Raw genomic sequence first — 144,179 nt, 5'->3', positions numbered from 1 at the left:
GGGGTGCCTCGTGCGGGACCCTGGCAGATCAAACATTGATGTCCTCCAGTGACTTTGGGGGAAAGTCAAGGGGAAGCCAATGCTTTTTTTTCCCCTATACATAAATCAGACTTTTTTTTTTTAATCAAATAATTTTTATTGAAAAACTCCAAATACAAATTTTCCATCTTTCAAATAACATAAATGACATAGTAATTCCATAGTATAAAACATGAACAAAGTATCTCAACTTCAATTCCCTAACCTACCATAAACCCAAATCCCAGCATTCCAGAAAGAACCATTTTCAGAGCAGTTCTAGAATAACGGAGTACAACATTCGTAGAAGGGGGAAGAAGATAAAAAAGTGACTAACAAATGGATAGCTTCATTAATATTATATCTCTAATTATAAGATTCATGGGCAGCCCTGGAGTATCCAACCATGGACTCCATATCTTTTCGAATTTGTGAATAGTTACGTTTATGATTAGAATCCTCTTTCCAACCAGATCATATTATTTATCTTCCATTGTAGCTCTCCCATAGATGGAGGTTGTGTGTCTGACCAGTGAAATGCAAGAAGTTTACGTGCTTGAAATAAGATACGAGAGATACCTATGAATAGGGGCAAGTCGAGATCCACTCCATCCTTAAATATTCCCAATATACATATACATATTCTGTTAACAATTGTCACTCCATACACCCTGTCTATCAATGATATGACCTCATTCCAAAATGGGCCTATCTGTCTACACTCCCACGTCATATGCATCAGATGTTCCTCATCAATCCCACACCTAGGATATCGCCATGATGCAAAATGTCCTATCTGGTCTAAAAAGCTTGGAGTTCTGTATACTCTGTGAATTAAATATAGTTGAGAGTGCCTTTTGTGCCTCACACGGAGATAATTTGAGAAGTTCTAGAATCTCTCTCAATTGCTCCATCGATATAGGGCCTACATCCCCTCCCATTTAGCTTCAACTGTCAGAGGGTGATAATTCAGTTAGGATGACAATAGGCACTTGTATATGGTAGAAATTAAATCCTTTGTATGACCTATAGAATCAAAAGTATCTATTAGGGGATGATGCTGTATGCTAAGATCCATCACACCCGATTTGAGCATGTCGGATTTGTAGGTATGGGTAAAAAGTGTTAAGCGATAAATTGAATTCCTCTAGGAGCAGTTGAAGACCTTTTAGGACAGAGTTTGTAAATAATTGTTCCATCAACCAGATCCTTTTTGCTCCTAATCAAAAAAGCCCTTTAACTTTGATACTTCCATAATCAGACTATTTGACAACTTTGTTACTTAAAGGGGTATTCCCATCTCCAAGATCCTATCCCAATATGTAGTAGGTGTAATAATAATAATATTAGCAAATACCTACAATTAGAAATGTAGTATAGTATTTTTGATTGGCTATGTCTCTTTCCTCATGTGCAGGACCTCTGATAAAGTGAGTTAGTTAGCTAGCTGCTAGTGGTCGTAACCATGGATACTTAAGGTCCTGTATTGTCTGCACATGAGGTAAGTGACATAGCGAATCAAAAATACTATGCTACATTTCTAATTGGAGGTATTTGTTAATATTATTATTATTATTACACCTACTACATATTGGAGATAGAATCTTGGAGATGGGAATACCCCTTTAAACATTTACCCACTTTTCATCAGACATTTTTGGTCATTTTAGTGAATATATGTGCATGCAATCAAAGACATGGGTAAAATTCAATAACTGTATATTTTTAACCTTTATTTTTAGGAGATGTGTCTTATAATTGGATTAGACCATTAACTACATTGTGGTAATTTTGTAAGCATTTCTTTAAAATATTTAACTTTGATGCAACATTACATCAATATAGCATGTTTTCAGATGTCTTATTTCTGAAAATACATGGACACAAGGGTTTTACATGATTTATTTTAATAGCAGAATAGTTTTGCCTACACCTCCATTCTTCCAGCAACGCTAAAGAACCCATTATAAAGTCTGATTGTGCAAAGGAGCCAACATTGTGGACCTGGTTTATCAAGAGCAGCGATTTTCTCGCCAATCTTGATGAGGGGTCATGTTGGAGTCAGACGCTCCTAATTTATGAAAAGGTACACACCTCTATATGAAACTGGCAGGAAAGAATTCACTGCACACTCTTTAGATTGAAGTGATGCAAAGTTTTTATTTGTGAAAGCAAACATCTATTTTTGGTGCAGAAAATTGTGACAAAAAAACGAAACGTTACGACCCCACCAGAGTCTTTGTCACATTGTCGTTGTTATAGCAAAAATGGAGGAGACCCTTAGAGGGAGAGTCTCAAAAAGCAATGGGTGCCAGGTGGCTGCTGCCTTGTCTGTTTCCTTATTGCGCTCCAGCGCCTATGTGTGCTATATGAAACTGGAGCATGTGATGAGCAGCGTGCACCACAAAATCCACATTTTTCTTAATATATAAATAAGCTTTTAAGATCTATTGGCCAGACACAGGTCTCCGTAAGATTCTGCCTCCAGAGCTTATTTTAAATAAAAGGGACAGTTACCAGTGTGATGGCCGCTCTCTGCTCTCCTGATCTCTCTGCAGAGCAGTGTATGATAACTAACAGTATAGTAGAGCTGAACACTGTCCGATTACAAACATTTGCAGCTGCAGCTCTCCTTTCATAGTCTTTCAGCTTCCATCTCACAGGCAGTCACTATGGGAGGAAGGCAGTACAGCAGAGCTGACAGTACTGTGAGGAGAAAGTTTCTGCTGCAAATGTGTTTGTAATGAGACAAAGTTCAACTTTGGTGTATTGTGTTATTGTCAGGCAGCAGAGCTGACAGCACTGTGAGATGAGAGCTGCAGATGTGTTTGTTTATGAAACAAAGCTCAGCTCTGCTGTACTGTGTTAGTTATTATCACACATAGCTCTGTATTGAGAAACTGGTAATGCGCCCTTTCATTTAAAATAAAATCTGGAAATAGAGTCTCCGGGAGATCTATGTTCAGCCCATAGACCTTAAAGGGGTTGTCCGGTCAAAACCGTAAGTCTGCAGTCACTCTCTGACGGCAGACTTATGAATCCCCCAGCGCATGTATGAGTTATACATACCCTCCGTCAGTGGGCACGGCCTCGCTCTCCATACACTTGTATTGAGAGAGGCCACGCCGTGGCCTTGGCTCTATACAAGTATATGGAGCGAGGCCATGCCCACTGGCCGGGGTAAATGTATAATTCATACATACCCTCAGTTACCAGGTATGAAACCAGCGAATCCCCGCAGGACACAGTGCATGCACTGGGGGGATTCATAAGTCTGCAGGCACACAGAGTGACTGCAGACTTATCGGTTTTGACCAGACAACCCCTTTAATAGCTCATATACATATTAAGAAAAACATGGATTTCTCTGGAATAAAACATTGGATAACAGATATTAAAGAATCATTCTATTCAACTTTCGATGACGCGCATGCCCATATAGACAGCATAGTAGGGATGAGTCAACTGTCAGATTCCCTTTAATGCAGATTACACAAGAACACTGCATAACCCAGTATAATATTTACCTCGATCAAACTTTCGTCCTTCAGGGTCAATATCCTTCACATCAAAGATGTCTTCAAACAAGATTCCGGCCATATTTTATAGTATTCTGAGAGTAAAGATAAGACAGATCAGTCTAGGACTATCTTCTCACATGGAGAAAAGGAACATATTAAAGAGGTCTAAATTATATTTTACAAAAGTGAAATTTTAACCCACTCTTTAGAAGGGTTCTTTGACAATACACTGACCACAAAATGTACCCCTGTTGGTTTTTCAAGGTATCAATACAACCCCTCCCAGCAAAAAAAATAAATAAATCGTGCTACAAAAAGCTATGGATGAATCCAGCCTTCGCATGCATTCTCACATACAGGAACTTTAATCATATTATCACCACCTTTACGAATAAGAAAAAAGATGCGTGGCATTTAGGGCAGTTCTTCTTTGCTACTAAAAAATGAGAGAATGACGACCTACTGAAGACATTTGCTAAATTCGTGACTTGACTGTTTACAGCCATCTGAATAGTGGTTATTTTAACTCTATAGTTCAGATGAATGTGTATTATACACATCTAGAATGGTTATTGTGTGAGGTGTTATATGTCTCAGGTGCTGCTGGAGTCCGATTTTTAGCCAAAAATATTAATTTTTATGCCTTTCTTACAAAATCTTACATTTAGGCTCAAAATTACATGAAGGCTGAGGTCGCACTACAATTTTTTACAGAGAGGAAATATACACCTCTTAGTGATTTTGAGGAGTATTTTTATCCAAGGAGTACGTAATGTGCAGTAGCTAATTCATACTACATATAGATAATGCTAAAACCTCACTACGTAAATGGGAAAACATAACTTTATCTAATAACAATGTTCCAAACATAAGGAGATAACTCTTTACTTGAAAACCTTGTTATCAATCCACAGTATCAGTGGTAACTTGTTGATCGGTGGGGGGTCCAACTGCTGGGACCGGCACCGATCGGAGGAATAGGGAACTTTTATCTCCGTTAGAATGGAGCGCCCATGTCTACTCCACTGCTCCATTATTTCCATATAGGGCTGCCGAGCTCTGTTCTTCTGGCAGCGCCAGTGAGAATGATTGAAAAAAACATCAAAGTGAGGTAGCACAGCACGGGCTTCATGGATGTGGCAGACAGGTGTGGAAAACAATATAACTGAAGCTGCACAGCAGTGCTCCCAAGGAGTCAACTGGTGTGAGGGCCAGATTCGTGATGCTTCTTCAATATGTGCAGCCTCCACCTCTTCTAGAGATACCTCCTTCACTGATCACCTCTTCAATGTGCCCTGACAGATTTATTAGCAGCCGTACAACTGAGAGCTGTTGATCTCCCAGTGCATCCTCTATGGTCACCGGCTCTGTAGTACTGCTGCTAATAAATTGAAGAGGAAACAGGGCTCCTGGTGTAAAGCACGGCAGAGCTGTGCACCATGCAGCGCGTCCGGTTGTAAACAGAACGAATCATTCTATTCTGCCAGAGGGCAGGCACACAGCTCTCCACTGAGCAAAACACTCAAGTACCGCTCCATGCCTCCGCCCTGATCATCTCCTCGACAATCAGTTTCACGTGCACATGTATGCATTTACAGATATCACAGACCTGTGTAGAAGTGTTATTAAGACCTCTGCATAAAGCTATGCATGAGTCTAAAGTGCTGAGTGGCAACTTTACAAGTGTCTGTTTTAAGAAAGTATATAGATTATAGCAGATATGGGCAATTAATTTTCCAAAGGAGGTGATGTTGAAAACTGGGACTGTTGTGGAGGACCGGATCAATCCACTAAGCTTAACTCTGCTCAATATTATTTTTTAACGCTTTATAATAAGCAGAAAGTTTTGGTTTGGATTAGCTGATACTGGTAATAATACAATGAATACAATAATAATACAATAAGCCCCATCGTGTATTAGCAGTACCAGCCAATCAACAAATGTTACCCATGCAAGCCACCGCAGCAGCCGTTAAATATACACCATAGCGGGGGCGTTAAATAACTGCTCATTTAGTTATTTTCATGTTTGCAGAAAAAAAATATTTGTGGAATTTACGGCCCCATAAGATCATGAGGCCCAAATGTCTTTTCACCTGGCCCAACACTTGTTTCTCAACACTGATCCTCATGCTGTTCCAGATGCACACTTTTATTGGGGGTGACAAAATAATGAAACATCAGTTTACATACTTTCTTACCATGGATCGTCCACCAGGTCCTTTACTAGATTTTATTCACTGACATCAGGGAGTTTAAGCACTTTTTGCTCAGGTAGCACTGTAGGGACTTTTACTAAGTTCTGCGCAGGCACACAGAGCTGGGCTGACTGCGTGGAGCTCCAGCAGACAGGAGTGCAGCATACAACATAACATGTGCACCTATACTGCGCCTCTACATGTCTACCCTGATCAGGTGCACACTGCGCCTCAGAACCGCTATTACATTTGATTTCCTGCCCGCGAACTGGACAGAAATAACCAAAGGCTCGGATGTGGACCACAATCTGCCCATGTGTGAGTTAGAGGGTATAACAATTTTTTATTTCAGAATTCATTGTTATTTATGTTTGTCAAATGAATCTTGCACAGAGCAACAATACTGCTGCATTTATAAGGTTTATATTACATATCGCCTGTACATTTCACCTATGTAAAGATGTTATCTCAACATGTTTACCGTGCCCATAGGCTGTCATTAGCCAGATAATGTTGCATACATGCAACTTTTGCATACAGCTGTATTAGAGGGGCTCTCCAATACCTACAATTTATCACTTATCTATTGGAGGTTGACTGCTGGGTGGAACAGGGAACTTTCATCCCTGTTAGACCGGTGTAGCAGTGCATATGCTCGATCGCAGCTCCACTGATTTCCTATTGGCCTGCTACGTGCAGCGCTTCACTCTTCCCAGTTGCCCCATAGATAATTAATGGTGCGGAGATTGTGTACTGCCACTCCAATCTAACGGACATGAAAATGCCCCCTTCTGCACAGTGGTGGAACCCTCACTGATCTAGAAGTCATAACCTATCCTTCAGATAGGTGACAACTTATCTTCACTGGAGAACCCCTTTAAGACCACAATGGGCTCTGTGTAAGAAAAAGGTGGATGATCCTTTTAAGATTCCTTAGAAGTGAACTTTCAGCTATAACACTTGACATTGCGAACACAGAGCTGCAGAAAAAAAAACAGGGGATGAGATCAGGCATAGTTACATGTGGATTTCTCAATGGTAACTCCAATTTCAGGTGTATGTGTGTGTATATATATTTATCTATAGATGACACAGGAAAGCGTTAACTGCTGGGACTTCATAGATCCAGAGAGCCATCAGCAGGGTCACGTGTCCCATACACTACACTAGACGGTGACTGCCTGTCTACATGACAGAAGACACGGCCTTACTAGGCGCCGCACAGGACACAGACGGCCGTGCTCATCTCACACTAGCGGCTTCCAGCACATCTCCCCGAGCAGCAGATACAGCACTGCAGATGACCGGGCAGACATGGCGGACAGCAGAGCGCCGGCTGGAGAAACACGCGTCTTACTACCTACAGTCTGAACTCCTCCGCCGCATCCACGCTGCTTCACATTCACTTCCGGATCCGGCACACGACGTCACTTCCTTTCTTCCCGCACGGCGCCCGTTACCAAGGGAACCGGCTCGTTCACAGATTTGAGCGTTATGGGCAAAGCCCCAATTGAAGGCTGCATTTACCGTGGGCCAGTTTACACTATCTGCCTGTGGCCACCAGACTCCTACATGTAGTTGCCCAGACCTGAGTAGAATATAGAGCTCATTGTTTCTGGTTAATCACGATTTTTTATGGTGGAGAAACCAAACAGCCTTTACTAGAGCAAAAACGCAACAAAAGTGTTAGTACATGTGCACACGAGTGTTTGGAAAGTCATTTACATCAGTATTTCTAAGCCAAAACCAGGAGTGGGTGATAAATACAGAAGTGGTGACTGTTTCTATTATACTTTTCCTCTGATTCCTGGTTTTGGCTTACAGACACTGAGGTACAATACTGACCAAATACTGAACGTGGGCACGTGGCCTGATGAAAAGCATAAAAACATGACCCTCGTAGTGAATATTCACTTACAGAAAACATTTAGCCGCAGCATTTTTTACAGCAAAATCCTGGTAAAACACGAGTTTTGTGAAATCACTCCATTGATGTCTTTATTTGCATAGTCTTTTCAATGCTATATTTTTTTCCATTTTTGCCTCTAATGGCTCGCTCACACCACCGTATAAATCAGACAAGTGCTATCCGATATCACTCGTACCAATGTTATTCAATGAGGCAATGCTGATGACCTTTTTTTTTTTAATGACAGAAATTGTCTGTGGAAAAAAATTCAGCATGCTGAGATTTCACTGTGAAACAATAAGACACTCATTCAAGTCTATGGGTGCATGGGAAACATCAGACTGCACTCAGATGCCACCCGATAACAGCTGATCGGCGGGGGTGCCGCGTGCAGGACCCCGGCTGATCATACATTGATGCCCTATTTTATGTCACAAAAAAACAATCTCAGAATCAGTTGGATCCGTTGAAGCGTTCCAGAGTAATTACCTCATAAAGTGACAGTGGTCAGAATTGTAAAAATTGGCCTGGTCATTAATGTGCAAACCACCCTCGGGGGTAAAGAGATTAAGGGGAAAAAATCCAAGAATTTAGCCTTTGAATCACAGGATTAAAGCTCCAGGTGCAATAATCAAGGTGCTGCAATATTTAACTCACAGGTTCTGTGTCTGTGTGCAGGGAAGATGAGGCTGCAAGTGATAGGGCATCAATGTGAAAGTAGTGGACAACCCCTTTTACAAAAATGAAGCTCATCCACAAAACTAACAAGCTCTCATACAGAAAAAAAGTTCTGGCTGTAAGAATATGGCAACCTAGACCAAGTTTTTAATTTATTTTATGTATTAAAAGTGGTAAAAAAAAACTATATAAATTTAGTATCACTATGTATAGCTATACTGACCCACAGAGTAAAGTTACATGTCCTTATTACAGCACAGTAAATGTAAAATCAAAACCAATAGCAGAATATCTTTTTTTTCTATTCCACTCTTTAACTATTTTTTTTACAAAATCTTATTTTTAGAAAAAATGTTTCAAAAAGACTGAGCAAATGCTAAAGGATGTAAATAAACAATTAAAAAATGCCAAAACATAAAAAATACTGTAAATGTTTTATCACTTTTTCTATTTGAAGACAGTCACTAAAAGAGACATCCTACTAATATTATAAATGCGAAAGTTTGTATGTATGTTTGTTACTCTTTCACGAAAAAACTACTGGACAGATTTACATGAAACTTTACAGTAATATAGATTATACATCGGAATAACATATAGGCTACAATTTGTAATGATTTTATGTAATTTTGGTCGTAATATAACGATACATGTCAATTAAGTCGGAAAAAAATTTGGCCTCTGAGAGCTCTGTTATATACACACATACACAGGTGATATTTAAATGGCTGATTTACAGCAGTCAGAAGAGATTGATAATACAATAATTTGCCCATAGTGGATCATTGTATAGTGAGGTCACAGTTGCCGCCTGTCCACAGTCAGAATACAGGGGTGATCATATACCGTGGCCAGGTACAAGTGTGGCACAGGGGGTTCACACACGACCCCCAGGGACTGACATTTCCTAGAAACTTTGGCAGCTGTCAGTCATGAGCTCGCCCTGATACATTACACTCTGGAAACAGCTGAAGGGAGAAGGATAATTTATGACATTTTCTCAGACTTATAAAAAAAACACAGAAAACAGCCCATATGTCAGGAACAGGTTACTAGGGAACATGCGCTCACCTGCGCCAGCTGCTGCAGCCAGGAAAGTTCCGAGCGCCTCACCTGGGCGGAGGGGAAGTAACTCACACACGGGGAGGGGCAGTAACCTGAGCGCGGCTCCATGGAGGATGCACACACTGCAGCCTGACAGCACCGGCAGCAGCGCTACACAAATGGCGTCCTCCCCTCCTGTGTGCAGCACAGCCCTGTGTGTGTGCAGCGCAGGATGTCACCCACAGCACCAGCAGGCTGCTCAGCTCCCACAGAGCACAGGGAATGGTTGCTATGGGTAACCGCGCCACAGCTGCTCCTCATAGACCATGTCACCCACAGCACCAGCAGGCTGCTCTCAGCTCCCACAGAGCACTGAGAATGGTTGCTATGGGTAACCGCGCCACAGCTGCTCCTCATAGACCATGTCACCCACAGCACCAGCAGGCTGCTCTCAGCTCCCACAGAGCACTGGGAATGGTTGCTATGGGTAACCGCGCCACAGCTGCTCCTCATAGACCAGTCATATACAACTGATATCGTCTGTACAGCGATCGTAATATAACTAATTAGATTGTTTTAGTATTTTGTTTGAACTTTACTAAGTACCTATTTTGTAATTAGTACTTATAAAAATGCCGCGAAAGCGTAAGTCTAACATTTCGCAAAGCTCTAATAAAGCCCGAGCTATGAAAATAATTAGACGTGATGAGACGTCTCAACGAGCCGAGCAACGAAGGCATGAGCAGGCGGTGCGTTGTGCGGCACATAGAGCTGCAGAGACTCCAGAACAATCCCAAGCCCGACGTGAACGGAATGCGGAGTTTTTGGCATCTCAACGGGCTGCTGAAACTCAAGAACAGTCCCAAGCCCGACGTGAACAGCATGCGGAGTATCTGGCGTCTCCACGGGCTGCTGAAACTCTAGAACAGTCCCAAGCTCGACGTCAGCAGCAAGCGACTTACATGGCGTCCCAAAGAGCCACTGAAACTTATGAAATGGACGAATCTCGCAGACGCACTGTTGCTGAAAGGGCAGCACAGCGACGTCAAACATTTACAAGAAATACATGGATATTGTTTAATAAAGCTGCATTTGAGTATGACGAGACTCTTGATTATGAAACTCACAAGCTTATAAAAATAGAAGCAATGACCATAGATTGCAAATATTGCGGAGCTCTTAAGTGGAAAGAGGAAGCAGCAGGTATGTGTTGTTTGGGCGGGAAAGTAGCTCTTCCTTATATAGACGAGCCAGTTCAACCTTTAAAAGAGCTTTTCTCTAATGAAACTGATGAATCTCGCCTTTTTCTAAATAATATAAGAAAATACAACATGTGCTTTCATATGACGTCTTTTGGAGCAGATCAAATTGTCTCAATGCCAGGGTTTTGCCCGACCTTTACAATACAAGGACAAGTATACCACCGTATTGGTTCTTTAATTCCTACGTCCATTTGGCAACCACAATTTTTACAAGTTTATTTCATAGGTGACGAAGAAGAACAAATCAACAGGCGTACTGAGTGCGTGCAAAGCGTAGATAGAAACATAGTTAAAAAATTACAACGAGTACTTCACGACCACAACATTTTGGTGCATGAATTTAAAACGGCTAGAGACAGAATGATCAATGACGATCATTTCAAAGTAGTGATTCACCCAGACCGTGTACCACGTGGTCAACATGAGAGACGATTCAATGCCCCTACTACAAATGAAATAGCTGCTGTAATAGTTAGTAGCGAACAAACTATGTCTCGGGACATCGTTGTGCAGCCGCGCGATGGCATGCTCACTAGGGTTCCCGATACACATAGATTCTATGACGCTCTCGAGTACCCAATAATTTTTTGGAAAGGACAAGAGGGGTACAGCATTGATATTCCTCAGATAAATCCAATTACCAAACAAGCAATGCCAAGCAAAAAGGTGTCCTGCAAAGATTTTTATGCCTTTCACTTGATGGTCCGTCGCAGCGATTTTAATTTGATGCTTAAGTGTAGGCTCCTACTTCATCAGTTTCTGGTCGACATGTATGTAAAGATGGAAGGTGAGCGCTTAAGGTTAATTTCTTTAAATAAAAAAAAACTGCGCGCAGAAAATTATATTCACTTGCAAGATGCAATAAGAAATTATGCGGATTTGGATCCAAATAACTTAGGTCAGATGGTGATTCTCCCGTCATCATTTGTAAATAGCCCGAGATACCTACACGAATACACACAAGATGCGTTCACATACGTACGTAATTATGGGAGGCCTGATTTATTTATTACAATGACTTGCAACCCCGCTTGGCCAGAAATCACCAAAGAGCTTATGGCTGGTCAAAATTCAACGGAAAGACATGACTTAACAGCTCGAGTATTTAGAATAAAAGTACAGAAGTTGGTAGCTCTACTTACAAAAGGTAACATATTTGGTGATATGCAATGCTTCATGTACTCGATCGAGTGGCAAAAGCGAGGTTTGCCTCATGTGCACTTACTGCTGTGGTTAAAGGAAAAATTGCATCCGAACCAAATTGACGAAATCATATGTGCTGAGATACCAAACCCAGAAACCGATCAAAAGCTCTATGATACAGTGACAAAGAATATAATTCACGGGCCATGTGGTACATTCAATTCTTCATCGCCATGCATGAAGGAAGGAAAATGTACCAAAAAATATCCGAGGAAGCTTTTAAAAGATACTCAAACCAATGACAAAGGTTATCCTTTGTACAGGCGCAGAGCACCAGAGAATGGTGGACGCACGACGATTATAAAAACCCGTAGAGGAACACAGGAAATATTGGTGGACAATAGCTGGGTGGTCCCATATTCTCCACTCTTATCAAAAAATTTTAATTCTCATTTAAATGTAGAGTTCTGTAATACGGTACAGGCGATAAAATATATTTGTAAATATATTAATAAGGGTAGCGACCAGGCTATTTTTAACATCCGCCAGCAAGGGAATGTTAACATTGACCCAAGAGATGAGGTGCAGACCTTTAGAGCCGGCCGATATGTTAGTAGTAACGAAGCAGCGTGGCGGATCTTAGGTCTGCCTCTGCACGAGAGACACCCAACCGTCACTCATCTCGCGATTCATTTACCCAATGGCGAGAGGGTTTACTTTACGGAAAATAATTTTAGAGAGAGATTAGAAGCACCACCTAAAACTACACTAACTGCATTTTTCCTGTTGTGCCAAAGTGATATATTTGCAAAAACATTACTTTACATTGACGTGCCTCGCTACTATACTTGGAATGTGGCACGGAAGCAATGGAAACGTCGTTTACAAGAAACACCTGTCGATGGCTGGCCAGGTGTGAAGGCAGGAGACGCTCTAGGTCGCATTTACACTGTGCACGTTAGCAATTTTGAATGTTATTGCTTGCGTATGCTGCTGAATGTAATAAGGGGTCCAACCAACTTCTCGGATTTAAAAACATTTGAAGGTCAAGAACTTGCAGGTGTGTGAGAAGATGGGGTTGTTGGAAGATGATAACCACTGGAATACCACCTTAGAAGAGGCCGTGCTATGTCGCTCCCCGGCGCAAATAAGAGAGCTGTTTGCCATATTGATATGCACTTGCGGTTTATCCAATCCTCTACAACTCTGGCACAAGTATAAAACTGCGTTATCAGAGAATATCATGCACAGATTTGAAAGAATGGATCACGTTAACGATGATCTCTGTTTCAATGAGGCGTTGGGGCTTATCGAGGTCAAAATATTAATAATTTCTGGAAAGAAATTGTCCGATTTTGGTCTACCCTCACCGCGGCGTAGAGGAGAGCTGTTGAACGAGTTGATAAAAGAGCTAAGCTATGATACCAACCAGTTAGACGCTCACGTTTGCGAAACTGAGCCACGTTTGCTACCTGATCAAAGAGAGATTTATCACAAAATAGTAGGACGAGTTGAGAATAGTGAAGGCGGACTTTTTTTCATTGATGCCCCGGGTGGTACAGGAAAAACTTTCTTGCTTAATTTACTTTTAGCAAAAATTCGTAGCGGTCATAACATTGCATTAGCTGTGGCTTCCTCTGGAATTGCTGCAACATTGCTAAGCGGTGGACGGACGGCACATTCAGTCTTTAAATTACCTCTTAATCTGGTGAACGAAGAAACCCCATCGTGTAATATCAGCAAGAGCAGCGCCCGTGACCTCCTGATGCAACAGTGCAAACTAATCGTGTGGGACGAATGCACAATGTCACACAAACGCGCCATCGAAGCTCTTGATCGTTGTCTACAAGACTTACACAGTAAACAAACAATAATGGGTGGTGTGGTTGTTTTATTGGCTGGGGACTTTAGGCAAACTTTGCCTGTCATCGAGCGAGGCACTGCAGCAGACGAAATTAACGCATGTCTGAAATCCTCATATTTATGGACCAAAGTTGAAAAGCTGCACCTCACCACCAACATGCGTGTCCAGTTATTCAGTGATCTAGAGTCGGGCGCGTACGCTGAGAAACTGCTCGAGATCGGTGAAGGCGAATCGAAACTGACGAAGAAGGTGTGGTTTTATTCACTAACCAATTTTGTCATGTTGTGGATTCGGAAGACGCACTTATTGCTCAAGTTTTTCCAAATTTGCAACAAAACATCCACAATGAAAATTGGCTATGTGAAAGAACTATACTAGCACCAAGAAATGAAACAGTTGCGAAAATCAATAAAATTATCTTGGACCAAGTAACCAGCGATGCAACAACCTACAACTCCATCGACACAGTCATGTCATCTGAAGACTGTACGAGCTACCCCGTGGAGTTTCTTAACTCTTTGGAGCTATCCGGGGTCCCATCTCATAAGCTCGAATTAAAGGTCGGTATACCCGTTTTGTTAATGCGCAACTTGGACGCCCCGAGATTATGTAATGGCACTAGATTGCGAGTCACTGAACTTGGCAGGCACATTGTAAAGGCCACAATTTTAACTGGAGAAGCTAAGGGTGAAAATATTCTTATACCACGCATCCCAATAATACCCAATAACTTACCCTTTAATTTCAAATGTTTGCAGTTCCCACTTAAAGTTGCATTTTCAATGACCATCAATAAATCGCAAGGGCAAACTTTGAAGGTAGCGGGGATACATTTAGGCACGCCCTGTTTTTCCCACGGTCAGCTATACGTAGCTTGCTCACGTGTTTCTAAATCGCAAAATCTACATATTTTCGCTGAACGAAATAAATCAAATAACATAGTTTACAGGAGTATATTGCAGTAAAAACACATAGATAAATTACCTGCAGATGTCCATTATTCCAATTACATACTAATTCTTTACTAACACAAACAATATTAAACGCAAGTAACTTCAGTCCGTCCTGTTTATTAATCAGTGTTTAGTAATCCGTTTGTGATGAAATTTGATATGGATAATTTCAAGCCTGGGGAAGGACATAGGGCTACTTTTTATAAACACACCATACAGGCGAAGATTATATAAAACTGTAAACCTGATTGACTGACACACCTAGCGGTCAACGCACAGCCGAAACCACTGAACTTAGCATCTTGAAATTTGCAGATAGGTTCTATTATAGCTTAAATGAGCACTAAGAAAGGAATTTTGATAATTCCACCCTCAAGAGTTTCCCTCTTCATATTATAGGGGTTCAAAGATTGTATGGAATCCGTCAGTTTTGAATTTAGACATCTGAAATTTTGGATGTACGAGTAACTAAATAAGATTATTTTTTTTTACTATTAAGATTATTTTTTTTTACTATTAAGATTATTTTTTTTTACTATTAAAATGATCTGTCACGAAACTTAATGTGGCAGACCAAATTCCATGCGAGCGAAGCCGCGGGTAAAAGCTAGTATTATATATCCTAAACTCATCTTGACCAGTGCAATACATTTATCCTCACTAGTAGTGATGAGCGAACGTGCTCGCCACTGCTCGGTACTCGCCTGAGCATCTCACTGCTTGACGCGCTCAGTGGGTATTTCCGGGGTCTTTCAGGCAGGAACTCGGGTCCCCGCCCTGCATGTTTGGCGCTCTTTAGAGAGCCAATGAACATGCAGGGATTGCTTTCTATGCACTGTAATGCCGTAGCCATGTTGGTTGTGGCATTACAGTGATTTGCTGGCCACATAGCATCATTAGGTCTATATAAGACCTAGTGACCCTATACTCATCACAGTCTAACCCAGAAACAGGGTCTGGGTTAGACTGTGATGACTGTGATAGTCTGGGAGGACCCCCTTTTTGATACTATGGTCCTTACCTATTTGAATGGTTCCATCTCATTTTGTATTATTGTTTTACTGTGTATTTTCACAGCTCTGCCGATGGAACAAATGGACCTTCGAGCACGTGAAAAAACGTGGCTCACAAAACTTGATCAAGTGTTCGGTGATGACACAAATGTGGGTTTTAACTGCAATACCAGGGAAGTGGATGACATGATTGCTAAAATGAGAGAGTTATTCAGTAAGAAAACCAAATTGTGATGGAACAAGTCTTTTCTGGAGCGGTACTTGGTGAAGGGTTTGATACCAAGAGGCTTGCGGGTACAAGTGTTCCCTTCATTCATCGTTACAGATGATGTTTTTAAACAACAATGGGAAGAACTTTCCTCTACTTGTTCTAGGGGCTTTATGAATTTACTCATTCACTCTAACGAGACAACTCTCGGGGAAATTGAGAAGGAAATCACCTTAATCCATGAATATTTGAGTACACATCTTTCCCCCGATGATATGACCAAATTATACGTGGATATAGACAATGACTTTCGGAAGTGGGAGAAGGAGATTGTAATTGTGAAACCAACAAAGAAATATCAGAGAGATTGCTCAGATTTCAAAACTAATCATATGTATGGGTCTTAACTTTGTTCCTAATAATAACTTTGATTTTTTCACTGTAGTGAAGGATCTACATCTCTTCTTAAGGAAGATTGTCTTACAAAAACTGCATACTAAGGCGGATCCTTTGACTAATTTTAATACTGAGGCTGAGCGGGAGGCAAAAGGGCCAACAAGTGCTAAGCATCTCTGGGAACTCCTTCAAGATTGTTGGAAGATAATTTCCGGTGACTACCTCTTGAAGCTCATCAAGAGAATGCCAAGAGTGTGCTAAGCAGTCATCAAAGCAAAAGGTGGCTACTTTGAAGAACCTAGAATATAAGACATATTTTCAGTTGTTTCACACTTTTTTGTTAAGTATATAATTCCACATGTGTTAATTCATAGTTTTTATGCCTTCAGTGTGAATGTACAATTTTCATAGTCAGGAAAATACAGAAAAATCTTTAAATGAGAAGGTGTGTCCAAACTTTTGGTCTGTACTGTATATTGTGTCTGAGTTCTCTTCACACATATCTGCCCGCTAGCACTATGTTTTACATGCTCACAGTTTATAGTAATGACATGGTACCTGTATGAGCGATACTACCTGGGTGCGCATGCGCGCGGTTGTCTCTGCACGCCCCGTCCCGAACGGCATCAGCACGGTGCGATGCATGTCACTGACGTCACAGGAATAATTCTTCTTGACACGCACCGCTCATATGATTGGCCGAACGGGACGGAAATGACGTCCGAGACTCTGCCCCCATGCGCCGCATCAGCGTTTGGTATTGCATGCACTTGTTTGGCGGTATATATAAAAGTATGTTTGGTACACAGAACACACAGGCCCCCCGACGAAGCCCACGCAAAACGCACGTAGGGGCTCCTGTTTGCTTGACTTATTTTGGCACTGCAGCACTTTATGGGTGAGTTTACTTGTCGCATACTCTATTTTGCCTTTCTGGACAGGAGGCCTTTCTGGCCAATAATGGAATTACATTGAACATGTATTAATCAATCATTATAGGGACTTTACAATTGATTATAGATACTTTCCTTATATGGAATTTGTTCCCTTTGCTTTTCAGCCTTTCCAGGTGTCCAGATACCCCATATGTAACATTATATGACATAGTAGTGCCAAATTCGTCACACGTTTGTGTCTTTTTATCCCTCACCTTTCACAATTACGTGTACAATCAACTCTGTTTTTTAATGGTTTTAATAAATGTTATTACATTTTATATACATTATTGTTGCTTTGACTGCTTTTTGGGTCACTACTCCTTTCTGTTCCATACATTTAGTCTGGGAGGACCCCCTTTTTGATACTATGGTCCTTGCCTATTTGAATGGTTCCATGTCATTTTGTAACCCAGAAACAGGCAGAGTAGGGAGAGATGCTGCTGAGCTAGGGAGAGAATTGGTGGTGTAGTAGTTAGATATAGGTATTCCACACCAAGATATATATATCCATCTGAACTAACAGTCCTTCTAAGGACTAATCCAGCTGCATATATTAATTCTGATAGCAGGAGTTAGGCAGGCAGGGTATGTGGCAGTGTATACAGCACAATAGGGTCCATTGCATGTTCTATCTGCTGCTGCTGCTGCTGCTGTTACAGATATCCATATACAGTTGAAACCAGAAGATTACATACACTATATAAAAAGACACATATGCATGTTTTTCTCAATATCTGACATGAGATCAGAATAAACCTTTCCCGTTTTAGGTCAGTTAGGATTACCATAATTTTTAATATTTGCCAAATTCCAGAATAAAGAGAGAGAGAGAATGTTTTAAGACATTTTTATTACTTACTGCAAAGTCAAAAGTTTACATACAGTAAGATTACAATGCCTTTAAACAATTCTGGACTGCCCATATCATGATGTCATGTGTTTGGAAGCTTCTGATAGGTTTTTTTGGCAACATCTGAGTTAATTAGAGACATACCTGTGGATGTATTTTAATGCTCACCTAAAACACACTGCTTCTTTGTGTAGCATCATGGGAAAGTCTAAATAAATCAGGTAAGATATCAGGAAGAGAATTGTGGACTTGCACAAGTCTTGCTTATCCTTGGGTACAATTTCAAGATACCTGAAGGTGCCTCATTCATCTGTGCAAACAATTATACACAAGTACAAACAAGATGGAAATGTCCAGCCATTATACCGCTCAGGAAGGAGACTGTTTCTGTGTCCCAGAGATGAACGTGCTTTGGTCCGACATGTGCATATCAACCCAAGCACAAAAGCAAAAGATCTTGTGAATATGATGGCGGAAGCTGGTAAGATTATGTCAATAACCACAGTGAAACGATTACTGTATCAAAATTAATGTTTGCAAATGCACACAGGCACAAGCACCTTAATTTTTGGAGACACGTCCTGTGGTCTGATGAAACTAAAATTGAACTTTTTGGGCATGTTGACCATCGTTATGTTTGGAAGAAAAAGGGAGAACCTTGGAAGCCTAAGAACACCATCCCAACTGTGAAAGGGGGTGGCAGCATCATGTTGTGAGGTTGTTTTGCTCCAGGAGGGACTGGTGTACTTCACAAAATAGATGGCTTCATGGGAAAAGAAAATTATGTGGCAATACTGAAGCAACATCTCAAGACATCAGCCAGGAAGTTAAAGCTTGGACGGAAATGGGTCTTCCAAATGGACAAAGACCCGAAGCATACTGCCAAAATGGTAACAAAGTGGCTTAAGAATAACAAAGTCAATGTTTTGGAGTGGCCATCACAAAGCCCTGATCTCAATCCTATTGAAAGTGTATAGGCAAAGCTCAAAAGGCAGGTGCGAGCAAGGGGCCCTACAAACCTGGATCGGTTATGCCAGTTTTGTCAGGAGGAATGGGCCCAAATTCTGACCAAGTATTGTGAGAAGCTTGTGGAAGGATATCCCAAACATTTGACCAAAGTCATTCAGTTTAAGGGCAATAGCACCAAATACTAATGAAATGTATGTAAACTTTTGACTTTGCAGTAAGTAATAAAAATGCATTAAAACATTCTCTCTCTCTCATTATTCTTGCAAATGGGAAAGGTTTATTCTAATTTCATGTCAGATATTGAGAAAAACATGCATATGTGTCTTTTAATATAGTGTATGTAAACTTCTGGTTTCAACTGTAGCCCTACATATCCGGGCTAATTTTTTTTTTTGTTCTTAATCCTGATTATTTGCTTAAAAAGCAATACAGTACAGCATTTTACTGCTCCATTTGCTTGTTAGCAGAAAACAGCCAGATTTTTTTGATTATATAGTCGCATTACTGTATTTTGGGTGCAGAGAAACTTTTCCATGATCACACGTGATCCCATATTACTGCCATAATAATACAGACATTTTGTGAAACATGCCAAATATTACACTCCAGTCAATCAGCCAGCTGTGTTTCGTTGAACCTATTCACACTTGGTTGCTGACAAATACCATACTATTAGGCGACTGCCTGAAACCGTGGCCATCAGACATGATCCCATATGACTGCTGTAATAATGCAGAAAATTTTGGGAACGTGTCAGATATCATACTACATTTAAAGTATGGCAGTTGTGTGTTCAAACCTATTTTCAGTTGGTCTCTGACAAATACCATACTATTAGGCGACTGCCTGAAACCATGGCCATCAGACGTGATCCCATATTACTGCCGTAATAATACAGAGATTTTTGGGAACGTGTCAGATATCACGCTACATTTAAAGTGTTGCAGTTGTGTGTTCAAACCTATTCACAGTTGGTCGCTGACAAATAGCATATCTGTGAACAATGTTGTCAGAGTATTACGCCACTTTTACAGACTGACAATAAAACATACAAAAAACAAGCTAAAATGGAAAAGATGTTAAGAAACATTCTTTCAAGGGTAATGACTTGTATATTAGGCCAAAGAAATAATAAAAAAAATGTTATGGACTGTGGAAGAGATTTGTGCGACCAGAATGAACACTCATCTGGAGCTGATGATACTGCCTAGCACCTGTCCCTATTGTAAATGCATATAACAGCGTTATCGATAGGGAATAGAATACATTTTTTTTTTTGGGCAGCACCAGCAGCAAGTAGTATAAGGCAATAATATCTGGCTGGATCGGTGTAATACGCTATCCATACTGCGATACCTCACCCGCAAATGAATTTCAGAAAAGACAGGTAATATTCTAGAATATAGAATCTATTGCAATTGTCCTTCCCATTATTAAAGAGTGGGTCTCTTATCCTGTTATTCCGTATATGCAGCAATTAGAAGGGCTGGCAAAAATTAGGACGCACTCCAATACACATTTAAAGAGACGTAAAAAACAAACAAAAAAAAACACAGTAGGATCTTTTTAGTATAAAAACCAGACTCGCCAATGTAATCTCAATGTAATCACATTGTTCAGCTCCTGCACCTCCTCCTCCTCTTGTTCGGCCTCCATCTCTGAAATGACCACATCAGTCACAAGCACTGCAGCACTGCCTCGGCCAAGCAGAAACAGGCTGTACTGAAGATAATATGCTTATGCTTAGGTGACAAACCGCACACCACTGCAGAATTGTTGAAAGCTCTAACACAGCAGGCAGATCTGTGGCTCTTACCGCTGAACATACAGCCAGGCATGGTCGTGTGTGACAATGTCCAGAATCTGGTGGTGGAGAAATGACAGCTGGAGTAGATACGATTTCTCTCTATGCCAGTCCTTTCACCGAGCTAAAGAATATGGCTGTGGTAAAATACAACTCGCACCGAGAAGCAGTGTCAGACTGAAGAACATTGGGCCCACCAGAGGATTTGATTTTGAGGGCCAACCTTTCTCCCCCACTCGAGCCCCATAGCAGCTGCAAGGTTTGCGCTATGAACTCTCCTGAAGGAGAAGCCACGGCCCACCAGAGGATTCTCCGGTCCTCCGGTGGGCCCGTTCAACCCTGCAGAGAAACAGCCCTGGATAAGAAAAGTCTGTGTGAAGGCTCCTGGTCACTCTATGGTTGCTTTTTTACTGAGGGGGAAACCCACACAAACGCGGGGAGAACATACAAAATCCTTGCAGATGTTGTCCTTGGTGGAATTTGAACCCACTGAGCCACTGTGCTTCCCTCTCTGTTCTCTTTCTGATATCTAACATGCTGGAGAAACTTGCACCTAATGCCACTCTGTATCTTCAGTTCCTTTGTGAGAAACTAATGTATTTGGCCAGCCACTCAGTCTACCAAATAAAATTCCTGAGAAGGAAATTGTGGATGGCTTTGCTTCTGCTACTGGATGCCAATACCAAACCACTGGAAATATTCCAGGCTGGTTGGAACCAAGCTGATTCCCACAGAAAAGTACCAGCAGCAAGCTAAGGAGATGGTGGCCTCTATCATCATCACGACCTGCAATGTTTGCACTATGAACTCTCCTGAAGGAGAAGCCAGCGCCCACCGGAGGAGTCTCCAGTTCTCTGGTGGGCCCGTCCAACCCTGCCGAGAAGCAGCCCTGGCTTAGAAAAGTCTGTGGCAAGGTTGCCGAACACTCTATGGCTGCTTTTTTACTGTGGACTGGCTCCAGCAATCTATAAGCTTGCAATCTATAGGATCCCTTCACTGGCTCCCAATTGCCCAGCGTATCCAGTTCAAACTACTAACACTGTCCTACAAAGCCATCCATAACCTTTCTCCTCCTTACATGTCTGAACGAATCACCCGATATATTCCCTTACGTAATCTCCTGTCTAACATGCTGGAGAAACTTGCACCCACTGCCACTCAGTATTTTCAGCTCCTTTGTGAGAAGCTGATGTATTTTGACAGCCACCCAGTCTACCAAATAAAATTCCTGAGAAGGAAATTGTGGATGGCTTCGCTTCTGGTACTGGGTGCACTGCTAATACAATGGCGTCTTGCCATAATTCAATGGAAATATTTCTGGCTGGTTGGAGACAAGCTCATTCCCACAGAAAAGTAACAGAAAGCTAAGGAGATGGTGGCCTCCATCATCATGAATAATTTGCTTGTTGACTAGGAGACCGACTACTGCTGCCTTGTGAACATTGTGTTGAAGCTTGATTGACCCACGGCCCACAATCCTATGAGTCGGGAAGACGTGTTCCATCCCAGGGTCCGACTGGATCCCGGCTTCCACAATATTAACCCAGTGATGCGTCAGTGAGATGTACCGTCCCTGGCCACATTCACTTGTCCACGTGTTTGTGGTTAGGTGGTCCTTCCCAATAACTGCGTTGGTGAGGGCACGGGAGATGTTCTGGGACACGTGCTTATGTAAGGTGGGGATGCCGCACCAGGAGAAATAGTGGCAGCAGAGAACCGAGGGCCAGCCACCGCCATAAGGTTGCTTAGAGCTTCTGCCTCCACGAGCCTAAAAAGCTAATTTTCTAGTGCAAGCAGTCCAGAAATGTCAGTTTAGTATTGTGGTCTGTGGGTGGGTGGCTGGCTGAATATATGCGCTTGCATTCCAAGGACTGGGGTAGGGACAACTGAACGCTGCGCTGGGAGAAGGCATCTTCGCCTGCGCCATAGACAGGGGATTGGCGTGCACGCACAACAGCAGAACAAGCAGTGGTGTCACCCGCAGATACTGTTTCTGTACCCTGGTGTTCGGCCCAGCTAGTCGGGTGCTTTGTTGCCATGTGCCTGAGCATGATGGTGATGGTCAGGCTGGTAGTTTTGGTGCTCTTGCTGATGCTGACCTGGCAGATGCTGAAAATGGCCTTTTTGGGGTTATCTGAACAGTCTTTAAAAAAGAACCAGACTTGGGAAGACCGACAGTTGTACTGGCAACTTCCATCGTGTTGGTGTTCCGGGGAGCGGTTGCCCGCCTTGTGTCTGTGGCCACCACACTGCTTGTTCCTGCCTGTTGTGGTGCTACGCCTTCCTCCACTTGTGTGCTGCTGCCCTCGCTCGGCATGTCCCCTTTCCAGGTTGGGTCAGTGACTTCATTGTCCACCACCTCGTCTTCCACTTCCGCACCCTGGTCCTCCTCCTGACTTTCTGTCCATTGTGTATCATCATCATCCACCTTTTGCGACAGTAATGGCACTTTCCCACCGTCACCTTCATGTGACCATAGCTGCTGAAATATTTGTGCATCGCTACATGCGATCTCTTGTTGCCCCGGTTGAAGCGGACCGAGCGAGAGGCCAGAATCTATAAATGGAAAGATGAACAAAACAGCTCTTCGGAGTGTTCAAGTGTGGGATCAGTTGTCTCAGGGCACTCGGAATGGTGGGAGATAGGAGGATCAGGGTGAGGAATATGCCTACTCCAAGTAAAAAAAATCTCACGGGTCCACACATTCCTCAACCACGAATCTGCAAAAACACTAGTGCCCGCCCACATCGTCTCCCGCCTTGACTACTGCAACCTCCTGCTCTGTGGCCTCCCTTCTAACACTATCGCAGCCCTTCAATCTATCCTAAACTCTGTTGCCCGACTAATCCACCTCTCCCCCTGCTATTCCCTGGCCTTTCCCCTCTATCAATCCCTTCACTGGCTCCCCATTGCCCAGAGACTCCAGTTCAAAACCCTAACCTTGGCATGCAAAGCCATCCACAACCTGTCTCCTCCATACATCTGTGACCTAATCTCACGGTACTTACCTGCACGCAACCTCCGATCCTCACAAGATCTCCTTCTCTACTCTGCTCTTATCTCCTCTTCACACAATCGCAATTCTCCCGTGTATCCCCCCTACTCTGGACCTCTCTACCCCAACATATATGACTCTCGCCTACTGTTGAAACCTTCAAAAGGAACCTGAAGACCCACCTCTTCCGACAAGCATACAACCTGCAGTAACCCTCGCTCCACCATACCGCTGCACGACCAGCTCTACCCTCACCTACTGTATCCTCATCCATCCCTTGTAGACTGTGAGCCCTCATGGGCAGGGTCCTCTCCTCTTCTGTACCAGTTGCTGTCACATTTTTGTTCAAGATTATTGTAAATGTTTTTGCGATGTATACCCCTTTTTCACATGTAAAGCGCCATGGAATAAGTGACCTGTGAGTCAGAGATGCTTCCAGGGGTATTCCCCATGCTGTTCCCATATAATTTGAGCACTTTTCCCATCGATTTGGGCAATTTTTAGGCCCCTGCAGACTTCCTGGGTGGAGGGGGCCGCCGGAAAAATGCTCGAGTTTCCCATAGACTTACATTGGGCTCGTTGCTCGGGTTGAGAACCCGAGCATTCCAATTTGCTTGACACGAGCACCCGAGCATTTTAGTGCTCGCTCATCATTACTCACTAGCAGACTTCATCATTGAGTGTACATCAGTTATGTGGCTTAATTTTTTTTTTTTTTTTTTTTTTTTTACGCAAGCAACGAGATGGTGATTGATGCACCACCTTACTAAAATGGGAGGGGGTGGCCAATCACATTCTGAATATATTTTTCCATATTTTATGCAAAAATGAATACAAATTATAGCAGTAATCTATGCCAACTCTTATCAGTCGTAAATATCAGTTTAAGTCGTATGGACAGCCAAAAGATGTGCTAAATTTGTTTATGGGGATCTGTCACCCCTAAAATTGATTTAAAGTACTTATACAGTCCTATAGGGGTCTTAGCCTCTTCAAAACTCATACTTGCATTATAGATTGGCCTATTTTTAGTTTTTGGGGAAAAAAAGGAAAAAGAAAACAAGGGCTAAGTGCACCAATTCCGCCTCCTCAAAGATCATGCCGCACACCATCCCTTGCCTGAATTAAATCCTAGTTCATGCAAATTTGCACTAACACTGCAGCAGCTAAACAAGCGCGCGCACGCAGTATCAGTGTGTGCACTGTCTCATCCTTTCACCTGTCTGCAGTGGCCGTTCATTACTGCGTGGGCAATGCAGACAGGAGAGAAGGAAGAAAGCACACTGACAGGAGAGAAGGAAGAAAGCACACTGACATTGTGCATGTGCCAAAGCGGAAGTGCAGGGCCAGGGATTCAGTTCAGGCAGCACTTACTTTGGTCAAGAGAGCGCTGTCAATTAAAGGGAATCTGTCACCAGAAGTAACGCTGATCACCTTCAGAAATGAGGGTAATCAGTCGGTTAACTGCATTATTATGGTGCCCGGTGCCTGCACGCAGCCGAATGCAGCGGGGAGAAAATTAACTTTATACTCTCCTCCAGAATTCGGTTTCAGTCATGGGGGCGGGGGCGCCACGGGTTCAGTCACGGTCTGAGAATGTATATCGGCCGCTGTAACTGCGCCCCCAGTCCTGACTGACAGCAGGCAGCAATGCAGAGGGAGTGGAGTGTCAGTCAGGGCCAGGGGCATGGTTATAGCAGCTGCTCTGTATACTCACAGCGATAACTGAACTCGCAGCACCCCCGCCTCCATGACTGAAACCGAATGCTTGCGGGGAGAATAAAGTTCATTTTCTACCCTCTGCATTCGGCTGCGTACAGGCACTGGGCAGGTTAGTAATGCTATTAACCCTATATCTGCAGGTTAATAGTGTTATTTCTGGTGACATGTTCCCTTTAAGTTTAGGGGAGTTATATCCGGAGTGAACCGGTGCACTGAGCCCTTGACCATGCTAAGGATCCACCAGGAGCACTCTTTTGCATATGACATAAAACTATTTTCGTACAACTAAAGAAGGGAAATCTATATTGCAGGTATGAGCTTTATAGTTGCTTAGTTCCCTGTAGGACTGTATAAGTAGTTTAAATTGTGTCTTGGGGGTAGCATAGTCCCTTTAAGGTGTGTTGACCTCCAAACAAATTTGGCACATTGTAATCCAGTGCATTTCTGTTCAGTGGGGATACAAGTGAAATAGGGTGTAAGACCCTTAATATTCACTGCATATTCTCGTATGTGATGCAATACTATAGACAGTAGTTTATTTTGAAACCCAGATGGTGCCACAGTTCAATATAGTATGTGCCTTTAGCGACCAGATCAGTTTTTTTTCAGTGTAGTCAAAGGACAAAAATGAAGCATTCTGTGTAATTTAGTAACAAATACACACAATTGTATATACACATTTACATCATAAGTTAACATAGGATGTCTCAAAGAATAACAGAAATTCTTATCGAAAAGGCCAGTAATATCTCATGAATAACCATACAATGTACATGGGGATAATTGGGTTGATTGCTATTGACTTGAACATAATAACAAAGGCAGAGAATAAAAACTGCAATAAAGATATGTATAATTGCCTAATCAGTTAGCTCAATAGTGTATAGAAAATAAATAGTCATGTAAAATTTAGGTCATTTACAGTGAACTCCAAATTCATCGAGTACAGACCATCCACAAGAATCAGATATCAAAAATCAATGATATAAATGAACTCCCATGTACAGTATACACTCCTCAACATTGAAATTGCAACACCAAGAAGGAAAAGTCGTGGAATTCTGGAAATAACAGTTTTGATAGACATATTAATGATTTGCAATAATAAAAAATGGAAACAACATTTTCAGACTATCTTGATGTTTTCAGTATTGAGTATAAGCGCCACATGCAGAAATAGGCCACGGCCCCATTATCAGTATTTGGTTAGTATTCAGTCAGTATTTTTTTCTCAGGAGTGGGAGCCAAAACCAGGCGAGGAACAATCAGAGAAAAGGTATAATAGAAACAAGTCACCAATTCTGCATTTATCACCCACTCCTGGTTTTGGCTCCCACTCCTGAGAAAAATTACTGACCGAATACTGACCAAATTCTGATAGTGGGGCTGTGGCCATACTCGCACTTACACGCCTTGGCAGTTATCATTGAGCGTATTAATGGCTGTCTGAGGAATGTTCTGCCATGCTAAATGCCCATTGGCAGACATTTAACCCTGTCAATGCTTTATGATTTTTCGTTTTTTGCTCTCTAGTTTTTTCCCTTTCTTTCAAGAGCCATAAGATTTTTATTTTTTTCCACTACCGGCCGTATTAGGGCTTCTTTTAAGCAACACAAATTATAGTTTTCAATGACACCTTTTTATTTTAGCATATCACGTACTGAAAAACGGGAAAACAATTCTAACTGGGATGCAATGGTAAAAAAAAGTAGCAATTCTGCCATTTCTTTAACATTTATTGTGTAGGATACAGTATATGGCCTTGCAATGCTATTCTCCAGGTCAGTCCAATTACCGTGATACCCCCCAATTTTTTTTTTACATTATAATGGTTACAAAAATGATGAAACGTGTAAAAAAAAAATATTGTGTTGGAAATTTCCGAGACCATAACTTTTTATTTTACCTTCAATGATGCTGTATGAGGGTTTTTTTGGGTGCTAAGGAGAAATGAGCAGATTAGGCAAAACTCAAATTCGCCTGTTAGCATGTATTTTCCGAGGGAAATTAATGTCCCTCCTTATGCTCACCCCAGTTTGCATGAAAAATGTGCAGCATTCACTAGTTTATGCACAAGACTTTTGCATGTACATAGCAGGCAGCTCCTGCACCTGACTACTATGCGGACAAGTGTACATAGCCCGTCATGCTCATAATTTGCAGATGTGGCTGGTCCACAAAGTTCAGTGCTGGTTTGAACATGTATACATGTGACTCAGGCTCCAACCCTTTTTTATGTATTTTAATGTTTGCTAAAGGATTTGTCCACTACTTGACAACCCATTATAAATAGCTTGACCGTGCAGCCAAGCATAAATTAAAAAAGCTGCATACTTACTTCCCAGACTGGCTATTCTTTGACAGTGACAGTGTTGTGTCCCCCGGCGGTTACATGACATTTTAATGTGATGTGAAGGCTACAGGCGATAAGTAACCACTGATTATGGCAGTCATTGTTTATGTTACATGACCACTGGTGAACAGATTGCCAACATTGAAGCAAGCAGTGCAGTAGTGAACAGCCCCTTTAAAATGTGCTTACTTCTGAATGTTTTTTGACACGTAGTCTTATATACGCTCACAATATTCATTGTATTCCTAGACAAAAGCACAACAGTGACAGTGCCTTCTGTCACATACACAGCATCTATCAAGTTTCTAGTTACAGCAATAAAACTCTAATTGCATCATAAACACATTTATCTTTCACATATGCAAGCAAACTATTTGTATGATTTATTTAAAGGTACAGGTGAAGTCAGTTTTACAGCTTAATTACTTTACCTTCCTAGTAATTCCTATATCAGTAATGTAAGCAGGTGGTTTTCAGCATAATTCCCCTTTGCGTTATTATATTGGATGGCTCAATATGGGTGTGTGCAATATTTGCATAATCTAAAAGTATTTGAATTACTGTATTACTAAACATAAAGCATGCTTATCACTGTGCTGGAAACAGTAAATTCATTTCTGATTAATGGAAAACAAGACATTTGTTCTTAAAGGGAATCTGTGACCAGGTTTTTGCTGAGAGCAGTATGATGTAGGGGCTGAGACCCTGATTCCAACAATGTAACACTTACTATTTTTTTAACTTATATGGCAAAAATGCTAGTCCTATGTATAATAAGGGGTAACAAATAAAATAAAAAATAAATGCATATATAAATATATTAATATATATAATATATTCATGAATTAATTATACAGTAGGGTTAAATACTAGTTCTGCAGGCTTTAATTAGTGCACCTGGCTTGCTCTGCATATAATCAGGCTAGATGTTCACCTTAGTCAGCTCAGGGAAGCTGACCAGACTGGATGGGTCTTTGAGCTGAAGAGAAAGAGACAAGCCAAAATCCCTCTCTGAGAAAAGTCTGCACAGGACGTGTGCAAAGAACTGCAAGTATCAGTGGTTGTGATGGACAATATCTGTTTTGTTTGACTGAGCTGGGACTAGCTCAGCTGTGCATGAGTAACCAGAGTCTGTTTTGTTTAGTTAGTGCTGGGACAAGGCTAGAGATTTATGTTCATGAGTTTGTTTTGGTGCTGTGCAACCTGAGGAAAACAATAAAAGCTGCATGTGTTTGGACCAAAACTGCATTGCCTGTTAGAACGCTACCTAATGCCTACCAGAGAGAGTGAATTCTACAATATATACCGTATTTTTTGGACCATAGGCCGCACTTCCCCCCCCCCCAAATTTGAGAGGAAAATGGGGGGTGCGTCTTATGGTCCGAACGTAAGCTTACCGGATAGTTGCGGTGGTGTTGGAGCGGGATTGCAGGGCCCTCTGTTCCCTCCCTCAGGAACCCGACGACGACAGCAGAAGAGGTGAGATGCTGCGTGGCCGGTGTCTGGCTGTCGGCGGTGAGGCCGAGCGGCGTACGCTGCTTTCAGATGGCCGCGGCCATCTTCCTGAAGGGTGATCTACAGGAAAATGCCGACGCATGTGCAGACTGGGATATCAGCAGCCATTTTCTTGTGGATCACGGCTTCAAGAAGATGGCCACGGTCACCGGAAAGCAGTGCACGCCGCCCTGTCTCACAGCATGTCACAGCCTCACAGCATTTCACAGCATCTCATCTATTCCACTGCCGGGTTCCTGAGGGAGTAAACAAGGGGGCCCTGCGATCTTGCTCCACCACCACCGCAACTCCCCGCTGCAGAGCATTCCTCCACTTCCGCCGGCTTCCTGAAAGACCCTGCCTCCTGTGAGCCCCACTCCACCTCCTCCCAGGTAAGATACCATACCTATTCAGACTATAAGACGGACCCCCATGTTATAAAAAATATTTTTTTCCTATTTTCCACCCCAAAATTTGGGGTGCTTCTTATGGTCTTATAGTCCGAAAAATACGATATATACAGCGGGTGAAATAAGTATTGAACACGTCACCAATTTTCTAAGTAAATATATTTCTGAAGGTGCTCTTGGCATCAAATTCTCACCAGATGTCGGTAACATTCCATCCAATCCACACAGGAAAAGAAATAAAACCATAGATGTCCATAAATTATGTGTAATAATGAGAAATGACATACGGAAAAAGTATTGAACATGTGAAGAAAGAGAGGTGCAAAAAGCAATGGAAAGTCATGATGCCAGCTGAAATATATCAGTAATTATAAAGCAATCCTGCCACCTACTAAAATAAAATCATCTGGTTCAACTGATGGCCTATAAAAAGGTGTCTCATTACCAAGGTGCCAGACAAGAAACTTTTCACGATGGGTAAAACCAGTGAGTGGTCTCAAGACTTTCGCAACCTTATTGTTATAAAATATACTGATGGCATTAAAGCTCATCTTTCAGCAGGATTGTGCTCAGTAAACTACATACACTGTCTGGTGGGCAACATTCCACTGAATAAAATGATACCTTGGTTGATGAAATCCGTCCTGTGGTTCTTGTATAATCTGTACTTTCAGTTTAGAGATAATGATATGCATGTGCTCCGGGGCGACCTGTGGGGTGGGCTCTAGCTGGTGCTCTGCTTGCATATTCATCTGTATGCTCTTATGACAGCTCACTGATCCTTCACTGACCTGCCTCCTATTTTACCTAGCCCCACATTACTAGATGCATTATGTAAAATAGGAGGCAGGTCAGTGAAGGATCAGTGAGCTGTCATAAGAGCATACAGATGAATATGTAAGCAGAGCACCAGCTAGAGCCCACCCCACAGGTCGCCCTGGAGCACATGCATATCATTATCTCTAAACTGAAAGTAAAGATTACACAAGAACCACTGGATGGATTTCATCAACCAATGTATCGTTTTATTCAGTGTAATGTTGCTCACCAGACAGTGTATGTAGTTTACTGAGCACAATCCTGCTGACAGGTGTGAAGGCTCCAGTAAGCACTTTTGGGGACTATACTCCGGAAGTGGAAAGAACATAATTTCACCATAAATTGGCCTTGACCAGGTGCTCCCTGCAAAATTTCAGACAGAGTAGTGAAAACAATTATCAGAAGAGTTGTTCAAGAGCCAAGGACTACCTTTCGAGAGCTACAGAAAGACCTGGAATCAGCAGGTACAATTGTTCAACGAACATAGTAAGCACTCAACCTCCATGACCTATATGCACTCTCACCACGCAAGATTCCATTGCTGAACAAAAAGCATGTTCAAGCACATTGTGACAAAGTCATCTTAGATGTGAGTAGTCTATAAACGTCCATCAGACATGACCTAGGCCTCTCAGCAGTCAACAACATGCTTAGCACCTCTGACCTCTCTCACAGCTATTGGCAATTCTGTATGGAACTCTTATCTATAGTACTACACGAAAAATGTTTTCTATTTGGCCATCAATTCTTTTTACAAACATGTGGGACTGCAAAGGGCTCTAATGTGGCACCAGCCTACGCTAACTGCTACATGGAATCTTTTGAAGAATTTGTGTATACCAACAATATCTTTACCAGACATTCCAAATGCTGGCTGAGATTTATTGATGATATAGTCTGCATATGAAACTGCACACCTGAGACCCTACTCACATTCTTCAACAATCTGAAGTCTATCTGACCCGAGTTACAATTTACCCTCAATTCCGAGACAACAAAGATTGCTTTCCTACATACACTTGCACAAAAAGACAGAGAGGTCAAACTCACCTTTTCACTAAACCCATCGACTGCAATAATCTGCTACATTACTCAAGCTGCCACCCTAGGATTACTAAAAATAGCCGGGGTATGTAAACTTTTAAGTACAACTGTATATACCATTGCATAAGATTGGCTTCATTCCCAGTATGTTTTTAAGCTCATGATGCTTTGATGTCTATTGTTTTATGATATCTGTTATCGCCTGTTAGGTTTTTTTGCACTTTACTGCTGTGTATTATTACCTCTATATTTTTAGGGATTATGTTTTTAGTTTTTATCTTTCATTTTATTTGTATTGTTTCCATTAGTACAATCACATGTATACTTGTATAGCACAGTCATTTTGCATATGATTCTTCTTCTAGCAATGTTTGAAAAAGACCCAGGTTGAGTCGAAACGTAACCTATCGCTTCAGAAACCATGTGGAAAAGAAGCCTCTTGTGTCACTTATACAAGAGATTCATGAAAGCAATAACTCATGGGATCAGAAGGTAGTGGCTTACATTGTGGACACCACTTTACCAGATATGGATATCTGGATTAATGACCTCATGTCAGAATACCTTGTCGAACTTTCCAAATCTAACTAATGTAATTTCCCCATAGCCCGCCACACAACTTTAAGAAGCAATAATGGATATGCCTATAGAATTATTTTAAGAAGTTAACTTGTTCACTACTGTTCTGATTTGATTAACGTTCTAGAGTTTGAATAACTTATCTTTTTTATTTACTGTAAAAGATATTTAACAGACGTTTTGTTTACAGGAGTTGATTTTCTGAACATTTGCACAATGTTAAATAATGTAGCTTTGAAAAGTTGGAGTATAATGCAGATTATAACTTTTATTTAACAATAAAAACAAAGTGCCTTCTCTAAACCTGATGGGTGCTTCCAGTATACCAGAATGCTGTTCGGGCTACAAGGAGCCCCAGCTACCTTCCAGGTGGCCATGGACCGAAACCTAGCCCCTGACAAGAAATACGCCGCAGCTTACCTCAACGATATTGTGATATTCAGCCCAGATTGGGGAAGTCATCTGCAGAAGGTCCAGGCCATACTGGATGCGCTGAGGAAGGCAGGGTTTACCATAAACCCAAAGAAGTGTGCCATCAGGAAAGAAGAGGCAAACTACTTGGGCTACATTGTCAGAAGAGACTAAATAAAGCCGCAACTGAATAAGGTGGAGGCAATCCAAAATTGTCCGCAACCTGTCTCCAAGAAACAGGTTTGGGCATTTCTGAGAATGGAAGGATACTATTGGTAGTTTATCACAAATTTTGCCATGATAGCTCCACAGATCTTCTTAAGGGCATGAAGACTTTGGTGGCCAAATGGTTTCCTGAAGCGGCGATGGCGTTCCAAGAGTTGAAGCTCGCCCTGTGTAAGCAGCCGGTCTAGATCGCACCTTACTTCATTAAGGAATTCGTGGTTCAGACAGATGCATCAGAAGTCGGGTTGGGAGCCATGCGGTACCAGGAAGTAAACTGGGAAGAACATCCAGTCCTGTATTTAAGTAGGAAACTCTCCTCCTGTGAGAAAAACTATGCCACTACAGAAAAAGAATGCTTGGCCATCAAATGGGCAATTGACACCCAAGGGTACTACCTGTAAGGTTGGAAGTTCAGGGTAGTGTCAGATCATGCGCCCCTGAGATGGATGAGGGAAAGGAAGGGGAAGAATGCCCGGGTGACTAGATTGTTTCTAGGGCTACAGGACCTCAACTTTCATGTGGAGCACAAGCCTGGGATGCTGCACGGTAACGCAGATGAACTGTCTAGACTTCTCTGTTTGGTGATTGAAGGTGCCAAAATCCCCAGCTGTGAGCAGAGGGGGGGGGGGTATGTGACACAGTCACTGGCAAAATACTATAGGGGAGATATGTGTCACTGAGGTTGTTAGCTTCAGTTATATGAACTTAGAAAGATGCTCCAGAATACTAAGTTCTGAGGGGGGTTAATCGGCCATGTTTAGGGCTAGGGTGATTGAACAGCTGTAGAGTGGGTGGGAGGTTGTTCAACATATCTCCACCCCAGGGTGGGTTCCATAGGGTAAATGCACAGCCTTCTGGCGAGATGTGATTTCCAGAGCTGGATGATTGCGTTAAGGAAAGCTGAACCTTTATATGTTGGTTCCTGAGTGGGTAGATCCCCACAGCAACACAGACTGTGCCATACGGTATGTTTTGTTTTCTCGTTAGGCCAGAAAGGCCTTGGTTATTTTGCTAACCCTACACTGGTTTATGCCGTTTCATAATAAACCAGTGGAAGATTTAAAGAGGCAGCGTACCTGTGTCTACCTCTCTGTGCAGCCGAGTGAGCCGATCTACCACAGTGTTTAAAGTTTGCTCAACAACTTTAGACAAGCCCGTGAAATACTGTGAGAATATAATGTGGTCAGATGAGACCCAAATTTAACTCTTTGAATGTCATAATGCACACCATGTTAAAACACCATACCAACAGTGAAGTTTGGAGGTGGGAGCATCATAGTGTGGGCCTGATTTTCAGCCACACAGCATTGGCAAACTTCATGAAACTGAAGGAAGGATGAATGGAAAAATGTACCTAAACATTCTTGAAAAAATCTGCTGCTATTTACCAGGATGATGAAGATGAAATGAGGGTGGACATTTCAGCAAGACAATATTTCAAAACAAACAGCCAAGGAAACTCTCAATTGGTTTCAGAGAAATAAAATAAAGCTGTTAGAATGGCCCAGCCAATCACCTGACCTGAATTCAATAGAAAATTTATGGAAGAAACTAAAGCTCAGAGTTCTTATAAGGAGCCCACGGAACCTTCAGGATTTAAAGAGTATTTGTGTGGAAGAATGGGCCAAAATCACACCTGAGCAATACATGTGGCTAGTTTCTCCATACAGGAGGCGTCTTGAAGTTGTCATCACCAACAAAGGCTTTTGTACAAATAAATACATTTCAGTAAGGTTGTTCAATACTTTTTTCCCATGTCATTTCTCATTATTACACATAACTTAATTTATGGACATCTATGATTTGATTTCTTTGCCTGTGTGGATTGGATGGGTTGTTACCGACATCTGGTGAGAATATCATGTCAATAGAATCTTTAGAAAAATATATTTACTTAAAAAATTGGTGATGTGTTCAATAGTTATTTCACCCACTGTGTGTGTATATACACTGCTCAAAAAATAAAGGGAACACTTAAACAACAGAATATAACTTCAAATAAATCAAACTTCTGTGAAATCAAACTGTCCACTTAGGAAGCAACACTGATTGACAATCAATTTCACATGTTGTTGTCCAAATGGAATAGACAATAGATGGAAATTATTGGCAATTATCAAGAAACACTCAATAAAGGAGTGGTTCTGCAGGTGGGGACCACAGACCACATCTCAGTACCAATGCTTTCTGGCTGATGTTTTGGTCACTTTTGAATGTTGGTTGTGCTTTCACACTCGTGATAGCATGAGACGGACTCTACAACCCACAGAAGTTGCTCAGGTAGCGCAGCTCATCCAGGATGGCACATCAATGCGTACTGTGGCAAGAAGGTTTGCTGTATCTGTCAGCATAGTGTTCAGAGGCTGGAGGCGCTACCAGGAGACAGGCCAGTACACCAGGAGACGTGGAGGTGGCCGTAGGAGGGCAACAACCCAGCAGCAGGATCGCTACCTCCGCCTTTGTGCAAGGAGAAACAGAAGGAGAAGATTGTTGGAAGACCATTTCCGGTGACTACCTCTTGAAGCTCATCAAGAGAATGCCAAGAGTGTGCAAAGCAGTCATCAAAGCAAGAGGTGGCTACTCTGAAAAACCTAGAATATAAGACATATTTTCAGTTGTTTTACACTTTTTTGTTTACTATATAATTCCACATGTGTTAATTCATAGTTGTGATGCCTTCAGTGTGAATGTACAATTTTCATAGTCATGAAAATACAGAAAAATCTTTAAATGAGAAGGTGTGTCCAAACTTTTGGTCTGTATATATATATACATACACGCTGTGTGCAGAATTATTAGGCAAGTTGTATTTTAGAGGATTATTTTTATTATTGATCAACAACTATGTTCTCAATCAACCGAAAAGACTCATAAATATCCAAGCTTAATATTTTTGGAAGTTGGAGTGTTTTTTTTTAGATTTGGCTATCTTAGGAGGATATCTGTTTGTGCAGGTAACTATTACTGTGCAGAATTATTAGGCAACTTAATAAAAACCAAATATAATCCCATCTCACTTGTTTATTTTCACCAGGTAAACCAATATCAGTGCGCAAAATTTAGAAATAAACATTTCTGACATGCAAAAAAAAAATTAGTGATCAATATAGTCACCTTTCTTTATGATGACACTCAACAGCCTTCCATCCATAGATTCTGTCAGTTGCTTGATCTGTTTTCGATCAACATTGCGTGCAGCAGCCACCACAGCCTCCCAGACACTGTTCCAAGAGGTGTACTGTTTTCCCTCCCTGTAGATCGCACATTTTATGATGGACCACAGGTTCTCTATGGGGTTCAGATCAGGTGAACAAGGGCGCCATGTCATTATTTTTTCTTCTTTTAGACCTTTACTGGCCAGCCACTCTGTGGAGTAGTTGGATGCATGTGATGGAGCATTCTCCTGCATGAAAATCATGTTTTTCTTGAATGATACTGACTTCTTCCTGTACCACTGCTTGAAAAAGTTGTCTTCCAGAAACTGGCAGTAGGTCTGGGAGTTGAGCTTCACTCCATCCTCAACCCGAAAAGGTTCCACAAGTTCATCTTTGATGATACCAGCCCATACCAGTACCCCACCTCCACCTTGCTGGAGTCTGAGTCGGAGTGGAGCTCTCTGTCCTTTATTGTTCCAGCCTCTAGCCCATCCATCTGGCCCATCAAGAGTCACTCTCATTTCATCAGTCCATAAAACCTTTGAAAAATCAGTCTTAAGATATTTCTTGACCCATTCTTGAAGTATTATCTTATGTTTCTTGTTCAAAGGTGCTCGTTTTTCCGCCTTCCTTACCTTGGCCATGTCCCTGAGTATCGCACACCTTGTGCTTTTTGATACTCCAGTAACATTGCAGCTATGAAATATGGCAAAACTGGTGGCGAATGGCATCTTGGCAGCTTCATGCTTGATTTTCCTCAATTCATGTGCAGTTATTTTGCGCCTTTTTTGGCCAACATGCTTCTTGCGACCCTGTTGGCTATTTGCCATGAAACGCTTGATTGTTCGGTGATCACGCTTCAAAAGTTTGGAAATTTCAAGACTGCTGCATCCCTCTGCAAGACATCTCACAATTTTGGACTTTTCAGAGCCCGTCAAATCTCTCTTCTGACCCATTTTGCCAAAGGAAAGGAGGTTGCCTAACAATTAAGCACACCTTATATAGAGTGTTGATGTCATTAGTCAACTCCCCTCCTCATTACAGAGATGCACATCACCAGATTTACTTAATTGGTAGTTGGCTCTCAGGCCTATGCAGCTTGGAGTAGGACAACATGTATAAAAAGTATCAAGGTGATCAAAATACGCATTTGCCTAATAATTCTGCACGCGGTGTATATATATATATATATATATATACATATGCATATACATATATTTATTTATTGAATATGTATTGTTAGAATTTATATTTTATTACATCTATTAATATATATATACATATATATATATATGTTATACTGTTGACACCCATGATCTGCATATAATTGTTGCTAATGCACTTATTTATATTGAATTAATTAGTTATTCTCCTTTCACAATTCTCTTTCTTCTTTCCCCATTGCACACTTCACCTTATTTACCTTATTTCACCCTTTTTTGGTTGGTGTATCTATGTTTTGTCAAATGTGGGTAAGTGCCAACCTCCATCATGTCGCCATCTGTAACTATTGTATTTGCGGCCAACTGTCGCGCTGGGCATGGAGAGAACCCAGCGTATAATGACAGGAAAAGGGAAGGATGCCCTACAAGTGGGGAACAGGGGAGTTGAGACCCTAAACAGCTCAAACAAGAAACCCTGACTCCCCTATGGACCCTATGTAGGTTCTGCACCTATCGCCGAGCAGGAAACCTGGCCCTAGCTGACCCTAAAGCTAGACCATAGGTAGGGAGGGGGAGGGGTGAGAACTAGTCAGCCCAACTGCAAACTAAAGTAAACAAGGGAAACAAACAAGGGAATACACTTAGCTTAAAGATGACACCGGTAAAAACAAGGCAATAAAGCGCAAAAGAACGCCAAGAAAATTCTATCCAACTACTAGAATTCCAAGCCTGAATAGATAAGAACATTCTATCATCAGCAACTCTTTGGAGAAACTGAGTGTATTTAAGGATACAGCAAGGGTGTGGCAATTAGTAGCAGAAGGTGAAGATCACCGCTGGGTCCTAAAGGTATACCGTAATCCCCAAGCAAGGTGAAGATCACCGCTAGTTCCTAGAGAGAGAGGGATCATGAAATGATGAGGAAGATGTTTGCAAGGCCAAACGCAGCGACATTCTACAGTCGGACCCCGTATGACTGTCTGTCAAACCTGACACATCTGTGACACCAACGTCCGGGTCCGACCTCCAGGGCATGTGATCGTGCTGATGTCACTGTGCTCTTCTGTGCGACTTTCAGCTTCACTACTTAGTGTTATCAATATGCGGCCATAATAGGTAATTTATCCACTCATTGGTTTCTTGTGCCTTTATATAGCCCTATTGTCCTCCACCTCTTACCCCTGAAAGAAGTTGGATCGAAATGCGCTTTGAGGTCTTAAGTGGAGGTTGAAGCACTGATCTGTCTACAGTGAACTATGAGTGATTAGTTGCATTAGGCTGGTTTTTGATGGCGTATTACATTACACTGCCTCTTAGCTTTTTATCTTTTCTTATATACATCTTGATATAACAAGTATATTGCCATCTAGTTGATTATGATAATGTAGTGTATCTAATTGTATGATCTTATCTGTCTCAACACTCTTTTCTGCTTTTATATATGTGACGCGCCCCCTGGGCCGTGGGGTACTCGGTAGCCGGGCCGGTCGGTCCTGGGGATGTCACGGTGGTGGTGACCCGGTCCGTGACCCAGGGCGGTTAATTAAAGGGAAAGTAAAAGGGGAATAAAGTTTTTATAGAGATAATGTTCGTGACACCACCTGTGGTATGCGGCTATATGGGGCCGCCGCTGCGGAGCAGATCCTCTGGAGCTGATGGTGACGCAGCAGAGTTGGTTCAGCTCTCCACAGGCAGAGCTTAGCTCCAGGACAGGATATAGTGTTGCTATGAGGTAGATGTTGTTGGTGCGGTGTAATGCAGGTGATGGCGCAGATAATGACCAGTCCACAACTTAATGACGGTTTCCTCTTATCTTTACTTGCGGTTGTAAAGCAGACCGGGGCAGGGATACTAGCTGGTAGTAGAGGTCCGGGCGGCCTGGAAGCAAGTTGGGGATCCACCTCGCCAGGTGAAGTGGTAGGCCTTCCCTCTGCGCTAATCTTTTTGGCCCTGCTGCTTGTAGCTATGCTGCGGCCCTCGTCCCTGAGTAAAATGTCTGTTACTCATCCGTATGGCTGGCAGCTCGGGCCTTCCTTAAGTGTCGCTCCCACGTGGTGGTGCTAAGCCCCTATGGTGCTGCTGTGTCGCCGGGCGTCTGATGGGGCCAGGAGACCTGCAGTCTCCTGCCCTCTGGTTTCTGCTGCTGGGCCTTCAGTGTACCACAACCTCGGACTCCGGTGTCCGGTTCTTCTGCGCTTCTCTCCTCTGGGGTGAGCTTGCACACAGCTCCCCTCCCCAGGTCCTTCCTCGTCGCTGTCCTGTCTTCAACTCCTCTCAACTGACAACTCACTAACCCCGCCTCCAGATTCCAGTGTAAAGGAGAGGAGCTCCCCTTTCTGGTCTGGAGCCAGGAAAGTGTTGAATGCTGGTATACCTGATTAGGGGACCCCTCCTTGCTTCCAGGCATGGCATCACCCCCTGTGAGGGAGGCAATGCCACTGTGGCAACCGGACCCTTGGGGTGCCACATTCCCCCCTAGTTAAATTCAGTACTCCCGGACTGAGGATACCTTTAGAATTAAAAAATAAACAACAATAACAATTCACATTACCAACAATTTACAAAGTCTCAAAAAGCAAAAATCACAAAAACCCAACAAAAATTGGTAGCAGTCATTGCGGCGCTTAGGCTTTATGCCGCTATCCGGGAATTGTCTTTTTCCAGATACCTTAAGGTTGGTTGGTGGGAACCGCCTCGACCCACTTTGTGTATTGTCCCTGGGCATGGCTTCAGGGCACTCTGTTGGTGGGCCTGGTTTTCGGCCACGCCTGCAGTTTATTTTCAAGGCCAACAATCAACTTTATTCAACATTGTCCTGACCACACCTAGTCCTGTGGTCCATTTGTCCATAAATTTAATAACTATATACACTCAGGATTACTTAACGGTTGCAGCTATATAACATGCACCATTATTTTACTACTTCTTAGTCCCTATAATGAGCAGGGAGCTGACCTATGGTACTACGGGTTGATCTACGCAGTGCATTTGTTGCCAATGACCTACCCGGGTCGCTAGTGTCTACTGCTGATGTGGTGGGTTCACTGTGGACTACACTATTGTTAGACTGAGGTAATACTGGTAGGCTTGGTAGTCTTCTACGAATTCTTTGGCTCACCATGGGTATGACAGAAACACTGCTAGCAGGGGGTGGATTCTCCTGATCCGCTGCTGATGAAGCATCTGTTTCTGGGGCCGACTGGTCTCTCTGCTATTCTAGAGTCTCTGCGGCTTCCGGTGAGGCTACTTGGGGAAAGGTCAGGACAGGTACCACGATTGCTTGGTTCACCTGCGTCCAAGACTGGGGAAATTCTCCAAGGATGGTTTGAACCATTTCTTCCACCTTTTCTGTGTACTGGGGGCTGTTTTGGTCTTCCTCTTTGTGTCTTAATTGATCAGGGCATATCTTCACGTGGTCTATTGAGACTGCCACCGAAGTCTCTCCTCCATCTTTACTGATGAGACATACCTTGGTGTTGTCGACATTTTAAGGCAAGACGGTGTATGGCTCAACCTCCTACTGTTCTCCAGGTAACAAGGGAACTGCAGGTGCGTGCTGATTATAAGTTTTCTCCTGCCTCTGTCTCGTCTGGGACAAATTTCTCTCTACACATTCTTGCACCTTGCAGTATTGTTGTCACGGGTGTGTCGCCACGAAGATCGTCGCGACTACACAGCCTGACTTCTCGCAGCTGAGTTTTTGGTGCTTTGTGTTTTGGTAGTGAGGGAGTTAATTCTCTCCCTCTGTGCTTGACGAGGCTCTGCCTCGCCCAGCTGCAGTTAATGCTGCTGGATTGGGATTCCTTCAAATACCTGCTGGTCTGATAGGGAAGTTGTCGGTGAAAGCATTTCTTGCAGACCTACAGAGCGGACCGTTGTTTGGTGGAGTTCGAAGCGAAGAGTATACGGTGTGGTTTCTTCCCTTCCTCCCTTTTTCATTTATCTCCTAACCTGTTGTTGTTCCCTCTGTAATTGTGGTGTGAGTTTTTTGTATGCAAGGTGGTTTTTGGTTTTCCCCTTGTACTGTCTCGTTTGTTTAGTACTGTGTTTGGGCATTTTCTATCCTGTTCCCCATTGTTGTGATCGGGGTCCTTCTCAGGACTAGATTACAGAGGTTCAGGGATATTCAGGAGTTTAGGGTTACGCTGGCGGCCTGGACCTCTGTACCATTAACAGTACCTCCAGGTTGAGGGATTAGTCAGGGCCCCTGTTTAGGGTCAGCTCAGGCCCCTGACCTCCTGTACGTTGAGACAGCGTGACATTTTCACCGACCGACACAAAAAAAAAAATTTCTCTCCAGCCAGTCTAGCTCGGCAGTTGCAGAGTTTGTCCATGGAGCTGGCGGACGTTAAGTCCAAGGTTTTGTATCCCCAGGAGCAAGCCGGACCAGAACCTAAAGTAACTCTCCCTGACAGGTTCACTGGGGAGCGGGACAAGTTTTTTGTTTTCCGGGAGGCATGCATGTTGTACTTTCGGCTGCGGCCTCGGTCATCGGGGAGTGAGGAGCAAAGAGTGGGAATTGTCATCTCGCTCCTACAAGGGGACCCACAATCTTGGGCGTTCTCTCTTCCCCCGGGCTCTCCGGCTCTCCGGTCAGTGGATGGGTTTTTCTCTGCTCTGGGTCTTGTATATGATGACCCGGATCGGATCTCCCTTGCTGAATCTAAGTTACGTAGGATCCACCAGGGAGATTGTCCGGCGGAGGAATTCTGTTCGGAGTTCCGTAGGTGGGCCACGGACACCCAGTGGAATGACCCGGCTCTTAGGAGCCAGTTTTGTCAAGGGTTATCTGACAAATTAAAGGATGTGTTGGCACAGTATGATCCTCCCGCCTCACTGGAAGCCGCTATGGCCCTTGCTATTCGCATTGACAGACGGCTTCGGGAGAGGTGCGGGATAACTCCGTTCCCTGTGATGACTCCACCTCCTACAAGGTCCCCTCATATGGAGGTTCCCCTGGTCAGTCCAGAGGAGCCTATGCAGTTAGGAGGGACATCATTCCGGGGGGAGGGGACCGGCGGTGCGCCACAAGACTGGAAGGTGCTTCTTCTGCGGGAGAAAGGGACATTTTATTGGGGGGTGTCCATCCCGTCCTTTGCAGAGTAAAGAGTCATCGGAAAACTGTTGATCCCAGGTTGTGTGGTGGACGGCAATCTGGGAGTAGGTATTTCGTCCCTAGGTTCGTCTCAGTTTCTCGTGCCGGCGGAGGTGGTGGTGGGTACGAGAACTGAGAGGATATCTGTTCTTCTAGATAGTGGGGCCGGGGCTAATCTGGTGGACGCTCGGTTTGCCCGGGTTCAAGGTATGCTATTGAATATGTTGGCTAAACCCGTCCCCATATTTTCGATCGACGCCAGGCCTCTCGGTCAGGGAAGTTTTTTGCAAGTGGTGCATAACGTAAATCTTCAAGTGGGGGCGATACATAAAGAACTGTTGTCTTGTTACGTGTTGGAGGGTCTTCCCACTCCTATTGTGTTGGGCCTTCCTTGGTTAACTAAGCATAATCCGGTTATTAATTGGCAATCCAGGGAGATAAGCCAATGGAGTGAATTCTGTAATAAAAACTGCATGAATACGGTCATTGGTGCTGTCACTCCTAGGGTCTTACCTCCATTTCTGGCGGACTTTGAGGATGTATTCTCGGAGAAAGGGTGTCAGGAACTACCTCCTCATCGCGTGTATGACTGTTCTGTAAAATTGCTTCCTGGGGCCAATTTACCTAAATCTAGGTTGTATAACCTATCTGGTCCGGAAAGGCAGGCCATGAAGGATTATATTTCAGAGAGTCTGGCTAAGGGGCATATTAGACCTTCATCTTCCCCGGTGGCCGCGGGGTTCTTCTTTGTGAAGAAGAAAGATGGAGGCCTACGCCCTTGCCTGGATTTCCGTGAACTTAATCGGATTACGGTCCGAGATCCGTATCCACTCCCACTTATCCCCGATCTCTTTAATCAGATCGTGGGCGCCAAGTGGTTCTCTAAGTTGGATCTCAGGGGGGCGTACAATCTGATTAGGATGAAGGAGGGGGATGAGTGGAAGACGACGTTTAACACTCCGGAGGGGCATTATGAGAACCTTGTCATGCCATTCGGTCTGACTAATGCCCCGGCGGTGTTCCAACACCTTGTTAATGACATTTTTCGCCGCCTGGTGGGTCAATTTGTGGTCATATATCTGGATGACATCTTAATTTACTCGCCTGATCTTGTGTCTCATCAGGAGCATGTTAGGCAGGTGTTACAGATCTTGCGGGATAATAAACTGTACGCCAAATGGGAGAAGTGTGTGTTCGCCGTACAGGAACTCCAGTTTTTAGGTTTCCTGGTGTCAGCGTCCGGTTTTCGTATGGACCCAGGGAAAGTGCGGGCAGTTCTGGAGTGGGATCTGCCAGAGAATCTTAAGGCACTGCAACGTTTCCTGGGGTTTGCTAATTATTACCGGAAATTCATTCCTAATTTCTCATCCATGGTTAAACCTCTCAGACATGACAAAAACTGGGATGGATTTTTCTAGGTGGTCTGACAAGGCTTGTCAAGCATTCTCCTCCTTGAAAAAATGTTTTGCCTCGGCACCCATACTCATTCAACCTGATGCGTCACAGCCGTTCATTGTAGAGGTAGACGCTTCTGAGGTAGGGGTGGGAGCAGTTTTATCACAAGGTTCGTCTCCTGGTAAGTGGCGTCCGTGCGCCTTTTTCTCCAAAAAATTGACGTCTGCTGAGAGGAATTATGATGTCGGCAATAGGGAACTCTTGGCCATTAAGTTAGCTTTTGAAGAGTGGCGCCATTTTTTGGAGGGGGCAGTCCATCCGGTCACCGTTATCACCGATCACAAGAACCTGCTATATCTGGAGTCCGCAAAACGTCTGAATCCCAGACAAGCCAGGTGGTCATTGTTTTTTACCAGGTTTAATTTTGTCGTTACATATCGTCCTGGGTCAAAAAATGTGAAGGCGGATGCCTTATCTCGTAGTTTCCCTGGGGCCGGGAATACGGATGATCCGGTTCCTATCCTTCAAGAGGGGGTGGTGGTGTCGGCAGTATGCTCTGAGCTTGAGGAGGAGGTATTGGAGGCTCAGGGGGACGCCCCTGTTGGACCTCCAGGGAGACTGTTTGTTCCAGATCAGCTACGACAAAAGGTAATCGAGGCACACCATAACTCAGCTTTGGCAGGACACCCAGGGAGTAAAGCAACTGTGGATCTCCTCTCGCGTCGGTTTTGGTGGCCTAACTTACATAAGGAGGTGGTAACTTTTGTTGCGTCCTGTGGGGTTTGTGCGCGCTCTAAGACCCCACATACCCGTCCGTCTGGGGCCCTCTTACCTTTGAAGATCCCGGAGCGTCCTTGGACTCATCTGTCTATGGACTTTATTACGGACCTCCCGCCGTCCTCGGGTAAAACGGTCATACTCGTTGTAGTAGACAGGTTCAGCAAGATGGCACATTTTATCGCTCTTCCTGCTCTTCCTAATGCTAAAACTCTTGCGCAGGTGTTCATTGGAGAGATTGTGAGGCTTCACGGGGTACCCTCCGATGTGGTGTCGGATCGGGGGTCTCAGTTTGTGTCCAAATTCTGGAAGGCTTTTTGTACTCGGCGGGGGATGCATTTATCGTTCTCATCGGCTTTTCATCCTCAGACCAATGGTCAGACGGAACGTCTGAACCAGAGTTTGGAGACATATCTCCGGTGTTTTGTGTCAGAGAACCAGGAGGACTGGGCTTCTTTCTTACCTCTGGCGGAGTTTGCTCTTAATAATAGGCGGAGCGAATCCACTGGTAAGTCCCCGTTTTTTGGGGCATATGGTTTTCACCCCCAGTTTTGTACTTTCAGTAGAGGGGGCTCTTCGGGGGTTCCTGAGGAGGAACGATTTTCGTCATCACTCGCTTCAGTGTGGAGAGGGGTACTGAATAATCTGAGTACTATGGGGAACCGATACAAACGTATGGCTGATAGGAGGAGAGTGTCTGGTCCGGACCTAAGTGTGAACGATCGGGTATGGTTGTCTACTAAGAATATAAAACTCAAGGTTCCCTCCTGGAAACTGGGTCCCAGGTTCATCGGGCCGTACAGGATCAGTTCTATAATTAATCCGGTTGCATTCCGTCTTGACCTCCCCCCTACGTTTAAAATTCATAACGTGTTCCACAGATCTTTGCTTAAGAGGTATGTGGCGCCAATGATACCGTCACCTTTACCTCCTCCTCCAGTGGTGGTCAATGGAAATTTGGAGTTTCAGGTATCGGAAGTCGTCGATTCACGTTTTAGTCGCCGGTCCCTTCAGTACCTGGTTCATTGGAAAGGGTATGGTCCTGAGGAGAGAATGTGGGTTCCTGCGTCAGATATTAACGCAGACCGGTTAATTCGGGCCTTCCACACGACTCACCCGGATAAACCTGGCCCTGAGGGTCCGGAGGCCCCTCGTAGAAGGGGGGGTACTGTCACGGGTGTGTCGCCACGAAGATCGTCACGACTACACAGCCTGACTTCTCGCAGCTGAGTTTTTGGTGCTTTGTGTTTTGGTAGTGAGGGAGTTAATTCTCTCCCTCTGTGCTTGACGAGGCTCTGCCTCGCCCAGCTGCAGTTAATGCTGCTGGATTGGGATTCCTTCAAATACCTGCTGGTCTGATAGGGAAGTTGTCGGTGAGAGCATTTCTTGCAGACCTACAGAGCGGACCGTTGTTTGGTGGAGTTCGGAGCGAAGAGTATACTGTGTGGTTTCTTCCCTTCCTCCCTTTTTCATTTATCTCCTAACCTGTTGTTGTTCCCTCTGTAATTGTGGTGTGAGTTTTTTGTATGCAAGGTGGTTTTTGGTTTTCCCCTTGTACTGTCTCGTTTGTTTAGTACTGTGTTTGGGCATTTTCTATCCTGTTCCCCATTGTTGTGATCGGGGTCCTTCTCAGGACTAGATTACAGAGGTTCAGGGATATTCAGGAGTTTAGGGTTACGCTGGCGGCCTGGACCTCTGTACCATTAACAGTACCTCCAGGTTGAGGGATTAGTCAGGGCACCTGTTTAGGGTCAGCTCAGGCCCCTGACCTCCTGTACGTTGATACAGCGTGACAATTGTTGCTGCCGCTCTGTATCCCAGTCTACATCTGGTGATGTTGTCTCAGGTGTTTAAAACTCTCATGTCTAAGTCAATGGGTAGCTTGCCAGGTCTTGCTCTCATCAGGTAGGCAGGTGTACAGTTGGTGAAGTTCACCGGGATGTGGTTGTATAGGTCCACCAAATCTGGTAACTTCTCTGGCCACAGGCTACGTTCTTCAACGTCTTCAACAGGTCTATTACCACCTGGTTCATCTTCTCGCACAACCCGTTGGTCTGGGGATGATACGGCGTCTGAAACACTTCTGCTTCAAAGGCTAGGCCTTGGTTGGTAAGCTCTCGGTCAGGTTAACTGTGCGGGCGACAAAAGTGTTGTTGAAACGCTTTGGCTGCCATCTGAGCCGTCTGATCTTTCACTGGCACTACTACCAGGAATTGGGAGTAGTGGTCTACTATGGTGAGAGCGTAGACATAACCTGACCGGCTTGGAGCTAGCTTCACATGGTCCAAGGCTACCAGTTCAAGCAGTTGTTTTGGTGATTATGGGCTGCAGGGGAGCCCTCTGACTATCACGGTCTTTCCGTCTCAGGTTGCATGGACCACATTCTCGACACCATCTCTTGATTGCTTTCCTCATACAAGCCCAGTAGAATCGCTCACGTAGCAGGGCTTCCAACTTCTTCCACCCGAAGTGTCCTGCTCCATCGTGGTACGCTTCTAAGACCATTGGCGCATCCCGCCTCAGGACTACCACCTGCCAGACCAGTTCCTGTGTCCAGGAGTTGATGCTTCTCCGACACAGCTTTCCCTCGTAGATGAACAGCTTGCAATTATCCTTCAGCTTGTGTCAGCAACTCCCTGACAAGGTGGACAGCCGAGTCACTATCCTGCATCTCTGCCCATTCATGGTGGGGCAATGGGTTAAATGTGGCCTTTCTGTTGGCGAAGAACTTGTTCCTCACACAGTGAGAGCACTGGGTCACCCCGTGACGATGGAAAGCGGGTAGCTCTATCTCCTCCAGCTCTTCCGGGTCTTCTCCCCCATCTGGCAAGTTGGGTATCCTGGACAGCGCATCAGCATTAGCGTTTTTATGCCCTGCCCGATACTTGATGGTAAACTCGTAGTTGGACAGTCGAGCCATCCATCGTTGTTCTAGGGCACCAAGCTTCGCAGTCTCCAGGTGCGTTAGCGGATTGTTATCCATGAAGACTGTAAATCTGGAGGAGGCGAGGTAATGTTTGATGCGCTCTGTTAAAGCCCAGACTATGGCTAAAAACTCCAACTTGAAGGAACTATAGTTGTCGGGGTTCCTTTCCGTGGTCTGGAGCTTCCTGTTGGTTTAGGTAATCACTCTCTCTCTGCCTTGCTGTACCTGGGACAGCACCGCTCCCAATCCCACGTTGCTGGAATCCGTATGGAGTATAAATGGTTGGCCATAGTCGGGGTAGGCCAGGACTTCGTCTCCAGTAAAAGCCACTTTCAGTCGAGTGAAGGATTCCTCTTCTGTTTTACTCCACTTGAATGGAGGATTCAGGTTCTTGGCCTTCTTGGACTGGCCCACTAGGAGGTCCTGCATGGGTGCCGCTATGTTGGTGAAACCCTTGATGAATCTCCTGTAGTAGCCTACCAGCCCGAGGAACTTCCGCACTTCCTTGATAGTGGAGGGTCTTGGCCAGTCCTTGATCAGGGTGACTTTTTCAGTGTCTGGTGCTATACCTTCGACGCTTACCACATGACCAAGGTACTGCACATTGGGCTTCAACAGGTGGCACTTGGACGGCTTTACTTTCAGGCCAAAACCAGAAAGGGCTTCGAACACCTCGGCCAGGTGCTCCAGGTGGTCTCCGTATGTCTTTAAGGAGACGATTACGTCGTCTAGGTACAGCAGAATGGTTTCGAAGTTTTTGTGTCCTAGGCAACACTCCATTAACCGCTGGAAAGTTCCTGGGGCGTTGCAGAGCCCGAATGGCATGCAGTTGAACTCGCAGAGGCCCATTGGTGTTGTAAACGCGGTATTTTCTCTGTCCGCCTCTGCCACGGGAACCTGCCAATACCCACTGGTGAGATCCAAAGTGGAGAAATAGTTAGTGGATCTCAGTGCTGCTAATGATTCCTCAATTCTGGGTAATGGGTAAGCGTCCTTATGTGTAATGCGGTTAATCTGCCTGTAATCAACACACATCCTCATTGTACCATCCTTCTTTCTAACGAGAACTAATGGAGCTGCCCAGGGGCTACAACTATCTCTGATCACCCCAGCCTCCTTCAACTCCCGTAACATTCCTTTGGCACATTGATAGTGAGCTGGGGTTACAGGCCGGTACCTCTCTTTAATGGGCGGATGATCTCCCGTGGGGATATGATGTTGGACCCCTTTTACCTGCCCAAAGTCTAGCGGGTGTTTGCTAAAGACTCGCTCATATTCTTGGACCACCCGGTATACTACATACTTTTGGTGCAAAGGGGTGGAGTCAGTGCCCACTTGTAGCTTCTGACACCAATCCTCCATCTGCCCCTTGGAGCCATTATCCTCCGCCTGTTTGGACGGAGGCAAGGGTTCCACTGCCTTTATTGCATTGTTACTGACAGTGAACAGCTTAGCAAGGGTAGCATACCGGGGTAAATGGACCTCTTTCTCCCCACAATTCAGGATGCATATCAGTACTCTCCCCTTGCTTACATCGACTGCACCCCTGGCTGTCAAGATGGTGGGCCTACTATCAGAGTACACGGGTTCTACCAGGGCCTGATAATCTTGACCCCCCTATTGCTGCCCGACACCATATTAACATTTCACTCCCTTTGAGGGGGCATTGCAATGGGGAATGGATCACTCATTCTGACGCTGCCAACTTCTCCTCCAGACAGCTCTACCTGTTGTCTCTGCATCAGGGCTCTGATCTCCTTCTGCAGAACTTACTGTAACTGGCAGTCTCTGGAACCTGTTGCAACAAAACAATAATTTCTCCAAGACAATTTTCTATCACATTGGTGCCTAAGGTTATTATAGGATGACTTTCTCGGCTATCAATATCAACAATGATCATTCCTTGTGATGGCAATTCTACTCGGCCAACTTTTATGGCCACCTCTTTATACCCCACCTGAGGCAAGGGCTGACCATTGCTGGCATAGATGTTAAGATGTTCATCTGGACTGCGGGTAATGTCTGAATCAGTCCAGTATAGTTTGAAAAGGATATATGGCATCGTTGTCACCTGGGAACCAGTGTCCAGCAATGCGTTCATCGGGATGCCATCAAGCACGACAGGTAGGACCAGTCGTCCTCCCACGTACTTATCTCGCCAGCTTTGTGGGCCTGGTCATCTTACTCCTGGGGGTTGGCCCTCTGCCCCAGGGGTTGCTCGTTTAAATTACAGAATCTTGCGAAGTGCCCCTCCTTTTGGCAGCGGCGGCAGATGGGTTGTCCGTCCTGGTCATAGTGATCGCTGTTTCTCCTTCTGGTCGGTGGAATTCTTCTCTGTTGTCGCCACGGGATGTCATCTGGACTGGAAGCCAGCTGGATTCTTTCCTTTGGAGACACTTGCATGGCCTGCATGGTTTTGGTTAGCGTAGCCACACTTTTTGGTCAGCTCCTGGACCTAAAGGCGTAGGTCCGCAGAGGGGTCATTAACTAGGGTCTGCGCGTCAGCCTCCACAGGTGCCGGGGGAAAGGACGCCAACTCCTGGTGGTATGTGATAGCTGGGCGCCGGAGGGGTTCAGTGCCACTTGGGGTTGGTTCTCGCAGCACCCGGATGGCTCGGTCTTTAAATTGCGCAAAGTCCAGATCAGGGTTTTGCAGAGCCATAATGCGCAGCTGTGTCCGGTGAGCATTAGACAGGAGCCCCTCGATAAACTGCTCAGTTAGCAATCTGTCGGGGTCTACCTGTTTAATGGCCCGCAGCGCCTCCTGCAGGTTTAGAGCATAGTCCCGTACACTGTCCTGCACCCTTTGTTTGCACCCGTAAAACTTCATTTTAATCTCTGCTGCTGTGCTGGTGTCAAAGGTATTCTTCAACCGGGTGAGTATTTCCTTAACAGTGCCTTTGTCCCAGCCCAGCCAGGACTTCACCTACCTCTGGGCTGCACCGATTAGCTGGCCTATAAGGATGCTGACTTTCTGCTCCTCAGACAGGGGGTACACTTGGAACAAACTGCGCAGTCTCTCCTCAAAGTCGCTCAGGGTGTGCGACTCCCCTGAGTAATGGGGCAACCACGCCGCCCCGGGAATATACGGCATGGATAGCAGCATTACAGTGGCGGCGACCGCGCCTGCGGCTGAATCCTCTCCCAGGTTGGGCATCTTCCTCCTCCCTAGTGAACCTCAGCCCGGTCCTGGGTTTCTGCTGACGTACCAGTATGCTGCTCTGAGAGGGATCGCTTACCCGGTGGTTCTGGATCGGGGTCTCCCACTTCCCCTCGGCTGACGGCAACTGACGTGATGTTACAGTTCAGTAAAGTCTATGGCACACAGTACCCGGTTATACCGGGCTTCGTTGATCCTGTTCGTGACGCCAAGTTGACGCGCCCCCTGAGCCGTGGGGTACTCGGTAGCCGGGCCAGTTGGTGCTGGGGATGTCACGGCTGGACGAGAGCCATGACTGGGCAGTTAATTTACAGGGCTATAGTCTGTTCAGAAATGACCGCACAAACAAGCGAAGGGGGGGGGGTGTTTATATGTAAAATGATCCTTAAAACCCCTCTTGCAGGAGGATATAGGTGAATCTAATGAAAATGTAGAGTCCCTGTGGGTGGAGATAAGGGGAGGGGGAAAAAATAATAAATTACTGATATGGGTTTGTTATAAGTCTCCAAAAATAATGGAAGTAGCGGAGAATATCCTCGTAAAGCAAATAGATGAAGCAGCGACTCAGGGAGAAGTCATTATTATGGGAGACTTCAACTACCCTGAAATACATTGGGGGACAGAAACATGTAGTTCAAGCAAAGGTAATAGGTTTTTGACAACTATGAGAGACAATTACCTTTCACAACTGGTTCAGGACCCAACAAGAAGGGGTGCACTGCTAGACCTAATATTAACCAATAGGCCAGACCGCATATCAAATATACGAGTTGGGGGTCACTTAGGTAATAGTGATCACAAAATAATACGTTTTCATGTAACCTTTAATAAGATGTGTAGTAGAGGGGTTACAAGGACACTAAACTTCAGGAAGGCAAATTTCCAACGGATGAGAGATGATCTTAGTGAAATAAACTGGGACGATATCCTGAGACATAAAGCTACACAAAGCAAATGGGAGACATTTATTAACATCCTGAATAGGACCTGTGCACAATATATACCCTTTGGGAATAAACATGCTAGAAATAGGAGGAAACCACTATGGCTAAATAGAGCTGTAAGGGGCGCAATAAGTGACAAAAAGAAAGCATTTAGAGAACTAAAGCAAGTACGTAGTGATGAGGCATTAAATAAATATAGAAAATTAAATAAATTCTGTAAAAACCAAATCAAGGCAGCAAAGATTGAGGCAGAGAGAATCATTGCCAGAGAAAGTAAAATAATCCCAAAATATTCTTTAACTACATAAATAGTAAAAAACTAAAAAATGATAGTGTTGGCCCCCTTAAAAATAGTCTGGGTGAAATGGTGGATGAGGATGAGGAAAAAGCCAATATGATAAATAATTTTTTTTCAACCGTATTTTCACAAGAAAATCGCATGACAGAAAACATGATCAGTGATGACAAAAATTCTCCATTAAATGTCACTTGCTTAACCCAGCAGGAAGTACGGCGGCATCTAAAAACCACTAAAGTTGACAAATCCCCGGGCCCGGATGGGATACACCCGCGAGTACTGCAGGAATTAAGTAACGTCATAGATAGACCATTATTTTTAATCTTTAAACATTCCATAATAACGGTCTGTATCACACGACTGGCGTATAGCAAATGTGGTGCCAATATTCAAAAAGGGGACAAAAACTGAACTTGGAAATTATAGGCCAGTAAGCTTAACCTCTACTGTGGGTAAAATCCTGGAGGGTTTCCTAAGAGATGCTATAATAGAGTATCTGAAGAAGAATAACCTCATGACCCAACATCAACATGGGTTTACAAGGGACCGTTCCTGTCAAACTAATCTGATCAGTTTTTATGAGGAGGCAAGTTCTGGACTGGACCAAGGAAATGCAGTGGATGTTGTGCATATGGACTTTTCAAAAGCTTTTGATACGGTTCCACACAAAAGGTTGATACATAAAATGAGAACAATGGGGATAGGGGAAAATATATGCATGTGGGTTAAGAATTGGCTCAGTGATAGGAAACAAAGGGTGGTTATTAATGGAAAACACTCAGACTGGGTCTCAGTTAACAGTGGGGTACCACAGGGGTCAGTATTGGGCCCCCTTCTTTTTAACATATTTATTATTGACCTTGTAGGGGGTATGCAGAGTAATATTTCAATATTTGCAGATGACACTAAACCCTGCAGGGTAATCAATACAGAGGAGGACAATTTTATATTACAGGAGGATCTATGTAAACTAGAATAAATGATAAATGGCAAATTAGCTTTAATGTGGATAAATGTAAGGTCATTATTTCCTTGGGCAGAGGAAATAAAATGTATAATTATATGCTTAATTGTAAAACACTGGGCAAAACTGTAACTGAAAAAGACCTGGGTGTATTGGTGGACGACAAGCTCACGTTTAGTGGCCAGTGTCAGGCAGCTGCTGCAAAGGCAAATAAAATAATGGGATTCTTTAAAAGAGACATAGATACTCATGAGGAGAACATAATTTTACCTCTATACAAGTCATTAGTGCGACCACACTTAGAATACTGTGTACAGTTTTGGTCTCCGGTGTATAAGAAAGACATAGCTGAACTAGAGAGGGTGCAGAGAAGAGCGACCAAGGTTATTAGAGGACAGGTTATTACACTTGGGGTTATTTAGTGTGGAAAAAAGAAGGCTTAGGGGTGATCTTATTACTATGTACAAGTATATGAGGGGACAGTACAAAGACCTTTCTACTGATCTTTTTACTCTGAGGCCAGAGACGGGGACAAGGGGGCATCTTCTACGTCTGGAGGAAAGAAGGTTTAATCATAATCACAGACGGGGATTCTTTACTGTAAGAGCAGTGAGACTATGGAACTCTCTGCCGCATGATGTTGTAATGAGTGATTCACTATTAAAATTTAAGAAGGGCATGGATGCCTTTCTTGAAAAGTATAATATTACAGGTTATATATACTAGATTCCTTGATATGGCGTTGATCCAGGGAACTAGTCTGATTGTCGTATGGAGTCGGGAAGGAATTTTTTTCCCCAATGTGGAGCTTAGTGTTTGCCACATGTTTTTTTTTTTGCCTTCCTCTGGATCAACATGTTAGGCTATGGGTTGAACTAGATGGACTTAGTCTTCCTTCAACCTTAAAACTATGTTGCGGTGGCGGTGACCCAGTCTGTGACCCAGGGCGGTCAATTAAAGGGAAAGTAAAAGGGGAATAAAGTTTTTATAGAGATAATGTTCGTGACGCCACCTGTGGTATGCGGCTATATGGGGCTGCCGCGGCGGTGCAGATGCTCTGGAGCTGATGGTGACGCAGCAGAGTTGGTTCAGCTCACCACAGGCAGAGCTTAGCACCAGGCCAGGATATAGTGATGCTATGAGGTAGATGTCGTTGGTGCGGTGTAATGCAGGTGATGGCGCAGATAATCACCAGTCCACAACTTAATGACGCTTTCCTCTTATCTTTACTTGAGGTTGTTAAGCAGACTGGGGCACGGATAATAGCTGGTAGTAGAGGTCTGGGCGGCCTGGAAGCAAGTTGGGGATCCACCTCGTCAGGTGAAGTGGTAGGCCTTCCCTCTGCGCTAATCTTTTTGGTCCTGCTGCTTGTAGCTATGCTGTGGCCCTCGTCCCTGAGTAAAACATCTGTTCCTCACCCGTATGGCAGGCAGCTCGGGCCTTCCTTAAGTGTCACTCCCACGTGGCAGTGCTAGGCCCCTATGGTGCTGCTGTGTCGCCAGGCGTCTCATGGGGCCAGGAGACCTGCAGTCTCCTGCCCTCCGGTTTCTGCTGCTGGGCCTTCAGTGCCCCACAACCTCGGACTCCGGTGTCCGGTTCTTCTGCGCTTCTCTCCTGTGGGCTGGGGTGAGCTTGCACACAACTCCCCTCCCCAGGTCCTTCCTCGTTGCTGTCCTGTCTTCAACTCCTCTCAACTGACAACTCACTAACCCCCCCTCCAGATTCCAGTGTAAAGGGGAGGAGCTCCCCTTTCTGGTCTGGAGCTAGGAAAGTGTTGAATGCTGGTATACCTGATTAGGGGACCCCTCCTTGCTTCCAGGCATGGCATGACCCCCTGTGAGGGAGGCAATGCCACTGTGGCAACCAGACCCCTGCGGTGCCACATATGTTTTTATTTTATTATGTATTGTGTCAATTCTATTAACCCTTACCGACATGTGCCGTACATGTACGGCACATGGTGTGTCTCTCCCTTTGGGGCGATGAGCCTGCGCCTTTCCGGGGACATGACAGCTGATCCTTAACAGCCGCTGGTGGAATTGCGATCCACCTGCAGCTGTTAACATGTTAAATGCTGCTGTCAATCTCTGACAGCGGCATTTAACATGGCCGCAGCAAAAGGATGTCACTAGTCCCACCCATTGGCGACCGTGTCACATGACCGCGGGTCGCCAATGGGTTGGTATGACAACCAGGGATCTGCAGGAGACCCCTGCGATTGTCATAGCAAGTGAGGATTTCTGCTACACACAGGCGATCAAAACATCTCAGCTTCTAGACTCCCATGGAGACTATTGAAGCATATAAAACGTAAAGAAATTTTTTTTGAAAAATATTAAAAAAATTAAAAGTTCAAAATAAAACAATAATAAAAAAAATCAAATATACACATATTTGGTATCGCAGCATTCAGAATCGCCCAATCTATCAATATAAAAAAATAATTAATCCGATTGGTAAATGGCTTAACGAAAAAAAGATTCAAAACGCCAGAATTACGCTGTTTTGGTCACCCCAACATTGTAATAAAATGCAATAACAGACGATCAAAACATCGGATCTACCCCAAAATGGTATCAATAAAAATGTCAGCTCGGCGCGCAAAATATAATTCCTCACCCGGCCCCAGATCCTGAAATACGGAGACGCTACGGGTCTTGGAAAATGGCGCAATTTTTAACAAATTTTTGATTTTTTTTTCACCACTTAAATAAAAAAAGAACCTATACATTTTTGGTATCTACGAACTCGTAATGACCTGATGAATCATAATTGTAGGTCAGTTTTAGCATTTAGTGAACATGGTAAAAAAAAAAAAACAACAACTATGGAATTGCACTTTTTTTGCAATTTTACCGCACTTGGAATTTTTTTCCCATTTTCCAGTACACAATATGGTAAAACCAATGGTGTCGTTCAAAAGTAAAACTTGTCCCGTAAAAAATAAGCCCTCACATGGCCATATTGATTGAAAAGTAAAAAAGTTATGAAAAAACACAATACAGTATATGCCTCACCATGCTTTTAATCCATCCTGCTGCTCATATCTTCTGGGCTCAGACCCACAATGCCGTGAATCTCGGCCAGTATACATAAAGAAAAATTGGGAAAAGTCTCCAATAAAAATTAATTCTCACTTTATTTGTGCAAAATATTAAAATATATAAAGGTCCATGATAGCGGAGATGCAATCACGACGCGTTTCTGGCTTACGCCCTTAGTCAGTGATAACAGAATGCATCATGGTACAAGCTTAAAAACATGCAGCAGCCAATCATGGTACAGATTTAACAAATTAATAGATTCGAAACATATTTTCCATTTGAACATCCTGATTTTCTGCATACAGATTTTCCATTTGAACATTCAGATTTTTTTGTATGCAGATTTTTTATTTAAACAGCTTGATTTTTTATTTATACATCTTGATTCTTTCCTCTGTAATTGGTCAATTTTTGCGGTTGTTTTTCTCTGTTATTTCTGATATGCCTTATTGTTTAAAAAAGGACGGATGTTATATGCTCTGTATTTATGTGTGTTACACTTATGTTAGATCTGATTCCTTGTCCATATGTTTCAAATCTATTAATTTGTTAAATCTGTACCATGATTGGCTGCTGCATGTTTTTAAGCTTGTACCATGATGCATTCTGTTATCCCTGACTAAGGGCGTAAGTCAGAAACGCGTCAAGATTGCATCTCTGCTATCAAGGGCCTTTATATATTTTAATATTTTGCACAAATAAAGTGAGAATTAATTTTTATTGGCAACTTTTCCCACATTTTATTTATGTAAAAAAGTTATGGCTCTGGGAAGAAGGGGAGCAAAAAATAATAACGCAAAAACGGAAAATGGCACAGTCATTAAGGGGTTAATATAAGTGATATTTTAAATATTATTTTGAGTCCACTGAAGTCAGTGACAAATACATGTGTAGTCAGTACAAAGGACTGGCACATGAATTATTCCGTCCAAAGACCATACTAAGGACCATGGCGCACTCATTACAGGTGGAAGAAAGGTGATTCTAGCAGCTAAATAGGAAAGGGTTCTTTACGGTCGGAGCAGTCAGACTGTGGAATGTCTGACTGTGAGGGGTACAGGGTGGTAGTAGTGGCGAGGGACTGCAATTGTTGTGCATTTACATTCTCACCCTGTCCGCCCACAAATAAAAGATAATGTCTGGTTTGTCCTGTGCTTTGCATGTCGTGTAAAACACTTACAGTTTTCTGTTGCTTCTCCATCTTCTTTAGGAGTCCTGAAGTTCAAAGCAAACAATCACTTGCACACTCTGTTCTTTTTATATGAAAAACAACTTTACTCAACTTATTTTGTTCAGTTCTGGTCACAGATACAGCAGTCACAGTTTCAATAGCAGATACAGTACAGCACATGTTCTGTTGCTCATCCTGAGCTCTCCCTGCATTCCCTGTTACCTCAGGCTCTGCAATGCTTTCCTCTTCCAATACAGTTTTCATTCTTCCTGAGCCTCTATTCTGCTGTTTCAGCACCCCACTGAACAAAGTGGTGGTCATCCGCATACTGTATATACTACCCCTTAGTGTACTCTTTGTACTTCCTAAGGCTCCACACTTAGTCTGCTTCTCCTGTGTCCTCTCTTCTCGCTGTATGTTTCCCGACCTTCAGCCTCCAGGGCCCTGAACTTCTCCTCAGTCTTCATCCAGCACATAATTAAATGTTACCACTAACTACGACAACTCTGACAGAACTGATTCCTGACAGGAATAACCGTTGCTCCCCTCTGGCCCAAACTCTTCCCCCTTTTTTTAACTGGACCAATCAGCAACCGTCTCCTCTGGTCGCTGGGCAAACTTCTCCCTTCACCAATGAACTGCCGTATTCACCCACTAATAACGTACACTAAACTTCCTATACTCTAAACTATGCCTTATCTTCTAAATACTGTGACAGAGTCACTGGTAAGATTTATGAGGGGAGGTATGTGTCACACAGGTTGCTAGCCTGTGTGAACTGAAGCCAATAAACTTTTTGCCACCATGTTATATGCTGGAGTGTTTTAGGGGAATGACATAGTGATGGGAGGGACGTCATTCCCCATACCTCCACCTCAGGGTGTGGCTGAGCAACGTTTAAATGTTCAGTCCTGTTTTTTTTTCTCTGCGTTGTGTTTGGAGAGGCAAGGTCTCCAGACTGGACCGCCATAGCTCAGGAGGGAGCTAAAGGCTGGACATAACCTGTGTGGGCGAACCGCACATGCATATATGGACTGTGCTACAGTTTATCTTTTTTTTTTTTATTGTTTTGCCAAGTAAGGCTGTGTTTATTTTGCTGGAGTGCAGAGCTTCATGCTGGTTAACAAAGCCTGCAAAGAAAACCCAGGTTTCTGAGTCTACTTCCGGAAGTGGCCGAGCAAGTCGTCCTACCACAGTTAGTGTGAGAGTGCTGGCAAGATTCCAGGAACATGTGTACCTGCCACAGAGAACGGTGGATGTCCTGGGTGAAGGCAGTGAGCCAGCCAGAGATGTCTGGAAACATGGAGGACCTGCTTAAGCATTTATTGCAGGCACAGCAGGCGCAACAAACGCAGCACCAGCAGCAGCAAATGCAGTTCCATCAGCAGCAAGCGCAGTTTCAGCAGCAGCTACAGCAACAGCAGGCGCAGTACCAGCAGCAACACCTGTAGTGCCAACAGAGCATGCAGCAGCACCAGGAGATGACCAAATTGTTGCTGCAACAAATCCAGTTACAGCAAAAGGTGCAGCACCAGCAGGAGCAGCAGCAGCAGAATCAGCTTCTGGCGGACGCCATCCAGGGCAGGACAGCCGCCCCACCCCCAGGGCTGACTGAGGGAAGGCGGTAAGACGGGCTATGCAGAAGATGACCCCCAGGGATGATGTAGAAGCCTTTCTGACAAGCTTTGAGAGGGTGGCTGATCGGGAGAGACTTCCACCAGAACAGTGGGAAGAGGTTCTAGCGCCATATTTGTCGGGTGAACCCCAAAATGCATATTATGACTTGGCACTGCAGGGTGCCAAGGAATATGCCAAGCTAAAGACGGAGATCTTAGCATGCCTGGGAGTAAATATGGCGTTAAGAGCCCAACGAGTCCACCACTGGGCGTATGCCAGCGACAAACCCCCTCGCTCGCAGATGTTTGACCTACTGCATCTCGTTCAGAAGTGGTTGTAGCCAGTGTCCTTCACTCCAGTCCAGATGGTCGAGCGGGTGGTGATTGATAGATTCGTGCACTCCCTTCCCAAGTCGGTACAGACTTGGGTTGCCCATGGCGATCCCCAGAATGCAGATGACTTCATCGGCCTGGTAGAGAGTTATCAAGTGGTTGAGAAATCCCTCGGGAAACCGGATATAGCCACTTCTCCGTACTTGGATACCCACAAGGGGGCGGGTTCACCACGGAAGGGGTCTAGAGCCACCACTGGGGGGCGTCCCACTCTAACTGAAGGTGCCACAAGGACTGTTGTTAAAGATATAGTCTGTTGGCGGTCTCACAACCCTGGACACCTAGCCACCCAGTGTCATTTGTCCCCTGAACCCATGGACTGCAGCCTAGTAAGACGGGGTTCCTATTATGCTTAACCAGCCTGCAGTGCGGACTGTCGACCCGGCGAGGGGCCGCAGGCATGTGCCGTATCCATTAATGGAGTAAAGTTGCTAGCACTGTTGTACTCTGGGAGTCTGGTGACCTTAATCAGAGCTACCATTCCCCACCAGTTGATCCCTTCCAAAACTGGGGGCTTTCAGTGCATCCATGGCGACGCCAGGGACTATCCCGTGGCCACAGTGACAGTGGGAGCAGACTGTGGCGCCCAGTCCCACGAGGTTGGGGTGGTTAAGGACCTGATACATCTCGTCATACTGGGTCGTAATTTTTTCTTTATTTTTGGACTTGGGGGGGGGGGGGGGGACCAGACTAAGTAGCATGGGAAAAAAACAGGTACCGGGAGAAGAACCCCCGACGAAGTCTCAAGTGGATGAGTTCCCACTGTGCGTCCTTGCCGGTGATGAGGGCGAGACGGTGACCGAGGAGGCCGACCTCCCTGAGTTAGATGTGTCTGGAGAAAACTTTGGGACTGCTGAAGTTCGGGACCTGATTTTAAAGGGGGCGTTTAACCAGGTTACTTACTGTATGTAATGGGGTTGCCCAAGAGCCGGGGCCGATACCAGATTCCTCCACTTTGCAGTTCAGGGGGAGTTGCTATATCAGGTGGCTAAACTAAGGGGTGGTGAGACAATGGAACAGCTGTTAGTGCCGGGACCCTACCGACGGAGGGTACTGGATATAGCACACTCGCATATTCTGGGGGACACCTAGGGTTGGAAAAAACTCAGGAGAGATTAGTGAGGAGGTTTTATTGGCCAAGATGTTACCAGGAGATCTTAAACTATTGTAGGTCCTGCCCCACCTGCCAGATAACCACGCCCACCTCCCACTTCCGTAGCCTCTTAGTTCCACTACTTGTGATAGAAGTTCCTTTGAGAGGATTGCCATGGACCTCGTGGGCCCCTTAGTTAAATCGGCCCAGGGCCAACAATATGTCTTGGTCATCATGGACTATGCGACCTGGTACCCCATAGCAGTACCCTTAAGGAACTCGTCCAGTAGGAGCATAGCTCGGGAACTTGTCCACATCTTTGCCAGGACTGGCCTGCCGAAAGAAATCCTGATGGACCAGGGAACCCCATTCATGAGCAAGGTGATGAAGGAGCTGTGTAAAGTGCTTCGAATTACCCAGCTATGAACCTCCGTTTACCATCCGCAGACTGATGGCCTGGTGGAGCGCTTTAATAAGACTCTGAAAGCAATGCTCAAAAAGGTCGTCGAGAAGGATGGTCGAGACTGGAACTACCTGCTTCTGTTTCTACTGTTTTCCATCAGGAAAGTTCCCCAAGCCTCCACTGGTTTCTCTCCGTTTGAGCTTCTATATGGCCGGCATCCAAGGCGTCTCCTAGATATCGCCAAGGAAACCTGGGAGGCCGAGGTCACTCCCCACCAGAGCATCATTAAACATGTCGCCCAGTTGCAGGAGAGAATGGCGAAAGTGATGCCCATCGTGAAGGAACATCTCCTCCGGGGGCAGAAAGCCCAGGCAAGGGTGTATAACCGGTCGGCAAGGCTGAGACAGTTACAGCCTGGGGATCTCGTTCTGGTTCTCATTCCCACTGTCGAAAGTAAGTTCCTGGCCAAGTGGCAAGACCTGTATGATGTGGTGGAGAAACTCAGTGAAGTGAACTACCAAGTCCACCAGCCTGGCCGAAGAAAGCCGCACCACGTATACCATGTGAACTTGCTCAAGCCGCGGCGGGACCGGGAACCGGTGGAAACTCCTTGCCTGGAAGCCGCTCCTGAAAGTAAGGTGGAAGAGGTCAATATAGCAGAGACTCTATCGCCGGCCCAGAAGCAACAATGTCGAGAACTACTACAGCGAAATCGGTAATTGTTTTCAGAGTTGCCGGGGCATACTCAGGTGGTAGAGCATGACGTACTGACAGAGCCACATGTAAGAGTGAATCTGAAGCTGTACCGGATTCCGGAAGCACGCTGGAAGGTGATCTCCAATGAGGTAAAGAGGATGCTAGACCTTGGGGTGATAGAGGAGTCAAAGAGTGGATGGTCGAGCCCAATCGTTCTCGTGTCAAAACCCAATGGAGAGTGGAGGTTTTGTAATGACTACCACCGGCTGAATGAGGTGTCCAAGTGTGACGTGTACCCGATGCCCCACGTTGACGAACTCATCGAGAGGCTTGGACCGGCAAGGTACATCACCACTCTTGACCTGACGAAGGGTTACTGGCAGATCCCCATGTCCCAGACTGCCAAGGAGAAGACGACTTTCTTGACACCTGATGGGTGCTTTCAAGATACTTGGATGCCGTTCGGACTATAGGGGGCCCCAGCCACCTTCCAGAGGGCTATGGATCGGATCCTAGCCCCACATAAGAAGTATGCCGCAGCCTATCTTGATGACATTGTAGTGTTTAGCCCAGACTGGGCTAGTTATCCACCTAAGCTACAGGCCGTTCTGGATGCTGTAAGGAAGGCAGGAATTACTATAAATCCGAAAAAATGTTCCATCGGAAAAGAGGAAGCCAAGTACTTGGCCTGTGTCGCCGGAAGAGGAGAAATAAAACCAGAAGTAAATATAGTGGAGGCAATCCAGACCTGGCCGAAACTGCTCTCCAAGAAGCAAGTGAGAATGGTGGGATATTACCGGCGGTTTATCCCAAATTTTGCCGTGATGGCCGAGCCACTGATGGATCTCCTAAAAGGCACCAGATCAGCCATGGTGAAGTGGACGGAGGAAACAGAGACCGCTTTTCAACTGTTGAAGTCAGCACTGTGTAAACAACCGGTCCTAGTCGCACCAGACTTCAAGAAAGAATTTGTGGTCCAGACAGACGCTTCAGAGGTTGGTCTAGGAGCCGTACTTTCTCAAGAGATAAATGGGGAAGAGCATCCCATTATCTATCTGAGCCGGAAGCTTTGGTCCTGTGAGAAAAACTATGCAATAGTAGAAAAGGAGTGTTTAGCCATAAAGTGGGCCGTAGATACACTAAGATACTACCTACTAGGTCGGAAGTTTAAGTTGGTGTCAGACCATGCCCCGTTGAGATGGTTGAGTGAAAAGAGGGGTAAAAATACCAGGGTAACTAGATGGTTCCTAGCTCTTCAGGACTTCAACTTTCAGGTAGAGCATAGGCCCAGGAACTTACACGGGAACGCTGATGCCCTTTCTAGAATTCCCTGTCTGGTATCGGAAGGTGCCCAAACCCCCGGCTTTGGGCAGGGGGGGGGGATATGTGACAGTCACTAGTATGATTTATGAAGGGAGATATGTGTCACACAGGTTGCTAGCCTGTGTGAACTGAAGCCAATAAACTTTTTGCCACCATGTTATATGCTGGAGGGTTAACTCACTTAAAGGGCGTGGTTTTAGGGAAATGACATAGTGATGGGAGGGACATCATTCCCCATACCTCCACCAAAGGGTGTGGCTGAGTAACGTTTAAATGTTCAGTCCTGTTTTTTTATCTCTGTGTTGTGTTTGGAGAGACAAGGTCTCCAGACTAGACCGCCATATCTCAGGAGGGAGCTGAAGGCCGGACATAACCTGTGTGGGCGAACCGCACACACATATATGGACTGTGCTACAGTTTATCTTTTGTTTTTTTTTTGCCAAGTAAGGCTGTGTTTATTTTGCTGGAGTTCAGAGCTTTATGCTGGTTAATAAAGCCTGCAAAGAAAACCCAGGTTCCTGAGTCTACTTCCGGAAGTGGCTGAGCGAGTCGTCCTACCACAATACTAATAGGCCCACCACTGCCTATCAGCCCCAATGTTTCTTTCTATTACTAACTAAACCCTAGGCAGTGTCCTATGCTTTCCATATATACCATATATAAATAACATTATACAATATATTACATTAACTGTGTACATTAATGCTTATAAGACAATGCAGATTTATATATTAATATAGTCACCAAAATATAATAAAACCATACACTTGGTACAAACACTTTTTAGAGAGGGAGAGGCATATGACAGACCCTGTCACACCCTTTAAAAAAAGGACTGGATGATTTCCTCATTAAATTAGTGACAAAATGTACAATTGGGGGAGGAAGGTTGAACTTGATGGACCTAGGTCTTTATACAACCTATGTATATATGTAATAGATGGTTATTTGTTGGGCGGCATTTTAAAAAAGAGTCCTTAGGGTCATAATTAGTGTTGAGCATTCCGATACTGAAATATCGAGTATCGGCCGATATTCGCGGTATCGGAATTCCGATACTTAATTCCGATACTTTTGCAATATCGTATACCGGAATCGGAAGTTCCCATAATGCAATGAGCCATTTTCATTTTATTCAGCCAATGAGGATCCTAAGAAGTGTGGGCACATCCTGTTAGGCATGTAGGCATCTTAACTAATGGCATGGCTGTGATTGGCTGCTGAAATGATGTCATGATGCACTATAAAAGCCGCCGCCGCCATTTTGAGCTCACTCTGCTGTGAATTCAGTTAGGGATAGGACGCTGTTGTTCTGAGGGACAGTTTTAGCTACCTATTTGGTCTATTCTGCTTTACCCAAGCTACTTTATAAATCGCTGTGCCTTGCAGCGCTAGTGCACAGTTCTCTGTGCTGTTCACCGCTTTCTGCAAGGTCTGTGTGTGTGAGTGCAGCTCACCCTGTAGTGTGTGCTTCAACCACGTCTGGTTGTAGTGCACTCAGTGTGTGTCACTGCCTCATACATTGTCCTTTTTTGCCAATTCATAATTTTTCCTGATATCTCCTATTAGTGTGGTGGTTCCATCCGTATTCAGCTAAATTGGTTCCAAACACACTATATAGGAGTAGATAGAGAAATTTTTTTGGTCTTGCAGTGCTAGTGCACAGTGCTCTGCATCTGTACTGTTCACCGCTGTCTGCAAGGTCTGTGTGTGTGAGTGCAGCTCACCCTGTAGTGTGTGCAGCTCACCCTGTAGTGAGTGCTTCAGCCACGTCTGGTTGTAGTGCACTCAGTGTGTGTCACTGCCTCATACATTGTTCTTTTTTGCCAATTCATAATTTTTCCTGATTTCTCCTATTAGTGTGGTGATTCCATCCGTATTCAGCTAAATTGGTTCCAAACACACTATATAGGAGTAGTTAGAGGAGCCTTTCTGCAGCATTGGGCCCTGCAGCCCCAGCCAGATTAGTATTAGCCTATTTTTTGTAGCCTCATCTATTGCATTGTAGGTTACCTTCCTACATTGTAATAGCTACAAAAAGTTTGTGATACTATCGTTATTACATCTTTAGGCACATCCAGTGTCTTTTTGTGACAAAAAAAACCTAAATAAAGTTCACCAAACACTCCACTTTACAGTTGTGTAGGCCACATTAGCTCATATTAAAGTCTAGTCCACACTTTATAAAATTAGTGTTTCTTATACCTGTTAGCAGCTGTTCAGGAATAAGCACACTAAGCCCTTAGTACTTTTCTGCCTATCTTTATCAGTCTACCAAGATGAAGAAGGCAGGGAGTAAGGCATGTGGTCGTGGGCGTGGGCGTGGAGTTTCTGCAGGGAGAGGACGTGAGGATTCTGTGCCTGCAGGGAGAGGACGTGGGGATTCTGTCCCTGCTGCGGGCATCAGTGACTCAGCGTCCCCCAGTTTTACCAGGGAACAGGCCTTTATGCGCAGCTTTGTAGGAGCTAGCTGTACCCCACTGCTGCGGGAGGACCAAATTGAAGCCGTTGTCGGATGGATGGCAGCTAACGCATCGACTTCAATTAGTTCCAGATCCTCTCAGGTCCTGAGCACTGAAGAGCACCCATCTGTCTCTTCACCACCTGCCAAATTGCCCAGGCAGTCAGAGAGCCCTGGACAGGAGCCATCTCTACTTCTGTTCTCTGAATCTCTTGGCTTGGAAAGAGGGGGCCAGCCAAGCAGAATTCGAGAATTTGAAGAAGAGGTAGTATGCAGTGATGCGCAACCATTTTATATCTCTGAATCTGAAGAGGCGGGTGGGCCAGTGCCTATGGTCAGCAGCACACCTCAGTACGCATCTGATGATGAGACTCAGGTGCCACTTTCTGGTGCGTACTGTGCTGTCGAGACTACCCAGGAGAAGCAGTTGCTTGAAGAGGGTGGTGTAGATGATGAGGTCCTTGACCCATCATGGCGTGAGGGACAGGAAGGTGGTGGGAGCAGCTCTGAGGAAGAGATTCCCCGAACAGCCCAAAAAGGAGGGAGAGGGAGGGGGCAGACTTGGTTGCCTGTAGCCTCCACTTCGGCACCCATTAGGAGTATGGCTCTTCCAAAATCCAAAGCGGGCGCTCCCAAGACTTGCAGTGCCTGGTCCTTTTTTGACACAGTTGTTGATGACATTTGCTTTGTCAAATGCAAGCTGTGTAATCAGAAGGTGAAAAGAGGGAAAAGTGTCAGCAACCTTAATACCACAAATATGTGGAAACATGTGCGGACCAAGCACGTGGTGGAGTTACAAAAACACACTGAAGACCTAGGCCAACCTACAGCTCCACCTACCACCTCTTCAGCTCGTGTTGTAGTCTCTTCCTCCAGCTCACACACAGCTGGTTCGGCTTCCTCACAGGATCGCCATGGAAGAATCTCTGGCACTGTTGTACAGAGACACAGTGTAATTCCACCCACAGCACCACTTTCCCAGTCATCTTCACACTCCCAGGCCAGTCTACAGCCATCGTTAGCACATGCATGGGAGAAAAGGCGCCCATACTCGGCAAACCACCCCCGAGCACAGGCTCTGAATGCTGGCATTGCTAAACTACTGGCCCTTGAAATGCTATCATTCAGGCTGGTGGAGACTGACACATTCCGTAACTTTATGGCATTGGCAGTCCCACAATACAACGTGCCCAGCCGCTTTTATTTCAGCAGGCAAGCCGTCCCTGCCCTGCAACATCATGTGGAGGGAAAAATTAAACATGCGCTACAAAATGCCGTCAGTAGCAATGTCCACCTGACCACCGATACGTGGACCAGTAAGCATGGACAGGGACGATACCTTTCCCTCACTGCCCATTGGGTAAATGTTGTGGAGCCGGGTACAGATCTTGAGAGTGGCGCTGTACGTGTTCTGCCAACTCCAAGGATTGCAGGAATCCAGTCTGTACACATTGACTCCTCCTCATACTCCAGTTCCTCTGAATCAGCGCTGCAGGAGCCGTCACGGTCTACCTCCACATCGACCTGTGAACGGTTACCTGTTATGATGACCGATATGAGCACAGCCGTGGCCAGACGTCAACAGGCCGTATTAAAATTAATTTATTTGGGGAATCAAAGCCACACAGCGCAGGAGCTCTAGAATGCCATCAAGCAGCAGAGCGACGTGTGGTTTGTGCCAGCGAATCTCCAGCCAGGCATGGTAGTGTGTGACAATGGCCGAAATCTGGTGGCAGCTCTGGGCCTAGGCAACCTCACTCACATCCCATGTCTGGCACATGTGCTCAACTTGGTCGTGCAGAGTTTTTTGAGGGACTATCCGGATCTTGATGCACTGCTTCACAAGGTCCGCATAGAGTGCGCTCACTTGCGGCGTTCCAGCAACGCAAGATCACGCATTGCAGCTCTGCAGCGCCGATTACGTCTTCCGGAACATCGCATCATATGTGACCTACCCAAGAGGTGGAATTCAACGTTACATATGTTGGAGAGGTTGTGTGAGCAGCAGGCAGCAGTAATGGAGTACCAGCTGCAGCAAACAAGTCGCAGTGTGCGCCGTTCACACTTCACCACCACTGAGTGGGCCTCTAGGAAGGACATTTGCCACTTTTTGCGTGCCTTCGATTATTCCACGTGGATGGCGAGTGCAGATGATGCACTAGTCAGCATGACTATCCCCCTGATCTGCCTGCTTGAAAAAACACTGCAAGCACTAAGGGACGAGGTTTTGGAAGAGGTGGAGGATGAAGAGTCACAAATGCCATCTGCTTCTCTACAGTCTGCGCAACGTGGTTCCTCACAAAGGCCTAGGCAGGGGACACTTTGTGAGGAGGATGAGGAGGAGTCAATGGATGAGGAAGACATCTGTCCAGAGGAGGGAGGTACACAGTGCTCTAGTAGTCAGTATCTAGAGCGAGGGTGGGGTGATGCAGAGCAGGCAGATATCACGCCTCAAGCAGGGGACAGCGTTTCTTGGCCAGTTGGCAGTCTGCAGCACATGGTTGATTTCATGCTGCAGTGCCTGAGAAACGACCGCCGCATCGCCCACATTCTCAACACGGCTGATTATTGGGTGTCCACCCTCCTAGATCCTCGCTACCGGGACAACTTACAAAGCCTCATAACACCGTTGAACCGGGAGCGTAAAATGCGGGAGTACCAAGACGCATTGGTGCATTCCATCATGTTCTCCATTCCAACCGAGAGCAGTGCTGCTAGTGCTTTACAAAGCAGCTCAGTGCGTCGAGGCAGTGGAGGAAGCTCTGCACAAAGAGGGAGCAGAAGCAGCGCCTCAGCACAAGGCAAGACCAGTATGGCCGAAATGTGGCAAAGTTTTGTGTCCCCGCCGCCACAAATGTCTACACCATCACAGACGGCTCCAGTCAGCAGGAGGCAACGTTTCCGTCAGATGGTGACAGACTACATGTCTTGCCCTCTTAGTGTACTCCCAGACGGCTCTTCTCCCTTCAAGTTTTGGGTCTGTAAGCTGGATACATGGCCAGAGCTTAGTCAGTATGCATTGGAGGTGCTAGCCTGCCCTGCTGCTAGTGTATTATCGGAACGCATCTTTAGTGCCGCAGGTGGTGTACTAACAGACTGTCGCATGCGACTATCCTCCGATAACCTTGACCGGCTTACTTTTCTCAAAATGAACAAGGCCTGGATCTCTCATGAATTTGCCAGTCCTCTTCCAGAATAAATAATTGGTTGGCAACAGTATCCAGGTCTCCTGTTGTGTTCATGTTTCTACCACCTGAACTGTAATCCCTGAGCTCCAACACCGCCAGTTGGCGCTCGGAAGTGAAGTCTGCACAGTCAACACTTGCTGCCGTGTTATTGGGGTTCAGTAACGTCAGCTGTTCCCCTGCTGTGCGGATGGCAATTTCTCCTGCTCTGTCCACATTCTCACTACAACAGATTTTAAAGTTGCTCCAATTACACCTCTGGCTCCTCTGTTTTCAGTATTATCCCTGAGCTCCAACACCGCCAGTTGGCGCTCGGAAGTGCCGTCTGCAAAGTCAACACTTGCTGCCGTGTTATTGGGGTTCAGTAACGTCAGCTGTTCCCCTGCTGTGCGGACGGCAATTTCTTCTGCTCTGTCCACATTCTCACTACTACAGATTTTAAAGTTGCTCCAATTACACCTCTGGCTACTCTGTTTTCAGTATTATCCCTGAGCTCCAACACCGCCAGTTGGCACTCGGAAGTGCCGTCTGCAAAGTCAACACTTGCTGCCGTGTTATTGGGGTTCAGTAACGTCAGCTGTTCCCCTGCTGTGCGGACGGCAATTTCTCCTGCTCTGTCCACATTCTCACTACTACAGATTTTAAAGTTGCTCCAATTACACCTCTGGTTCCTCTGTTTTTAGTATTTACCCTGGGCTCCAATACCGCTAGTTGCTGCTCAGAAGTGCCGTCTGCACAGTCAACGCTTGCTCCAGTGTTATTGGGGTTCAGTAACGTCAGCTGTTCCCCAGCTGTGTGTCCGGCAAATTCTCCTGCTTTGTCCACATCCACTGTACTACTGATTTAAAACTTGCTCCAATTACACCTCTGGCTCCTCTGTTTTTAGTATTTACCCTGGGCTCCAATACCGCTAGTTGCTGCTCAGAAGTGCCGTCTGCACAGTCAACGCTTGCTCCAGTGTTATTGGGGTTCAGTAACGTCAGCTGTTCCCCAGCTGTGTGTTCGGCAAATTCTCCTGCTCAGTCCACATTCACACTACTACAGATTTTAAAGTTGCTCCAATTACGCCTCTGGCTCCACTCTGTTTTTAGTATTTACCCTGGGTTCCAGCACCGCCTGCTGTTTCCTAGCAGTATCTTTGGCACGGGTACTCCCTCCTGCCCAGCCTGGTTCCAGCACGCCAGCTGTTTCCGGGTAGTGTCAACGTCACTTTGCCTCCAATGCGTTGTCCTGTCGTGTTGCGGTCGGGTTAGCCGACTCTATGGTGCCTGCAGTTTAGGTGACTCCTATGTGGGCTGCGGGATCTGGCAATGAAGGCTGGTTCCATAGTGCCAATAGGACAAGCACCCCCTGTAGGACTGTGGGTTTTGGTAAATGCGGCCGGCTCACGGCCTTGAAACTTTTTTTTACATGGGTACCTTCTGCTACCCATCCGGGTTCCAGTACCGTCAGCTGGTTCTCGGCAGTGCCTTTGGATTAGATGCCTCTTTCTCGGTATCCAAGTTCCACCAACGTCTGCTGGTCCTTGGTAGTGCTTTCTGGCACAGGTACCTCCTGCTTAGTAACCGAGTTCCAGTACCGTCAGCTGGTCTTCGGCAGTTCCATTGGCTCTTGTACCTTCTGCTACCCATCCGGGTTCCAGTACCGTCAGCTGGTCCTCGGTAGTTCCATTTGCTCTTGTACCTTCTACTACCCATCCGGGTTTCAGTACCGTCAGCTGGTTCTCGGCAGTGTCTTTGGCACGGGTACTCCCTCCTGCCCAGCCTGGTTCCAGCACACCAACTGTTTCCGGGTAGTGTCCACGTCACTTTGCCTCCAATGCGTTGTCCTGTCGTGTTGCGGTCGGGTTAGCCGACTCTATGGTGCCTGCAGTTTAGGTGACTCCTATGTGGGCTGCGGGATCTGGCAATGAAGGCTGGTTCCATAGTGCCAACAGGACAAACACCCCCTGTAGGACTGTGGGTTTTGGTAACTGCGGCCGGCTCGCGGCCTTGAAACTTTTTTTTACATGGGTACCTTCTGCTACCCATCCGGGTTCCAGTACCGTCAGCTGGTTCTCCGCAGTGCCTTTGGATTAGGTGCCTCCTTCACGGTATCCAAGTTCCACCAACGTCTGCTGGACCTTGGTAGTGCTTTCTGGCACAGGTACCTCCTGCTTAGTAACCGAGTTCCAGTACCGTCAGCTGGTCCTCGGTAGTTCCTCAGCCTTCTTGTACCTTCTGCTACATTTCCAAGTTCAAGCTTTTTGAAATGGTTCTTGGTAATCACTCTGGTTTTCCCTGACGAGGACCCTGAAGACGAGGACCCTGAAGACCAACCCGAAGAAGACGAGGACCCCGAAGACGACGACCCTGAAGACGAGGACCCTGAAGACCACCCCGAAGAAGACGAGGACCCTGAAGACCACCCCGAAGAAGACGAGGACCCCGAAGACGAGGACCCAGAAGACCAACCCGAAGAAGACGAGGACCCCGAAAACGACGACCCTGAAGACGAGGACCCTGAAGACCACCCCGAAGAAGACGAGGACCCTGAAGACCACCCCGAAGAAGATGAGGACCCTGAAGACCACCCCGAAGAAGACGAGGACCCTGAAGACCATCCCGAAGAAGACGAGGACCCCGAAGACGAGGACCCAGAAGACCAACCCGAAGAAGACGAGGACCCCGAAGACGACGGCCCCCGAAGACGACGACCCTGAAGACCACCCCGAAGAAGACCAAGAAGATGACCCTGAAGAAGTTGACCAAGAGGACAAAGAAGAGAAGACAAGCACCAAGATACAGAAGAACAAGAGACAGAAAACCAAGAAGCAGAAATACAAGAAGCTGCAGAACAAAAAGCGGAAGAACATTAAGCATAAGACTAAAAATCAGAGCAAAAGATAATATCTAAATTATAAGCAGAAGATGACTAAGCAGTGTATGGGGGTGAGTCCGTTCCTCCTCGTGGTGCCCCTGGAAAAGACCTGCTGCTGCAGGCGAAACTGAATGCGGACAAATCCTGTTGTAAATCTTTTGTGACGGGCAGAACGAAAGGTGTAATGTCCAACCTTTTATAGATAACAACTACAGGAATGCCTGTCACAAATAAGAATATGATGAAGAAGAAGAATATGAAGAAGATGAAGAAGTAGAATATGAAGAATGTAAAAAAAAAGAATAATACGAAGAAGGTAAAGAAGAAGAAGATGAAGAAGGTGAAGAAGAAGTGGATGAAAAAGATGCTGAGGATGATGAAGGAGAAAGTGTGGGAGAAGTAAAAAAGAAGGTGAAGAGCATGGAAGTAGTGAAACATAAATATCTGACAAAATATAAAAATACTTAACATAGTCAATATTTCCGTAACTCAGAACATCTTAAAAAAAATATTAATTCCTGCTATTCCATTTGATTGGTCTAAACCTCTATGCCTTTATTGTCTCCCCCACCTCCCCCAATCAATTCTACATTATTCTTAGTTGTTTTCCTTCATGTAGAATTAACCTACAAGGAAAGAAAGGGTTTATTTTCATTCCGATATTTCTGTCCCATTGACTTGCATTGGTTTCCGGTATCGGAATCGGCGATATCCGATACTTTTTCGGTATCGGTCCGATCCAATCCGATCCGATATTTCCCGATATCGGAAGGTATCGCTCAACACTAGTCATAATACTAAGTGATGACCTCACACTGATCAGAGATTTAATAGGTAAATCTATATATATAAAGCAGAAAATGTGTGTCCTGAAGGATCTCAAATCTCAATTATGAAAACTGCCTCACAGTCAGACTGCTTTAGTTGTCCATAGCAACCAGAGCTCAGCTTTCACTTTACCTCAGCAGTTTCAATGCTGAAAGCTGCACTCTGTTGCTTTGATTCTCTACTCGAATTTTCATCACGTGCTCGGGTATGCTGTTTCTAACAGCCACTAAACATGCGGGTCGGGGACTCAAGTATGTCACTCGAGCACCCACGATACTCGGTGTATACCTGAGCACCCGATGCAAACTCGAGTAGCAAGCACTTGTGGTCAACACTAATGACGACATATTCAATATGACGACCTAATGTTGTCAAATTCTGTATAGTACCAAAATCCTCACTATACCCCTGGATAAAGTAGGGTGTAGTTTCCAAAATGGGGTCATTTGGGGGGATTTCTGCTGTTTAGGCACCTTTAGCGGCCCTGCAAATGTGACATGACTATTGCAGCCAATTTGTGTTCCAAAATTCAAATAATGCTCCTTCCGCTCCGAGCCGTGACGTTTGTCTGAACAGAACTTTTTGACTACATGTGGGGAATCGCTGCACTCAAAAGAAAGTGGGTAGCAAACTGTGGGGTCCACTTTTTGGTGTTACCTCTTGCAAAAGTGAAAAAATTGGGGTTAAAGCAACGTTTTAGAGATAAAATTTAATATATTTTTTTCATTCCACTTTGCATTATTTCCTGTGTAGCGCGTGAAGGGTTAAAAAAAATTCTGACAACAGTTGAAGTATTTGAGGGGTGCGATTTTTAAAATGGTATCACTTTTGGGGAGTTTCCAATATATAGGCCCCTCAAAGTCCATTGAAATCTGAATAGGTCCCTAAAGAAATAGATTTTGTAAATTTGTTGAAAAAATGAGAAATTGCTGCTAAAGCTTTAACCCCTCTAACATCCTAACAAAATAAAATGACTTTTGAAAAATGTTGCAGAAGTAGACATAGGGGAAAATGATTTATCAATTATTTTGTACAGCGTGACTAACTGGTTCAAGGATATAAAGATTGAAAATTGTGATTTTTTTTTTTTCAAAATTTTTGCCAAAATTGCGATATTTTCACAAATAAACGCAAGTCATAGCGAGCAAATTTTACCACTATTATGAAGTACAATATTTCACAAAAAAACCTTAGAATCACTGGGATATGTTGAAGCATTCCAGAGTTATTACCTCATAAAGTGACACTGGTCAGATTTAAAAAATTTGTCCTGGTCATTAACCCCTTTAAAGCCCAAGACGTATTAATACATATCTGCGCCATGGGCTTTAAGAGATTGATACGTATTAGTACGTCTTTGCGATCGCGCCCGCACAGCCTGATTGTTATAGCTGACACCCGGTACTATGTGCAGGGAGTGGTCCCGCACCGCTCCCGGGGCATTAACCCCCGCAATGCTGCGGAAGTCGATCGCAGCATTGAGGTGGCAAGGGGAGGTGATCGCAATACTCACCTCCTCTTCCGGCCTCCAGCGTTGTCTGCCGCGGCTTCCCGGATGTTGTCATGACAACATCCGGGTCACCAGACAGCAGTAAGATATTCTGGTCATGCACAGTGCATGACCAAACTATCTTCTTCCTGTGCAGCGCTGACAGCCTGCATAGCACAGGGATGGTGCTCCATTCCTGTGCTATGCAGGCGATCAGAATAAAAACAGTGAAAGTCCCATAGTGGGACAAAGTAAAAAAGTTAAAAAAATGTCAGAAAGTGAAAAAAAATGTAAAAAAAAAATTGTAAAAATATCTAAAAAATAATAATAATAATAATAATACACCAAAAATAAAAATATAATGTACCCATCAATAAATATTATTATGAAAAAAAAACAATAAAAGTACACATATTTGGTATCGCCGTGTCCGGAACGACCTGACCTATAAAATTGCCCCACTAGTTAACCCCTTCAGTGAACACGGTAAAAAAAAAAAAAAAAAAGCAAAAAACAATGCTTTATCATCATACCACCAAGCAAAAAATGGAATAACACGCGATCAAAAAGAGGTATATAAATAAAAATGGTACCGCTGAAAACGTCATCTTGTCCCGCAAAAAACAAGCCGCCATACAGCTCCATCAGCCGAAAAATAAAAAAATTATAGCTCTCAGAATAAAGCGATGTGGTACCACTGTAAATGTACTGACCCGAAGAATAAAGCTACCTTATCAATTTTACCACACACGGAACAGAATAAAAAAATAAAAATAAAAAAATTCCTGAATTGTTGGTTTTTGTTTATTCTGCCTCCCAAAAATCGGAATAGAAAGCGATCAAAAAATGTCACGTGCCTGAAAATGGTACCAATAAAAACGTCAACTCATCCCACAAAAAACAAGCCGCCACATGACTCTGTCGGCCAAAATATGGAAAAATTATAGCTCTCAAAATATGGCGATGCAAAAACTAGATTTTACAAAAAATGCGTCTTTTAGTGTGTGACAGCTGTCAATCATATAAGCCCGATATGATTCTGGTATCTCTGTAGTCGCACCGACCCGAAGAATAAAGTTGTCTAATCACTTATAAAAAATTAACTCTCGGGTTAGGGTTGTGCTAGGGTTGGGCTAGGGTTAGGGTTGGGCTAGGGTTAGGGTTGGGATTTTTTTCAAAAGTAAAAAAAAAAAAGATGACGATATGGCAACTAGTGTTGAGCGCAAGTGCTCACTACTTGAGTTTGCATCGGGTGCTCAGGTATGCATTGAGTATCCTGGGTGCTCGAGTCTCCGCCCCATATGCTTCGCGGCCAAAAAAACCTTGCGCGGATTGCCTGCCATACACGAGCGATCCCCGCTTGTTTCTTTTTGGGTATCTAATAACCATGAAACATGTGGGCAGGGACTCGAGCATGTCACTCGAGCACCCATGATACATGGTGCATATCTGAGTACCCGATGCAAACTCAAGTAGCGAGCACTTGCGCTCAAGAGTAATGACAACTTATTCAATATGATGACCTAATGTTATCAAATTCTGTGTCGTACCTCTGGGTTCAAAATGTTCACTATACCCCTTGATAAAATCCTTGAGGGGTGTAGTTTCCAAAATGAGGTCACTTGTGGGGGGTTTCCACTATTTAGGCACATCAGGGGCTCTCCAAACACGACATGGCGTCCGCTCTCGATTCCAGCCAATTTTGCGTTCAAAAAGTCACACAGTGCTCCTTCCCTTCTGAACTCTGCCGTGCGCCCAAACACTGTATTTTCCCCACATATAGGGTATTGGCGTACTAAGGAGATATTGCACAAAAGTATTTGGGGTCCATTTTCTCCTTTTACCCTTGTGAAAATAAAAAAATTGGGACTAAAACATCATTTTTATGGAAAAAGTTTAATTTTTTTATTTTCACGGCTCCATGTTATAAACTTCTGTAAAGGACTTGGGGGTTCAGGGTGCTCACCACACATCTAGAGGGGTCTAGTTTCCAAAATGGTGTCACTTGTGGGGAGTTTCCACTGTTTAGGCACATCAGGGGCACATCCGCTAATTATTCAAGCAAATTTTACATTCAAAAAGTCAAATGGTGCTCCTTCCCTTCGAACCCTGCCGTATGCCCAAGCAGTGTTTTTCCCCCACATATGGGGTATCTGCTTACTCAGGAGAAATTGCACAACAAATTGCATGGTGCAATTTTTCCTGCTACCCTTATGAAAATGCAAAATTGGGGGCTGAAAAACATTTTTATGGGAAAAATGTGAAAATTGTATTTTTACGGCTCAATGTTATAAACTTCTGTGAAGCACCTGGGGGTTCAAGGTGCTCACCACACATCTAGATAAGTTCCCTGAGAGGTCTAGTTGGTTGTCACTTGTGGGTGGTTTCCACTGTTTAGGCACATTAGGAGCTCTCCAAACGCAACATGGCGTCCGTTAATTATTCAAGCAAATTTTACAATCAAAAAGTCAAATGGCGCTCCTTCCTTTCCGAACCCTGCCATGCGTCCAAGCAGTGTTTTTCCCCACATATGGGGTATCTGCTTGCTCAGGAGAAATTGCACAACAATCTGCATGGTGCAATTTCTCCTGTTACCGTTATGAAAATGCAAAAGTGGGGGCTGAAAAAAATATTTTGTGGGACAAATGTGAAAATTGTATTTTTACGGCTCAATGTTATAAACTTCTGTGAAGCACCTGGGGGTTCAAGGTGCTCACCACACATCTAGATAAGTTCCCTGATGGGTCTAGTTTCCAAAATGGTGTTACTTGTGGGGGGTTTCCACTATTTAGGCACATCAGGGGCTCCCCAAATGCAACATGGCGTCCGCTAATTATTCAAGCAAATTTTACATTCAAAAAGTCAAATGGCGCTCCTTCCCTTCCGAACCCTGCCGTGCGCCCAAACAGTGTTTTTTCCCCACATATGGGGTATCTGCGTGCCCAGGGGAAATTGCACAACAAATTTTGGGGTCCATTTTTTCCCTGTTACCCCTGCGAAAATAAAAAAAATTGGGTCTGAAGTTACATTTTTGTGAAAAAAGTTAAATGTTCATTTTTTTCTTCCACATTCCAAAAATTCCTGTGAAGCACCTGAAGGGTTAATAAAGTTCTTGAATGTGGTTTTGAGCACTTTGAGGGGTGCAGTTTTTAGAATGGTGTCACTTTTGGGTATTTTCTGTCATAAAGACCCCTCAAAGTGACTTCAAATGTGATGTGGTCCCTAAAAAAATGGTTTTGTAAATGTTGTTGGAAAAATGAGAAATCGCTGGTCAACTTTTAACCCTTATAGCTCCCTAATAAAAAAAATTTTGGTTCCAAAATTGTGCTGATGTAAAGTAGACATGTGGGAAATGTTATTTATTAACTATTTTGTGTGACATATCTCTCTGATTTAAGGGCATAAAAATTAAAATTTTGAAAATTGCAAAATTTTCAAAATTGTCGCCAAATTTCCATTTTTTTCACAAATAAACGCAAGTGAAATCGAAGAAATTTTACCACTATCATGAAGTACAATATGTCATGAAAAAACAGAATCAGAATCAGGGGGATCCGTTGAATCGTTCCAGAATAATTACCTCATAAAGTGATAGTGGTCAGAATTGTAAAAATTGGCTTGGTCATTAACGTGCAAACCACCTTGGGTTGTAAAGGGGTTAAGGTCAAAATTAGTTAGGTCGCTAAGGGGTTAATGCCATCGTTTGCACCATCAAAAAAAAGACATTTAGACATCAATTCAAATGTTAAACTAATAACATGAAATTCCATTACTACGTACATTAGACATTCAAAATGTATTTTGCAGTAATGGAATTTCATGACTTCAACCCAAAGTGACTCAAATATGACTCTCAGGAGTGAAAATTAAATAGGAAGAATAGATGAATCATAATTGCTGGCATCCTATTTCTATTAGTTTTACAAGCTTTTTATTTTATGTCGATATACATTATTTTTGCTGTGCTGCTAAAGTTTACGTATACGTACTTCCCAACTTTTGAAGAACAGAAAGAGTGATAAATGATGCGGCTCACGCAGCGGGCCGCGGCAAATTTTGGTCACATCCCAATCCACACCCATTTACCATTATTTTCTACCCTTGCAGGAGGAGACGTCAGAGGGCCAGTGACAATGAGGGAAATTCAGCAGACACCCGAGACTGCAGGGTGTAGACTGAAATCAGGGACTGTTCACTGTATCAGTTGGTACTAGAGATGAGTTGATCAATTCACGGGACTCTGGTCCAGCGTCCAGATCAGTGCTACTTGGCAGCTAGACGGGAGACCACAAATCTCTTACCTTCTGGCGTCACCAACACGACTTTTGATTGTCCAGGGCTGGCGCGTCGTTATCTGTGCATCCTGCTGATCTCTAGTTGGGACCTGCATTTTTGGTGCAGATGTGAAGCCTTGTTTTTAATGCGTTTTTTATAGTACAGAAAAGTTTTGATTCTGCACTTGATGAAGTAACTGCAGTTTTTTACATGCTTTTTTTTAGGCTCCACATAGAAGCCTCCAGAAAAAAAAAGCACCAGAACCGCCACATTGTTAGATGATAGGGGGCGCAGTTTTCATTAAATCACATCCACTTTGCTTGGACAGTTAAACACAGCAGAGTTTCTGTGCAAAAAAACAGCAGAAAATGCGCAGCTGTGTACGTGGTCTAAATGTCTAAGCAAAGTGGATGTGATGTCATGAAATCTCCGCCCTCGGTTGGTCTAAAGACGCTGCCGAACTCTGCGGTTTTGATGGATTTTTTTCTCTATAGGTTTCTTCTGAAAAAAAAAAACACATAAAAAGAAAACACTTTTGCATTTTTAAGTGCAGAATCAAAGCTTTTCTGTGCTATTAAAAAAGCGTTAAAAATTCTGTTTCACATCTGCATCAAAATCGCTTCAAATATGGGGGAAAATGCATAAAAGAAATGCAGCAAACACACAATAATTAGAGATGAATTGTTATTGCACTGTGTGGTGCGGACACCTGAAGAAAACGTGCAGAAAAAAAGAAGTAGAACAAATGCACCATTTACGCTACGTGGGAACACGGCCTCAGCATTACATTCTTATTACGTTTTTTATGGGTTTAATAGAGAAAAAATATCAATCACGCCATTTTTTTTATTCCATTTACCAATTCCCGTAAATAATCTGATCACTGTGTTGTGTTGGTCGTTACGATTACAGAGACACCAAATATGTCCTTGTTATTTGCTGATTTGTGATGATTATTATTATTTTATTTTTTTTAAAAAAAACACATTAAAAGCTACAAAATTTTAAGTGTTTTTCATTATTTTTTATTAATTTTATAGGAAAAAAAACTTTTATTCTCCCTCTAGAATCCAGGGACATCGAAATACTCTGCTGTGTACAATGTATCAGTATAATCTGCTTGTGCAGTCAGAGCCTGCAATACAGATCAAGTTCACAAATTTTTCCCTATTACATCAGTACAGCTTGTGGCTCAGTAGTTTTAGCTCTTGCCTGTGAGGTTGAAGGTTGTGAGTTCGAAACCTGGGTAGACTCACAATAAAAGAGAAAATTACATTTTTGGAATTGCTTATTAATTTTATTATTTTAAAGTAACAAAAACATATGACTTTTCTTCACCTCAGTATAGAAGTACAAAGAAATACACTACTGAATACAATGTACATGTATAAGCTGCTTCTGGGTTCACTGTCTGCAATAGAGGTCAAGATTACCAAAATTTCCTATAGTTATCATTATGAGCTGTAACTCATAGATAAAGCAGAATAAAAAAGTGATTTAGTGTCCCGGGGAGACCTGATCACAGGAGAGTGAATAAATTTAATTTAATTTATGCACTGAGCAGAGAAAAGCGGCCCTGCCCTGGAGGAGCTACGGTAGCAATGAATATGTCAGAGAGGTGAGTATAGAAGCCGGGACCAATTAATGACGTAGCGGGACAGTCCCGCTAATTCCGGGACGGTTGGGAGCTATGCATATATACAATCATAAAACAGACCTTCATATGTGCTGCCTCATTTAGACTTTCCTTTTTAAGATGAGCAGGCCATATCTTGGTTGTCACTGTAAGGCCACGTGCACACATTGAGTATTTGGTGAGTTTTTTACCTCAGTATTTGGAAGACAAAACCAGGAGTGGGAAAAAATACAGAAGTGATGACGTGTTTCTATTATACTTTTCCTCTGACTGTATCACTCCTGGTTTTGGCTTACACATACTGATGTAAAAAACTCACCAAATATTCAACATGTGCATGTGGCCTAGATGTTTAATGTGTTTTAATAGTGAAATTGGTCACGTGCGCACGTTGATTATTTGGTCAGTATTTTACCTTAGCATATGTAAGCCAAAATCAGGAGTCCCCGGGGTCTTAATTCTAAAACAGATCTATTATATTATTATTAAAGTGTTTCATGCTAACCTTTACTTAATATTTATATTTATATGTTTTTTTGGGGGGGTAGTTTTTTGTATTTTGATTTGATGTCTGGTTTTTGTTCATTTTTCATCTTCGGTGAGCCCCTTTCTTCTTTTTTCGTTTTTCTTTGGTTTCAATACATGATATGGGCATTCACCAGGAGGTGTGTCATGAATTCCTTCAGATATTTAAAATACTCATTATTTAAGTGCCTTTTAATGCTCAAAACACATAGGCCTAGTGTTTTGATTTTTTCACCATTTAATTTTGAGAACATACCTAGTAAAAATTGTTTTTATAGATATAATTTTTTCGGTAGCTGGATATCCTCTTTTCTTCAATTATTATTCACCTGGGAACCGGCTCTATGCTTTTTCCGTTCACCGCATCCATTGTGGACTTGTTACTGGGATCTGATGAGCTGATGTGAATATATTTCTTCCTTTTATTTCATTTGTTTTATGCAAGCGACAGGACCTCTTTTGATTGAAAGGGGTATTCCCATCTCCAAGATCCTATCCCAATATGTAGTAGGTGTAATAATAATATAATACCAAATTATACCTCCAATCAGAAATGTAGTATAGTTTTTCTGATTCGCTATGTCACTTTTCTCATGTGCAGGCATTACAGCACCTTAGGTATCCATGGTTACGACCACTGATATAGTGACAGTTAGCTAGGTGCTAGTGGTGGTAACCATGGATACCTAAGGTCCTGCAATGCCTGCACATGAGGAAAGAGACAGTGAATCAGAAGAACTATAGTACATTTCTAATTGGAGGTATTTGCCAATATTATTATTATTATAACATCATCTAAATATTGGGATAGGATCTTGTAGATGGGAATAACCCTTTAAAGGTCAGCTGTGCCATGGATAGTGTGAGCTATCAATACTTAGGAAGAAGAACCCCACATCCCCCCAAAAATATAAAAATTCCATCTGAATCCCCCAAAAAATAGCATTTAGGGGTAACCTTTGACAGATTGCAATAAAAAAAAAGAGCGTTCAAATAAATCACATTTGTATTTCCTATCCGGCGTTGTCCATATTTTCTGAAATCACATCTTCCAACAAAATCACAAGGTTTTAAGATCCCCATTTGTATCCAATGTAAGTCTTTTGGCCTGTTTTATGATACTAAATCTATAGAAGCAATTAAAAGTTTCAAGAGTAATAAAATATTTTAATTGATTTATAGTCCTAGAAATAAAACTGTTATATACATGTTGGTGAAGTATCAATCCCAAGGGCAACCCAATGTTCTCCAAAGTCACATGTGGAAATGTAGTTACATTTGTTGAGCAGCAGTTTATTTTTTTAGATGCCATCATCTGGAGCTGACATCACATAGACTATTTAAAAGGAAGGTTATTTTTCCTTGAAGCAGTTTGATGAATCTGTGAAAAATGTCCTTGATGTCTAAAGAAATAGTAGAAGGTACATCTGATGGAACAAAAGATGCTTCTTGAGCAAGATCAGTGTCGTTATTAGCTTGCCTCCATGCCTTATTAACAAGGCCTTGTACCGCTCTGATAGTGCGCGTGAGTAGTTTTAGTTGCTCAGACATACATGCTGGAGTCTTTACATGTTGTGTGACATTCATAAAAAGGTTTAGGTGAGAAAAAACTTCATTTCCTTGCTCGGACATCTGTTAAAAACAGAACACAATGAAAAACAAAGCTCAATTTATTCTTCAGAAATGTTCTATCATTGTTCTCTGTGGGTTTCGAACTTATAATGTGGCAATTCCCTAAATGTAAAGACTATTTATTAACAGAATAACAAAATATAAATACAGGTTTCCCCTATACCAATAATGCATTTATTAATTCATTTTAATGTTTAGGGAGAATTGTGTAGGAAGTACATTTCATAATATGCAAACCCCATATTTAAAATCATTTTCTAATGTTTATTTCAGTTTTGTTGAGTGCATAGATATAATCAGTTATAATATGTTAAATGTATTATATTGATCACTATGTGTCATACATTTACTGTATGCTTGAAATTTTGGATTGATAGCAGTCTGCACATTGCATTTTACTTAGACTCTGTGTTATATTTCTATGGAAAAAAAAGGAAAGAGAAAACTGGGCAACTACACAGGGCCTCTATCCCCAAAAGTACCTCAAGCTTTTACAAGCCTGAAACTGCATTGATAATGCCAGTCCTTCATTATCGGTTCAGTTTCCGAGGTTAAAAGTGTAGAAGCAACTTTTGGCATCATGATGGTCATGTGACCAAACATACATTAACCTCTTTAAGTACTGACGAATTGAACAGGAGGAGAGGGCCTGGTAAGTCCTCCAGTGTGTGTGTGTAACATAAAGTATGTGTAATATGCAGAAAATGTGTAACATACAGTGTGTATGTAACATGTCGTGTCTGTTTGTAGCATTCACATTTAAAATACCAGCAGTGCTGAGGAGTGTTAGCAAGTGTAAACATGTCAGCAATCACCCAACGAACAAGTAAAACGCTCATTCATCGGGATAACTGGATAATTTCTACTAGAACAGAAATCATCGATCTTGCCAGCACATTGCCCAATGTAAACAGGAAATGTGCTGCCGCTGACATGATAGAATATGAGCATAGAACAGTTGTGTTAGCAAGCATTGTGTCCCCATCATTCTTTGTTACCCTGTATAAAGGAGACAGTAAGCAAGCACTGAATGACTTGAACATAGTCCCATTGGCTCTGGTTTTGTCTGAAATCAGCTTCTGTAAATGCACCCTAAATGTTTCTGTGCAATGCTAGAATTTGGGGCCCCACCTTTTATGTTTGTACGGGGACAATTTTGTCTATCACCAGGCTTGATAGGAAGAATTATTGGTTTAATAGTAGTAAACATATTCACATGAGCTAACCTGAGGCTACAGGTGATGGTTTGGAGAAAAGACCCAAATCTTCTTGTCGGCTAAACCTTTATTGTACGGGGAACAGATACAATTGAGAGACCACATGTAAGTAAATAGTAATCTAACTATATATTGTGTGCACCAGGTGAGGTTGAGGCGTGCTAACTTAACAAAGTAAATGTCAGCATCTGTGTCACTTACCGTCATGTTCTTCCAGTGTGCAACTCTAACTTCAACATTCGGAATGATAATAGGTGTAAATAGTATGTTCTGGTCTTCACATTGTGCCTGAGGAGAAAAAACTACAATGAGATCAGAATTGAGTAAAGATAAGTATATACAATCTGTGTGTATTTATATCTATCTCATGTCTATCCAGAATTAACAAATCCCTTGATGTAAATTAGACTTTCTCATATATTTCCTCGATTTAGAGAATCTTTCCTGGTTATTTTGTAAGTTACTATTATATTATATGAATATGAATGACCACAATGGTGCTCCTGACTAGCCTCCTAACCCAGCAGCAGGTAATCTGACCAATCCACTAGTCACTAAAATTGAACGAAAATATGAAATAGTAAATCTGCGCTTTGGGGGAGGTATTGGGTATCTAAGAGCTTCCTCTGACAGGGATTCCAGAGTATTACATATAGAAAACACTCAACCTACAGTGACAGTGTGCACAGAATAGGTTAGTAGCCTTATAGTGCCTTCATACAAAATTAAAATTAGGCATGTATCTGTATTGAAAATGTCAGGCTTTAGAGCACACACATAAAGCTTGAGTTCCAAAATACCTCTTCCTAAGCACAGGTTCACTGTTTCATATTTTCTACTATTAAATTATACATTATATTATACAGTAAAGCCCCTGCTAATAACTAACTCTTATAATATACAAAGTGAAATAGGCAATGCAAAAGAAATATTGACAGAGGTTTACAAATAGTTTTCAAAATAGCAATAAGTCCCTCAAAATTAGCCGATGGCTCACAGCTCTGCAAACTTGTATGTCTTTTTGCAGTTGATCCAGTATGTAGCTTTTTCCATGCTAAACAATATGGTCAACATACAACATTCCTATGACATCTACATCTAGCAAGAGGTACAGCTGTCCAGAGGGTTTACATTTTTAGAATAGTGGAGTATGTCTTTGCAGCGTCAAACCTGCAGTGTCCAGATGTTACAGCAAAGTGGATGGGATTTCTAGAAATCCCATGTCCACTATGCGTCTCTGGGCACCTGCGGATCACCCACGGAAACGGACATGCGGCGCGTCTTTCAGACCCGCAGCATATGAGGGCACACGGCTATCCCGCAGCGTCAGTGACGCAGGCGGCTCCTGACCGTGAGCGCATACCCTAAAAGTAGATAACCCTAGTAGTTAAAAAATACTATTTCAAATTCTCTAAAAAGGGATGTAGGTTAGTAAAATTAGCAAAAGCTGAGCGTATCCATATAAGACCATTGAGTGCGTGGTATACTGTTGGTAAACAACAGCGTTTTATAGACTAACACTGATCCATGTAATGATGGGAATGGTGGGTTCAGGAGTTTGATAAGCTCTCCTGGTGCAATGAGTAACAGTTGTAAAATGTAACCCAATGTCCTACTTCCTAAAGTTCAGTTTGATACAGTTATATGAAAAAGTTTGGGCACCCCTATTAACCTTAAGCTTAATGTTTTATAAAAATTGGTGTTTTTGCAACAGCTATTTCAGTTTGATATATGTAATAACTGTTGGACACAGTAATGTTTCTGCCTTGAAATGAGGTTTATTGTACTAACAGAAAATGTGCAATCTGCATTCAAACAAAATTTGACAGGTGCATAAGTATGGGCACCTCACCAGAAAAGTGGCATTAATATTTAGTAGATCCTCCTTTTGCAAAAATAACAGCCTCTAGTCGCTTCCTGTAGCTTTTAATGAGTTCCTGGATCCTGGATGAAGGTATTTTTGACCATTCCTCTTTACAAAACAATTCCAGTTCAGTTAAGTTTGATGGTCGCCGAGCATGGACAGCCCTCTTCAAATGATCCCACAGATGTTCAATGATATTCAGGTCTGGGGACTGGGATGGCCATTCCAGAACATTGTAATTGTTCCTCTGCATGAATGCCTGAGTAGATTTGGAGCGGTGTTTTGGATCATTGTCTTGCTGAAAGATCCATCCCCTGCGTAACTTCAACTTTGTCACTGATTCTTGAACATTATTGTCAAGAATCTGCTGATACTGAGTGGAATCCATGCGTCCCTCAACTTTAACAAGACTCCCGGTGCCGGCATTGGCCACACAGCCCCAAAGCATGATGGAACCTCCACCAAATTTTACTGTGGGTAGCAAGTGTTTTTCTTGGAATGCTGTGTTTTTTTGCCGCCATGCATAACGCCTTTTTGTATGACCAAACAACTCAATCTTGGTTTCATCAGTCCACAGGACCTTCTTCCAAAAATAAATTGGCTTCTCCAAATGTGCTTTTGCATACCTCAGCCGACTCTGTTTGTGGCGTGCTTGCAGAAACGGCTTCTTTCGCATCACTCTCCCATACAGCTTCTCCTTGTGCAAAGTGCATTGTATAGTTGACCGATGCACAGTGACACCATCTGCAGCAAGTTGATGCTGCAGCTCTCTGGAGGTGGTCTGAGGATTGTCCTTGACTGATCTCACCATTCTTCTTCTCTGCCTTTCTGATGTTTCTCTTGGCCTGCCACTACTGGCCTTAACAAGAACTGTCCCTGTGTTCTTCCATTTCCTTACTATGTTCCTCACAGTGGAAACTGACAGGTTAAATCTCTGAGACAGCTTTTTGTATCCTTCCCCTGAACAACTATGTTGAATAATCTTTGTTTTCAGATCATTTGACAGTTGTTTTGAGGAGCCCATGATGCCACTCTTCAGAGGAGATTCAAACAGGAGAACAACTTGCAAGTGGCCACTTTAAGTAGCTTTTCTCATGATTGCATACACCTGGCTATGAAGTTCAAAGCTCAATGAGGTTACAAAACCAAAAAAAGTGCTTTAGTAAGTCAGTAAAAAGTAGGTAGGAGTATTTAAAACAAGAAAATGATAAGGGTGCCCATACTTATGCACCTGTCAAATTTTGTTTGAATGCAGATTGCACATTTTCTGTTAGTACAATAAACCTCATTTCAAGGCAGAAACATTACTGTGTCCAACAGTTATTACATATATCAAACTGAAATAGCTGTTGCAAAAACACCAATTTTTATAAAACATTAAGCTTAAGATTAATAGGGGTGCCCAAACTTTTTCATATAACTGTATATGTTACTCTTTTATTGTCAGTAAAGAAAAATAAAGAGAAGAGCTGATTTTGAAACTTATAGAACTAGTAGTATAAGCTGCTTGGACACATTATCCAGTTAGATATTCAGAAAAATGTAAAGGCAGAAAGTTTTTTTCACTCATCTATATTCTGTAAATTGCCACCTCCAAGCAGCTCAGTCCAGTTGACCAACTACTCAGTCTACCTCTCAAATACATGTGCATGTATTTCACTGAGTCTCACTTTTTGAAAAGCAGTCGCTGATTCCTGGGGCCCCCTCGGCATCAAGAAATCTCATTCCATGGTGTGAATGGAGCAACTAAGCAGTCAAATATGAGCCCTGCTGCTCCATTCAAATGCTGTAGGTCTGACAAAGATTTCCATCAGATGTGGAGAGTGAACAGACAGGCAGTGCACATGTTTGATCCCTGCTCCATTTAAACTGAGGATTAGGTAACCATGTTCCTGTGATCAGTGGGGATAGGTGATACAGTAAATTGAGATTATTATACAACCGCTTTAAGAAAATTATATTATGCAATGATTTGATAAAAGGGGTGAAGATGTCTTTTTTATGAAAAATACCTGTGATCAATAATAAGGTTGTAATGCCATAGCAAATTAGTAAAACAGTAGCTATTTTTGTTCTTATGTGAAGTTTAAGTGAACCTTAGTACAAAAGTGCATGAACTTTGTACAGCTTTTCTCAGAGTCCTTTTAGGTACACAATGCTTTTAAGAAAGAATACTCCAAAACTACATTATATGGACAAAAGTATTGGGACATATTGGTTATCATTGAATCCAGGTTTAACATAAAGCACCTGGATATACAGTTTGCCTTTAATAATATTTGTGAAAAAATGTGTCATTCTAAAGAGCTCACACATTTGAGCATGATACTGTAAGGCCACGTTCACACATTCAGTATTTAGTCAGTATCTTACATCAGTATTTGTAAGCCACAACCAGAAGTGGTGACTTGTTTCTATTATACTTTTCCTCTAAGGCCACGGCCCCATTATCAGTATTTGGTCAGTATTTTTTCTCAGGAGTGGGAGCCAAAGTCAGGTGAGGAACAATCAGAAAAAAGGTAAAATAGAAACAAGTCACCAATTCTGCAATTATTCCCCACTCCTGGTTTTGGCTCCCACTCCTAAGAAAAAAAATACTGACCGAATACTGACCAAATACTGATAGGGGGCCGTGGCCTAACTGTTCCACTCCTGGTTTTGGCTTACAAATACTGATGGGAAATACTGAACAAATACTTAACGTATGAACGTGGCCTAAAAAAGTGTCACTGTGGCAACAAGTCACTTGTGAAATTTCTTCCTTCTTAAATATTACTCAAAAACAGAAGCATTTAGAAACGACAAGCAAATCAGCCACTAAATGGCAAACCTCGTAATGTTGCCGAGCAGGGTCGCGGAATGCTGAGTCGCATAGTGCATGAAACTCACTGTCACGCCTGTAACTCGCATGCCTTCTCAGCGCCGTTCTACTCACGACGTTTGGGATATTGTTACTCGCACGCCGCTAGGTTCAGATAGGGGCGAGACAGCTTACATGAATTCTTTGGAATCCTGGGGGAACCGTTACTCAGGGTGACCATAGACCATGTGCTGCAGCTTCTCTCAGGCACACAGGGGTATTGACCCTCAGGCACAGACATGTAGATTGTTTCACTTGCTGACCAGACACACTTGACAAGAGTCCTCATAAATGGTAGAACAGTAGCATTTAATAAGAAGCTGCACAGCCAGTGCAAGTTAAGTCATATGAGCAACAGGCTCCAGTGACAAACAGTAGAGTTTCCTTAGCAGCACAGCAGTTCACAGTCTTCCCAGTAGTACAGGACAGCACAATTCCAATGCAAAGGCACATTAATGAACACAGCATTTTTTACAGCACAGTGAGATGGAGGAGGGGGGGGGGGGTTTGCTGAGGGAGATGATCCCTGTGATACCATGTCTTACAGTCCTTATCTTTCTGCTTGACAATACTCTGCACTGTTCAGGAACTCAACCTGACCTGCCCTGAGTCGCTTGTTTCCGCACGGTCTGGTAATTCCGCTCCTCCTGAGTGTCGATCAGTCTCTTCAGGGGCTGGTGTTCCATCATAAGATCTGAATTGGACTTCATCTGTACTCCTTGGTACGAACTCTGGAGCCTCAGGACTTAGTTCAGTCTCCTGAGGATGGTACATACGTCTCCTTGCCTGTCCGAGAAATACAACGCTGTGTTCTTCTCCATCAGAACTTTCAAGGTCACTATCTGCCTCCGGAGCTTCAGTCTGTGGTGGTCCCTTAGTCGATCTCGGACGATGTCGGTCTACTTCTGGGAAGTCTTGTTGTGGTGGGAGATAATCACAGGGTAGCAGTAAATTCTGATGGACTATTCTGGTTTTCTTGTCTTCCGTTTCCAATCAGATTTCATACACTGGGCTGTCATCAGTTTTCCTCCTTACGACCACATACACCTTGTCTTCCCAGTACGAACAAAGTTTTCCTGGACCGCCTTTCTCACGTATGTTCTTGACTAGCACCCGGCTTCCCGGTGCCAATTCTGCTCCATAACATTTTCGATCATAGTACTCCTTAGTCTTTCTCTGTCCTTGCGTAACCACTTTGGACGCTATGTTGTATGCCTCTGCCATCCGTTCCTTCCATGGACGAACGTACTCTGGATACGTTCTGTAAGTTTCTGACACCGGAGTATCGAGCATAATGTCGATTGGCAGTCTTGGCGATCGTCCATACAATAGGAAAAAGGGTGAGTAACCCGTTGCATCGCTCTTTGTACAGTAATAGGCATGTACCACTTTTGACAGAGAACTCTTCCAGTCTTTCTTCTCATCAACTGTTAAAGTGCGCAACATCGACAATAATGTCCGGTCAAAACGTTCCACTTGGCCATTACCCTCTGGGAGATAGGGCGTTGTGTGGGATATATGAATTCTACAGTACTTTCCTAGCTTGGCAAAGAGCTAGTTCTCAAATTCTCTTCCTTGATCGCGGTGTAACCTCGTAGGGAACCCAAACTTCAAAGCAAAATCATTGAAGATCTTCTCTGCTGCTGTTCGACCCGATTTATTGGTGGTGGCATATGCTTGAGCAAATTGAGTGAAATGGTCCATCACCACCAAGATGTATTCGTAACCACCCTTGCATGTCTTGAGATGTAGAAAGTCTATTGAGACCATCTCAAACGGATACGTAGTTTGCATGTTGCCCATACGTGCCCGGGTTGATGTGTTGGGACATTTATCTTTCAGACACCCACACTCCCTGGTCAAGTACCTCTCAATATCTGTCTGCATGTATGGCCAGAAGAAACGTTCACGGATCAAATTTGTTGTCCTTTCCACTCCCATGTGTCCCATGTTTTCATGGAGTTCTTTGAAGACCAACCTACAGAATATTCTGGGTAGTACCAGCTGCCGGTTTTGACCTCCTTTACGATACAGGATACCGTCTTCACTGAGGTAGAGCGTCGTCCATTCTTTAATTAAAACAGATACTGCTGGTGACTCATTGTCTCTCTCCCGTTTACTTGGAAACCGATTTTGGTCCACATAAATTAGTATTCTACCAATTATCTGATCTTCCTGTTGTGCTCTACGGATTTTCCCTTTTGTAGTTGTTGAATAGACCGAGGGTGATCTTGTTCTCTCGCTTTTATGGTGGTTTCCACCGTCAACGGACACCACAATGGTTTGTCTTCCTCCTGATAAGCTTGTACTGCTTGGTTAGTGCTCTCAATTGCTTCCAGACTGACTTCCTCCGAGCATTCATGCATGAACTCCTCAGGCTCTAGTGGCATTCTTGACAATCCGTCAGCATCCGCATTGCATTTTCCTGGCCTGTACTTAATGCTGAAATTGAAGTTAGCTAGTTCAGCGACCCATCTCTTACGAGTTGCATTCAGTTTGGCTGTAGTAAGGACATAGGTCAAAGGGTTGTTGTCAGTGTATACTTCAAACTCTTTGCTGTAGTAGAGATAATCTCTAAATCATTCACAGATAGCCCATTTCAATGCTAGGAACTCCAATTTTCCGGAATGTAGATGGTAATTCTTCTCTGCGTCTGTCAACGTTCTAGAACCGTAACCGATGACTCTCATTTTTCCATTTTGATGCTGATACAGGGCAGCTCCCAGTCCAACTTGAGAAGCATCACAATGAAGAACAAATGGTAAATTGAAATCAGGATATCCCAAGATGGGTGGTTTTACCAGGTAGTCTACTAGTTCTTCCAATACTTCCTGGTGGTCTGCTGTCCAGAGAATGGGCTGTTGGGACAAAACGGCATTGTTTCTTTTAAGCCCAGTCCTACCCGCGTTCTTCTTTTTCTCCGTGGGTGTTTTTGTCTCTGTCATCGTCCCCCAAGAGATGGTATAGTGGGGCGGCAATGTTGGAAAAGTTCCGAATGTAAGTACTATAGTAGGAGAGGAATCCTAATACCTGCCTCAACTCCCCGACGGTAGAGGGCCGCTTGTCTTTTAAGGCCAGTACCAGAGCGATTTCTGCTGGGTCCATGATATATACTTCTCTGGACACAATTTCCCCTAGAAATCGGACATGTCTTTTGAACAGTTCAGACTTCTTTGGGGTCAGCTTAACTCTGTGTTGTTGATACCGTTGTAATACGGTCCTCACATATTCAACATGCTCCCAGAAAGTTTTGCTGTGTACCACATTGTCATCCAAGTACGGTTGGCAGATATCGTCCCTCAATCCTTCTAAACATGTCTCCATGCTCCTCTGGAATTCTGCTGGAGCTGAACTGAGCCCAAACGGTATGCGGATCCACTCATATAATCCCCACAGTGTGATGAATGCTGCCAAGGGTCTACTGGACTCTTCAACATACCCTTGGTGGTATGCCTTACCCTGATCGAGGACAGAGAACCAGGTGCTTCCTGATAGGCTGTCCAGCATATCTTAGATCTTTGGTATCGGGTGTCGATCAGGTACTAAATTTTGGTTTAGTTCCCGGTAATCACAACAGCGTCTCAATGTACCGTCCTCATTCCTAGCACAGACATTAGGAGAGGAATAAGATGACTTTGACTTTTGGACCCAACCTCTGTTGATGAGATCTTGTAAATATTCTTTCACTTCACGATGTAATGGTTTTGACACAGATATGTAACTTCTGGTTACTGGGGTCGTGTCTTTCAAATTGATTTTCAAATGCAACGATGGGATACAGCCTATACCAGAGTCATCTTTGGAGAACGCATGACACTCTTCTCTCAGCATCTGTTTTGCTACCGCTAGATCTTCAGCACACAAGTGTTCCAGGGGTACTGGAGGATCCCAGAACCCCAAGGTGGGTTGCGCAATTTCCTCCCCTGGGCAACTCCTGTTCCTTGGTGGGGAGACTGACTTCACTCTAGACCCCTGGGCTGGTCTCACACTGGCTGGATATGCCGTTTTAACGGTTTCGATGTGACCTAACACAGTCTTTGGATCCAGTCTAATTTTGTGTTTCGTAGTATTCATCACCGGTACTGTCACTCGAGCAAACCCACCAGTAGGAATCGTAAGCACAGTCTCACCTTGAACTAGGCCTTCCGGAAGACCTGAGGAGTCTTTTGGCATGAACAGTCTTTTCTGGACTTTTTTCCCTGTTCTAGCCATACTCCATACCTCACCCCCACCATTTGGTTTGCAGGGATGATGGTTGGGCGCAAGCCTACCTTGACTTCTTTTAGGTCCATTGTATTCTGTGCTTTCTTTACTCTATGAATCACATTTTCCACCACGGCGTTGGGTATGGCGAGCAATGTGGCGATTGCATCCACCACCAACGCCCGTGTCTTGTGTTTCGTGATGACCTCACTGATTACATTATAACCCAGGATAGGATCCTCTGCCACATTCTGATCACTGGTCACGAGAAAAGGTACCAAAAGCTCGATGGTGTTGCTGTTCTTCGTGGCCTGAGTTGGAAAGTCACTTCCACCCAGCCTATGAAAGGGATTTTGGTCTGGTTGACGACTTTGCCGTGGAGTTCCACTGGTCCCAAGAGTTCTTTTAGTGACCAAAGGCAAGTGTGTGGCAGGTTGCGCCTTCTCCATTCTTCATTTAAAAGGCTCACTTGGGCTCCTGTGTCTCACAGTGCTTATACTAGGAGTCCATCTAGCTGAAGCGGTATAAAGTACCTTTCACCGATTAAGCTGATGAGGCTATCTTTACTGACTGAGGAAACCTCCTCCCAGGATTACATCATTTGACCTCCGCACTGGGCATTAAGTAACTGATGCCCCTGTCTCCCTTGCAGCTGTTGTAGACGAGAACACACTTGGGGATAGTACTGACGCAGCCTCATGCGCCTTTCTGGGGTTTGGTGAGATTTGGATTTGCTTCTGGGGCCTCCTCCGTGTCGCTGGTTACCAGTTGCCCCGCCCTGGTAACCTCCTATCTTTTAACCCAAACGACCGAGACCATTGGCATTCCTTGGCATAATGTCCTTCATCACCACATCTTAGACAGTGGACACACACCGTACTCTGATTTGATGAACGGCACACTTCACAAGCTGAGTACCTTCTGTTTTGGAACCCACTCCTTGGTCTGAAGGATACAAGTTCTGCCCTGAACTAATCAACTTTTTCACCTCAATCAACTCGGCTCGTAGTTCTCCTGTTACTTTCTCCCAGTCAGCGCTGGCGTTTCTCTCTTTTGTTGGTGATTTAAGGTTCCCTCTCGGAGGTGGCACTGGAGGGTCTCCATGATGATCTTCGGACTGGCCACTGGGGGTCTCAAACTTCAGCTGACTCATTTTGGTGATTTTAGAAGCAGAGCCTTTCTTTAACTTCTGTTCACTCTCTGACTCCAAACTAGCTGCCTCATTCATTTATTCAATTAGGACTTCGTCCAGAATGCCAGGATCTTCTAGGTACTGTTTCAGCTGCAACTTGATGTCTTTGCTGATTAACCCCTTTCCCAATGATCTCAAGAACTTCTTCTGGACTAGTCCAGCATGAAACTTCTCTTCCGCTTCTACATCTCTGATTGCAAACAACAGTGTATCCTTCATTTCAATTGCTCTGAACAAGAAACTTTGGGGTGATTCATTATTTTTCTGTGAGAGGTTAATGAGTCGGTGGAGCAATTCTGAAGTACTCTCTTCTTTATAGTGCACTTTTAAAATCATCTTCAGCTGTTGCAACGTCAGTTGACTCTTCATTTCTGGCATACTACGGAGGTCCAGTCCTGGGCTGATCGTTTTCACCACCCCTCAACAATCTCATCTGGCTGGTAGCCTTTCTGTAAGCCTGCATCGATCTGGTGCAACAAGTTCATATAAGACAGTCCCTCTTTCTGTTCACACTCTCCAATCTGTCCCAGGATCTTGAATTCTTTCCTTATGGTGATTTGTGGTGTTAGAGAGGACTTTCTCCCTGATTTATCTAACCCGAGCAGGTTAAGGGTCCTGTCTGAGTCTGTCACCTGTTCAGAGGTTTTGTTCGATTCCTGCAGGGCTGTTGTTAGGGCTTTGAATTGTTCTTTCAATTCCTGTGGTTCAATTTGTGGACGGAGATTCCCGCTTTTGGTAATTGGTGCCACCACTCCATCCTCCAACTTCAACCTGGTTAGAAACTGTGTTAATTCCTGGAGGAATGATGTCTTCAGCTTCTTTCTCCCCCAGCTCATCCCTTTTTGCATTAATGGCAGCTAACAGTTGCCTGCAGTTGTGTGCTTTAGAAATCTGTTCTTCTGACATCTTTATATGTTCTGCTACTGTTCACAATTCTTCACAGGTTAACTAAAGAAGCAGCTCACTAATTCTGTCCATTGTATTTACACATCCATTGCTGCTAGTGAGTTTTCTTTAGGGCTTGTCCCCTTTAACTGGTGTAGTAGAGTTGAGTTGAGGTGCTGTGCTGCTGTGTTTTTCCAGACACTTTTCCTCTTCTCCCTCTACACACTAATTCCCGCTCAGGACCACCAATGTTACATGCACACTGCAAGGTTCAGATAGGGGCGAGACAGGTTACATGAATTCTTTGGAATCCTGAGGGAACCGTTACTCAGGGTGACCATAGACCATGTGCTGCAGCTTCTCTCAGGCACACAGGGGTATTGACCCTCAGGCACAGACACGTAGATTGTTTCACTTGCTGACCAGACACACTTGACAAGAGTCCTCATAAATGGTAGAACAGTAGCATTTAATAAGAAGCTGCACAGCCAGTGCAAGTTAAGTCTTATGAGCAACAGGCTCCAGTGACAAACAGTAGAGTTTCCTTAGCAGCACAGCAGTTCACAGTCTTCCCAGTAGTACAGGACAGCACAGTTCTAATGCAAAGGCACATTAATGAACACAGCATTCTTTACAGCACAGTGAGATGGAGGAGGGGGGAGGGTTTGCTGAGGATGATCCCTGTGACACAATTTCTTACAGTCCTTATCTTTCTGCTTGACAATACTCTGCACTGCTAGTTCAGGAACTCTACCTGACCTGTGCTTAGCTTCATTCCTGACTTGAATCCTTTTCACTTGCAGGGGCACTTCTGTCACATGCAGAACACACACACACCACCTTTCTCTTGGGCTCCAGCCAGACAGTCAACAACTTCCCCACAATGCCCCTGGGGCTCTGCTAAAACACTCCCCTTCTCCTGTGACTGTGTTAACCCCTCTAGTTGCTGGATGTTTCTGGAGCACAAAACTTCCTTTCTCATGTGCTTGTGTTACTTCTAATAGTTGCTGAATGCTTTTAAAGCAACAGCACTACTTCTGCATGTCACACTCTGCAACAGCACTACTTCTGCATGTCACACGTTCACCGCTCTGCTCCTCCGATTGTCAGGCCATCACGCTGAACCTCCTCTTGCAGTGCTGCACCATTCCCTTGTTGCTGGAGATTCTCCACCTTGCTATAGAGAGGTGCAGCCAGACTCTGCAGGAATGTAACCTGCTGTATCCTACAGAGTTTTGCTTCCCTGGCCTACCCCCTGCCAGCAGGGGATATATTAGGCAGCTCCTCCCTCCACACCTTCCCCTCAACTTAGGTCCCTTGTTTCATTCCATCTCTAGCAATCTGTTAAGGTGCATTTTTGTTTTGTCTCTCCTGTTACTGACCTGGCTTGTTTACCTGTTTTGTCTGATCTCTCTGCTCCAGACCCCAGCTTCTTATTTTGAACCTGTGCTGTCCACCCTCACCTCGGACTGTCTGACCACGTCTCTGTCTTTGTCCTCTGCGTCTCAAATTTCTTCCTTGACCCGCAGGTCAGCTGCTGGAGGACAGGGCACTGCCCTGGAGTGGCATCTGGTGACTACCCTAATGGCCCAAGCCTATCTTCACAATTAGAGGCTCTAGTGAAGATCAGGTAGACACTTAGTCACGCCTCTCCAGGGTAAGCCCAGCCAGTGGCGCAGTGGGTCCACACCAACCGCTGTGACAGTCACCAACAATCTGTTGACTCAATAGTTGCAGAGTTCAAACCTCCTTTTACATTAACATGAGCACAAGAACTGTGTGCTGGAAGCCTCCTGGCAGGTTTTAATAGCTGAACAATTGCATGCCTGCATGCCAGCTTAACATCACTTGCGTATGTCGGATGCAGTGGTGCAAGGAATGCCGCCACTGGACTCTGGAGCTGAGGAAAGTATTCTGTGAAGTGACAAATCACACTTCTCCATCTGGCAGTCAGGTGGATGAGTCAATGTTTGGTGAATGTCATGAGAACATTATCTGTCTGATTGCATTGTGCTAGCTGTAATGTTTGGTGGAGGAGGAATAATAACCTAAGGTTGTTTTTCAGAAGCTAGTCTAGGCCGCTTAGTTCCAGGGAGGGGAAATCTTAATGTTTCAGCATACTAAGACAATTTGGACAATTGTATGCTCCCAGCTTTGTGAGAACAGATTGGGGCTGATCCTTTTATGTTCTAGAATTACTGTGCCCCAGTGCACAAAGAATGGTCCTTAGGCCACCACCCCACTATCAGTATTTGGTCAGTATTTTTTCTCAGGAGTGGGAGCCAAAACCAGGTGAGGAACAATCAGAGAAAAGGTATAATAGAAACAAGTCACCAATTTTGCATTTACCACCCACTCCTGGTTTTGGCTCCACTCCTGAGAAAAAATACTGACCAAATACTGATAGTGGGGCCGTGGCCATAAACGCATGATTGGGTGAGTTTGGATTGAACTTGACTGGTTGTACAGAACCCCGACCTCATCATTATCAAACATCTTTTGGATGCTCTAGAATGGAGAATGTGAACCAGGCCATTTCATCCAACATCAGTGTATGACCTCACAAATGCTCTTCTGGATGAATGGGCAAAGATTCTCACAGACAAAATCTAAAATCTTGTACAAAGCATTCCCAATAGAATGGCAGTTGTGGATAGCTGTAAAAGGAGTGGGGACCCATATTAATGCCTATAGATGTAGAATGGGATGTCATAAAAGTTCTTGCAGGTAGAATGTGCAGGTGTCCCATTATTTTTGTCCATTTAATATATGTCGTACTTTGAAGCATGCTACAATTTATTTACTTAATAATTCATATGTAATAAATTGTATGGGCTATTAGCAAACTATGGGTGCCATATTAAAGATTCAGGCAACATACATCCATAATATGGATAAATGTTTGAACTGAAGGTGCTGCAGCTGCTCCTATTAATATGTTCATACCACTAATGGTGTACTGCTTGGATCATCACCCCTTTTTTCATAGCACTGATGTCCACACAAGCTTCTTCTCACCGCCATTCTTTCCATAGTCCTGGTGCGGTTCATAAAGACCAGTATGAAACGATGATCGCAGATTATCTTGGATGTCCTGCTCATGCCCGGGCTCAGAACAAGAATAATGAGAAGACAGATTCCTACACGGAGATTAGAAAATAATATTTAAGTACAATTACAAGTATTTTCCTATGAATGCCAGTTATAAATATTACAGAAATGTTAAAAGCATATCTAGACAGGGTAGTATACAAATTTATAGTTCATATCTAAGAACAAGGCCAATTTGTAATTACAATGGACCTCTGCTCTTCATCTCAGCAGTACTAGGGAAACTATACCATGGTCCAGTGGAGTTCAGCCCAACAAGGTCAACATAGATAAAGAATAACTGTCATCAGGTCAAAAGTGGCCAGTTTTTGTTGTTCTTATATGTCCACTGTTCCCTTGAGTATTTAGTTTATTTTCCTTATTTGCCATACTGTTACAGAAATTTGGGTCTTTTTATTTAGTGCCACTTTTAATAGTCTTTACCAAGGGGGCATGGCTCACAGAGCGAACTAAATACACAACACCAGCGAATACTGTGAGCCACACCCCTTTGTAAAGATCATCAAAGTTATCAAAAAAGATAAAAAGAAAACAGATTACTTAGGGGAATAATAGGCATACTATAAGAGCATAAATTGGCCACTTTTCGCCTGGTGATAGGTTCTCTTTAAGAATCATCATGCAAGTGAATTAGGAGGTGGCATCTGCATTTACTATTCAGAATATTATCTTACCGTTGAATGTACTAAGTTAACTTATCACATTTACTTACACACCTTCATGCATTCCACTGTAATAGTACAATTTAAAAGTTAAAAGTTCAAATAAATGAAATTATTCAGCTCACCCTTTCTATAATTAATCCAGTCAGTGGGGAAATATCCAGCTTCTAGTATACATAGAAAACATAAAATTTTCTTTAATCGATTAAAAAAGTGAAAAAGTTGAAAAAGTATACAATACAGTGTTCTTAGTCCTGGTATAATACAGTTGCACTCAAAAGTTTACATACCCCGGCAAAATTTTTGCTTTCTTGGCCTTGTTTCAGAGAACAAGGATGATAACAAAACAACTTTTCCTCCACTCATGGTTATTGGTTGGGTGAAGACATTTATTGTCAAACTACTGTGTTTTCTCTTTTAAAATCTTAATGACAACTAAAAACATCCAAATGACTCTGATCAAAAGTTCACATACCCCAATTCTTAATACCATGTATTGCCCCGTTTAACATCAATGACAGCTTGAAGTCTTTTGTGGTAGTTGTGAATGAGGTTCTTTATTTTCTCAGATGGTAAAGCTGCCCATTCTTCTTGGCAAAAAGACTCCAGTTCCTGTAAATTCCTGGACTGTCTAGCATGAACTACTCGCTTGAGATCTCCCCAGAGTGGCTCAATGATATTGAGGTCAGGAGACTGAGATGGCCACTCCAGAACCTTCACTTTGTTCTGCTGTAGCCAATGACAGGTTGACTTGGCCTTATGTTTTGGATCGTTGTCATGTTGGAATTCCAAGTACGTCCCAAAAATTCTGCAGGGGTGTGTAAACTTTTGAGCACAACTGTATATAGGTTGAAGTGAATATCCTCCATAAAAACCTATTTGTTTAGAACGTTACAGTGTTCTTAGGCCATGTGCACACTAAGCGTTTTTGATGCGCTTTCGCAGCAGCTTTTCCGCAGAGGAAACGCTGCGAAAACGCTTGATAATAGGTCTGCCAGCTATTGCAGTGGTAATCCTGATGTGCTGTGCACACGATGCGGAAATTTCCGCTCAGGATTACCATTGCGGAAAAAACTGCAGCATGGCCATTGTTCGGGCGTTTCCACTGCGAATTCGCACCCATTGACTTGAATTGAACCGCAGCAAAACCGCAGGTATAATATTTATACCTGCGGATTTGCTGCGTTTCAATTAAAGCCAATAGGTGTGAATCTGTGGCGGAAACGCGGTGCGGGTGGTACCCGGGTCGGGAGAGGAGGACTACAACTCCTCTCATCCGACCGCTGCTCCCGCTGATAACAGCGAGAGCGGCATGGCTGGGGGGAGCAGTAGTTCTCCTCAGCCAAGCCAGCTACCAAGCGGTTAAAAAAAGAAAAAAAAGTAAAAATAAAAAAAAAACCTTTATACTCACCTGTCCGGTGGCCCCCAGTGTCTTCATGGTCCCCGGCGATCATCTCCTCCCGGCGGCCGGCGGTATACTGCGGGGAGCGCACTCGCTCTCAGCAGTACACTGTGCTGCGAGGACCAGCTGATCGCTCACGTGACCCCATCATGGGAACATTCTCAAGAACGTTCCCATGGTGGTAAGTTCACCGGGGCTGATCAGCTGATGAACCCCAGTGACCTTCTGCAGCAGCAATGTATACTGACAGGAGTGATTTTACACCCCTGTCAGTATACAGTGCTGTCTTCTACAGCAGTGACATCAGTGATTGCTGATGTCACTGCTGTACAAGTGACCCAGATCGCTGTGGGACAATCGTTAGCGGTACATGGACTGCGTCATTGACGGCAGACAGGTGAGGGATATGGTTGTTTGTTATTTTACATTTTTTTCAGAAGATTGATTGCTTCACGTACAGAGGGTAATAAAAAAATTGTAGAACCGTGTGTTTTTTATTTCATTAAAATACTTTATTCTGGCTGTGTCTTTTATTGAAAAAGCGGCGACCATTTTACTACGCGGTTAGTAATGGGGGCGTCTTATAGACGCCCTCCATTACTAACCTGGGCTTCACGTCAGCCGCCAATACAAGGCTGACGTGAACCCCAACCCCATTACCCCATTCACCACCGCTACAGGGCAGTGGGAAGAGCAGAGGCTAAGTGTCAGATTTGGCGCATCTTATGGATGTGCCATTTCTGGGACTGCTGAGGGGTGATATTAATAGCCGTGGAGGGGGCTAGTATTCATGGCCCCTTCCCTGCTTTTTCACTTTTTTAATATCAGCCCGCAGCTGTCTGTTTAGCCTTTTCTGGTTAGATTTTATAGGGAGACCCTATGTCAATTTTTTTCTGGGGTCCCCCTGTAATCTAGCCAGTAAAGGCTAAACAAACAGCTGTGGGCTGATATTAATAGCCAGGGAACATTTTTGGCTAATGGCCCCTTTCCCGGCTACTAATATCAGCCCCCAGCAGTCGGCTTTCCCACTGCTGGTTATAAAAATGACGCGGGGGCCAACGCCATTTTTTTTTACATTTTAGGCTCTGTGCCCACGATCCGGACATAGCAGCGCTTTGGACGCATAGTTTTGCTGCGTCCAAAATGTTGCATTCTATTGAACGCAGGTAAATACACATGTGTTCACTGAACCATGCGGATTTACCGCATTCAATACATCCTAGTGGTCAAATTCTGTTGCAGAGGCTAGCAACTTCGCAAGAGAACTTGACATGCTGCGATCCTGAAAGGCATGTCAGTATCCGCGGGTGATTATCAGCCTCTGATGAATGCATAGTGGACATGGAATTTCCAGAGATCGCATCCACTATACTGTAACATCTGGACGTAGCGTGTTTGACGCTGTATAAACACACAGCTTCAAACCTACAGCGGCTCCTGACCGTGGCCACGTACCCAAACTCACCCGTAGCATGTGAATTTCTGTAGCGGTCACACGAGTTTCCGCTGCAGATTTTGACCGATTTGAAGTGTCATTATATGGGGTGGATTCACATGTACCAACAACATAAGTGCCGCATTAGAACACTGCGTTTTGAACACAGCAAAAAGATGCTGCATCCAAAGCGCTGCTGAGTGCTGATTGGGGGGACGTAGGGGCTAATGAAACAGCTGTGAGCTGTTAATTATAGCCAGGGACTATGTTTGCAAATGGCACCTTCCTAGGCTAAAAATAGCAGCTCACAGCTGCCACATAAATTACATGAATGGAAATGCTAATGAAGATTGGGTGTATGGGATCATGAAACCTAGCTCTTTTGTTTGGTTATGACAAGGTGTCAATCAGACCTTTTCATGACCAAACCTAAGTAAATTAAAGTAAAGTAAAGAATTAAATAAACACACAGACACAGAGCAAACACTTTATTTGAAATTCAACAGACACATTATTTAATCATTTAAATTAACCAGTGTCCCACCAAATAACTTTATTTAGCTCCAAAAAGCATTCATTAATGTACAAAAATGCTTCAATAAACACTTAAAAAAATGCGGCAAACGCATTTTTTTTCACAGCATTTTTCTTGCCAAGGAGATGCAGAAATGCTCAGGAAATTTCTGCTTCAAATCCTGATCGTGCGCACATAGCCTTAGTTCTGCTATAATATATACAATATAATATATATAATATACCGGGACTAAGAATGCTGTAGCTTTCGAAACGCGTTTGCTTTTATGGAAGATATTCACTTTAAGCTTTTGCAAAGTATGTATATGCTTTTTCACTTTTTTTAATGGATTAAATAAAATGTGATGTTTTTTATATATACTGAAAGCTGGATCCTTTACCTTTCTTGGACATACTTTCCACTTAACCAACCTGTGCCCACATCATGAGTAGAAGATAAAGCTCCTAAATTCTGGGCATTAAAATTATACCATAACCAAAACTCTAGCCATTACATTGTATGAGTAGTAACCCATGGAAAGAGTGTCACGTCTGATTGAAACTCAGTCCTTGCACCGTGTGCATGGTTATGTTAGTTGAACACACAATTTGCAGATAATATCAAAGTTTTTCTCTCTAAACCACATGACCATTAACATGATTCATCCATAAATTCCTGAACAATCCATAAAATAAAGATTAAAGACACTTTTACTGCAGCGCCATAAAAAATTATTCCTCTGTGATTCTTTTTTTTCAGGAAATGATATTGATACAAATAATTTCTTCTGTGCAGCTGTTAGACTGTCATTAATGGTATGTTAAAATACTAATATTACAGTGACAAAGTATTCTAAATCAATTTATTTGATTCTTGTAGTTTAGTAAACATACAACTACATAAGAATCTTTCAATTATTTTTTCAGTATTCAACGATATCCATTGCATACGTATATCACCGTAATGAAGTATACACATAGGGATGCTATGCATACGTACCGTATCAGCGGATGCTTCCTGTTCCTATATGACATAATCCCTTAAAATATTTGGTAAATTAACCAAAGTGAACTATCATTGTTATTTCTCGTAAGCAATGAAGTGATTCTCACGTCTAATAATGCACGTTGTCTGTTTCGATATCATATCCAGGCCTGATTGTGAGGTGAAATATGTGACACAGCAGGGGTCTTTGACAAAGATTACTGGAAGTGTCTTCTCCCACCCCCTTAGCTTCCTGACCATATCTCTTCCAGGAAACTATGGTCATGAGCAGATTAATTGTTTCCTTTCAAACTTTCCTTTCTCAACTTTTAAACATCACCATGTATGCTCTTTCCTATTCTCCTGTAATAATATGCAAACATTTATGGTCAAAGTTATGCAAACAATGACATTTTAAACTTTTTCTAGACCATGACATCTCAAACTTTTTCGATTCAGATTACAAAAAAACAGAATATAATGATGCCTGCCATCACCAATGGTCGATCTCCATGTATAAATTTTAAAATTGCTCAGTATACCATTCACTTATATCCTGCATTCAGTATAGCATTAACCCCTTAAGCCCCGCGGGTGGTTTGCACGTTAATGACCGGGCCAATTTTTACAATTCTGACCACTGTCACTTTATGAGGTAATTACTCTGGAACGCTTCAACGGATCCCCCTGATTCTGAGATTGTTTTTTCGTGACATATTGTACTTCATGATTGTGGAAAAATTTCTTCGATATCACTTGCGTTTATTTGTGAAAAAAACGGAAATTTGGCGAAAATTTTGAAAATTTTGCAATTTTCAAAATTTGAATTTTTAAGCCCTGAAATCAGAGCGATATGTCACACAAAAGAGTTAATAAATAACATTTCCCACATGTCTACTTTATATCAGCACAATTTTGGAACCAAAATTTTTTTTTGTTAGGGAGCTATAAGGGTTAAAAGTTGACCAGCGATTTCTCATTTTTCCAACAAAATTTACAAAACCATTTTTTTAGGGACCACATCACATTTGAAGTCACTTTGAGAGGTCTTTATGACAGAAAATACCCAAAAGTGACACCATTCTAAAAACTGCACCCCTCAAGGTGCTCAAAACCACATTCAAGAACTTTATTAACCCTTCAGGTGCTTCATAGGAATTTTTTGAATGTGGAAGAAAAAAATGAACATTTAACTTTTTTCACAAAAATGTTACTTTAGACCCAATTTTTTTTATTTTCACAGGGGTAACAAGAAAAAATGGACCGCAAAATTTGTTGTGCAATTTCCCCTGGGCACGCAGATACCCAATATTTGGGGAAAAAAACACTGTTTGGGCGCACTGTAGGGCTCGGAAGGGAAGGAGCACCATTTGACTTTTTGATTGTAAAATTTGCTTGAATAATTAGCGGACACCATGTTGCGTTTAGAGAGCCCCTGTGTGCCCAAACATTGGAGCTCCCCCACAAGTGACCCCATTTTGGAAACTAGACCCCCCAAGGCACCTATCTAGATGCATAGTGAGCAGTTGCAACCCCCAGGTGCTTCACAAATTGATTCGTAAAAATGAAAAAGTGAAAAAAAAAAAACACTTTTTCATTGTTACGAATCAATTTGTGAAGCACCTGGGGGTTCCAACTGCTCACTATGCATCTAGATAGGTGCCTTGGGGGGTTTAGTTTCCAAAATGGGGTCACTTGTGGGGGAGCTCCAATGTTTGGGCACACAGGGACTCTCTAAATGCAACATGGTATCCGCTAACAAATTGAATGGAAAATCGTCTCAAATTGTTAGCGGACACCACATTGCGTTTGGAGAGCCCCTCTGTGCACAAACTTTGGAGCTCCCCCACAAGTGACCCCATTTTGGAAACTAGACCCCCCAAGGCACCTTTCTAGATGCATAGTGAGCACTTGGAACCCCCAGGTGCTTCACAAATTGATTCGTAATAATGAAAAAGTGAAAAAAAACAACACTTTTTCATTTTTACGAATCAATTTGTGAAGCACCTAGGGGTTCCAAGTGCTCACTATGCATCTAGATAGGTGCCTTGGGCGGTCTAGTTTCCAAAATGGGGTCACTTGTGGGGGAGCTCCAATGTTTGGGTACACAGGGACTCTCTAAATGCAACATGGTATCCGCTAACAAATTGAATGGAAAATTGGCTCAAATTGTTAGTGGACACCACATTGCGTTTGGAGAGCCCCTCTGTGCCCAAACTTTGGAGCTCCCCCACAAGTGACCCCATTTTGGAAACTAGACCCCCCAAGGCACCTTTCTAGGTGCATAGTGAGCACTTGGAACCCCCAGGTGCTTCACAAATTGATTCGTAATAATGAAAAAGTGAAAAAAAAAACACTTTATCATTTTTACGAATCAATTTGTGAAGCACCTAGGGGTTCCAAGTGCTCACTATGCATCTAGATAGGTGCCTTGGGGGGTCTAGTTTCCAAAATGGGGTCACTTGTGGGGGAGCTTCAATGTTTGGGCACACAGGGACTCTCTAAATGCAACATGGTATCCGCTAACAAATTGAATGGAAAATCGGCTCAGATTGTTAGCGGACACCACATTGCGTTTGGAGAGCCCCTCTGTGCCCAAACTTTGGAGCTCCCCCACAAGTGACCCCATTTTGGAAACTAGACTCCCCAAGGCACCTTTCTAGATGCATAGTGAGCACTTGGAACCCCCAGGTACTTCACAAATTGATTCGTAATAATGAAAAAGTGAAAAAAAAAACACTTTTTCATTTTTATGAATCAATTTGTGAAGCACCTGGGGTTCCAAGTGCTCACTATTCATCTAGATAGGTGCCTTGGGGGGTCTAGTTTCCAAAATGGGGTCACTTGTGGGGGAGCTCCAATGTTTGGGCACACAGGGACTCTCCAAATGCAACATGATATCCGCTAACAATTTGAGCCGACAATTTGTTAGCGGATATCATGTTGCATTTGGAGAGTCCCTGTGTGCCCAAACATTGGAGCTCCCCCACAAGTGACCCCATTTTGGAAACTAGACCCCCCAAGGCACCTATCTAGATTCATAGTGAGCACTTGGAACCCCAGGTGCTTCACAAATTGATTCATAAATATGAAAAAGTGTTTTTTTTTTCACTTTTTCATTTTTATGAATCAATTTGTGAAGCACCTGGGGTTCCAAGTGCTCACTATGAATCTAGATAGGTGCCTTGGGGGGTCTAGTTTCCAAAACGGTGTCACTTGTGGGGGAGCTCCAATGTTTGGGCACCCAGGGGCTCTCCAAACTCAACATGGCGTCCGCTAACAATTTGAGCCGATTTTCCATTCAATTTGTTAGCGGACACCATGTCGCGTTTGGAGAGCCCGTGATGTGCCTAAACAGTGGAGCTCCCCCACAAGTGTCCCCATTTTGGAAACTATACCCCTCAAGGATTTTATTAAGGTGTATAGTGAACATTTTGAACCCAGAGGTACGGCACAGAATTTGTTTACATTAGGTCATCATATTGAATAAGTTGTCATTATTCTTGAGCGCAAGTGCTCGCTACTTGAGTTTGCATCGGGTACTCAGGTATGCACCATGTACAGCGTGTGCTCGAGTGACATGCTCGAGTCCCTGCTCCGCATGTTTCACGGTTATTAGACACCCAAAAAAAAACATGCGGGGATCGCTCGTGCATGGCAGGCAATCCCCGTAAAGTTTTTTGGCCGCGAAGCATATGGGGCAGAGACTCGAGCATGTCACTCAAATACCCACGATACTCAATGCATACCAGAGCACCCGATGCAAACTCAAGTAGCGAGCACTTGCTCTCAACACTAGTCGCCATATCGTCATCTTTTTTTCTTACTTTTGAAAAAAATCCCAACCCCAGCCCTAGCCCTAGCACAACCCTAGCCCTAGCACAACCCTAACCCTAGCACAACCCTAGCCCCAGCACAACCCTAGCCCCAGCACAACCCTAGCCCCAAACCCAGCCCTAACCCTAGCCCAATCCTAACCCAAGAGTTTATTTTTGACGCCGTTCCTTGTGCGGTATAAGTGATTAGACGACTTTATTCTTCGGGTCGGTGTGATTACAGCAATGCCAGAATCATATGGGGTTTTTATGACTGACAGCTGTCACACACTAAAAGACGCATTTTTTGTAAAATCTAGTTTTTGCATCGCCATATTTTGAGAGCTATAATTTTTCCAGATTTTGGCAGACAGTCATGTGACGGCTCGTTTTTTGCGGGATGACTTGACGTTGTTATTGGTGCCATTTTCAGGCACGTGACATTTTTTGATCGCTTTCTATTCCGATTTTTGGGAGGCAGAATAAACAAAAACCAACAATTCAGGAATTGTTTTTTTTTTTTTTTTTTATTCTGTTCCGCGTGTGGTAAAATTGATGAGGTAGCTTTATTCTTCGGGTCAGTACGTTTACAGCGGTACCACATTTGTATCATTTTTCTATGTTTTGGCGCTTATACACAATAAAAGCTATTTTATAGAAAAAAATATTTTTTAGTATCGCTTTATTCTGAGAGCTATAACTTTTTTATTTTTCGGCTGATGGAGGTGTATGGCGGCTTGTTTTTTGCGGGACGAGATGACGTTTTCAGCGGTATCATTTTTATTTATATGCGTCTTTTTGATCGCGTGTTATTCCACTTTTTTTTTGGCAGTATGGTGATAAAGCATTGTTTTTTGCTTCGTTTTTTTTTTTTTTTTTTTTACCGTGTTCACTGAAGGGGTTAACTAGTGGGACAGTTTTATAGGTCAGGTTGTTCTGGACGCGGCGATACCAAATATGTGTACTTTTATTGTTTTTTTTTAATTTTTTTTATAACAATATTTATTGATGGGTACATTATATTTTTATTTTTGGTGTATTTTTTTTAAATTTTTTTATAATATTTTTGCACATTTTTTTTTTTTTTTCCACTTTCACACAGTTTATACACTTTATTACTTTGTCCCACTCTGGGACTTTCACTTTTTTTTTTCTGATCGCCTGCATGGCACAGGAATGGAGCACCATCCCTATGCCATGAAGGCTGTCAGAAGTGCACAGTGTGAAGATTGCTTGGAGATGCACTGCGCATGTCCAAGCAATCTTCCTGCTCTCTGGTGACCCGGATGTTGTCATGACGACATCGGATCGTCATGGCAACACCCGAGAAGCCTTTGCAGACTGCGCTGGAAGCCGGAAGAGGAGGTGAGTATCGCCGATCACCTCCCCTTGCCCCCGCAATGCCGCGATCAACTTCGATCGCGGCATCGCGGGGGTTATTGTGCTGGGAGCGGTGCAGGACCGCTCCCTGCACATAGTACCGGGTGTCAGCTGTGACAATCAGCTGACACCCGGCGGCGATCGCGCCCGCACAGCCTGTGTGCGCACGCGATCGCGATGACGTACTAATACGGGTCTGGCTCTTAAGTCCCAGGGCACAGACGCGTATTAGTACGTCAGATGTTATTAAGGGGTTAAAATATACACAAAAAAAGTCCATTATATTGCTAAACTAGAAATTGCAGCAGCCAACGAAAACAAGAGGAAAGATCAGCATATGATATATTGTAGCATTGGCGTCTCTGCCTCCTTCTGGGCAGAGATGCCGTTCCCCCTCACCGCCGCGGCTTCCCGGGCACCGTGCTTAGGGCGCACTCCCTCCCTCTTAAAGGGGCAGCGCGCCATCCTAAAGAGTCCCCGGCCAATGGCCGGAGGACTTCTCCTATATAAGGCACCTCCTCCAAAATGGAGGTGCCTGTGCAAGGTTGTTGTTCCGTGTGCTAACACTTGCTTCAGCCCTCATGTCCCGCTGCTTGTCAGTCCTGCCCGCCAGTCTGTCTAACAGTCCAGCCCGCCAGTCTGTCTAACAGTCCAGCCCACCAGTCTGTCTACACTCCAGCCCGCCAGTCTGTCTAATAGTTCTGCCCGCCAGTCTGCCAGTTACCTGCCGTGTCTGCCAGCTTGCCTACCTGGAGCACCTGCCAGTTACCTGTCGTGCCCACCAGCCAGCCTACCAGGAGCACCTGCCAGTTACCTGTCGTGCCCGCCAGCCTGCCTACCTGGAGCACCTGCCAGTTACCTGCCGTGTCCGCCAGCCTGCCTACCCGGAGCACCTGTCTGGCTATCTGCTGTACCCGCCTGCTTGCCTACCCGGAGTACCTGTCTGACTATCTGCCGTACCTGCCTGCTGATCTACCCGGACCACCCGTCTGCCTTCCTGCCATGCTTATCCGCTGTACCGGTCAGCTCCTGTCATCTGACCCGTGGGGGTCACCTGCTCTCACACAAAGTCGGTCCCAGAGTGGCACCTGGTTCACCTGCCCGGTCCCTCCATGGTTCACGGAGTCGACTAAGCCGCTGTGTGACCTGGGTTGGGCCGAGTAGGAACTTAGTCACGCCACTCTGGTCCCTCCTTGCACCGAAGCACAGAGGTTCCACCACCCGGACCCATAACATATATCATGTCAACACTGTAACCATTCCTGCATTACATTAGGAACCATGGAGTTTCAAAAGCACTGATGCACACAATATAGTCAAGTGGACAATAATCTTTCATTCTAAAGTTAAAACGATTATCCCTGCTGCAATGCAGTGGGAAAACTATGCAGAGTAAAAGAAATGATTAAAGTGTAGATCCACATTGAAGTCAAGTTATTAGTCTTGGGAAAAAGTCATCCAAAGAATTGTAAAAGCATATCCTGATGGTACAAAAACCCCAACGAATATACAACAAAAGACATTCAGCAACAAAGAGGCTTTGTTAATCCCTTAATGATGTATGATGGATATACATGGTATGGTGCAAGTCCAAGTGTATGACTCCGGGTCTGGAGTTGATCCCGCTCCACAAAGGGTAGATGTGTAACATAGCCAGCATGTGTCTCTAACATCAGCGATTGACAGTCACTGATAATAGCATTTAAGTGGCATTTAGCCACCACAATCTGGCCTGGATTCGATGGATCATGGGGTACCAATAGGTTGCCTTGGCATCCACGTGCCTGATGAAGGCACTAGCACTGCCAGGTTCATTCTCTTGTGAAGTCCAGTCACAGGCTGGGCTTCATAGGAGACCATGATATTTACTATAGTATATATATACACTACAGTTCAAAAGTTTGGGGTCACCAAGACAATTTTGTGTTTTCCATGAAAACTCATACTTTTATTTATCAAATGAGTTGAAAAATGATTAGAAAATATAGTCCAGACATTGACAAGATTATAAATAATGATTTTTATTAGAAAGAATAATTTTCTCCTTCAAACTTTGCTTTCGTCAACGAATGCTCCCTTTGCAGCAATTACAGCATTGCAGACCTTTGGCATTCTAGCTGTTAATTTGCTGATGAGGTAATCTTGAGAAATTTCACCCCATGCTTCCTGAAGCCCCTCCCACAAGTTGGATTGGCTTGATGGGCACTTTTTGCGTACCATACGGTCAAGCTGCTCCCACAACAGATCAATGGGGTTGAGATCTGGTGACTGCGCTGGCCACTCCATTACAGATAGAATACCAGCTGCCTGCTTCTTCCCTAAATAGTTCATGCATAATTTGGAGGTGTGCTTTGGGTCATTGTCCTGTTGTAGGATGAAATTGGCTCCAATCAAGCGCTGTCCACAGAGTATGGCATGGCATTGCAAAATGGAGTGATAGCCTTCCTTATTCAAAGTCCCATTTACCTTGTACAAATCTCCGACTTTACCAACACCAAAGCAACCCCAGACCATCACATTACCTCCACCATGCTTGACAGATGGCGTCAGGCACTCTTCCAGCATCTTTTCAGTTGTTCTGCGTCTCACAAATGTTCTTCTGTGTGATCCAAACACCTCAAGTTTTGATTTGTGTGTCCTTAAAACTTTTTTCCGATCTTCCTCTGTCCAATGTCTGTGTTCTTTTGCCCATATTAATCTTTTCCTTTTATTAGCCTGTCTCAGATATGGCTTTTTCTTTGCCACTTTGCCCTGAAGGCCAGCATCCCGGAGTCGCCTCTTCACTGTAGACGTTGACACTGGCGTTTTACGTGTACTATTTAATGAAGCTGTCAGTTGAGGAGCTGTGAGGCATCGATTTCTCAAACTAGAGACTCTAATGTACTTGTCTTGCTCAGTTGTGCAGCAGGGCCTCCCACTTCTCTTTCTACTCTGGTTAAAGCCTGTTTGTGCTCTCCTCTGAAGGGAGTAGTACACACCGTTGTAGGAAATCTTCAGTTTCTCGCATGGAATAGCCTTCATTTCTAAGAACAAGAATAGACTGTCGAGTTCACATGAAAGTTCTCTTTTTCTGGCCATTTTGAGAGTTTCATAGAACAAACAAATGTAATGTTCCAGATTATCAACGAGCTCAAAGGAAGGTCAATTTTATAGGTTCTCAAATCAGCCAAACCGTTTTCAGCTGGGCTAACATAGTGTACTTGTGCAAGGGTTTTGTAGGGTTTTCTAAATATCCATTAGCCTTCTTTCACAGTTAGCAAACACAATGTACCATTAAAACACTGAAGTGGTGGTTGTTGGAAATGGGCCTCTATACACCTATGTAGATATTGCAATAAAAATGAGACGTTTACAGCTAGAATAGTCATTTACCACATTAACAATGTATAGAGTGTATTTCTGATTCATTTAATGTTAGCTTCATTGAAAAAAAATGTACTTTTCTTTCAAATATAGTGAAATTTCTAAATGACCACAAACTTTTGAACGGTAGTGTGTGTATATGTGTGTGTGTATATATATATATATATATATATATATAGATATATATAATATATCTATATATATATATGGTACTATTATAGTTCAGGTAATAAAACAATCACAGGTTCAAGTCCTGTATGGGGACTGAAAAGAAAATGAGAATGAAATACTAAAAAAATAAAAAAACAACAAAAAAAAATTAATCACCCTCTTTTCACCTTAAGCATATTTGTCTAATCTATCATAATATAAAGTTCTTTAACCCATATAATCAATTTCATAAAAAAATTGTATATCTAGTGATGAGCGAGCACTAAAATGCTCAGGTACTCGTTGCTCGGGTCGAGCAAATTGGAATGCTCGACTGCTCGGTCCGAGTAACGAGCCCAATGTAAGTCTATGGGAAACTGGAGCATTTTTCTGGTAGCCCTCTCCAATGGTTGCAAAGGGCCTAAAAATTGCCCAAATCGATGGGAACAGTGCTCAAATGACATGGGAACAGCATGAGGAAGACCCCTGGAAGCATCTCTGACTCCCAGGTCACTGCTGTCAACAACGTTGTCAGAGGTATTACGCCACTTTAACTGACTCACAATAAAACATGCAAAAATGAAACCAAAATGGATTTTCCTGGGAAAAATATTAAGGAACATCCTTTCCAGAATAATGACTTGTATATATGGCAAAATAAATAACCAAAAACAAAAATGCTCCTCCACACCTTAGGCTATGTTTCACGTAGCATTTTTGATACGTTTTTGCACTTTTGCCTTGCTTTCAACAGTGAAAAATGCATTCACCAGGAAATGTCATTTTAACATTTTATTACCTTATCTGGCCATGTGGTGTGTGAGACATCATCAGACACATCCTGTTTCATTTATGAAGGAGGGACTCTGAAAGTAACAAACACTATTTTTATAGGGCCATCAGGCGGTCCTTACAATTCTTAAAGGGTCAGCAGTTGGCTATGCTTTGTTGTTCCCATTATTAAACAGTGGGTCTCCTATACTGTTATTGCATATGCAGTAACTGCAAGGGCTGCCAAAAATTTGGACGCACCCCAATACCCCTTTGAAGAGACATAGAGGAGGGTCTCAGTAAAATAAATATTCCCATTATAAAGGAGTGGGTCTCCTATAGTGTTAATGCCCATGCAGTGACTGCAAGGGCTGCCAAAATTTGGGAAAAACCCCAATACCAATTTAAAGACACATAGGGCTGGGTCACAGTAACGACATGTTCCCATTAGAAAGGAGTGGGTCTGCTATTCAGTTATAGGGTATGCAGTGAGTCCAACGGCAGCCAAATTTTAGGAAATACCCCAATAACAATTTAAAGACACATAGAGCTGGGCCACAGTAATGACATGTTCCCATTAGAAAGGAGTGGGTCTCCCATACTGTTTGCCTATGCAGTGAATGCAACAGCTGCCAAAAATTTGGAGGAACTCCAATGTCCCTTGCAAGAGACGTAGAGGTCGGAGGGCCTCCTGAAAACAATGTTCCCATTATTAGGAAGTGAGTCTCCCATACTGTTTGCCTATGCAGTGAATGCAACAGCTGCCAAAAATTTGGAGGTACTCCACTGTCCCTTGCAAGAGACGTAGAGGTCAGAGGGCCTCCTGAAAACAATGCTCCCATTATTAGGAAGTGGGTCTCCCATACTGTTTGCCTATGCAGTGAATGCAACAGCTGCGAAAAATTTGGAGGAACTCCACTGTCCCTTGCAAGAGACATAGAGGTCGGAGGACCTCCTGAAAACAATGTTCACATTATTAGGAAGTGGGTCTCCCATACTGTTTGCCTATGCAGTGAATGCAACGGCTGGCAAAAATTTGGAGGAACTCCAATGCCTCTTGCAAGAGACGTAGATATGGTGATATGGTAGATATTGTGGTGATAAGGTGGTGGAGGATGGATGAGGAGGAGGAGAAGTGTAACATCCCTGGCGGTGTGCTGGCATGGCTTACCTGAGCATCACTTATTCTTACAGTATGTTCTGTGCAACTGTGAGTTGCCAGGTCCTGTCCTGAATCTTGCTTGTTTCCGCCACCCTGGGGGCTGAGTACCCAGGCCCGTTACCTGTATCTGTGACTTCTAGTCTATTTCTGCCACCGTGGGGGCTGAGTACCCAAGCCCGTTACCTGTATCTGTGACTTCTAGTCTATTTCTGCCACCCTGGGGGCTGAATGCCCAGGCTCGTTCCTGTATCTTGTTCCTGTCTGAACTGTGTCCTAGCCCATTACCTGTTTGTCTCTATATCCGATCCTTCCCTTTTCCTGCAGTGTCTGAACCAGCACCTAACTCCTACTCGTTGTCTCTGTACTTCTGTTTGTGAGTTGTGTCCACTCGCTACTTCATAGCAAGTACCTTGTGTGTGTCTGGTTCTGCTTGTCCCGTTTCCCTGCCTCCGTATCTATCTCCTGTGTTCTAGCTATCTTCCTGTGTTTCCCTGTCCCTGTCTGTTCCATGTGAACAGCGCCCTGCCAGTCTGTCCGCTCCTGTGGCACTGTTCTGCTCCGCTTCCCGTCCGCACCTGCGGCTCTGCTCTTTCCTGCTCCGATCCGCTCTGCTCCGCTTCCCCTCCACACCTGCTGCTCTGCTCTGCCCCTGCTCTGCTTCCCCTCTGCACCTGTGGCTCTGCTCTGCTCTGTCTTGCTCCGCTTACCCTCCGCATCTGCGGCTCTGCTCTGCCTTGCTCCTCTTGCCCTCTGCACCTGTGGCTCTGCTCTTCCCTGCTCTGCTTCCCCTCCGCACCTGCGGCTCTGCTCCACTTCCCCTCCTCACTTGCGGCTCTGCTCTGCTCCGCTTCCCCTCCACACCTGCGGTTCTGCCCTGCTCGACCCCTGCTCCGCTTCCCCTCCGCACCTGCGGCTCTTCCCTGCTCTGTTTCCCCTCCGCACCTGCGGCTCTGTTCCTGTATCCCAGTCTGTACTGGTCCCTATCCAGCCTGTTTACCTATCTGCCAGTACTCGCCTGTCTCTATACCAGCCGTGCCTGCCAGTACTTGCCTGTCTGTATACCAGCCGTGCCTGCCAGTACCCGCCTGTCTGCATACCAGCCAAACCTGCCCGTTTCTGCATTCCCCGGTGTGGCTCAACCGCTGTGTGCCTGGGGTCTGACCTGGAGTAGCACCTGGGCCACCTCCCACATCCCTCCTCGGACCACGGAGTTGATTAAGCCGCCGTGTGTCCGTGGTCGGATCTGGCAAGGCCCCTAGTCACGCCCCTCCAGGCACTCCTCGGTTCATGGCCCAGTGGGACCACTAACCACGCTCACGCCAAACAGTCCGGGCGTGAGTGTAACAGTTTGCTCAGGCCATGGTCCCCGTTGAGTCCCACGGCCCTTCGCTCTCGGAGACATTTGAATCCTTGTCTGGCGACTACATGCACCAAGAAATTTTTTTTCCCAAGCTGAGGTCCAGGCGATTTACGCACCAGCCCAAATGGAGCTATCAGCACTTGTTCCTGCGGATACAACACGGTACTATGGGGATCCAAAACAAAGCCATGCGTTTGTGGAGCAATGTATGCTGCATTTCAAGTTCTATGCTCACTATTTTCCTACCGATCGGGTTAAAGTAGCATTTCTGATGTCCTACCTAGCAGGTGAATTGGATCACCCCCCCTATGGGAAGCAAGGGATCCTATCATCTCTGACCTACAGGCCTTCCTGGTGGCCTTTCTTATGGTCTTCGATGACCCTGACTGTTCTGCGAATACTTCCTCTTCCAATATCCTGGAGCAGTCTAGATGGGTGACGTGTGAAGTAAACCCACCTGTTCCCCAGCCTGAAAAGGCAGCTACCCACGCAAAATCCACAGAGGATAACAGTGTTCAGCTGACAAAGCAGAATACTACCCTTCCCAACTCTAAGAGGCAGTTCAGATGAGCAAGACGTAGAGGAAAGCCGTCAAGTCAGGTACTGTCCTCCCAAAGACCCCCCTGTTTCCCAGCCTGTAGAGGCAGTTTCCCACGCGGAATCCATGAAGGTTGAGCATGTTCGTCAGGCAAAGCAGAAGCCGGAACTCAGTCATGAAATCCAATTGCGGTATTGCTGCAGTTGTATGGAACACCCTAAAGGTCTTTGTTCTGCGAAGTTTGGGGAGTCTATTTCTGCCACTTGCGGCTCTGCCCTGCTCCGCTTCCCCTCCGCACCTGCGGCTCTGCTCTGCCCTTCTCCGCTTCCCCTCTGCACCTGTGGCTCTGCTCTGCCTTGCCCCGCTTCCCCTCCGCACCTGCGGCTCTGCTCTGCCTTGCTCCGCTTCTCCACACCTGCGGCTCTGCTCTGCCCTGCTCCGCTCCCCCTCCGCACCTGCATCTCTGCCCTGCTCCGCTTCCCCTCCGCACCTGTGGCTCTGCCCTGCTCCGCTTCCCCTCTGCACCTGCAGCTCTGTTCCTGTATCCCAGTCTGTACTGGTCCCTATCCAGCCTGTTTACCTACCTGCCAGTACCCGCCTGTCTGTATACCAGCCATGCCTGCCAGTACAGGCCTGTCTGCATACCAACCGTGCCTGCCCGTACCCGCCTGTCTGCATACCAGCCAACCCTGCCTATTTCTGCATTCCCCGGTGTGGCTCAACAGCTGTGTGACCGGGGTCTGACCTAGAGTAGCACCTGGCCACCTCCCACGTCCCTCCTCGGACCACGGAGTCAATTAAGCCGCCGTGTGTCCGTGGTCAGATATGGCATGGCCCCTAGTCACGCCCCTCCAGGCACTCCTCGGTTCGTGGCCCAGTGAGACCACTAACCACGCTCAAGCCAAACAGTCCAGACGTGAGCGTAACAGTAAGGAGGACAAGAGCAAATAGACAAAATTAGGAAGCTTATACCCATGTCTGGGTGTGAAGACAGAGGTGCATGGGAATAGAGTTAGACCTCCCAAAAAAGACACATTTGGGGTGTTGAGAAGTCTGGTCCAATCCAGCCCTTGTTCATTTTTATAGGAGTCAGCATTTTCAGTTGACAGGCGGATGCGCTTATCGGTTATAATTCCACCAGCGGCACTAAAAACCCACTCTGACAAAATGCTAGTGGCAGGCCAGGCCAGGACGTCCAAGGCGTAGAGAGCCAGTTCAGGCAATGTGTCCAGCTTGGATGCCCAATAATTATAAGGCACAGAGGAATCACGGAGGACGTTGGTACGGTCGGCAAGGTACTCCCTCACCATCTTCCGAAACTTTTCCCTCCTTGTGAGAGTACCCCGCGCCTCAGGCCTGTGTGATGGGAGGGTCTGAGAAAACTGTCCCAGAACTCTGACAGTGTTCCCCTGCCTCTGCTGAATTGCATTTGTGTCTCTCTCGCCTGTACTCCTTGGTTGTCCAACAAACTGTGACCTCTGCCGCCAGCGTTTTCAGATGGGAATTTTTTAAATAATTCCGCAACAAGAGCCTTGTCATACTGCCCCATTTTATTAGGCCTGTCCTGCGCAGTAATAAGAGGCAGAAAGTTCTCCTTGTAGCGTGAGTCTAGAAGTGTCACCAACTAGTAATGACTGTCACCCAAAATTTGGACAACACGAGGGTCACTTGAAAGGCAACGTAACAAAAACTCAGCCATGTGTGCCAGACTGCAAAGAGGCAAAACTTCCGTGTCCTCACCAAGAGGATGACTGACCATGCTCTCCTCCTCCTCCTTCTCTTCCTCCTCCTCCCTGTCCTCATGCCATCCACGCTGAACAGACGGTATGACAGTTGTGCAGGTAGTACCGTCTATAGTGCAGGAAACTAGCTCCTGTTCTTCCTCCTCCTCCTCATTGTCACCCAATCCACGTTGGGATGAGATGAGGCTAGTCTGTTTGGAATCACCCTGTATGGTTCCTTGCTCCATCTCATCGTGCTCCGCCTGCAATGCATCCTCTTTAATTGTGAGCAGAGAGCGTTTCAGAAGACTGAGAAGTGGGATGGTGCCGCTAATTATGGCATCATCACCACTCACCATCTTGCTGGACTCCTCAAAGTTTTGGAGTATGGTACAGATGTTTAACATCCATGTCCACTCCTGAGGTCTTATGTGTGGAGTCTCACCTGAATACCGACGGCCGTGTTGGTGCTGGTAGTCAACAACTGCCCTCTTCTACTCACAAATCCTTCCCAACATCTGTAATGTAGAGTTCCAATGCATGGGGACATCGCACACCAGTCGGTGAGCTGGAAGCTGCTGAAGCATGGCAGGGGCCGATGAAGCTGTAGCTGACTTTCTAAGATGGGCACACATGTGGCGCACTTTGACAAGCAGATGCGACAGATCTGGGTAGGTTTTGAGAAACTGCTGAACCACGACATTAAGCATATGGGCCAGGCATGGTAAGTGTGTGAGCTCGCCTCGCTTCAGAGTCACCACCAGATTCTGGCCATAGTCACACATGACCATGCCTGGCTGTAGGTTCAGCAGTGTCAGCCACAGATCTGCTTGCTCTTTCAGAGCTGTCCACAACTCTTCAGCGGTGTGCGGTTTGTCACCTAAGCATATTAGCTTCATCACAGCCTGTTGCCACTTGGCCAAGGCAGTGCTGCAGTGCTTCCAGCTTGTGACTGATGTGGTCATTTCAGAGATGGAGGCTGAAGAGGAGGAGGATGAGGTGCAGGAGCTGTAGAATGTGGGGGCAACCCTGATTGACCCAGGGCCCTCAATCCTCGGCGTTGGGAGGACGTGTTCCATCCCAAGGTCTGACTGGGTCCCGGCTTCCACTATATTAATACAGTGTGCCGTCAGCAAGATGTACCGTCCCTACCCACAAATACTTGTCCACGTGTCCGTGGTTAGGTGGACTTTCCCAGTAACTGCGTTGTTGAGGGCACGGTTAATGTTGTGGGAGACGTGCTCGTGTAATGCGGGGACGGCACACTGGGAGAAATAGTGGTGGCTGGGGACTGAGTACCGAGGGACAGCTGCCGCCATCAGGTTGCGGAAAGCTTCCATCTCCACAAGCCTAAAAGGCAACATTTCGAGCGCAAGCAGTCGCAAAATGTGTGAATTTAGTAATGTGTTCTGTGGGGCGTTGGCTGCATATTTGCACTTGTGTTCCAAGGGCTGGGGTAGGGACAACTGAACGCTGCGCTGGGACAAGGACGTGGACGTGCTTGCTGACAGTAGATAAAACAGTAAGAAAGTTATCGCTCTTTGAAAATAGATAGGAAAAAATTGGCTGCATCCAAACAAATAAAAATTGTCTGCTTCCGTAAGGGGTGAAGTATCCACCCCATACACATAGCAAGATATGCGCATAGCTGACATATTTCAGGAATTTCATAGCATGTAGAGTACTGGTCAAAAGTTTGTACACACGTGCTCATACAATGGTTTTCCTTGTTCTTTTTGGAATGTGGACATTGTAGAAGGCAGCAAAATCACAAAGTTACACACATGAAAACAATGAGTAAAGAAACACGTTTGAAACCAGAATGTGTTAAACCTTAGATCCCTCAAAGTACCCCCATTTTACTCTGATGACAGTTTTACACACTTTTGGCATTCTCATGCAGTTTAATAAGGTAGTTCGCTGGAATGGCATTCCAACAGTCTTGAAGGAGTTCCCAGAGGTACTGAGCACATGTAGGCAGCTTTACCTTTGCTTCAACTCAACCCAAACTATCTCAATTGAGTTGACGCCAGGTGATTCTGGAGGCAATGTCATCTAATCAGTACTCTATCCCTCATCTTCTTGGTCACATAGCCCTTACATAGCTTGGAGGTGTGTTTGGGGTCATTTGAAGCACAAATGATATTCCAACTAAGCACAAAACATGCTGGGGTTGCCATGGTGGGTAAGTGTGCATTGATTTTGGAATAAATCACCAACAGTGTCACCAGCAAAGCACTCACACCTCATCATACATTCCCCTCTATGCTTCACTGTGGCTACCACACATGTGGAGACGATCTGCTAACTTTTTCTGTGTCTCACAATGACATTGCAGCTGGTACCAAAAATCTATGAAAAATTTTGACTCATCAGACCACAGTACAGATTTTCACTGATCTAATGTTTAATGTCCAGTCCTTGTGTTACTTAGCCCAAACAAGTCTCTTCTTGTTTGCAGTCCTCAATCGTGACTTCTTTGCAGCAATTCAACCATAAAGCCCTGCTTCTCGCAGTCTCCTCTGCAAAGCTTGTGTTGAGATGTGTCTGCTACTTAATGTTTGTGCATCATTTATGAGGACTGTTATCTGGACTGCTGTTAATTTGAGTTTTATGAGAGTGGTTACTCTGATAAACGTATCCTCTGATGGCTTTCATTACTGCACTTGAGGATACCTTGACTGTACTAGCAGTTTTCCAGATTGACTGACCTTTATGTCTTAAAGTAATCACGGACTGTCATTTTTCTTTACTTAATTGAGTGGTTCTTATTCTTGCTTAGAACAGAGACCATATTCTTGCTTAGAACAGCCTCTGCAAAACACACTTGATGGTCTCACACACTTTCTGCAAGCCAGTGATTTCACAAATGAAATGGAAGCCATTACAGGGGACTACCTGACTAAAACATATACCAAATGTCAAGCACAGTGCTGGAAGGACAATGGTTTTGACTTGTTTTGCAGCTAGTGGAACTGGGCAAATTGCAGTCATTCAATCGACCATGAACTCCTCTGTTTACTGTAATGCCAGCGTCCCTGCATGCCTCCTCCTCTCCCTGGCAGGAGCGCCGACATACTCACCATCATAGCCACGCTCCTGTTACAGTCATCCTGCCTAGTGTGTGCGCACACTTCCTGTGTCTTAAAGGGATAGTTCGTGCTACTAAGATGTCCCCAGCCAATACCTGGGCGGCATCTGGTATTTAAGGCACCCTCCCCTATTTGGAGGTGCCTGTTCAACATTTAGGACTTTAGTGTCTAGTTTGTCTTTAAGCTGCTAAGTCCATTGTCGGGTCCTGTCTTTACCCGAACCTCTCCCTGGGCCTGTATGGCCTAGGCCCGAACTCTGAACTTTTACCTGTATCTGATCTTGTCTGTACCCGCTTCCCTGGGTCTATATGGCTTAGGCCTGAACTCTGAACCTGTACCTTGTTTCTAATGCTCCCTGAACCTGCTGTATCTGAATTAGGACCTGTTTCTTAACATGTTTTTATCTAAGTCTTGATCTTTCCCTGTACCTATTATGTCAGAATCTGGATCGGTCTCTGAATTTTTCAGTGTGTAAATCAGTACCTGCTTCCACACCTGCTGTGTCTGAATCAGTACTTTCCTCCAAACGTATTGTCTGATTCAGTTCCTATTCCTAAACCTGCTGTGTCAGAAGCAGTACTTTTTTTAAACCAACTGTGTCTGAAATAGTACCTATCTCGAATCTGTTGTCGCTGTGTAACATTAGTGATCAGTTGTGCACACTTGCTACTTCATTGTAAGTATCCTGTTTGAACCTGGCTCTATTTGTACGTATCCTTGTATTTGTCCTCTTTGAATCTGTCCCTGTCCTGGTGTTTGTTCTGTGTGAACCTGACCATGTGTGTTTTAGCAATAAAAAAGGATTTTGGGGGTATGTCAAAAGTAAAAGAAAAGTCAAAGATGCTATAGGATTTTTACAGGATGAAAATGGTGAAATGGTAAGAAAGGATGTTGAGAAGGCCGAACTTTTTAATTCCTATTTTGCATCTGTTTTCTCTCAGAAAGAAAATGTAACATCAACTGATCTTCACTGTCCTATTAAAGGAATAGAAGAATCCAAGTTATCTGTAAACAGAGAGATTGTGAGGGAATATTTAGCTAGCATAAATGAGTTCAAGTCTCCAGGTCCAGATGAATTACACCCCAGAGTACTGAAGGAGATCGTAGAAGAAATTTTAGAACCACTCTCCATAATCTTTGAAAATTCTTGGAGAACAGGAGAAGTCCCAGAAGACTGGAGAAGAGCAAATGTTGTTCCTATCTTCAAAAAGGGGAAGAAGGTGGACCCAGGAAACTATAGGCCGGTGAGTCTGACTTCTATACCAGGAAAGATCTTTGAACAAATTATTAAACAACATGTATGTAAGTACCTGGATAAGAATGAAGTGATTAACCAGAGTCAGCATGGGTTTGTAACTAACAAGTCAAGTCAGACTAACTTAATTTCCTTCTATGACAGAATCACTGACTGGGTGGATCAGGGAAATGCTGTAGATATAGTATATCTTGACTTCAGCAAAGCATTTGACAAAGTATCTCATACCATCCTTATTGAAAAAATGACCAAGTATGGAATGGACAAGGCAACTGTTAGGTGGATTCATAACTGGCTTAGTGATCGGACTCAAAGAGTGGTCGTAAATGGCTTCACATCCAGTTGGATGAATGTCTCAAGTGGGGTACCACAGGGCTCTGTGCTGGGACCTGTATTGTTCAACATCTTTATCAATGATTTAGATGAAGAAATTGAGGGTAAACTGATTAAATTTGCTGATGACACAAAGCTAGGAGGGATAGCTAACACTAGAGAAGAGAGAGAGAGGATTCAAAAAGACCTAAATAAACTGGAGCAGTGGGCAGTAACTAACAGAATGGTTTTTAACAGGGAAAAATGCAAAGTACTACATCTGGGCAATAAAAATGAAAAAAGCATATACAAAATGGGAGGAATAGAGCTAGGCAACAGTACATGTGAAAAAGACTTAGGTATACTAATAGATCATAGACTGAACATGAGTCAACAGTGTGATGCAGCAGCAAAAAAGGCAAATACAATTCTGGGATGTATTAACAGAAGCATACAGTCTAGATCACGTGAAGTCATTATCGGACTTTACTCCTCTTTGGTCAGACCTCATCTGGAACACTGCGTCCAGTTTTGGGCACCACATTTTAAAAAAGACATCGACAAACTGGAGCAAGTTCAGAGAAGAGCGACCAGAATGGTGACCGGTCTGCAAACCATGTCCTATGAGGAACGGTTACAGGATTTGGGAATGTTTAGGTGCGATACCGAAACGCGCGTCGGGGTAGGCGCCACTGTGCTCTGGTATAGTATATAGATATATATGTGTATGCCACAGACAATTCCTGTTATTTATATATGAGCTTTACTGGACAAGCCGTTAGTATGGAATTTAACCCATGATATTCTATCATTCCTATTTGAGTGGCCGGTGAATAGGAGTGGATTACTATATATGACCATATGGTCAAATACATTATGATGCATTGAACATTTTTTCCATTTGCTGATGAGTGATTTACTATGTTGCACCTATTTAGGTTGGTAAAGTCTTGTCCTATTATCTACGATATTGTGGACCTATTATTAGGTTTTTACATTTATATTGCTTAAAGCTATAGATATGTATTTTTCTACTTATGATATATACTATGCACTTTAGATATACAGGATATACTCTTAGGTCTGACTGTACATGCATTTTATGACTAGCTATTACACTGATATACATAATTGGATATGATACTTTCTTGCTTTCTTTTAAATGTACCAGAGATATGTGAGTGCCTCTCTATGCAGTGCCACCTATGGCCAAACCATGATTGAATAAAGGTTTTTTAATGCATCCGTTTACTTTTGGTCTATTTTTGTTCGGTTGCTCTCTTTTTGTGTTTTGGATTGTGTATATGTTCCGAATTGACCAGGTCCAATGCAGATGTGGTTATAAGATAAGTAGTAATGTTTACAATAAACCTACATAATGCATTTCTTGTACTAAGTACATTAATTCTCATTTGCACAAGGAAAGACTAGAAGCAATGAGATGAAACTGAATGGGAGGAGACACAGATTAGATATTAGAAAAAACTTTTTGACAGTTAGGGTGATCAATGAGTGGAACAGGCTGCCACGAGAGGTGGTGACTTCCCCTTCAATGGACGTCTTCAAACAGAGGCTGGACAGACTTCTGTCTGAGATGATTTAGTGAATCCTGCTTTGAGCAGGGGGTTGGACCAGATGACTCAGGAGGTCCCCTCCAACTCTACCATTCTATGATTCTATGATTCTATGTACCTATCCTTGTATTTGTCCTCTTTGAATCTGTCCCTGTCCTGGTGTTTGTCCCGTGTGAACCTGACCATGTGTGTTCTATGTGAACTTGGTCCTGTCAGAACCAGCGGTTCCTTGCCTGTCTTCATCTGCAGTACCTTGCCTGTCCGCACCTACGGTTCCGTACCTGTCGGCATCTGCGATTCCGTACAAGTCCGCATCCGCTGTTCCCTGCCTGTCCGCACCTGCGGTTCCGTACCTGTCCCCATCTGCAATTCTGTACTAGTCCGCATCTGCGTTTCCGTACCTGTCTGTATCTGCGATTCCGTACCAGTCTGCATCTGCGGTTCCTTGCCTGTCCGTACCTGTCCACATCTGCAGTTCCGTGCCTATCTGCATCTGCTGTTCCATGCCTGTCCGCACCTGCGGTTCCGTACCTGTCTGCATATGTGGTCCCGTACCAGTCCGCATCTGCTGTCCCCTGCCTGTCCACACCTGCGGTTCCGTAGCAGTCCGCACCTGTGGTTCCATACCTGTCCGCTCCTGCACTTTCTTGCCTGGCCACTCTTGTGGTTTCCCGCCTGTCCGCACCTGCGGCTCCCAGTATGTTTGCACCTGCGGACTGGAAACTCTTCTGCCAGTGACCTAGTTCTCCCTGAAGCTGTTTCCGTCCATCCTGTCTGAACTGGGTTCTATCCATTCCTGTTGCTGAAGCCATATCTGCCTGCCTGTATACCAATCATACCTGCCAGTACCTGTCAGCACCTGCCTGTATATCAGCTGTGCCAGCCAGCAGGGGTCGATTAAGAGTAGCAAGGGCCCCAGGCAGTTTAGAAGGCACGCCCCCCCCCACACACACACACCTGATGTATCACGTGACATGTCACATGATCCCCTGTGATAGATCATGTGATAGTTCACGTGAAATTAATTTGGCACAATATTAATTATAATAATTTTTTTTAGGCTGTGTGCCCACTATGCGTTTTCTAAGCATTTCCGCAGCGGTAATTCCGCTGCCATGTTCCCGAATGATAATTCGCATGTGCTGTGCACATGCTGCGGAAATTTCCGCTGCGGATTATCATTGAGGAAAAATCCGCACCACTACCAATTATTTTGCGGAAGCGCTGCGTTTTCGCCGCCATTGTCTTGCATTGGACCACATCTGTAGATGCGGAATCCATGCGTTTCAATGTGCAGATGGTACCCGGGTTTGGAGAAGAGGAGACTCTCCTCCGGACCCGAGTACCATAGAACCTGTAAAAAAAGAATAAAATAAAAAATAAATATTATACTTACCTTCTGATGGCCCCCGGTGTCTTTATCCAATGCGTCCTGGCTTGCCGGCAGCTCGCGATGGTCTGAAAAGGACCTGCCGTGACGTCATTTAGTCATGTGACGGGTCACGCGACCGCTGACGTCGGCAGGCCATCAGAAGGTAATTATATATTTATTTTTTATTTTTTACCATTCTTTTATGGTCACACTATATAAATCCATGCTGGTTGCATTGATTTACGTATATAGTGTGACCAAGTTGTCAAGCACTTTCCAAGTGATGCTAAAATCGCTTGGAAAGCGCTTATCAACCCGCATGCGGAAATGCATGTGAAGAACGCTTCACTTCCGCTTGTCCCTGGCAGGAAAAACGCATGTAAAATCCGCATGTAGAATCCGCATGCGTTTTTTCTGCCAGGGAGATGCAGAAATGCTCAAAAAAAATCCGGAGCATTTCTGCATCGTGGGCACATAGCCTTACATTAATTGCATGACTCAATATTGAGCACACGTAGCCATCTATACACAGCAGGAGGGCGCACATAGCCATCTATACACAGCAGGAGGGCGCACGTAGCCATCTATACACAGCAGGAGGCCGCACGGCGCCATCTATACACAGCGGGAGGCCGCACGTAGCCATCTATACACAGCGGGAGGCCGCACAGCGCCATCTATACACAGCAGGAGGCCGCACGTAGCCATCTATACACAGCAGGAGGACGCACGTAGCCATCTATACACAATGGGAGGCCGCACGTAGCCATCTATAGACAGCAGGAGGCCGCACGTAGCCATCTATACACAGCAGGAGGCCACATGTAGCCATCTATACACAGCGGGAGGCCGCACGGCACCATCTATACACAGCAGGAGGCCACACGGCGCCATCTATACACAGCAAGGGGCCGCACGGCGCCATCTATACACAGCAGGGGGGCGCACGTAGCCATCTATACACAGCGGGAGGCCGCACGGCGCCATCTATACAAACCAGGAGGCCGCACTGCGCCATCTATACACAGCAGGAGGCCGCACTGCGCCATCTATACACAGAAGGAGGCCGCACTGCGCCATCTATAGACAGCAGGAGGCCGCACGGCGCCATCTATACACAGCAGGAGGCCGCACGGCACCATCTATACACAGCAGGAGGCCGCACGGTACCATCTATACACAGCGGGAGGCCGCACGGCGCCATGTATACACAGTAGGAGGCCGCACGGCGCCATCTATACACAGCAGGAGGCCGCACGGCGCCATCTATACACAGCAGGGGGCAGCACATAGCCATCTATGCACAGCGGGAGGCCGCACATAGCCATCTATACACAGCAGGAGGCCGCATGTAGCCATTTATACACAGCAGGAGGCCACACGGAGCCATCTATACACAGCAGGGGGCCGCACGGCGCCATCTATACACAGCAGGGGCCGCACGGCACCATCTATACACAGCAGGGGGCCGCACGGCACCATCTATACCCAGCAGAGGGCCGCACGGCGCCATCTATACACAGCAGGGGGCCGCACGGCGCCATCTATACACAGCAGGGAGCCGCACGGCGCCATCTATACACAGCAGGGAGCCGCACGGCACCATCTATACACAGCAGGGGGCCGCACATAGCCATCTATACACAGCAGGAGGCCGCACGTAGCCATCTATACACAGCAGGAGGCCGCACGTAGCCATCTATACACAGCAGGAGGACGCATGGCGCCATCTATACCCAGCAGAGAGCCGCACTGCGCCATCTATACACAGCAGGGGCCGCACATAGCCATCTATACACAGCAGGAGGCCGCACGGCACCAACTATACCCAGCAGAGGGCCGCACGGCGCCATCTATACACAGCAGGGGCCTCATAGCGCCATCTATTCACAGCAGGGAGCCGCATGGCGCCATCTATACACAGCAGGAGGCCGCACGGCACCATCTATACACAGCAGGGGGCCGCACATAGCCATCTATGCACAGCAGGGGGCCGCACGGTGCCATCTATACACAGCAGGAGGCCGCACGAAGCCATCTATACACAGCAGGAGGCCGCACGTAGCCATCTATACACAGCAGGAGGCCGCACGGCGCCATCTATACACAGCAGGGGGCCGCACATAGCCATCTATACACAGCGGGAGGCCGCACGGCGCCATCTATACCCAGCGGAGGGCCTCACGGCGCCATCTATACACAGCAGGGGGCTGCACGGCACCATCTATAGACAGCAGGGAGCCGCAAGGCGCCATCTATACACAGCAGGGGGCAGCACGTAGCCATCTATACACAACAGGAGGCCGCACGTAGCCATCTATACACAGCAGGAGGCCGCACGGCGCCATCTATACACAGCAGGGGGCCACACTGCACCATCTATACACAGCAGAGGGCCACACGGCGCCATCTATACACAACGGGAGGCCGCACATAGCCATCTATACACAGCAGGAGGCCGCACATAGCCATCTATACACAGCAGGAGGCCGCATGTAGCCATTTATACACAGCAGGAGGCCACACGGCGCCATCTATACACAGCAGGGGGCCGCATGGCGCCATCTATACACAGCAGGGGCCGCACGGCACCATCTATACACAGCAGGGGGCCGCACGGCACCATCTATACCCAGCAGAGGGCCGCACGGCGCCATCTATACACAGCAGGGGGCCGCACGGCGCCATCTATACACAGCAGGGAGCCGCACGGCGCCATCTAAGCACAGCAGGGAGCCGCACGGCACCATCTATACACAGCAGGGGGCCGCACATAGCCATCTATACACAGCAGGAGGCTGCACGTAGCCATCTATACACAGCAGGAGGCCGCACGGCGCCATCTATACACAACAGGGGGCCGCACATAGCCATCTATACACAGCAGGAGGCCGCACGGCGCCATCTATACCCAGCAGCGAGCTGCACTGCGCCATCTATACACAGCAGGGGCCGCACGGCACCATCTATACACAGCAGGGGGCCGCACATAGCCATCTATACACAGCAGGAGGCCGCACGGCACCATCTATACCCAGCAGAGGGCCGCACGGCGCCATCTATACACAGCAGGGGGCCGCACAGCGCCATCTATACACAGCATGGAGCCGCACGGCGCCATCTATAAACAGCAGGGGGCCACACGGCACCATCTATACACAGCAGGGGGCCGCACATAGCCATCTATACACAGCAGGGGGCCGCACGATGCCATCTATACACAGCAGGAGGCCGCACAAAGCCATCTATACACAGCAGGAGGCCGCACGTAGCCATCTATACACAGCAGGAGGCCGCACGGCGCCATCTATACACAGCAGGGGGCCGCACATAGCCATCTATACACAGCGGGAGGCCGCACGGCGCCATCTATACACAGCAGGGAGCCGCACGGCGCCATCTATACACAGCAGGGGGCAGCACGTAGCCATCTATACACAACAGGAGTCCACACGTAGCCATCTATACACAGCAGGAGGCCGCACGGCGCCATCTATACACAGCAGGGGGCCACACTGCACCATCTATACACAGCAGGGGGCCGCACGGCGCCATCTATACACAGCAGGGGGCCACACATAGCCATCTATACACAACAGGAGGCCGCACAGCGCCATCTATACCCAGCAGAGGGCCGCACGGCGCCATCTATACACAACAGGGGGCCGCACGGCACCATCTATACACAGCAGGGGGCCGCACGGCGCCAACTATTCACAGCAGGAGGCCGTACGGCACCATCTATACATAGCAGGGGGCCGCAAGGTGCCATCTATACACAGCAGGGGGCCGCACGGCACCATCTATACACAGCAGGGGGCTGCACGGCGCCATCTATAGACAGCAGGGAGCCACACGGCGCCATCTATACACAGCAGGGGGCCACACATAGCCATCTATACACAGCAGGGGGCCGCACGGTGCCATCTGTACACAGCAGGAGGCCGCACGGCGCCATCTACACACAGCAGGAGGCCGCACGGTGCCATCTATACATAGTGAGAGGCTGCACGTCGCCAACTATACACAGCGGGAGGCCGCACGGCGCCCCCACCCAGAGACAGCAGGAGGCCGCATGGCGCCATCTATGCTCAGCAGGAGGCCGCACGCAGTCACGCACGCAGTCACGCACACACACAAACATATACAGACATATATATACGCGCATAAACACATTTGAAACACAAAAATACATATAAACAGACATCACACAATGATATCTGCCTGCACACACACACACACACACACACACTCTCACACACAGACACACACAGACTCACCATCCCCTGGCTCGGCTCCAGTCCTCCTGCTCTTCTCCGGTGCAGCACTGCAGGCCGGGCGCGCACTGCGTGACGTTACAGCTAGGAGACACGGCCGCGCACAGGGCCGTGTCTCCTAGCAGTGACGCGGCCGGGCCAGCACAGGGAAGTTAACTGCTGCAGTGCTGGCCCGGCCGAAGAAGAAGTAGTGGCCGTGCGCCACTGCTGGGGGAGCGGTCCGGGGGCCCCCCCGCCACTGTCTGCCGATATGTGCCGCGGCGCCGCACATATAATGAGGGCAATCTGGCCATAGACACCCCGGAGCCCCGGGCCCCCTGGAGGCTCGGGGCCCCAGGCGGTAGCCCAGATTGCCCTCATTATAATCCACCTATGCCCGCCAGCATCTGCCAGCCTTTAGACCAGTCATACCTGCCAGCAACTGACTGCTTGTATATCAGCCGTGCCCACCAGCACCTGCCTGCCTGCATATCAACTGTGCCTGCCAGCACCTACTTACCTGTATATCAGCAGTGTCTGCCAACACCTGCAGTTCTTGTATTCCTACCGTGCCTGCCAACACCTGCTGTTCCTGTATACCAGCCGTGCCTGCTAGTACCTGCTGTTCCTGTATACCAGCCGTGCCTGCCTATATAGGTCAGAGCAGGACCTATACTGACTGTTAAGTTTTTTGTACTTTGTATAAAGAGGGTTGTGACTCTTCCTTTTTGAGTTGTTCATTTTGTTAATATAATTTTCCATGGGCAGGTGTCTTAATAGTCAAGATCCAGGTCCTACTCTGCCCTAATCTATTTTATGTCTGCTAACATCTACTGAGGTGAACTATAAGAGTTAAGTACCATCCCAATTGGGGTACACTATGTCGCCGTAAGATGGCTTTTACTCTTTTTTTCATCAAAACAGTGTTAACTAAGTACCTTATGTTATGTATATGCACTATTACTATTTATTTACCTACAACAGGGTATTTGCTCATTTTGTTTTTATTTTAGGTTATGTTTGTTAAATGGCCACAATGTTTATGCACACCTATGCAGAGCACTTATACCAACATATGCTCTGGCTCTTTTTTTTTTTTTTTTTTTAATTAGTTTTTTGTATTTTATACTGTTCATTTTGTTTATATACTGTGCATTGTGAAAGTATTTGCCCCCCTTGAACTTTTCTACCTTTTGCCACATTTCTGGCTTCAAACATAAAGATATAAAATTCTACATTTTTTGGGAAGAATCAACAACAAGTGGGACACAATCGTGAAGTGGAACGAAATTTATTGGATATTTTAAACTTTAAAAAAAAAATAAAACATGAAAAATGGGGTGTGCAATATTATTTGGCCCCTTTACTTTCAGTGCAGCAAACTCACTCCAGAAGTTCAGTGAGGATCTCTGAATGATCCAATGTTGTCCTAAATAACTGGTAATGATAAATAGAATCCATCTGTGTGTAATCAAGTCTCGTATAAATGCACCTGCTCTGTGATAGTCTCAGGGTTCTGTTTCAAGTGCAGAGAGCATCATGAAGACCAAGGAACACACCAGGAAGGTCCGAGATACTGTTGTGGCGAAGTTTAAAGCCGGATTTGGATACAAAAAGATTTCCCAAGTTTTAAACATCTCAAGGAGCACTGTGCAAGCGATCATATTGAAATGGAAGGAGTATCAGACCACTGCAAATCTACCAAGACGCGGCCATCCCTCTAAACCAGTGTTTCCCAAACCCCATCCTCAAGGCCCCCCACAGGTCATGTTTTCAGGATCTCTTTAGTATTACACAGGTGATTGAAGCATCATCAAGGCATCAGGAATTCTCTCACCTGTGCAATACTAAGGAGATCCTGAAAACATGACCTGTGGGGGGCCGTGAGGATGGGGTTTGGGAAACACTGCTCTAAACTTTCATCTCGAACAATGAGAAGACTGATCAGAGATGCAGCCAAAAGGCCCATGATCACTTTGGATGAACTGCAGAGATCTACAGCTGAGGTGGGAGAGTCTGTCCATAGGACAACAATCAGTCGTACACTGCACAAATCTGGCCTTTATGGAAGAGTGGCAAGAAGAAAGCCATTTCTCAAAGATATCCTTATAAGTCTCTTTTGAAGTTTGCCACAAGCCACCTGGGAGACACACCAAACATGTGGAATAAGGTGCTATGGTCAGATGAAACCAAAATCGAACTTTTTGGCCACAATGCAAAACGATATTGTAACATCCCTGGCGGCGTACTTGCATAGTGCACCACCTCCCACTATGCAAGACCGCAATCTTACCTGTCTGTCCAGTCTGCTATTCCTGCTCCTGTGCATGCTGTTTGCATGTCCCTTGACTGACTGCTTAGGGCGGCGGCTCGGTTACTTCCTGATTCTTATAGCTGCTGTGGGCGCACCCCTAATGCGTCTCCAGCCTATTGCTGTGAGTCACTGGATATTTAAACCCCCTCCACCCAGTAGGAGGTGCCTGAGCAACTCTTACCCTCAGAGAGCTCCTAGCCTCTGATGTGCCAGGTCCCGTTCTGTTTTTCCTGCCTGTCCGCCTTCCTTGAGGCTGTATTCCCAGGCCTGTCTGAACACGCTCCTAGCCTGTTCGTCCCGCCTTCTGGGGGCCGCATGCCCAGACCTGTTATCTGAGTCTTCTAGCCTGTTTGTCTGCCATTCTGGGGGCCACATACCCAGACTCGCTCCTGTATCTCGCTGCAGTGTCAGTTCCTGTCTGAACACTCAGTTCCTGTCTGAACACTCTCCTAGCCTGTTACCTGTTTTTCTCTATGTCCGTACCTTCCCTTTTTCTGCAGAGTCTGAACCTGCACCTAACTCCTACTCGTTGTCGCTGTACTTCCATTTGTGAGTTTAGAGTCCACTCGCTACTTCTTTGCAAGTATATTGTGTGTATCTGGTTCTGCCTTTCCCTTCCAGTCTGTTCCGTGTGAACAGAGCCCTGTCCCCTCTGCTCTGCCTTTGCTCACCGCTCCGGCGGATTATCTCTGCTCTGCCTTACTCACCGCTCCGGCGGTTCCTGCCCGCTCTGCCTTGTTCTCCGCTCCAGCGGTTTCTGCCCGCTCTGTCTTGCTCACTGCTCCAGCGGCTTCGCTCTGCTCTGCCTTGCTCACCGCTCCAGCGGTTCCTCTCTGCTTTGCCTTGTTCACCGCTCCGGCGGCCCCTCTCTGCTCTGTCTTGCTCACCGCTCCAGCGGTTCCTCTCTGCTCTGCCTTGTTCACCGCTCCGGCGGCCCCTCTCTGCTCTGTCTTGCTCACAACTCCGGCTGTCCCTCTCTGCTCTGTCTTGCTCACTGCTCCGGCGGTATCTCTCTGCTCTGTCTTGCCCACCGCTCCAGCGGTTCCTCTCTGCTCTGTTTGTCTACCGCATCTGCGGTTCTGTTCCTGAGTCTCAGTCTGTACTGAACCCTATCCAGTCTGCACGCCAGCCGTGCTTGTCAGTGCCCCCTGTCTGCATACCAGCCGTGCTTGCCAGTACCTCCCCGTCTGTATGCCAGCCGTGCCTACCTATACCCACCAGTCTGTGTGCCAGCCTAACCTGCCTCTTCCTGTATTCCCCGGTGTGGGTCAACAGCCGTGTCCGGGGTCTGACCTGGAGTAGCACCTGGTCCCTCTGCTCGGTTCCTCCCTGGTGTACGGCGTCGTTAGCTGTCGTGCGACCTTGGTCAGATCGGGTGGATACTTAGTTACACCCCTCCAGGCACTCTCCGGTTCATGGCACAGTAGAATCACTAAATCACGCACACGCCAGTCAGTCCGGGCGTGTGCATAACAGATATGTTTGGCGTAAAAGCAACACAGCTTATCACCCTCAAAACACCATCCCCACTGTCAAACATGGTGGTGGCAGCATCATGGTTTGGGCCTGCTTTTCTTCAGCAGGGACAGGGAAGATGGTTAAAATTGATGGGAAGATGGACGGAGCCAAATACAGGACCATTCTGGAAGAAAACCTGTTGGAGTCTGCAAAAGACCTGAGACTGGGACGGAGATTTATCTTCCAACAAGACAATGATCCCAAACATAAAGCAAAATCTACAATGGAATTGTTCAAAAATAAACGTATCCAGGTGTTAGAATGGCCAAGTCAAAGTCCAGACCTGAATCCAATCGAAAATCTGTGGAAAGAGCTGAAAACTGCTGTTCACAAACGCCCTCCATCCAACTTCAATGAGCTCGAGCTGTTTTGCAAGGAAAAATGGGCAAGAACTTCAGCCTCGCGATGTGCAAAACTGATAGAGACATACCCCAAGCGACTTGCAGCTGTAATCGCAGCAAAAGGTGGCACTACAAAGTATTAACTCAAGGGGGCCGAATAATATTGCACGCCCCACTTTTCATGTTTTATTTTTTTAAAAAGTTTAAAATATCCAATAAATTTCGTTCCACTTCACGATTGTGCCCCACTTGTTGTTGATTCTTCTCCAAAAAATTTAAATGTTATATCTTTATGTTTGAAGCCAAAAATGTGGCAAAAGGTAGAAAAGTTCAAGGGGGCCAAATACTTTCACAATGCACTGTAGCTTTCCACAAGCAAGTGTTTTAACAGTTGGGACCCAGGTCCTGCTACGCTTATCTATTTTTATGTCTGCTGACACATAGTGAGGTCAACTACAAGAGTTACGTACTGTCCCGATTGGAGTACATTTTGTCGTAGTGAGATGGCTTTTACGCTTTTTTGATCAAAATAGTGTTAACTAAGTATGCTATGTTATTTACATGTAATATTACTATTTATTTATTTACTTACTGCAGAGTATTTGCTCATGTTGTTTTTATCTTAGGTTCAGGTAGTGGACTAGTCCGAGACCTCTGTCAATGATTCCAACAGTGCTCCTGTATCACACACAATGTGGCGTAATTGACATTGCAGTGTGTACTGGGAGAGCAGGAAGGAGTAGGCTGATAAAGCACTCATAATACCTCCTGGGGGTAGATTCTGCTGTCAGGTTTCCTAAATTATAGTGCCCATCTCGTTGTTATAGCTTTATAGCATTACACAATGCGATAAGTTCACACCAGGTCATTATAACATTCATCTCAACTTAATAGAGTTTATAGCAAATCTCTAAAAATATATTTTGCCCTCTGCCTACTTACCTTCTTCACATTTGATTAAACCTTTTAATTTTTCTGGTTTAGAGATTGATGCTGAATGAAATTCTTATTTCAGATCCCATTCTTTCCTATAAGCGGATGCTGGTTATCTTTCCATTGACCTTTAGTGGTTAGTGTGCACAAGTACACGGAACAAGTGAGGCTTTCCTCTGAGCACTATATCCTGCTCCATGTGAAAGTATTATCTGTGGGACAAATATTATTTTTCTCAAGATTTTGTTTCATTTTTTTAGCAATGCGCAGATGATGTAATGTTTATACACCATGTCTCATCCAAGAGAAATATCACATCTGGTACTTATTGACCATAAAGTTTATTAACAGGGCATCAGCATCTATTTTAGCTTAATTGAGTAAAAGTTTGTCTCCTGGACCTATACATTAGACCCCCAATACAATGAATGAGAGCAAAGGTCATGGCGTATGCACACAAAAAACTCTGCCATTGAAATCAATGAGTCATCTGCAGACATCAGTTTCCTATGTTGATGACTCTGCTGTGAAGTAAATCTGAACTATTGTTCACCTAGAAGCATCACTAACAAGATAGTCACCCCATGCCCACAGAAAGCAAATAAAAAAACAAACTACAAAATCTTTAACTTGTGTTAGTATTTTTTTAGCTTTGATTAGTGCAAATACCATAGATGATACATTCCCTTTAAATCCCAACTGCACACCTTACTATACTCTCCATTGAAGTTGGCCTGTGACGACTTAGAACATTTAGCCAAAAATTACTCATTTTATTTCTCATCGATCATCAAGTGTTAATTTGTCAATCGTCACAGACAGACAGACAGTATTAAGCTAATTTTGCAATATGTTTTGTTAGAGATGTGTAAAGTGTTGACTTAAGGAGTAATCAGAAATATCAGAATTGCAATTGATAGTTAGCCAAAACCATCCATTTGCATCAAAGTGAAACATAATATTTATCAGCAACTTTAAACTCACATCTAAACATCTACAATATAGCCATGATGTATAAGAAGTCAAGACTTGTGAACCTCCCTATGCGTGTATCAGATACTAAGTGCTCTACATTTCTAATAGGAAGCGAACATTTACATTTTTTACCCTTATTTTAGGATCCCTAACAACTCAGTAACATTCAAATTTGATCTATAATTTTTATAGGGCATTTTTTAAAATGACAAAAGCAACCCGACCCACAGCAAAGCTTAAAAAACTCTGCAGGACATGTTCTCTTTTATTAGATCCATTGATGACATGATCCAAAAACAGGTGGAACATGTAATTCTGGCAAAGTGTGCATTACTGTAATTACAGTGATGCTCAAAGCAAAATAACCCTTAGGTTCTGAAGAAATAATATTTTCTTAAAACGGTCATCTATCTATCTATCTATCTATCTATCGTTGAAAAGCATCCTGGCTGAAAAAGTCAAAGATTTGGTATACTATTAAAAATTATTCAGTTAGTAGTAATATATATTGTAGTTTCTTGATATAAGCAGTGATGATGCAAATTCAAAAGTGTCCAAATCTTACAGACAGAAAATTGGATGAATCTGCAATACTTACGATTTACATCCATCCCCAGCCAGATCTTACATTGTTTCCATTGCTCAGCTGTTGGAAGCACATATGTCCATGTCTCAGGTCCATTTATAAAGCAAAAGGGAGAATTAGTTTAGAAGAAGACAATGGGGTGGTAAATTTGGAAAAGATGTGATTTATGGAAAAGATTGTAAGATTGAGGTGGTTTGGTTCATATAACTTCCAATAAAAAGATTTAAAAAATACAATTAAGAGTCTTCAAATAAGGTCAGATGTAATGATGACAGCAACAGCAGGTAAGTGATGAACAAAAGTGAAGAAATGTGTCAGGGTCTCAGTCTAATAAGAAACTAAGTAAGCTGAGTCTCAAATCCTTGCCAAACAACAGGAATATCCACATCCTGTTGTTCTGAAAAATATCAGGGCATTGGGCAAAATGAGACTGTGGTCCTATGTGTGACAGAGAACATATCTCAAAGACATTCCGGCTGTCATACTGGGGGAGGAACAAAAGACGGAAAGAAGGCCATCTTACACATTTACTGTGTCATTTTCTATTCTATTCTATAGCCACACAACGTTCTTCATGATGCAGGTGTAGCAAGATACAATCCCAATGCACAAGGAGCAAAGTGGCAAGCGAACAAACTAGTGTCCATATTCAAAAATATATATAACGGGAACCAAAATCAGTATCTTTTCCACAAATTTTAACAAAGAATGACATTGTGTGTTCAGACCTGAAGCATACTGTATGTAACAGGTGAAAGAATTTGTATATGTCAATGTTCACAACATTTCAGCAGACCATTTCATGCTACAGTACACCTGTCTGTCTAGTTACTTTTATTATTCCACAAAAAGTAAGATGCCAGCCTTTCAAGAACAGACACCGTGCACTATTTTCATGTCTGGTGATGGACAGTGCTTGCAAATCAAAGATACCTGTTGTGGAGAAATCAGAAGATGAATTTTAAATGAAATTAAGAGTATTAAAGGGAACCTGTCACTTGAAAAAATGCTATTAACCTGCAGATATGGGGTTAATCTGCAGGTTTATAGCGTTCTGAACCTGCCCAGCTCTGACACAGAGAGCCCCACTGCCAGGAGGAAATTAACTTTATTCCGCCGGAAGCATTCGACATTCAGTTACGCGGGTGGCTGCGGTGTGCCTTCAGTCACCTCTTTGTGCATAGAGAGCGGTGACTATCACCACACCCCCGGCATGGACTGACAGCTGGCCTTAATGCTGAGCCGCTGTCAGTCATAGCCAGGGGGCGCTGTACAGCAGCCGCTCTCTGTACACAGAGCGGTGACTGAACGCGCACCGACGCGAACCCAATAAATGAATGCCAAAGACTGCCGGGTACGGGGGGGGGGATAAAGTTAATTTCCTCCTGGCAGTGGGGCTCTCTGTGCCAGAGCCGGGCAGGTTCACAACGCTAGAAACCTGCAGATTAATCCCATATCTTCTGGTTAATAGAATTTTTTCATGTGAGAGTTTCCCTTTAATGAGCTAATTGCATGCTTTACCGAGGACCATATATAGAATTATGTACTGCTATTGCCATTAGATTAAAGGGGTGGTCTGACATACGAATTAATTTTCATCCCAAATACTTATCTATTTAATGCCATAATCTAAACTATTTTCTAATATTTTAAATATAAATTCCCTATCCTTCCTAACTACACTTACTGCTTTACTTTTTTTCCTCTACTTCCTTTTTGATGACGCTTCGTTTAAGAATCCCAGTGCATGCTGGGATACTCAAACAAAGCGTCATCAGGGGTCAGAGACTGCATCATCAGTGACCTGTGTTTCAGGGGCTGGGCTAGTCCTTGCACAATATGTACTGTGCGATGTGCACAATGCCAGCGCCAGCTCAGATCAGCAGTAACAAGCCGACAACAAAGCGCGTTGTTAATATCAGTTGTCAGTGATGACGTTTTGTTTCAGAGGGGGCAGAGGCTGTGGCAGTGACCGCAGCCTCTTCCCACTGATGACGCTTCGTTTGAGTATCGTAGCATGAGATTCTCAAATGAAGCATCATCAAAAAGGGGATACAAGTAGGGGGAAAGCAGTTAAATAGTGTAGTTTGGGAAGGATAGGGAATTTTTAATTTAAGTATATTAGAGAACAGTTTAGATTATGGCAATAAATACTGATTTATGATGAAAATTAATTTGTATGTTGGACCACCCCTATTAAACTTTAGAAGTAGGGCTATTTAAAGTAAAAGTAACCTACTTAAAGGCTCTAGGGGCAGATGGCAATTATATAAATGCTATACTGCAATGTATACAGTTTTATTAACTCCTTCATTTTCCATGACAGATATATGAATGGATCAGGGAATGTGGAGCATTCTCTGGAGCTGAGCCTATGCAACTATCTGTTCATCTCGGGTGGCAGCTTTTCACCCGCCTGCTGGTGGCTGTTGTTAACCCTTAAAATTCCTCTGTTAATCAGTGACAGTGGCATTTAAGGTGTGCTATCCTGCCGTTGCAACTGTTTGGGCTCTCATCAGTCCTCACATAATGTGATTGTGTTGGTTTTCAATGGCAGCTGGGGTCCTACTCAAAGACCCTGTCGTTGATACCCATGTGAAGCCCTACCGTTGGCTGGGCTTCATAAAAGACTGTGATTTGTCCTATATTCTTCAATATGGTAGTATTGCAGTTCATAAATCAAGTTGCTCACAGGTTCAAGTTCCCTATTGGGATTAAAAAATAACATGTAAAATAGGGAAAAAGTTTTAAAAATATGAAAAAAGTAAATCATTTTCATGTCCTCAGTTAAAAATAAAGAAATAGAAAAAGCAAATTTGGTATTGCCGCATCTGTAAAAGTCAGATATATGAAAATGTAAAATAATTTAATGTATATGTTAAATGTAATAATGTATCAAAACCCCAAAATTGCCATTTCTTTTGTTCTCCCCAACTCCTACAAAAAAAGGAATTAAATGCGATCAAACTGTCACATATACTCCAAAATAGTACCATTAAAAATACAAGTCAACATGCAGAAAACAAGACCTTATAGAGCACTATAGTTGAAAAAATAAAAAGTCATGAAAATGGCGATAGAAACCAATTCTTTTTTTACAAAGTTGAGATTTTTTTAAGCCACTAAAATAGTAAAAAAAAATGTACAGGTTTAATAACACCATAGTTATGCTAACCTGGAAAATCTTATTTTCAGGCCATTTTTACAGCACAATGAATGCATTAAATACGAAGCCCAAAAAAGCATGGTGGAATTGTGTCTTTTTCACTATTTAATTTGTCTTGGAATTTTTTCTTATTTTTCAGTATATTATATAGTAAAGTGAATGTTGTCACTCAAAACTACAACTCATGCTGCAAAAAAAAAGCCCTCATATGGCTACATCAGCTAAAAAATAACAAAGTTATGGCTTTGGAATAAATTAGGAAAAAATGAGAACACAAAAATAAAAATTGACTATGTTGTTAAGGTTTGCATAACCTGCATCAATGCACTGGGCCTATTGTCTGACTTAAAAGGGTTGTCCACTACTTGGGCAACCCCTTCTCATACACCACGCTTAACCTCGATAAAATAAAAAAGCTTATACTCACCTCCCTTGCCGCCGCCATTCCAGTATTGTCGGCACTTGGTCGCCCCGGGGCTCTTGTGCGGCGTTGTGACAATCAGCGCTGGCGTCACTGCCCCCGTCTTCGTTCGAACTGAATGAAGAGGAAGTCAGAGATCAGCTGCAGCCTGGACTTTCTTTTCATGTTCAATTCCACAGGAGGAGGGAACCGTGACGCCAGCCCTGATTGGGCGCCAGAGTCACTTGTCACAGCGCCGCACTGGAGCCACGGGACCATGAGTGCCCACACCGCTGGAACGGTGCCAGCACAGGAGGGGAATATAAGCTTTTTTATTTTACTGAGGCCAAGCATGGGTTATGAGAAGGGGTTGTCCTAGTAGTGGACAACTCCTTTAAGCCATGATACTCTAATTAGAAAGGTGAAGCAGTAGTCACAGAACTAATTATATTACCATTCACCCATATCGGAGTGCACGTGCAGCACAACTTCAGTACTATATGTTTCCCCGCCCACATCACTGATTGGCAGCTTTCTGCCTATGCACCGTGTACACAGAAAGCTGCCAATCACTGGTGGGAGGTTGTTTTTGTTTTTGTCAGAGATCATGAATATGCTTGATTACCTGGCAGCAAATTTAATAGCCCTCTAATGATAATCTCCTGCTGATAAAACAGTGATTTTAAAAACTACACTAAGCAGTCCAGTGATGCATCGCTCGAATCCGGGTCTCTATATCTACATAATGGTGATAGATTCCCTTTAAAAATGAATATAAAAATAATATGCACTTTTACTGGGAAATGGTCTGCACCCAGTGGATCATGACGAGCCTAGTAAGTATTGAGTACATACAATGGAGGCTGTGCAGAACTAAGGTAGGGTCCTAACAGACAGAGGTTTTATTGTGTAAATGCTGCAAGGTTTGTGTGTTATATTTATATTTTATTATTTTTATGGTATGATTATTTTATTAAGCAATATTTAGTTCCAGCATTTGAGGATAAGATGGATTTTATCATATTAATTTTTTCAAATGTTATCTAATGATGGTCGATCCAGTTCCTAGCTGTCAGAATGTATTACATTCACATATGTTTCCATAAGTATGTATGGTATAGTATTTCTGTTCTATCCATGTTATACTCTTCTCACTATGTAAAGTAACTAATACATATTTAGGGGTAACATTAAGGTCATGGCTAGACTCCCAGCTTTATTTCTACACACCTGCATGAATACACTGATAACAGTAACCTACAAGAAGACCCTTGTCATTCCATAATAATGGCTTAAGAAATGTGAATCCATCATTTAGGACATTTGCCAGAATCATGTCTGACAACAACCTCTAGATTTTGAATATATTTTCCTGTTTAAGAGCATATTTGCCAGCAATCCACCTTATACTGTAATATGAAGCTTTTCTATGGCATTTTTTCTTCTAAAGGCAAACTTTTTATATGCTTATACAAATGTATCCACCTAGAGAAGACCTTGTCACAGAAGATACATTTGTTGTACAATCTTAACAGCTTTTAGGGACAGTCGTAGTAGATATAGATTTGGAGAATTTTTGTTCCCTGACATTGGTGAATGCTTTATAAATTGGGGTGATCGCTACTACTTAATTTAGCATTATAACATTTGAATGTTACCAAATCTAATGTCACTCGAATATTTAGAGGGAACCTGTTACCTCTGAATTTCTTATCCAAAAGTGCGCATAGACTTTAGATTTTAGTTGATGAACATGAACGATTTCAACCAAAACAATAGTTTGTCACTTAAAGAGGGTCTTAGTAACTCGTATAATTGTCACTGCTGCACCATTGATTCTAGAAAAAATTTTGTTTTGTACCTCTTTGTTGCAAAGTTATGCCCCCTTCCCCTCTCCCCCATTCATAATAAAGAGCACCCAAAATGCTAATTTTCCCTTCAACTAACTGGGCGTATACCACTGAAGTCTGGGTGTTTGCTATTTCTTTTCTATGACACTTGCCAATAAAGACATTGTCACATTCTAAAAAAAAAAGCAAACCACCACAGAGAAGGTCACAGCTGTACCCTGGCTCATAATGTCCTTGTGAGATGAGATTTTTCTCACATAAACATGCTGAGAACTCCACACTTGCCATGTCCCTTCCTACTATCGGAGAGCCAGACCACAGAAAACCAGCAGTGCCGGAAAGCAGGAGCGCCAGACCCGATTGGGTTACAGGAGATGCACTGTGTTGTTTTTCTCCTGTGCTCCGGCACTGCAATAGCAAGAAAGAACATGGCGACTGTGGAGTGAGAACACGCTGAGCCAAGCTGCAGCTGTGACCTCCTTTCTGGGCGTGTGCTTTTCACAATGTGCCCATATTTTGATTGGCCAGCGTCAAACACCCACCAGAAAGTTCTATGTTATATGCACATTTGGTTGAAAGGAAAATTTACATTTTTATTCCTCTGGAATGGAGAGGTGCAAAAGAAAAACCAAATCAGGTTCAGAATCAGTGGAGCAGCAACAACTAAAGAAGGTACTTCAGTAAAACGTCATCTTTAAGATTTATGAACGAATGATTGTTTTAGCTGATTGATAACAGAATGTCATTGAAATAACTAGGCGTGGTTGTCTACTATAAATATCAAACTCAAGGTCCCTTCTGCTAAGTTGGTTCCCAAGTTCATTGTTTTTTATGAGATTATTGGGGTGCTCAAATCAGTTGTCTTACGTTTGAACCACCTCCCGTCCTTATTGCAGATTCCCAATGTTTTTCACAAAACTTTATTAAAGATATATCGTTTACTGATGCACCCTGTTAAAAAAAAACCTTCTGCCTGTGGAGGCAGCCTTGAGTATGAAGTGGAAAAAATTCTTGATTCCAGGATAGTAAGACAATCCTTGCAGTACATTGTTCATTGGAAAGGTTATGGACGAGAGGAAAGATTGTGGGCGTCACCTAACATCAATGCTGACAATGTTATCAAAAATTGCCATCAGTTTTTCCCAGGTAAGCTTGTTCCTAAGTGCCCAGAGACCCCTCATAAGAGGGAGGAGTACTGTAACATCTGCGCCAATTCCTGTTACCTTTGCTTTGGCCACTATTTGGAGCCGTGCCTTTGTTGCGGGTGAGGCGTGACAGTGTCAGTTCTTTTATTCTTAGGACTTTTGGTGTTGCTAGATCAGGGAGCTAAGGGGCTAATTGTTTGGTTTTGATTACTCCCTTCTGAGAGCCGTAGGCAGGACTGCCTGCTATTTAAATCCCCTCGGTCTCTGACTTTCACTGACCGGCAATGTTACTGAGTTCTGCTTACCAGGCTGGTACCTATTGTCCTTGCTCTTGTGTTGTCTTCCTGATTTGTCTCATTTTCTGACATTGGCTTGAATTTTGACTGTCCGCTAAATTTTCAATTTTGTCCCTGACTTGATCTCTTGGTATTGACCTTGCGTGACGACCCTTCTTGTGTCTTGTTTACTCCTCTGGCCAGCAGCGCTTCCATGGAATTAATCCAGTGGACCCCATTGTAAGACCATATTCCCTTTACAAGGTGAAGGTTTGAGTTCCTCTGGAATCTGCCAGACAGAGTGACTTGTGCCAAATCTGTCTGAAGGAGCCTTTTTGAGCCTGTGAACAAATATGACATGAGGCGTTGAGTTTAAATCAGGAGACCCCCGGTTGGTCTGGACATCATGCTCCATACTAAGACAGTGTTTCAATGATATGTGAATTCATCATAACTTCCAGTAATGTCTCTCATGTTATCTGCTACTAAAGACGGATTACACTTGAAAACATGTAGTGCCCAGCAATTTACACAGAATGGCTGACACAGGGTGATTTTTCTCTGGATCATAAATTTTTATTTAAATAAAGTGATTTACAGATTGTCTACTTATCACATTATCTATCGCCACAGATACATTATGGATAAATCATAAGCATCTTATGTGGGATGTAGCTATATAGACCATGCAGGACCAGGCAATTTTTCATATTTGCATTTTTGTTTCCTCCTCTTTTTCCAAACGCGATAACTTTATTTTTTCTTCAATATACCCGTAACATGGCATGTTTTTTGCAGAATGATTTGCATTTTTGAATGACGCCATTCATTTTACCTTGTTATGTACTGAATAATGGTAAAAATGTTCCAAGTGCTGTAAAATTTTGAAAAACATACAATTGTGACTTTGGTTTTTGGATTTCGTCTTTACTGTGTTAATTGTACTATATAAATGACTGAAAAACCTGAGTATGATTACAGCAATACCAAACATTAAAATTTTAATTTTTATTTAAGTGGTGAAAAAATATTCAGACGTTTGTAAATAAAATTGTTTTCTGTTGCCAAGTATCCAAGATCAGTAATGTTTTTACTTTTCAATCAATTGAGCTGTGTGAGGGCTTGTTTTAGATGTAATAGATCCGGCATTTACGAAAACAGCAATACCAAATATGTTTGTTTGTGAAAAAAAATTAATTTATTTATTTTTAATGGAAAAGTGTGATTCAAATTATCATATTTTTAATTTTTTTTAATATTTTTAAACTTTTAAACTTTTTTTTACTTTATTTTTGTAGTCTCTTTAATTAACTTGAATCTGCGTTTGTCAGATTGTTTATACTATATACTACAATACCATGGTATCCCATACATTGCAGTATATAGTGTAAATCTTGGTCTCCTTAAAAGCTCAGAATAGTTTTGCTTCATAGAAGAACCAAGATGGCCGTGACAGGGGCTTTCAGCAATCCCCCGGCTGTCATTACTAATCCATCAGCACCCATGATCGCCTCACAAGTTGCTGATGGGATGATGGCTCATGTTTGCATCGGCTGTGACGTCATATAACTGCCATGGTCAGAGATTGGCAGTGGCGTCTAAATAGTAGCCAAGGCTGTATCTCAGCCGTGACCGCAGCTTTCAGTCAGATCTCATATTGGCATCAACCACATTTGGAGAGAGCTCAGTCCCTGAGCTGCATCTACATGCGGTCATCCCAGCAGAGACGTGAAATTATGTCAAAATGCGAAGAAGACTTTCTACCTCCTGGAAAACTTAATGATATCAAAGGAGACCAAAATATAAAATCTTTCTCCAATATACAGTACAGATCAAAAGTTTGGACACACCTTCTCATTTAAAGATTTTTCTGTATTTTCTTGACTATGAAAATTGTACATTCACACTGAAGGCATCAAAACTATGAATTAACACATGTGGAATTATATACTTAACAAAAAAGTGTGAAACAACTGAAAATATGTCTTATATTCTAGGTTCTTCAAAGTAGCCACCTTTTGCTTTGATGACTGCTTTGCACACTCTTAGCATTCTCTTGATGAGCTTCAAGAGGTAGTTACCGGAAATGGTTTTCACTTCACAGGTGTGCCCTGTCAGCTTTAATAAGTGGGATTTCTTGCCTTATAAATGGGGTTGGTACCATCAGTTGTGTTGTGCAGAAGTCTGGTGGATATACAGCTGATAGTCCTACTGAATAGACTGTTAGAATTTGTATTGTGGCAAGAAAAAAGCAGCTAAGTAAAGAAAAGCGAGTGGCCATCATTACTTTAAGAAATGTAGGTCAGTCAGTGCGAAAAATTGGGAAAACTTTGAAAGTGTCCCCAAGTGCAGTTGCAAAAACCATCAAGCACTACAAAGAAACTGGCTCACATGAGGACCGCCCCAGGAAAGGAAGAACAAGAGTCACCTCTGCTTCTGAGGATAAGTTTATCTGAGTCACCAGCCTCAGAAATTGCAGGTTAACAGCAGATCAGATTAGAGACCAGGTCAATGCCACACAGAGTTCTAGCAGCAGACACATCTCTACAACAACTGTTAGGAGGAGACTTTATGCAGCAGGCCTTCATGGTAAAATAGCGCTAGGAAACCACTGCTAAGGACAGGCAACAAGCAGAAGAGACTTGTTTGAGCTAAAGAACACAAGGAATGGACATTAGACTAGTGGAAATCTGTGCTTTGGTCTGATGAGTCCAAATTTGAGATATTTGGTTCCAACCACCGTGTCTTTGTGCGACGCAGAAAAGGTGAACGGATGGACTCTATATGCCTGGTTCCCACCGTGAAGCATGGAGGAGGAGGTGTGATGGTGTGGAGGTGTTTTGCTGGTGACACTGTTGGGGATTTATTCAAAATTGAAGGCATACTGAACCAGCATGGCT

The 144,179-nt window shown here is 44.2% G+C and overlaps 2 protein-coding genes across 5 annotated transcripts in view; both read right to left on the bottom strand.

Annotated features, from left to right (window-relative positions):
• POLR2H (RNA polymerase II, I and III subunit H) overlaps positions 1–7,207 on the bottom strand; it is an 11,544-nt gene extending 4,337 nt beyond the window's left edge. The window contains exons 1-2 of one of the 3 annotated variants that reach the window (XM_073675350.1): positions 7,102–7,207; positions 3,546–3,631 (exon numbers count right to left, since the gene is read on the bottom strand). In XM_073675350.1, coding sequence (XP_073531451.1) covers positions 3,546–3,618 — 73 coding nt within the window. In that variant the 5' untranslated portion in view covers positions 3,619–3,631; positions 7,102–7,207. Of the gene's footprint in view, positions 1–3,545; positions 3,632–5,740; positions 7,005–7,097 lie in introns of those variants that run through there. The other 2 variants (XM_073675351.1, XM_073675352.1) reach the window with 2 other exon arrangements.
• Positions 7,208–78,938: 71,731 nt separating this feature from the next.
• On the bottom strand, positions 78,939–134,854 carry THPO (thrombopoietin). Of its 2 annotated transcripts, none has more exons than XM_073673132.1 (4): positions 134,456–134,854; positions 96,494–96,687; positions 82,745–82,831; positions 78,939–81,326 (listed from the first exon to the last, which is right to left on the bottom strand). In XM_073673132.1, the coding sequence occupies exons 1-4, from the start codon at positions 134,466–134,468 to the stop codon at positions 81,006–81,008; spliced, it is 615 nt and encodes a 204-aa protein (XP_073529233.1). In that variant the 5' UTR covers positions 134,469–134,854; the 3' UTR covers positions 78,939–81,005. The 2 variants fall into 2 exon arrangements, with proteins under 2 accessions (XP_073529233.1, XP_073529234.1); XM_073673133.1 differs by having other exon boundaries at positions 96,566–96,687.
• Between the last annotated feature and the right edge of the window lie 9,325 nt (positions 134,855–144,179).

This window comes from Phyllobates terribilis, unplaced genomic scaffold (assembly GCF_046119375.1).
Source record: "Phyllobates terribilis strain yellow unplaced genomic scaffold, ASM4611937v1 Scaffold_3__8_contigs__length_932513732, whole genome shotgun sequence".
In the NCBI taxonomy this organism is placed as follows: domain Eukaryota; kingdom Metazoa; phylum Chordata; class Amphibia; order Anura; family Dendrobatidae; genus Phyllobates; species Phyllobates terribilis.
The sequence above is the reverse complement of the archived record's forward strand: the minus strand, read 5'-3'. Positions and strand labels throughout refer to the sequence as shown.

Bases quoted from the DNA above. Each gene is read 5' to 3' on its own strand.
- THPO (XM_073673132.1), bottom strand. The intron at 82,832-96,493 runs GTATGAACATAT...TTTTCTCCTCAG, and splicing joins CAAGCAGTACACCATTAGTG to GCACAATGTGAAGACCAGAA. The intron at 81,327-82,744 runs GTAAGTGACACA...TGTTTTTAACAG, and splicing joins CACACTGGAAGAACATGACG to ATGTCCGAGCAAGGAAATGA.